The sequence below is a fragment of the Lynx rufus genome, unplaced genomic scaffold (assembly GCF_022079265.1).
Source record: "Lynx rufus isolate CCGP_SWC_20201006 ecotype Redwood Valley unplaced genomic scaffold, mLynRuf1.p SCAF_5, whole genome shotgun sequence".
In the NCBI taxonomy this organism is placed as follows: Eukaryota; Metazoa; Chordata; class Mammalia; order Carnivora; family Felidae; genus Lynx; species Lynx rufus.
The window spans coordinates 10751451-10895629 of record NW_025814867.1 but is presented as its reverse complement, the minus strand read 5'-3'; the positions used below and the strand labels follow the sequence as shown (position 1 = coordinate 10895629).

The 144179-nt window shown below is 44.7% G+C and overlaps 1 protein-coding gene across 2 annotated transcripts; it reads left to right on the top strand.

Moving 5' to 3' along the window:
* The first annotated feature begins 36776 nt into the window (after positions 1 to 36776).
* CMTM8 (CKLF like MARVEL transmembrane domain containing 8) lies at positions 36777 to 140494 on the top strand. 2 transcript variants are annotated; one of them, XM_047098675.1, is made up of 4 exons: positions 36777 to 36923; positions 131014 to 131187; positions 138721 to 138837; positions 140411 to 140494. In XM_047098675.1, the coding sequence occupies exons 1-4, from the start codon at positions 36777 to 36779 to the stop codon at positions 140492 to 140494; spliced, it is 522 nt and encodes a 173-aa protein (XP_046954631.1). The 2 variants fall into 2 exon arrangements, with proteins under 2 accessions (XP_046954631.1, XP_046954632.1); XM_047098676.1 differs by lacking the exon at positions 131014 to 131187.
* The last annotated feature ends 3685 nt before the right edge of the window (positions 140495 to 144179 follow it).

Sequence of the window (144179 nt, the reverse complement as noted above, 5' to 3'; positions counted from 1 at the left end):
ACAAACCCGGAGGGACCAGACGGTGGGACAGGCGGGGGACGAGGCCCATGCCGCAGCGTAAGAGCAAGCCAAATCCCATCACTTCCACCGGAGTTAAGGACTCGTGGGGGGGAAGGACGCTTGTGAACTGCCAGGTGTTTGCAGTGAGGCCAGGCACCAGCTAGGGGTCCTGGCCGTACTTACCACTTCATTTAGTTGCACTTGGCTCTTGGTCGCTACTTACTTTAAAAAGAAAGGGGAGAGGGGCTCCTGGGTGGCTCAGTGGGTTAAGCGTCCGACTTCGGCTCAGGTCACGATCTCACGGTCCGTGACTTCGAGCCCCGCGTCGGGCTCTGTGCTGACAGCTCAGAGCCTGGAGCCTGCTTCTGATTCTGTGTCTCCCTCTTTCTCTGACCCTCCCCCGTTCATGCTCTGTCTCTCTCTGTCTCAAAAATAAATAAATGTTGAAAAAAAAATTAAAAAAAAAAAAAAGAAAGGGGAGAGGGCCGCCTGGGTGGCTCAGTCGGTTAAGCATCCGGCTCTTGATTTCGGCTCAGGTCATGATCTCACACTTTTGTGAGTTCGAGCCCCGCATCAGGCTCTATGCTGACCAAGTGGAGCCTGCTTGGAATTCTTCCTCTCTCTCTCTCTCTCTCTGTCCCTACCCCTCTCACACACCCTCTCTCTCTCTCAAAATAAAGAAATAAACACTTAAAAAAGAAGATGAAGAAAGAGAAGAGGAAGAGAAGAAGGAAGGAGATTCTCGTGGGCCTTTTGAGAAAAACTGACCTGCTCTAGGCGTCCTTATAGGTTAGCCAGGCCTGAAGGGAAAAGGATTAAAATTCAAGTAGTCTGGGGGGAAATTCATTACACATGAGCACACTGAAGGCTGTGAAGCGTCTGACAGCAAATAAATTGTGCCCCTTTGCTTAGCACAGCACATCCCACTTTTTTTTTTTTTTTTTTTGGATTCATTCTAGTGCACAGAACACATTCTAGTAGGGACCTCCCTAGGCTGAGCTCCACCCTTTCAGGAAACCCTTAGCCCCTCTCAGAGTCGGGGTGAGTGAGATCCGTCTGCTTCTGTCTTCTTCCCCGCACCACTCCTCCAAATAGTACCTGAAGGGTTGGACAGAGGTGTGCCCTTTGAAAAACACCGTGTTGGTCATCAATTTAGAATTCTTTGAAGCATCTCTCCCGGTGATAATCAAGCTTTCTCCGCAGAGGAAACTGGGAGGACACTGCAGGAGGACGAGTCGCTTCCTGCTTTTTCTGGAGTCCACCCCGCTAGGCCGTATGGGTTTGAGGACATCTGACAGGGCCCGCCCCAGCCACGGGCCAGGAACACAGTCTCTCCTTGACAGTGTAGCTTTGGCCTGGCAATAACCTTCCCATAACCCGTTTGACTTGGAAACCAAAGCTCCCGTGTAGCTGGCGTGTCCTGAAGGGCTCCTGCCCCTGGCCAGACTCCCACTGCCCGCCCATGCCACCTTTCACTAGGCTGCATTCCAGAGGGTGACCTACGGTTTCCCGGCAGCTGCAGACCAGCGTTGGCCTTGCCGAACCACAAACTCTCTGCTGTCCTCTGGGCTGAATGAACCATACCTTCTCCAATGAGATGTAAACACCTTCCAAGTCTGGCCTTCCTCGGGTATGCTCCCTCGGCCTTAGGGTACCGTATAATTTCCGTTTGCCTTACGGTTACTCTTGCATCATAGCGAATACTTCCTTATGTACAACTTCCCCTAGTCAACCTATTATAGTCTTCTGTCTCCTAGTTGGACCCATCTGCTACACCCATAAGTCGAAGCTCATTTTTACCAAAGGAAAATATCAAGAAGGAGCGGTCAGGGCACTCAGTTCTGATTAGGGGCCAAGAAAAGTATAGCTGTAATTTTCAAATAATGCGAGGCGCTCTCTCCCCAGCAATTTGTGTTAAGTGCTTTTTAGGAGCAAATAGTTGTTTTAAAAAAATGATTTCCTGGAGCCTAGATTCATCCTTTCAGACAGTGGTCTGAAAATGGATAAATCCAAATCCCATTAAAAAGAGAACACATTAGGTAAGGATCATGTGTTTCATATGACAAAAATCAAAGCCAAACAAAACCAATCTCCCCCTTAAAACCTCCAAAATCCCAAACTGCCTTAATAATAAATGGACTATGTTGGCTCATAGAATCAAAATACCCAAGGCAAGGCTGGCTTCAGGAGCAGCGTGAGTCAGGGCCCAAATGATGTCACCATGGAAAATTCTTTCCCTCTATGTTTTCAGATTTATTCTCATTATACCAACTACCTTTCCTCTGGCAGCTTTAGGCTTTCTTCTTCTGTGGTGGCAAAATGGCCCCAACAAATATCTCTCACTGGTGTCAGTTGGGTTATATACCTTTTCTTAAGCCAGGCAAGTGCCCACACAGTGATTTGAGTCAATCAGGGTCCAGCCCTAGAACTGAGGGTAGGATCAATCCCATGTAAACCATGTGGTTGAGAATAAAAAAAAGAAATGGTTTTCTACAGGAAAACCTGGATAATGTTTTACTCTTTTTAATGTTTATTTATTTTGAGAGCGAGAGAGTGGGGGAAGAGCAGAGAAGGAGGGAGACAAGAGAATCCTAAGCAGGCTCTGAAGATGTCCGCGCAAAGCCCAACGTGGGGCTGGATCTCATGAACCATGAGATCACGACCTGAGCCAAAATCAAGAATTGGAGGCCCAACGAGCTGAGTCACCCAGGCGCCCCGAGGATAATGTTTTAAAGAGGAAATATGGGGATGCAAACTGGTGCAGCCGCTCTGGAAAACAGTGTGGAGGTTCCTCAAAAAATTAAAAATAGATCTACCCTATGACCCAGCAATAGCACTGCTAGGAATTTACCCAAAGGATACAGGAGTGCTGGTGCATAGGGGCACTTGTACCCCAGTGTTTATAGCAGCACTCTCAACAATAGCCAAATGATGGAAAGAGCCTAAATGTCCACCAACTGATGAATGGATAAAGAAACCGTAGTTTATATACACAATGGAATACTACGTGGCAATGAGAAAGAATGAAATATGGCCCTTTGTAGCAACATGGATGGAACTGGAGAGTGTGATGCTAAGTGAAATAAGTCATACAGAGAAAACAGATACCGTATGTTTTCACTCTTATGTGGATCCTGAGAAACTTAACAGAAGACCATGGGGTAGGGGAAAGAAAAACAAAGTTAGAGAGGGAGGGAGCCAAACCATAAAAGACTCTTAAAAACTGAGAATAAACTGAGGGTTGATGGGGGGTGGGAGGGAGGGGAGGGTGGGTGATGGGTATTGAGGAGGGCACCTGTTGGGATGAGCACTGGGTGTTGTATGGAAACCAATTTGACAGTAGATTTCATATTAAAAAAATAAAATAAATAAAGAGGAAATAGATGCTGAGCAGTTATTTTTCTTTATTTATTTACAAGATCTTAATTTTTTATTTAAAAAAATTTTTAAGTTTATTTATTTTGAGAAAGAGACAGAGAGAGTGGGGGGAGGGAGGGACAGAGAGAGAGAGAGAGAGAGAGAGAGAGAATCCCAATGCAGGGCTTGATCTCACGAACCTCAAGATCATGACCTGAGCCAAAACCAAGAGTCAGACGCTTAACTGACTGAGCCACCTAAGTGCCCCAGATTTTATTTTATTTTTTAAAGTAATCTGTATACCCAACGTGGGGAGGGAACTCACAAACCCGAGATCAATAGTCGCTTTACTGACTGAGTCAGCCAGGTGCCCTGATGCATCTATAGACATGATGAAAATAAAACAATAAGGCAAAGAACCTGTGGCTTTAGCCCAACTTCCAGAACTTTGAAGAAATAGATACACCTTAAGGAAGAAAAAGTGGTATAGTAATGTGTAATATGAGAAAAACACTTCAGAATGCCAGCCCTGAAAATTCTAGGAATCCAATATATTAGCACGTTTTAAATACACTGCGAAAAAAATAGGGGTACTTGGGTGGCTCTTGGTTTCAGCTCAGGTCATGGTCTTACGGTTCGTGAGTTCAAACCCCACGTTGGGCTCTGTGCTGACAGCTCAGAGCCTGAAGCCTGCTTCGGATTCTGTGTCTCCCTCTCTCTCTGCTCACGCTTTGTCTCTCTCTCACTCAAAAATAAACATTCTTTTTAATTAAAAAAGAAAAGAAAAGAAAAAAATCATTTCTAAGGCCACACTAGTCCCATTTGGTGCCTCTGTGCAAAAAGGGCACTCCTGATCCAAGGCACTTAATGCCAACTGCCAGAAAATTTATCCAGATCTAAAATGCCTGCTATGCGGGCACCTGGGTGCCTCTCCAGATAATGGCTCCTTTGTGCAGTGCACAACTGGTACAGCAGGATGCAAAACACCTGTACATTCAAATGGTTCAAAATGTCAAGGGCAGGAAGAGCGTGTTTCCCTCCAGGTCTAGTTTCTCCCACTAGAGGCAGTGTTCTCAGGCAATGTGAGCTTCCCAACATGTTTTCTTCTATCACTTCACCTCCTGGATTTGGACAATATGGGGAGAGGAAAGAAGGGTCAGAGGCAGCTTCAAATCAGATAAGCTGGCTTTCTTTCCAGCTGCAGGCAAGCTACAACTCATTCTCACTGCGGATCCGAGGGCACGTGGCTAATGTGCTTCCAATAGGAACCCTAGGGCACGACTTCTTTTATCTACTTAAAATATTTATGATCACTCATTACCATAATGTTGTTAGCATATATTAATATACAGGATATCCTTCTAAACTATAGTGTGAATACCATTCCTCTTTGATTCTATACATGATAGAATTTCCATACAGAAATTACTGCCTGCCCCCAGGATATTCGGAAATTCTCATCATTACTTTCACCAAATGTCCACCGGCTTTCGAACTTAAATTTCACATAAGCGACTTGTTCCTTGCCACACTGCTGCAAAAATGAACTTTCTAAAGCACTGGTATAATTACATCATTCTCCCGCATAAAATGCTTCAATGTTTTCCTACTGGTTTCAGGTTAAAATCGATACCTCTTAGCATAATTTTTAAAACTTAAAAATAAGACTTTCATCCAAATATAGAAAATGTTAAAAATTATTGACTTCATTAGCGAGGAAACCAGTGAGAACATAAATCTGGATCAGGAAACATTCAAGGAACTGAGGTTATTATTATTATTATGAGAGAGAGAGAAAGAGTGCACGTGCATGCACCAGAAGGGGAGGGGGACAGAAGGAGAGAGAGAGAATCTTAAGCAGGCTCCACACTCAGCGTGGAGCTGGGCCCAGGGCTCGATCCCACGACCCTGGGATCATGACCTTAGCCAAAATCAAGAATCCGATGCTCGGGGCGCCTGGGTGGCGCAGTCGGTTAAGCGTCCAACTTCAGCCAGGTCACGATCTCGCGGTCCGTGAGTTCGAGCCCCGCGTCAGGCTCTGGGCTGATGGCCAGATTCTGTGTCTCCCTCTCTCTCTGCCCCTCCCCCGTTCATGCTCTGTCTCTCTCTGTCCCAAAAATAAATAAAAACGTTGAAAAAAAAATTTAAAAAAAAAAATAAAAAAATAAAAAGAATCCGATGCTCAACTGACTATGCCACCCAGGTGCCCCAAGGAACTGAGGTTTTAAAAAGACTTTTTTAAAAGAGAAAGAATGTTTGCTAAATTACATACAAAGCTGGTTAACCTTTGAGATTATCTTTTCTACCAGACAGAATTTATTTGCATCTCTGCTAGATACAAATCTACTAATTTCATGGACCTTCCCAAAAGTCTGAGTCCTTAATTAATAGTAAGTAGCCTGGACAACTGTGAGATCCTTGGGTGGCCTGTTACTCAGTGCTGCAGTATGACCTTGAAAGCACATGCAGTAACGTACTTGGCCTTATTTTTTTGTTGTTGTTTATTTATTTATTTTGAGAGAGAAAGCAGGAGAGAGCAGGAGAAGGGGAGGGGCAGAGAGAGAGGGAGAGAGAGAATCCCAAGCAGGCTCCATGCTGTCAGTGCGGAGCCCGATGTGGGGCTTGATCTCATGAACCGTGAGATCAAGACCTGAGCTGAAACCAAGAGTCAGACACTTAACCAACTGAGCCACCCGGGTGCCCCTACTTGGCCTTAACTCTAGGTTTCCTATCTCTTTTCCTAACATTCTGCATGATACGATTCTCGTGTACCTTGCCAGGCTCATTTCCTGCCATGTCTGAGGTTGTCCAGGCAAACACGCTGGAGTGAGGTGCCCAGGACATGCTCATGCCCTTTGTCTTTTGCACAGGCTATTCTTTCTTCCCAAGCATCCTTCCTTTCTCCACCCTATTCCAGTCCTTTCTCCTCTTGGTTGACCTGGGTAACATCTGGTTAACTCTTGAAGGACGGCTTCAATACTGCCAGACGATCACCTACAGTGAGGGTTTCCTTCCCCATCCATCCTGGGTTATGGCATCCCTCCTCACTTCCCCTCCTATGTCTTCCACTCCTTTACAATAACAATAATGTTGATATTTACTGAGCTGTCACTATGTGGTAGGCACCGTGCCAAGCTCTTCATTTACTTGATTTCATTTAATTCTCCCAACAGTCCCACGAGGCAGGTACTATTATAACCTCAGTTATAATACTATAACTATATATATATACTATATTTTTTAAATGCTTTGAGAGAGAGCATGCACACGCAGGTGGGGGCGGGGCAGAGAGGGAGACAGAGGATCCGAAGTGAGTCCCGTCCTGTCAGCACAGAGCCTGATGCGGGGCTTAAACCCGTGAACCTGGAAACCGTGACCTGAGCTGAAGTCGGACGCTTAACTGACTGAGCCACCCAGGTATCCCTACGACATACAATATTATAACCTCTCTCAGTCATGAGAAAACGGAGGCACAGAGAGGTTAAGGAGCTGAGCCAACGTCACACAACTGACTGGTGGTGACATGATTTCAAACCTGGGTAGTCTGACTCAAGAGTTGTGAATTCAGATCACCTTGAACTGTAAACAGTTAACCACTTGTTTCTATCCAGGCCAGACTGAGTATGAGATCTGGAGGGAAAGCTTCTCTTTCACCTTCCTGACAGGGCTGGGCATTGACTAGGGGGTTGTTAACCATTTGTTGGCCAAATATAAAAGCTATTGCTGTAAGTAAACCTGATTTCTCTGGGGTGTTCCAGAATCTTCTCTGACAGTGAACACCTCTGCTCCTGGAGCCAGTACTCACAGGCAGAATACCAGGATGGAATTCCTCTTGGACCCAAATGACTCTTCTCATGCACAATGTCTATTTGACCAAGTTCTTCCCAGGAGTATACAGAAAAACTCAATGCAATTAAATTGTGTCCCGCTGGAAATGCAATTATTCTATGATGAGGACAGAATGCTCTCTGAAGTGCCTGGTAGGAGAGTAAAATGTATTCTTGTATTGCAAACTGGAGTCAGACATTTCCTATTGAAAACATCTCCAAAATGATACCAAATAGGCAATTCCATTGTTATCAACTCTAAAAACAGAAAAAACGACTCTATGTTGATAGAGGTGAGGATAGCAGGGGCCCTGGGGCAGGGGAGAGTGGAGGGAGTCCAAGGGGGCGTTTGGGGCACTGGAAATGTTTTGGTTCCTGATTTGGGTGCTGTGACACAGATGTATTTCATTCGTGAACACACACTGAGCTGAACGTTGTGAGGTGTGCACTTTTCTGTATATATATTATCCTTCATAAAAATGTTTAATTACACTAGACACGGATGGGAAACTGAGACAACTGTGCACACTTTTCACTTCATTTTCCAAAAAACACCTCCAAGGTATCGCACAGAGTGCACACCTGAGGCCGTTAACTAAAGTACTCTCAGGACCCAGTGACAGACGTAACGCCAGTGAGAGATGGACCCAGGAGGTGGGGACACCTGTCTGCCAGGGGCAGCCAGTACTCAGCTTGCTCCACATTGAGACACTAGTTAGAGCACTGGCATGCTGGCCCAGCCTCCTTTCCAAATGTTCGATGGAAGCCAGGAATCCACATCTTTATAGGGACTCTCCACCATTTTAAGTGTCAGCTGCTAGGCTTTTAAAAAATGTTGAAACACTGTACGGGCCAAATGAAACACATCTGTGAGCCAAAATCCTGCCCGGTGACCACTGGTTTATGACCTCTGTTGTCAACAGATAAAGCAGTACACAGAGTCTCTCTTTAACTCTATTTTGCGGTAAACATTGTCTAACTCTCAGAACAGTCCTAGTGGCTAAATGCTACCGGCTCACAATCGGGACGCTCATTAGCCAGGGAATTCGGTATCTCAAAAGGCTTCACCTAACAAAGTATGTTAGGCCACGTCTCTGATAATACCAAGAACAGCAACGGTGTTGTGGATACTATTTGCTGCCCCACCCTCTACCTGGCTGGTATACCCATTCCCTAAGCTACCATTGAGTTTTGGCGGCTAATAGGTTACAGCTCCCCACCTTCCCCAGAGGACCACCTTCAGAGCCACTTTGCTCAGTGATGCCTACGCCCTACAGGAGAAGGTGGGGTACCTACAGCCGCTAACAGACTGATGTAGGAGTATACAAGCCCAGCCCCCTTACCTCAAGATGAGAAATTCCTTCTGCAGGGCTCCCTTGGGATCAGGTTGAGGCTGGACTTTGGCTGAACTCACATCTTTGCTTTGCTTCGATCCTTGGTTCTATCCTGCCTCCTTTCCTCCTTACAGGATTTTTCCGAGATAACAACCCAACAGATCACTTGCATAGGGGCATCATTGGCTCGGGCTCTGCTTCCAGGGATCCCAACCTCCCCCCAAAAAAATGGTTTAGAAGGAACAGTTGTTGGAAGAATCAAGTCTTAGACTGAGCCCTTACTAGTTGCATCATCGTAATAATAATATGGATTATCCATAAGATCATTAATCTTTTTGGGCCGCAGTTTCTTTATGGGCTCATTCATTCAACCGAGGTAGACTAGGCTAATCGTGCGGCTACCCCACAAGATGGTTAAGAAGATACAATGTACTATACATGGGGCGCCTGGGTGGCGCAGTCGGTTAAGCGTCCGACTTCAGCCAGGTCACGATCTCGCGGTCCGGGAGTTCGAGCCCCGCGTCGGGCTCTGGGCTGATGGCTCAGAGCCTGGAGCCTGTTTCCGATTCTGTGTCTCCCTCTCTCTCTGCCCCTCCCCTGTTCATGCTCTGTCTCTCTCTGTCCCAAAAATAAATAAACGTTGAAAAAAAATTAAAAAAAAAAAAAAAAAAAAAGAAGATACAATGTACTATACAAATGTGGAGGCTCAATGCAAGCTGTAAGCTCTAAAATGTAAGGGTACTTTAGAGATGTTCTCCCACCACCCCGTTACAGCACTTAACACAATGTGCTCTAAGGTACATGTCCCCTCCTCTTCTGCTGTAAGCTCCCACACTGTGAGAGAGCACTGTATTTTCCTCCACCCTAGGACCCACTGTATTTCTTCAAATCTAAGATTCCATTGGCTTTAAAATACATCATGGGGTACTTGGGGTGTTCAGTCAGTTAAGCATCCGACATCAGCTCAGGTCATGATCTCGCAGGGGTTCAAGGTCCGTGTCAGGCCCTGTGCTGACAGCTTGGAGTATGGAGCCTCCTTCAGATTCTGTGTCTCCCTTTCTCTGTCCCTTCCCTGCTTGTGCTCTGTCTCTCTGTCTCTCTGTCTCTCTCAAAAATAAATAAACATGAAAAAAATCTTAAAGATAAAAAATAAAAATAAATAAAAATCTTAAAAAGGAAAAAAAAAACCCAACTCTGTCGACTAAACTAGGAGACCATGACTCCTATCATTTAGACTTTTTATTTTATATTTATTGATAGACTCTTTTAGATTTATTTAATTTTTATTTTTAATCTTATTTTGAAAATGCTCAATCATACAAAAAAATTAAAACAATTTTATACCCATATATCCACATCTTTTTTTTTTTTTTTACATTTATTTATTTTTGAGAAACAGAGTGAGACAAAGTATGAGCAGGGGAGGGGCAGAGAGAGAAGGAGACACTGAATCTGAAGCAGGCTCCAGGCTCTGAGCAAGCGATCGGCACAGATCTTAACCAACTGAGCCACCCAGGCACCCCCGTGCTTCCTAGATCTTACTAGAAGGGTCAACAGAAGATTTTCAGACAACACCTAGGACTTCTCTTCCTTCTTCAAATGCTTCCTAAATGAATTTTTGATCAAACCACTGGTGGTTGGCAGTTAACCAGTTTTACAACCAGGAATTACAGTTAAATTCACAAATGCATAGGCAGTGACAACTACATTACAACTGCCATATGGCCAACAGTGATTTTAAGCAACCTCTCTATTTGAGATGTCAAAAAATTTTTAAAAATGTCTAACCCATTAGCCACACTTAGCCATTAGCCACTTTTCTATTCTTGAGATGTCAAAATGTGGAAAAAAAAAAAAAAGTGTAATCCAGCATTACCTACCCCGTGCTCAGGCCTGTGTCTGCCTACCAAGTGATCTTTAGTATTTCTTGAATAAATAAATAGATTTTTTTATTTTAAAGATTCCTTTGACTTGCTGTTTTCCTGTGTTCAGTAGTTCTTCCCTATAAAAATAGGAAAGCCCCAACCCACCCGCTCGATAACCACAAAACTGCATCATGGCAATACCCACATTAGCGTATGATTTGTTTTCTCAGATTTTGATAAATGCAATCTTGAGTGAAGAAAACGACCCACTAAATGTAGGTGTTTACAAACTCAGTGAGAACCCAGAGCTTTTGAGAAGCGAATGTAAGTGCAGCCTTACAGGCACGGGTGTTGTTGTTATTTTTTAATGTTTGTTTGTTTATTTATTTATTTTGAATGAGTTGGGGGGGGGAGAGAGAGAGAGAGAGAGAGAGAGAGAGAATGAGCAGGGGAGGGACAAAGAGCAAGAGAGAATCCCAAGCAGGCTCCAAGCTGTCAGCACAGAGCCCATCTCAGGGCTTGAGCCCATGAACTTCTAGCTCATGATCTGAGCCGAAATCAAGAGCCAGATCCTTAATCGACTGAGTCACCCAGGCACCCCGAGGCTGGGTTTTATGTTACAGCTAAAATATTGGTATACTTTAAAGAAAAACTTATTTCCAAAATCCTTACCATTAAGTATAAATGTGTTTGACCCACTAATGTCATTTGTTACCTTATTATTTAAAAAAAATGTTTAGGGGCGCCTGGGTAGCTCAATCGGTTGGGCGTCTGACTTCGGCTCAGGTCATGATCTCACCGTCCGTGGGTTCAGGCCCCGCATCAGGCTCTGTGCCGACTGCTCGGAGCCTGGAGCCTGCTTCAGATTCTGTGTCTCCCTCTCTCTCTCTGCCCACCCCCCCAAGCTCTGTCTCTGTCTCTCTCAAAAATAAACATTTTTTAAAAATAAAAAAAATGTTTATTTATTTTGAGAGACAGAGAACATGAGCAAGGGAGGGGTGGGGGCGGGGTGGGGGCAGAGAAAGAGAGGGACAGATTCCCAAGCACGCTATATACAGTGGTCAGCCCGGTGCCCCACAGGAGATCAATTACCTGAGCTGTAATCGGGTCAGACGCTTAACCGACTGAGTCACTCGAGTGCTCCTGTTTGTTACTTTAAATTCAGCTTCTTGAAACTAGGATGGCACAGAATTTAAACCAACACATAGTCCACCAAGGTCCATGAAATATTCTGTGTTGACATCTATCCAGCCTGTGACTTGATGTCAGATTACATATAATAATAGTATTTGTTAATAGGTCCTTCTATGATGTAGATATCTTGTAGAATAATTACGTCTGGGTATAAAGAATCCTAGGAGTCTCCTGTCATATTTATAGCAGGACTTTCCCAAAATAATTAGATGTTTCAAAAAGAAATGATCTTGGCAGTTTCCTGGTTTAGACAGCATACTATAGTTATCAGATGTAACCACTAGGGGAAGCTGGGTGAAGGGTACCTAGAATCTCTCTACTAATTTTGCAACTTCTTTTAAGACTTTTCTTAGCCAGTTTGTGCTGCTATAACAATGTACCAAAGACTGGGTGGCTTATAACCAGGAGAAAGTTCTTTCTCACCGTTCCGGAGGCTAGAAGTCCAAGATCAGGGTGTTAGCATGGTCAGGTTCTGGTGAAAGCCCTCCTCTGGGTTGTATCCTTACATGCTGGAAAGACAGCAAGCTAGCTGGCTGACCTCTTCTTACCAGGGCACTAATCCTGGGGTGCCTAGCTGCCTCAGTTGGTGGAGCATGCGACCCTTAACCTCAGGGTCATGAGTTCGAGCCCCACATTGGGTGTACTTAAAAAATAAAATATTAAAAACAGCAACAACAACAACAAAACCAGGGCACTAATCCTTGGGTCATCCAAGATGACACCACTCATCTCCAAACACTATCACCTTGGGGATTTGGGCTACAACTTACGAATTTTGGGGGGGGATACAAATATTCAGCCCATAAGGAGACTGTAATCATTTTAAAATAAAAAGTTTTTTAAAAAAGGAAATGATCCTTTGGATCATTAGATCTTAGCATTATGACTGGAAAGTGATTTATACGCCAATAAAAAGTAAAGAGATATTGCCCTCTGGGAAAAAAGTACCCTCGCATTGATGTTAGCATATTTATTTATAATTTCAAAGATTTTTTTTTTTAAATGCTGCTTAAATTGAAAATGAAAATGATGGTTACTTCTGGAGAGTGGCCTGGGGAAGAAGTAATTTTCATTTCTTGCATTTCTTTACTGATGGAATGTTATGCAATAAAGTTTTATTGCTTTTATGATTTGGGGGCACAAAGTGCTCACGGTAGGCATTTCCTTAAACAGCTAGCTACAAGATTCGAATCACCCAATGAAAACGTTCCTGAATATTCTTCATTATCAGAGGGAAATCTTACTCTAGTTGTGGTGGTTTCGAGATTTATGTTTTGGGAAAGATATCGGCAAGGGAATAAATTTAAACATCAAAAACTACTATTTCTACTACTCTGCTAAATAAAAGTAAACTTCTAAATTAAAACCGAATCTTAGTATGCCTTTCTCCAAGTATTCTAGATCTCTTCGTGAAGGATTATATAGTCATTATAATTTCATAAAGTATCATTTTTATGTTTTCGAGATCAGAATACATCATTCTACGGCCACGGGCAAGCCATACACTATAAATAATTTTATCTTTCCAGCACATAATAGTACTGTCAATATTGAAAGATCTTAATAATTTTTGCCTGCGGGGGCAGATTGCATTTTCCAAACCGGTCCTGCAGTGGCTGATCCTGTTAAATCAAAAGATTCTGGGATCATTGCTGGTTTTTGGAACACTCCCTGACTTCTAATCATGTTTACTTCCTCCTTCGCTTCCCTCTGCCTAGTAGATTATTGCAACTCCATCATTTACTTTTCTTTCCCCACCCTACTAATGGCCAATTGCTGATTAGCTAATAGGCTCAAGTTCAATTCAGTAGATAGAAGGAAATCATTAAGACTGGGCTTAATCAGGGGCGCCTGGGTGGCGCAGTCGGTTAAGCGTCCGACTTCAGCCAGGTCACGATCTCGCGGTCCGTGGGTTCGAGCCCCGCGTCGGGCTCTGGGCTGATGGCTCGGAGCCTGGAGCCTGTTTCCGATTCTGTGTCTCCCTCTCTCTCTGCCCCTCCCCCGTTCACGCTCTGTCTCTCTCTGTCCCAAAAATAAATAAACGTTGAAAAAAAAAAAAAAAAGACTGGGCTTAATCAATGTATCTCTATAAGAAATATCAGTCCTTTAGTGACTGGCCCTCGATCCTCCAGTAAACATTTCCTGAGTACCTGCCACGTGTCAGATCCTGTTGAAGGCGCTGAGGACACAAGGATAAAAAGAAAAGGGACAGAGATCTCCATTGGGAGACCTCAGAACCCAGTGTGACTTGCATGATAATTGGGGCAACCAGGTAGCATATCCTCAAGGTAAGACAGGTTTGAGAGTCAGAGGGGATACAAATAATATGACACCTAGGCAAAACAGATCGTCCCTGGCTTCTTTCTTTCTTTCTTTCTTTCTTTCTTTCTTTCTTTCTTTCTTCCTTGTTTTTAAACGTTTATTCACTTTTTGAGAGACAGAGACAGAGTGCAAGCAGGGCAGGGGCAGAGAGAAAGGGAGACACTGAATCCGAAGCAGGCTCCAGGCTCTGAGCTGTCAGCCCAAAGCGGGGCTTAAACTCATGAATCGTGAGATCATGACCTGAGCCAAACTCAGACACTTAACAGACTGAGCCACCCAGGCGCCCCTCCTCCCTGGTTCTAATGGAAGTTTATACAACATGTTATAAAAAGGAAGGAATCGGCTGGAAAAACAGAACAATTGAAATAAAAATTACCACCCATTTCCGATTCCCCAGTACTTTAAAGCTACGCTCTGAAAAATCATGTGCAACTGAGTTATTTAACTTGTAAAGAATCTTTATGCAAATGACTATTTTATGAAAGACATTTTTAAAGGCAAGGTTGCCCAGTATAATTTTTGAAAGTTGTGTGGGCATTTGGATATATCGAGAAGGTTAAAGATAATTTGTTCTTGGAACAAGTATGCCATAGATATATTCATTTCATATCAAAAGTTAATAAACCAGCTCTAATGGAGTAATTATTTGAAAGCTGTCATCCAAATCTTCTCTTTTTCACCTACCGCTATTCCCAGCTCTCTTTAAAACTGCAACCCTAGCCACAGCAGACAATTATATATGCTTGTCTGGTTTAAGGAGTAAATTAAGTTTGCACATAATTTCCCCCAAAGAGCTATACGACAGGCAATTCTATTTTATGCTTTTTTTTTCCAGAATGGCAATAAATAGTACAAGACATGGATATGAAACCACACCTCGCTATGGTTAAAATGTCAAACTCTTTAAAACCTACTAGCTTAGATACTTCCAGTCCAACAAAGCAAAAGGAGAGGAACTTGGCTACAACCCTGTAAAATAACTTTTCTGTGAATGACTTTAATGGCTGTGCCTATCAACAAATATGTTTGTTTCCCCAAGTCAGCTGCACGGGGCGAGGTAGTTGGGCACGCTCTGTGTACAGAGGCATTCAGAGGGAACAAAGTCTTATTTGCCATCCAAACAGGCCACTTCATCAGGCGGGTTGGAAATTATAGTTACATGTGTGTTGCAGATACCTGAGCAGCAGATGCACTGTGGAAAAAAACACCTGCACACACATTCCACGATATTTTGACAAGTGTGCGTTGTTCCTGATCTGGAGGGGTGGGATCCAGGCTGCCGTAGGGAAGAGTATCGAGTTCACGTCCTGGCTCTGGGCACCCACCCACCCAGCTTGCTCTTGCCTCTGTGAATTGAGGGTTTGGGGCTCCATGGTCTCTAAGCCTCCTTCCCACCTTCCTAGCCCAGCCCACAGCCTTGAGACTTGTCATGAGAAGCAGCTGATACAAGCAATTTTCTTTTCAGATGGGCTTTCGAGGCAATAGGGGGAGGTGACGAAGGAGGAGATGCCATAACCCCTATCTGGATACACAAGGCTCTATTCCCTGTCTGTGAGTCCACCAGGTGGGACACATCTTTGGGACACTTAAAAGCATAAAGATTCAGGGTAATGATATAAAACATCAGAAGTCACCTACAGCATTGCCTCATCTCCCAACAAATAATCATGATTACTATCTTAACCAACTAGAATTTATTTATTTATTTTTAAAAATGTTTAAAAGCAGGGGGAGGGGTAGAGAGAGAGAATCCCAAGCAGGCTTTGTGCTGCCAGTACGGAGCTGGATGCGGGGCTGGATCCCAGGAACTGTGGGATCACGACCTGAGTTGAAATCGAGAGTCAGACGCTTAACCGACCGAGCCATCCAGGCACCCCTTCAACTGACTAGAATTCAAATAAAAACTTGAACTAAAGAAAAAATCATGATTATCGCCCAAATAATAATTATTACTACTGATAATAAACGTTAAGGCAAACTCCGGGCTTGTGGGGTCAGAAGCTTTTTCAATTTTGAGAGCCATCTTTAAGAAAAACAATGCACAATTATAAATATAAAGTTAGGCAAGAAATGTAAAGACATTGGTAGGGGCCCTCATACAGCTTTTGGAAGGGTCTGTGCAACTGAGGAGTTTATCTGAGGAGTTTATAGCGTAAGCCTCGTTATGGTAAGTCTACCTCTGCTCTGTGCTACTAATTAGTATTAGACTGTAAGCTCCAGAAGGGCAGGGATATTAGTCTATTCTTCACCTCTGCACCTGCACCCCCACCCACCCCATGCCCAGACCAGGGCTTGCCCACGGCGGCTGCTCACTAAATACTTGTTGCACAAATGAATGAAGGCTGAAAATCATATCTAACATTCCTATGTTCAGGAACAACGCTGAGTACCTTACCATGTATGAACTCATTTGATACTTGCCATGACACTATGAGATCATAACTGCCAATGATTATTGCTATTTGGTGGCAGGTGGTAGCTGTCTCAGTGCTTTACAGTATTGATTGATGTAATTCTGACAACAGCACAAAAAAGGCAAATGTTCCTATTAAGATTCTTAGTTTCCAGAAGAGGAATCCAAGGCATAGAGAAGTTAAGTCAGTTGCCAATGGTCACACAGCGATATAAATTGCAGAGCTGAGATTCAAAGGCAGGCATCCCGGCTGCAGAAACTGTGCTTCTGGCTATCTTACTGCCTCCCAGATAAGGCTCAGAGAGCTCCAAGGACCAGCAATATTTGGCCACCTTTTGTTCATGCCTGAGGTCAGTCCAAGCCTCTTGCATTTGCCTATGGTATCCAGTCCTAGGATACCACAAATATTGACTGCTTACTAGCAGAGAGACTAATGTGTCTCAGCTTAGTCTTTGTTAGAAGCCAGTCTTAGTTGAACCATGAGAGAAAAGGAAGAACTGAGTTGAAGTCATACTGTAAACCTACTGGAAAAAGGGAAAAAATGTTGGGTGTCTTCCCATTGAAAGGACAGTGCTTTCCAGGGTTCTGGGGCGGGGGGATACTTCACCACTGTTGCCTCTTACCACCCCCACTCTTAGCCCAGCCCAGGCCCAGCTTGGTGAGAGAAACCCTTTCCCAATGAGGCTACTTGACATAAATAGATTTTAAAATAAGATTGGAATATATTTAGCTTATGTCTCACTCCCTCCACCATCACCACCAAATAAAAATCTTGCTCTGATAATATCAAGGAACTTGGATTCAAAGACCTATTTACAAAGAGAATGACTGGGCCATCCCTCTAGGGAGTGTCATCCATTTACCTGTATTTCATCTTTTTTGAGCCTTTACTGTTTCCCCACTTTAAATCAAATCAGGATAACAACGCGGAGGGGGTTGACTCTGGATGTCCCCTCGACCCTTTCCCATCCTGTTCCTGGACCAGGCTGCCTCCAGTAGGCGGCACAAGGCTGCCCTCTTTAACCAATGGGGAGCCTCAGCAGGTGGCTGGAGGGAGGAGGGAGATGAGAGGAGGGAGGAGAGGCCCGGGTGTTTATTCTTCCAACTTCTTCCCGGCAAGGTTGGCACTGGCTGGCTGCTTTAGCTTTTGTAGGACAGCACTACACCCACCATCCAGCCTCTCCTGTCCTCCCTCCCCCAGGCCCAGGAGCAGTAACAGCGCCGCCTAGTCCTGACCCTGGGGAACTGCACTCTCCCTGGAGGTTGCCCATCCTTGTCCCAACTTCCTATGTAGTCCCTTTGCTAAACTCTTCAAAGTACCCAATCTGAGCGCGCCATTAGTTTCCAGTAAGGGCCCTGAAGTAGGGAGAAAGGAGATTTGGAAGACTGTTCCTCCTGCTAGCAGCTAAAGTGAGCCAGCTGGGCCCGGGGTGGGGAGGGGGGATTGGTGAAGAGCTACCACAAACTTCCTGCAGCCTCAATAAGACCCACCTGTGGCAGGTGAGGAACTGGGTCTTTGGGAGAAGGATGATTCTTAGAAGTGAAATTGCTTAAGGGACCCCAGCTGAAAGACAACCGTATTGATTATTAAACAACTCTGCAAATAACAACTGCATACATTATTCATTATTAATGGAATAATTCATCTGTTTTATAAGTTTGCATCATATTACCTAAGATTCAAAATGTTAACATTTTGAAGTAGGAGTTAGAAACAAGGCAGTGTTTCGAAAGGAGTTAGGGTGGCTGGGTGGCTCAGTCTTGATTTCGACTCAGGTCATGATCCCAGGGTTGTGGGATCGAGCCTGGCATCGGGTTCTGCACTGAGTGTGGAGCCTGCTTAAGATTCTCTCTTCCTCTTCCCTTAGCCCCTGCTCTCTCTCTCTCTCTCTCTCTCTCTCTCAAATAAATTAAAAAAAATTTTTTTAAAGGGCTTTGTAGATCCTTCCCCAACTGACCTGTCTCAAAGAGCCTGTCCATAAATGTTTGCAAACCATCTATCTGATAAGGGTTTTAAAAAATTATTTTAGAGAGAGAGAGAGAGAGAGCAAGCAGAGCAGAGGGAGAGAGAATTTCCATGCTGAGCACGGAGCCTGATGGGGGGCTCAGTTACCAGGCGCCCCTGGTAAGGGGTTAATACTTAAAAAACATAAAAACTCCTATAACTCAATATCAAAACAAAGAAACAAATAATCCAGTTTAAAAATGGGCAAAGGACCTGAACAGACATCTTCCCAAAGACGACATACAGATGGCCAACAGGTACATGAAAAGGTACATCACTGTTCATCAGGGAAGTGCACGTGAAAACCACAATGAGATATCACCTCGCACCTGTTAGCACGGTTTTTGTCAAAAAGACAAGAGATAATAAGTAGTGGTGAAGATGTAGAGAAAGGAAACCCTTATATACTGTTGGTGGGAATACATACATTGGTACAGCCATTATGAAACACAGTATAGAGATTCCTCCCCCCAGAATAAATAAATAAAACAAAACTCTGCAAGGCCACAGCTCTGAATGTCTGACCATGCCAAGAAGAACTGCAGTGAAAATATTTCCTGGGTACTTACTACATGCCAGATGGGAAGACTTGCCAGTCGGGGCTGGAATAATCTGAGAGTTTTCACTCACATGTCTGGCATCTGGGCTGAGATATCTCCAAGACGGGCTTACCTAGGACAGTAGCCCAGAGTGCCTAAAAATGGCCTCTTCATGTGGCTCGGGATTCCTCACAGCTGGGGGCCTCAAGATAGTCCAACTTCCTACATGGTCACTCAGGGCTTCCAAAGTGAGTATTCCAAGGAATAAGGTGGAAGCTGCAAAGCCTTTTGTGACCTAGCTCTACAAGTCACATGGTATCACACAGATTCTTCTAGAACACAGATGGGGTGACGTAGACCCCTCTTGATAGAAGCATCCGTGAATTTGGAGCTGTGTTTTAAAACCATCACCGTAGTGGAGCGCATAGTCAACCCCAACCAAGACATGAGATGTGAGTGACACCATCTAGGATGCTCCAGACCAGTCCATCCACCAGCTGAGTGACCTCAACGGGCACCACAACGATCGAGTGAATCATTCTGCTGAGTCCTGCTCAAATTCCTGACCCATGGAATCTGTGAGGTGTAATAAAATGGTGGTTGCTTTAAGTCACTGCATGTTGGGGTAGTTTGTTACCCAGCAACAGTAACTGAGCACATGCCTTTATTTCACGCAACCCATATGGCAGCCACTTTTGCCTCCAGGTTGGGAAACCAGGGGAGGAGAAATTAAATAACTCATCTAGGGCTGCCCAGCTAATAACTGGGGCTATAATCCGGACCTTGCTGAGCAGGCAAACCCTACTCCTTCTACCGTCGCACATTGCTTCTAGAGGGTGAGAACAAATTTGGAGTTAGAAAACTGCAGAGTGATGGGGCGCCTGGGTGGCTCAGTCTGTTAAGCGTATGACTGCAGCTCAGGTTGTGATCTCTCAGTTTGTGAGTTCAAGCCCCGCATCGGGCTCTGTGCTGACAGCTCAGAGCCTGGAGCCTGCTTTGGATTCTGTGTCTCCCTCTCTCTCTGCCCCTCCCCCCACTGTGTCTCTCTTCTGTCTCTCAAAAATAAATCACTTAAAAAAATTTTTTTTTTAACTGCAGAATGCTAACGGTGCTGTGGGATGCCTCCCTCGTGTTTTTGTCTGGACCAGACTTGTTCGAAGATTATTAATTATAAAAATAAATATCTCTCCCCACAGTTCTAGGGCTAGACTCCAGGAGTCGCTTCTATGGCTTCCGCTTCAGAAAGATCTTAGAGAAGAAGAGTGGTCTGTTGTTTATACTTTCCTGGGTTTCATGCAGGACAGGAAACAGCCAGAGAAGGCAAGAGGTTTGCTGTCACCAGATGTGACGCCACCCTGGGGCAGGGATGGAACTCTCCTTCGCTGCCCTCCCACAGACTGACCTCCCATCTCGGTGAATGGCAGTCCTATCCTTCCTGATGCTCAGGCCGAAACCTTGGAGTCACTGTCGATTCTTTCTGTCACACCCCAGCCAACCCACAGCAAATCCGTTGGCTCTATTTTGAAAATCCATCCAGAATCCAACCACTCCCCACCTCCTCCACTATGACTGCCAGGATCAAATCTTTGGGATAGATGTCACCATTCCCGAGAGGCTTTCCCTGGCCACCCTAGCTCAACAGCATACACTTCCTTTCCTCGTTCCTCCTTTATTTTTCTGCATGGCACTGATCCTCATTCACGACTTGCTTTCTGACTGGTATGTGAGTTCTATGAAGGGAAAGATTTTGTTTTTTTCACTGCTTTATCCACAGCATCTAGCCCAGCTCTTGGGGTGTAACTGGCACTCAATTATTACCAATGTTGTTGAAGGCATAGAGTCAAAGACTCTCTCGAAAATCTGATGACAGCAAAGATCTTCTCCTCAGATAAAAGCCCAGACATGCATAGTTTTGCAGACAATTTCTGGGGGTTCCCACATCCCCAGAATCTACGTAGGTTAAGAACCTCTGCTTTAGGGGCACCTGGGTGGCTCTGTCGGTTTAAGCGTCAGACTTTGGTGCAGGTCACGGTCTTGCAGTTTGGGAGTTCGAGCCCTGCATCGGGCTCTCTGCTGTCAGTGTGGAGCCCACTTTGGATCACTCTGCCCCTTTTCTGCTGGTGCACACAAGAGTGCTCTCTTTCTCTCAAAAATAAATAAACATTTAAAAAATTAAAATACAAAAAACCCCTCTGCTTTAGAATGACCATTTAAGTAACAAGGAACTCTAACCTCTAACTTCTAGAGCTGAATGCCTACCTCTAGTTAGATTCTAATTAGACTTGAGTCACTAGTTAGATCACTCACATATTGATTCAACCAATATTTACTGAATGGCAGCTAAGTGCCAAGTTCTGTTCTAATCCCTAGGGGAATAGAGGTAACTGTCCTTAAGTCACTCAGGACAGAAAAAAGACTGCCTAGTGAACGCCTAATTCTAACAAGATCATTCCAACAATACAGTATTGTACATGGTCTAATGATGGCAGAAGGGAGGCCATGACTAACTTTAGGTGGGGCAGGCCCTGGGGCAGGGTCTTGAAGCATGAATAGGAGTTTGTCTAGAAGAGACTAGGAAGAAAGGGCAATCCAGGCAGAGGCCACTAAGCACCACAGCATCCGCAAAGAGCAACCTATGCATTTGGTGTAAAAATTCAACTTTAATACAACTGTCTTAGTTTAGATTTCCCCCAGAAGCAGACTGGAGATAAGGACTTGAGCATGAGTAGCCAACTTTGGCATCTGAAGGGAACATGAGAAGAGAATTGGGAAGTGATAAGGGGAAGGGAAGGCGGCCAATAAAGAGGACATTGTTAAATTAGTTGCAGACTCTGAACACCTGAGGCTTAGTCCTTGGAAGAAACTCCAAGAAATGGTGTGGAACACGTGACTCAGAATTCTCTAGTCCCAGGGGCAAGGGAGCTGGGGTATGTATACTCTGATCCCTGAGCGCCATTCCTGAGGGTGGCATCTCTGTTTTTCGGCTCAGTCTTCCTCCCACGGTCCAACTGCCCTTCAAACCAACTGGGATGGCAAAGGGAGTTAGGGTTATTCCAATAACCCAATTCAGGGTCCAGCCATGGGGCTATGGGTGGGGTCAAACTCATTCTCCCACAGTGGCCATCCCATAATGATGGCGGATATGATAAATGTTGGAGAAGTAACCTCGATGTCTGCCAAACCCATCCTGTTATATATGCACTCATCCTTCAAGACCTGGTGCAAGAAGGTCTAAGGAACCTGGGGCATATTTTCATAATTTCAACTGGCTGCCCATTTGAACCAGATCTGGGGAGATGACCAAGCTCCAGGTTCATTCAATCTTCTATCTCTGGCTGTGCCACGTTTCATCAGACACTGACTGCTGGAGTCACTGATTGCTGCCTACCTCCCACAGATTTAAGTTCTCTGGTTTTGAGTTTCAGTATCTGCCTCAACCCATTTTAGGAAACATGATTCTTTCCCAAGGGGGAGAAAAAAGAAGAGAGTTGGGGAGATTGAAAGGTGACAATGAAAAGCCCAGGACTGAGGTGATGATGGGCGTTCAGGGGAGAGCACAGACCCTTTCCCGTGAGGCTAATTTTGAGGATACTAAAGCAAAGGGGTCCCCTCTCCCAGGAAAGGTCATCTTGTATAAAAGGACAATTGTTCCACAGTGGCTTTCAATGATTTTCCTCTGATGCTATCTGGCCAAAGGAAAACATGAGCCTGCTAGATGGGCTCTGGAGTGCTTTTCGGTTTAGCTGCTCAGAGCAGGGCAAAGCATAAACTGAGCATCCAAGAAGGCTGAGCTCTTAGGCAAAACGAAAAATCTCTCCACACTGAGACATCAAAACAAGGCAAAATGGCATCCGGGGCTGTGGGCACAGAAGCGAGCCTCGGTATGTATCTCCTTTCCCTGCTTCTGAAAGTGGCTTGGAGAGAACTCCAGGCTGACACCAGGGGTGCAGCTGTAGTGAGGAAAGGCTCAGGGGAATTAGGCATGCGGTTTCCAAATCAATTCTCCTCAAGATTTAAGTTGAACCTTTAGGGCTGTATTTTGCCTGGAGCTATTTACCATCCTTAAGCCTAAATCAAATAGCACAAATAGGATAACTACTTTCTGGCAATTAATTCACCAACCTAACAGAGATGGGATTTTCAGTGCTAGCTTCCCTAAATTATTTATTTTCTTGGTTGACGGGAGGGGCTGTGTGGGAAAGAAAGACTGTTAACAGCCATGGTTCTCAAATTCTGCTGCCTACTACAGTCATCTGGGGAGCTCTTAAAAACCCCAATATCCAATGTATACACCAATTAAATCAGAACCCCTGAGGGTGGGACCTAGCCTCAGTCGTTTTAAAAACTCCCCAGATGATTCCGACAGGCAACTAAGTTTGAAAAACAGGGTCTTAGGGCAGTGCTTCTCAAATTCCAATGTGTACACAAAGCACCCTTGGATCTTGTTAAAATGCAGGTTCTAGTTCAGCAGGTTTGGGAGGAGGGTGTGGGGCTGAGATTCTGCAGTTCTAAGACATTCCCAAGTGATGCTAATGCTGTCAGTATGGGAACCACTCTTCAAGTAATGAGATCTTCAGATGTTTCTTTAATAGAAGAAGTGACAAACCATAGAGCAAAGTGAACAGCTCTTCAGAACACGCAAATTCCTGCTTAAAACCTTTCTGGGAGCAGCTGGGTGGCTCAGTCTGTAAAGCACCTGACTCTTGATTTTGACTCAGGTCACAGTCTCTCGGTTCATGGGATCAAACCCTGGGTTGGGCTTTGAACTGACAGCATAGAGCCTGCTTGTGATTCTCTCTCTCTCTCTCTCTCTCTCTCTCTCTCTCTGCCCCTCCGCCACTCGAGTGTGCATACCCATGCTTGCACACTCTCTCTCTCTCAAAATAAATAGACTTTTTTTGAAAAGTAGTCTTAAAAAAACCCACACCCTTCTGAAAGAGTTCTTCTTTGCCATTGAATACAGTGCAAACACCTTACTATGGCCTACAGAGAATCATCTGAGGGACTTCCCCAAAATATTGATGCCAGGATTCCATCCCATCTAGACCGGTTAAATCATAGTTTCTAGGTGTAGGGTTTAGACCTTGGTGGCTTTAGTTCCCCAGGTGATGCTGATGTGCAGTTAGAGTTAGGACAACTGTACTAGTCATCTGGCCCCTACTGTTTCTACGGGAATGGTTCTCTCCCCAAATCCATGTGATTGCAGTGTACCTGTCATCGTTGGTTGGATGAGGGGGTAGGCAAGGGGCTTAAGCAACACTATTGGGGCCCCTTCCCTGGGAATTTGGGTGGCAGATGCAGATTCCAGCTTGGTCTGGCTGCCCTTGTTAACCTAGGAGACATGTAGTGGAGAAGTTGGAGCCAACGTTTTCTACCAAATAGACCAGGAACTGAGAAAGTTGGTCTCCTGCAGAAAAAAAAAGAAGCAGCTGAATAGTACTTAGGACTTGGAGTCTCCAGGTCTCCCGTCTTGAGGCTACACCTGGACAGAGTAAGTGAGAACCTCAGTAACCACTGCCTTCGTCTCTAGAAGAGGTCCCGTTTCCAGGTTGATTTATGCAACTATTCCCTGCAACCCAGAAGGTCTAATGTGACCAATAAACCTTGAATATAGTCAACGTTTCAGGAAAAAAACCTCTAAAACTCAGGTTAAACACAGCACATCTGTGTCATTGGCGATTGGCTTTCCTCCCTCCACCATTAAGATTCATGAAAATAAGAAGACACTTTGCAAGTTTGACGAATAAGAACTCTGGGTTCTCAAACTGGCCGTATTTGGAGAGGAATTATCAGCCTTGAATTTCTACAACTGTGGCTCCTACGCCCTCTGTTGACTTTGGGTGCATAATTGCTTGTCTTGTCTGTTTTCTCATCTACAATATGGAACTAAGCGTACCAATCTGATCAGATTGCTTTGAGGAGTAACTAATCAAAGGGTTATGAATCATGGTACGGATGTTGTAGACATGCCTCTTATGAATGAGTCACCTTTCCCCAGTGCATTGCTGTAGAAGAGTGAAAAAGAGGCCTTTGGAGAAGGTTTGCTGAAATCTTAGCCTATCTACCTACCAGCTCTGTGATCTTGGGGAAGTTACTTAACCACTCTGAGCCTCAGATTCCTCATTGCAGATACTGGCTAACAATGCCTATTTGCAGAACTTTTATGGGGAGTGAACGAGATAGTGTGTGGAGACACTGGATATACAGTAGGTGCTTAAAGACATGGTCCCCTTCCCTCCATGACCCCACTCTTTACATAAGGTAGATTAGTTAGGATATATTAACTACCTGTCCCTCCCCAAATAACAGAAATAAAATCTTTCTCTCTCTCTTGTAACAACCTTAGCATGAGCAATCTAGGCTGATAGGATCGTCCTATGATATTGGGCACACAGTGTCCCATCTTGTCCTGACGTCCTCAACATGTGGCTTCACCTTGTAGTTGAACATGGTGATTTCCAGGTAGCAGGAAGGAGAGAAGGGGCAACGAGAGAGCAAGCCTCTCCCCTTTGAGGCCATGACCTACAAGTTCTACTCACATTTCATTGGGGTGAATGTGAGCTAGGATGCAGACTCTGGGGCCTACTTCTGGGGGTGCAATCCCAGACCTACCACTTGCTTTCTGTGTGTTATTGGCGAAGTCGCATAATGTCTTTGTGCCTCTGGTTCCCAACAGTACGTGTGATTATGAAAATCAAGTGGGTTATAGATCTAAAGCACTTAGAATAGTTCCCTGTCACATATAAGAGTGTGAGCTATTATTATTATTTGTCTAGTCACATGGCCACGTCTAACCTTGAGGCTGGGAAATGTCCTTAAGCAGGTGGCTGTGTGTCCGGCTAATGCTTTGAAGCTCTGTTAGGAAAGAGGGGACAATGGACCTTGGAAGACAATTTGAATCTCTGTTGTGCCAGAGTCGCTAAAATAACTGAAAAGACTGCAGACGAAAAGTGATTGGATTTCTAACTTGGGTCTAGAAAAAACTACGTAAACTTGTGTGGCGGGGTAGAGGCGATCCATTACCAGAGATGGAGACGACATCAAAAATAACAACGTGTGAGTCTCTGTGCCACGCTCTCGGTTATCCACGGCGGCCTGTTGATGGGGCCCACGTCACTCAGAGTGTAAGAAAAGTACCACTTCTTTTTCCTCCATTCTCTCCTCAGATTCTCTTGAACGCTTCCTTCTTCCAGCCCTCGGCTGGGTGTCCATGAACTCCGTCCTTGCTGGTGCTGCCATAACTCTCTTGTGTTATGGCATGCTTTGAGGACCCTACAGGCGAGGCACCAGAATCCCCAGTCTGGAAAGCATAGATGCACGGAAGGCAGTCTACCTGCTCCTTCTCCAGCAGCCCCCACTGCTGAGTGTGACAGGAGATCTAACTGGCTTTTCTGGTCACAGGTTCATCAGGCCGAGGGAGGGGAGGAACCGCAGTGCAGTCTGTCATCCAGCAATAAACCTGACGCTAACACAACTTCAGCCTGTAACAAACGAGGCCGAGCTACCCAGAGCCTCTCCCCTAGCACCCGAAACAAGCACATGGCGCGACCAGAGAGCAGCTGCTAGCCTCCGAGCAAAGCAGATCTGATCATGGGCATTAAAAAACAAACAAGGGGATTCTTGGCATCATAAACAGAGAGGTGATACAGTTGCTAGAGCAAACCCACGATACATTTTACCTTTTATGTGCCCGCAACTCTTCAAGAACGCATGCTTAAATGTATCTCTTGGTACAAATCTGGTGTTTTCTTGGTGCTTCTTGGACCCTTTGGATAAAGACTCTAGCCACCTTTACATTTCTCAGCTCCATCATCTCTCCTCAAATAGTTAATTATCAATAAGCAAACCCTCCAATTAATTCTTTCTGAAGCAAAACCACTTAGTAGGCAAATATCCACTCCCGAAATTCCTTGCTTAATGTGTTCCTCTCGGAGTCTTTCTGGAGAGACACATTATGGGTATAATTACTCTGCTGTTCATCCCTGCTGCCTAATTTTTTGGGTGCAATTCTGATTTCTCTTTGGAAGATTCCTAGCACTTCTTTGGGTGTAGTCAACTTCGTTTTTTGTTTGTTTTTTTTTAACATTTTATTTATTTTTGAGAGGGAGAGACCTAGCGTGAGTGGGGGACGGGCAGAGAGAGAGGAGACGCAGAATCTGAAAACGGGAGTCAGGCTCTGAGCTGGCAGCACAGAGCCTGACGTGGGGCTCGAACCCATGACCCGTGAGATCATGACCTGAGCTGAAAGTGGACGCTTAACCGACTTAGCCACCCAGGCATAGTCTACTTTGAAAGTGAAGGTCTTATAGGTTTTGGCCCATGGAACCTTGACAGGGTGCTATTAACCAGCACAAGGTAGTTTTAGCAGCTGCTGCCTTCCCATATGGAACTTCAAGGGTGGCTTCTCTGAACCCAAGGCATCTCCTCTCTGAAACCAATGTCCGTGTCACTTGGGCCTCATCCTCAGACACCGTCCACTGGTGGGTTTCCGTGTGCTGGTGATTTATACTGTCTGTTTCCTTGTTTGAATGTGATAAACAGGCCCCTGAAAAATGCCTTGCAGGAAAACAGGCCCTTCCTTCAACAAACCTTAGTTATTTTCCACTCCGCAATCTGGCATGGGGGTCAGCTAGCCTGCCCTACAGGAGAAACTTAACAGACACCCACCCCTCCACTCCCCAGTCGTCTTACTGACCTTTGGTTTGCGCAAATAGTATATGTACTATTAATTTAATTTTCTTCCTGGTTATAAAAGCAATTGCTGAAAAATTAAAAAATCTGCAGCCCAAAAGATTCTCAAGTGTCTGACCTTGACTTTGTTCACCTCTCTAAGATTGCATATACATGCATAAACACCACACACACGTATATACCCCTGAACCTCTCCGAGTCTCAGATAGAGGTGGGTATGATGTGACCTCAAGCTACATAAATGCTCATTGATAGAATTTCTCCATCCCCTTCTCCACACGCGGTTTAATAGATGTTTATTGACCAAATGGAGAAGGAGCAGAAGGGTCCACTGTTTTCTGCCCTGGAAGACCAGGAGGGCTCAAACCCCTTCTAGCCACCTCTCTCAGCAAACACACTCCAGTGCTTCCTGATGGGGCTTAGGGGGAGGGGGTGCATCCGTGCTCCTGGAACTGCCTTCTCTGTCCCTTTATTCTTTGCTTCGGGAACTTGGAAGGGCCCTTAAAAAGAGTTAAAATGTCTGCTCCTTGAGGAAACTGTCCCCAGGCCCCAGACTGACCGTGCTGCCATCCCTCTGTGCTTGCTGCCCCTGGGCCCACCCCTGGGCCTGGCCAGGATCCCACCCTGCTCACTCCCCCACTCCTGTGACGTATTCACTGAGGGAAGGGACAGTGTCCTACTGAACTGCACAGTGCAGTTATGCATGGCATATCACGGGCAGTAGATAAATGTTTCCTGAGCCAAGAACACAGCTAAGAACTCTGTGCAGTCCATCCTTCTCACTGGGATCAAGGCCCCTAAAAAGACTTCTTTTCAATCATTGACTTCACAGAATTACTTAAGGAGCTGAGCCAGTGACTGAAACAAAATAGGCCAATAATAGGTTAGTTACTATTTAGATATTATCATTATCTTCCAGGAACTGACTTTTCAATGAGCTGACTCTTAACATCCCTCTCTGTTTTCCCAATCTTAACCTTGCTTGCCTTCAGAAAACCCACTTCTGCCCTCTGCACCATTCCATTTATTTCACATTTCACTCACCGCTCTCCTTAGAGTTCCCTCCAGCCACTCTGCTCTTAGAGTCACCCTCTCTGCCTAAACTCTGCAGGCCCCAGCCCTTTACAGGACCTCCCAGAGGAAGCCGGGGGCCCGAGGGGGCCGCAGAAGGAGAAGGCCTTCTCCCCTTGCCTCAATCAGATCGCACCAACTGATGGTTCTCAGGTATGTTTTGTTCAGCCCACAAAGGTGCGGTTTTGAAATAATGTACCTTAGCTGCCAATATTTAAAAATCAGGATTTCTGGGGTGCCTGGGTGGCTCAGTTGTTTAAGTGTCTGACTTCAGCTTAGGTCATGATCTCATAGTTGGTGGGTTTGAGCCCTGTACTGGGCTCTCTGCTGTCAGTGTGGAGGCGGCTTTGAATCCTCTGTCCTCCCCGCCCCCCTCTGTCCCTCCCCCATTTGCTCGCTCTCTCTCTCTCTCAAAAATAAATAAGCATTTAAAAAATGTATTGAAAAATCAAGACTTCTAACAATACGAGGCCCAAATTCTTACATGGCAACAATCAGGTGGAACCAAAACCCAGCTGGGCCCTTCAGAGCATTAGTGCTCATTTCTACCACAGACCCCACTACTCCCTATTGCATCCTCCACAACTGAGTTTGAATGCTGGGTGCTGGTTTTCTTGCATTTCCCAGATTCCCAAGTGTTGCGTTATGGGTGCAAGGAAAGTGAAATAGTTCCTGTGTGTTTTCAGTACTAAAGCAAAAAAATGAAAGTATAACCCAAGAGGTCATACAGTTCCAGAGAAACGGGAGTGAATGTACTCCTTTGTATGATTGAAGAACTTTTTACAAAGTTAATATTTAAACCCTAGTGTGTGTGGTTCAGAAGAATACAATTTAAGAAGCCATTCCGAGACAAATCGAGCCTGATTCACTTGTCTAACCTTACCTGCCTAATCCCAGAGGATTTAAGACCTCTGCTGGTATCGATAGAGCCCCTTGGAACCCAAACAAAGCCCAGACCCAGAGGTTCACTGGCAAATGGAGTTGGGCCCTATCTCCACCTGTTTTCAAACTGAAGACAGACCAGACTGACTGGTAGTTTTCGGGACCGGAACGGAACGTACATTTTGACTTCTCAGCCAAGTTCCTGGATTCCCTACAGGATGCATTAATAAGAGGAGGGGAGGGGCGCCTGGGTGGCTCAGCTGGTTGAATACATGACTCTTGATTTTGGCCCAGGTCATGATCCCAGGGTCGTGGGATGGAGCCCCATATCAGGTCCCTCTCTCTCTCTCGCTCCCTCTCTCTCTCCCTCTGCCCCTCTCCCCACCTTGCACACGTGCACTCTCTCTCTAATTTAAATAAATAAATAATAAATAAATAAATAAATAAATAAATAAAAAGAGGAGGGGAGGCAGGAAGTTGTAGGGTGGATAAACCACAAAATCAAACGTGTTTGGCAAATGTAGACTACAGCTGGAATTAGATAACTCTATTATTGTTTTCTTCAAATTTTAATTTAAATTAATATACAGTGAGATAACTGTATTCTTTGTTTTAAGTTTATTTATTTATTTTGAGAGAGTTAGAGAGTGGGGGAGGGGAAGAGAAAAAGAGAGGGAGAGAGAGGGAGAAAGAATCGCAAGCAAGCTCCCTGGTGACAGCACAGAGTCCGACTACTCAGGGCTCAAACCCACGATCCGTGAGCTCGTGACCTGAGCCAAAATCAAGAGCTGGACACTTGACTGACTGAGCCACGCAGGCGCCCCGAGGAAACTATTCTTAATCAGCCATAAATTAAAAACCATTTTTATCTTCTTAAGTTTTCTTTTTGAAATAATTTCAGACTAACAAAAAGTAAAGCAAATAAATGAAGATTTCCTGTAAACTTTCACTCAGAGTCCCCAAATATTAACATTTTACATAACAAGAGTACTAGAATTAAAACCAATGATACAATGATGTTATCTACTATACAAAGTTTATTCAGATTTTACCAAATGTCTCGCTGATGGTCTTCTTTTGACCCAGCATCTGACCTAGGACGGCACCTGGGTGGCTCAGCTGGTGAGTGTCAGACTCTTGATTTCGGCTCAGGTCATGATCTCGCGGTTTGTGGGTTCAAGCCCCACATCGGGCTCTGTGTTTACAGGCAAAGCCTGCTTGGGATTCTCTCTCTTCCTCTCTCTCTGCCCCTCCTCTGCTCTTGTGTGCATTCTCTCTCCCAAAAATAAATAAACTTAGAAAAAGAAAGGAAAAGATCTGACCTAGGATTTCACATTGCATTTAGTTGTCAGGTCTCCTTAGTTTCTATCAGTATGGAAAAGCCCCTCAGTGTTTCTTTGTCTTTCATGACCTTGACACTTAATTGCAAAATGTCTTTTAATTTTGGTCTATTCTTTCCTTGTGGTTAAATTCGGGTCATTCATTTTGGTAAGAGTATCACGAAAGAAAACATAGGCAATAAACTCTTGGACATCAGCCTTAGCAATATATTTATGGATATGTCTCCTCAGACATGGTAAACAAAACCAAAAGTAAACTACTGAGACTATATCAGAATAAAAACCTTCTGCACAGCAAAGGAAACCATCAATAAAACAGAAAGGCAACCTACTGAATGAGAAAAGATATTTGCAAATAATATATCTGATAAGGGATTAATAGCCAAAATACATAAAGAACTTATACAATACACATGCAAACACACACACACACCCCAAGTAATTCGAATAAAAAATGGGCATAGACATGTCCGAATAGACATTTTTCCAAACAGCCAAAAGACACATGAAAAGATGCTCTACATCACTAATCGTCAGGGAAATGCAAATCAAAACCTCGTTGAAATATTACCTCACACCAGTCAGAATGGCTAGTATCGAAAAGGCAAGAAATAACAACTGTTGGCCAGGGTGTGGAGAAAAGAGAAGCTTCACGCACTGTTGGTGGGAATATAAGTTGGTGCAACCACTGTGGAAAACATTATGGAAGTTCCCCAAAAATTTAAAATTAGAATTACCATATGATCGCATAATTCCACTACTGGACATTTACGTAAAGAAAACAAAAACACCAACTGAGGATACATGCACCCCTGTGTTTATTGCAGCACTATCTGCAAGAGCCAAGACAAGGAAACAGCCCAACTATCCATCAACAGATGAATGGATATGGAATATTACTCAGCCATAACAAAGAACAAAAATTTTGCTATTTGCCACAACATGATGGACCTAAGGTATTGTGCTAAGTAAAATAAGTCAGACAGAGAAAGACAAATACCACATGATTTCACTCATTATGTGGAATTTAAAGAACAAAACAAAAGAACAAACAAAAAAGACCAGACTGTTAAATACAGAGAGCAACTTGGCAGGTGCCAGAGAGGAGAAGGGCGCGAGGATGGGTGAAATAAATGAAGGGAATGAAGAGGTACAGACTTCTAGTTACAAAATAAATAAGTCAGGAACATGAAAGGTACAGTAATAATACTGTAATAACATTGTATGATGACAGATGGTAACTACACTTACTGTGGTGAGCGTTGAGTCAACGTATAGGATTGTCATATCACTATGTGGTACACATCCAACTATTATAACACTGTATGTCAACTATCCTTTAACAATAATAAAAAAATGTACTTTATAAATGAGAATGGCCTTTATTCCTCTCTCAGGGAGCAGGTAGAAACCACAAGCTAGCCACTTATTTCATTAAATTATTGATGGGCCCTGGGCCCGCATGGAATGGCCTGGGCTCCATGGGCCATTGAGAGTTGTATGTCTCGTAACTTGCTTGTTGGGTGATATGGCCTTATGGAAACCGTATCTTATATTCTATGTAAACCCTCTACCCTACTGCACCTCATGCAACTCCTCTATTCCATGCAGAGGTTGTCTTAAGATTCCTCTGTGTCTATCTGCACATGGTCTGCTCCTCCTGGCACTTGCGATATCACTTGGGCTATTCCTGTAGGCTGGGATGATGTACCACCTGTTTACCTCCTCCTCTAGTTTTAAAAATTATACACTCCCCACAAGTCCCCACTCAAAGCTTTGTTCCGCATGAAGTCTTTTATGGGAGGGTAGGGCCTACCTTTTCTTTCCTTGGTATTTTTCTGCCCTTAAGAACAAACTTGGGTTTCAGTATTCATTCAATACCTCCTATGGTGGGGGGGGGGGTGGAGGCCAAAAAGATTAATTCATACACCCTAAAGAAGTAGAAAAGAGAAGTGCATAAAATTAATGAATTCTAAAGCAAAGAAGACCAAGCTTTATGGATATCCAGAGGAAATCACAGAAAAGGTAGCATTTGACATGGGTCTTGGAAGATGCAGATTTTGAGCTATGGGTGAAGGTTTAAGAAGCTTTGTAGGCCAAGAGCAAAGCTGGTTATGGGCATAAAGTGGTCACACCTACAGAGACATATGAAAAGGTATTTGGGGCTGGAATGGGAAGACTTCTGGACTGGTTGGAAAGAGACAGGTTGAGCTACGGTACAGAGGCCCTTACGATGTGCACAGTGGGACACTAGCCCAGCTTTGAGCCTGGGATTTCAGGATAATAATTTTTGCAGGAAGAAGAAGGGGAGATTGGATAAGGATGTTACTGGAGGCAGGAATACCAATCAGGAGAGTTCCAGGCAGAAGATGAGCACCTGAACTTAGGCAGCAGTTGGAAAGGCACAGCCCCTCTGTCAGCATCCAGTATACAATTGCTTCTTTGCAATTCCAGAATCTGAAAAGCTAAAAACCAATAGTTCGTTCTCAAGTTTGCAGAAAATGTATTTTATGGAAAACCTGACCTCCACCGATGTGATGCTATTTATGGTTGTTATTTATCCTACTTCACGGATTAAAAGATGGCCACAGTTCTTTCCCGCTTCTCCCATCCCCAGGAGGTATGTATATCCCCACTGTTTGAATCCAGGCTGCCCTTGTCACTGGCCTTGACCGAGAGAATGTTCTGGAAATGATTCTGTGTAGCTCTCAAGGCCAGGCCTTGAGACACCTACAGCTTCCGCTCTTGCCCCTTTTGGAGTATTCTCTTCTGGAAGACAGCTGCCATGCAGAAGTCCAACTACTCTGCACCTACCAGGCTGTGAGGACACTTAGGTTTCCTGAAGGGAGAGAGGCTACATAGAGGATCACTGAAACGCCAGAATGGGAGGCAACAGAATGTCAGTGAAGCCATCTTGGACTTTCGGAAGCTCATCTTGGACTATGAGCTGAAAGCAGCTGAGTGAATGAGTAAGCAACACCACACGAGGCAGAAGAAACTGCCAGCCAAACCCTGCCCAAATTCCTTACCCACAGATTCATGAGCAAATAAGACGGTTGTTATTTTAAACCACTAATGTTTGGGGAGTGTTTATTACATTGCAATAGATAACCCAAACACACACTTATGTCATTCATGTATTTTTATTGCAGAAAATTACTGCATTTGATTAAAGCGCCTCTCTAGACCTCACCGAGGGTGTTACGTAGTATATGGTTGTGTATATTTTACATTAAAAAAAAGTTTTTTGTTTTTTTTTAAATTTTTTTTTTCAACGTTTATTTATTTTTGGGACAGAGAGAGACAGAGCATGAACGGGGGAGGAGCAGAGAGAGAGGGAGACACAGAATCGGAAACAGGCTCCAGGCTCTGAGCCATCAGCCCAGAGCCTGACGCAGGGCTCGAACTCCCGGACCGCGAGATCGTGACCTGGCTGAAGTCGGACGCTTAACCGACTGCGCCACCCAGGCGCCCCCAAAAAAAGTTTTTAAATGTTAATTTATTTTTAAAAAATTTTTTTAATGTTTATTTATTTTTGAGACAGAGAGAGACAGAGCATGAACGGGGGAGGGGCAGAGAGAGAGGGAGACACAGAATCGGAAGCAGGCTCCAGGCTCTGAGCCATCAGCCCAGAGCCCGACGTGGGGCTCGAACTCACAGACCTCGAGATCGTGACCTGAGCTGAAGTTGGATGCTTAACCGACTGAGCCACCCAGGTGCCCCAAATGTTAATTTATTTTTGAGAGAGAGACAGAGCATGAGCAGGGAAGAGGCAGAGAGAGGGGGAAGCACAGAATCCGAAGCAGGCTCCAGGTTCTGAGCTGTCAGCACAGAGCCCCACGCGGGGCTCGAACTCATAGACCGCAAGATCATGACCTGAGCCAAAGTCGGACGCCCAACCGACTGAGCCACCCAGGCGCCCCTATTTTACCTTTTTAAGTTTAAAAAAATCTGAAGTTTGAAATCCACCTGGCCCCAAGAGGTTTTTTTTTCTTTGAGAAGGAATTGTCCTTTGTATTACAGAAATAGAGTTGTCTAGACTTCCTTCCTGTCTTCCTGCATTCACTAAATGTCATGCGTGATGTCGTAGATTGTTTCCCAGCCATTTCAGTCATGTACCTGATTTCCCTCAGCTGCATTGCCAGTCTCTCTGAACCAGTAGCTACCCAACTAAAGTACGCATCCGTCTCTTGGAGGACCCGTTCAAACCCAACTTCTTGGGTTTTGTCCTCAGAGTTTCTGACTCAATGGGTCTAGGGTGGGACTTGAGAACTTGCATTTCTCACAAGTTCTAGGGGAGAGTGCCTTATTCTTTGTTGCATTTGTTGCATTTACCCACCAGCGCAAGGTGCTTAGCAAATGCTCATGGCTGGAAGTTCTCCAAAGCTTCGTCTTTATAACTTAGCTTTTGAAGCCTTAGCTTTTGCTCCCTGAGGTCTTCCTGACTAGGCCCTAGACTTAAAAGAAAGAAATTCCTTGTTTTATTAGATTTAGTTTTTGCTTTCTTCTCACCTGATAGGACCTGGTGAATAAAATGTCCCTTCTGACCTCTTGTTTAACCTGTCGTGGAGCAGATCAGAAGGAATGCCTTTCCTGTGACCTGGAAGTAATCCTCTATTTGTGACCAAATTATTCTTCCTTTCTTTTTTGGTGGTTTCTGAATAAAATACGTTTCTTGCCAGCCTTTCACAAAACAGGAGGAGGGACCACTCAGAAGATGTGTTTGGCAAACATCTATCAAAGCCTGCATTTTACAGATGGCACCACTGAGGCCCAGAGAGGTGCAGCCACTGGCTCGTGGTCATAGAGCTGAGAAATGCAGGTGCCACGTCGCAGCTAAGGTCTAGCTTGACCCTGTAAACGGGGCGCTCGCATCCCCTCCCCCATCCCAGGAAAGCACGCCCGTTTATCCTACACTTCGCTTTGCACAACCCACACTTTCCAAGCTTTTTTTTTTTTTTTTTTTTTTGGACATTTCCTTCCGAGGGTGACGGGACGGCCACGCTGATTGGTCTTGACCAGGGACCCCAAACAACTAGCCGTCACCTAGACTCCACGGATCCCCGTAGAGCCACTGCGAGCGCCTGGAAGCGTCTCGCCCTGCCCTCGAAGCCCAGCGATTAAGTCGGTTCCTCAAATTGTTCCCGACCGGAGGAGCAGGAAATAACACCGGCCTTTGGTGGCGGCCACAGCGGGAGGGGGAAAAGTTCAGGCCTCTCCCGGGCAGTCGCAGAGGCCTCCCATCAATCTCGGGTCTAAGGTCCGGCCGGGCCCGGGTTCCGGCCGCTCTTTCTGGCACTCGAGTCACCACCCGACCTCCGGCCTCGGTCGTCGCTAGGGGCCCGGCTTTCCCCGGGGCCGCTCAGCCCCCGCGCGGCCGCCAGGTGGAAGAAGACAGGTCAGCGGGGCTGCGCGCGCCAGGGGGCGGGGCGTGGCGGGGGCCGGGACCCCCGCGCCCTCTCCTCCGCGCCGCCCGCCCGGCTGCCCGCCTCGCGGCCCCGGCCGCGACCGGCGCCCATCAGGCCGCGCGGTCCCCAGCAACAGGTGAAGAGGCCGCCGACCCGCGGCGCCTCTGCGGGGCGGTCCTTCTCCCTCCCGCCTCGCGCCCGCCCCTCTCCACGCCCCCTCCCCTCCTCCCGGCCTCCGCCGCGGCGCTCGGCGGCCCGGCGGTCTCCCCTGGCGCCGTCTCCTTCTCCTCCCGGGCCCCAGCGCAGCCCGAGAGCCCCGCGCCGCGGAGCGAGGGGCGCCGAGCGCTCGCACGACACGCGCCGCGGCGCCACCGGCCCCGGGGGGCGCCCCCCGGCGCGCCTCCCTCCTCGCGCCCGCCGCGCTCCCCTCCCCCGCCGCCGGCGGCCCCCGGGCTCCCTGCCGCGCGTCCGGCCCCCGACGCGCTGGGGGTCTCCGGGGAGGGGCCGGCCCCGCCGAGAGGTGCGGCGATGGAGGAGCCGCAGCGCGCCCGCTCGCATACCGTCACCACCACTGCCAGCTCCTTCGCCGAGAACTTCTCCACGAGCAGCAGCAGCTTCGCCTACGACCGGGAGTTCCTCCGCACCCTGCCCGGGCTCCTCATCGTGGCGGAGATCGTGAGTGCCGCGCGCGCGGGGGGCGGGGGAGGCTCCGGAGAGCCCGCGCGCGGTGCCTCCGCCGACCGCCTGCCCGGGACGCCTTTCGCGCGGGCTCGCCTTCTCCCCGGCGTGCGAAACCCGGAGACCACCGCTCTGAGCGAGGTCGGACCACCTTGCGCGCCTGAGCCGCGGGATGTCTGCTTGCTGGGTCCCGTCGGGGGTCGTGCCGGGTCTTGGGAGCAGGGCGCTCGGTGGGCGTTCGTTCGGTTTGGGTTCACGAGTGTCACGGACACCTGATGCCTTCCTTACCTGATCTCCAGGTGGATGGCCTCCTCCCTGAAAGCAAAGCCTTCCAGAACTCAGGGAGAGGAGAGGACTTTTTTCTTCGCCTACTTCTCTCCCCGGTGTTAAAATTGAGGTGAATTAAGAAACTTGTACCGAGAAAAATATGAGGGCCTCGACCCCGTTGGGGACCGGAAGGTCTCCTGCAGGGTGCTGTGCACCTCCTGGGCTCAGCGCAGTCCTGGGGAGGAGGGCTGGCGTGCGCATTCTCCTCTTGACCCGACATGGAGGCTGAGAGGTCTAGTGATTTCTTCTAAGTCCCAGCCAGTCCTTCTTGGCTGGAGGGAGCCCTGTTACCAGCCGGTGGTGGCCACTGTTTCACCATGTGCCAGGGCCTCCTCAAGACCTTTAGTTGGCCTTGTGCCCTCATGCAGGCCACACAGCAGCCCTATCCTGTGTGCAATTATTATCCTATTTTGCATGAGAAGAAATTGAGGCACAGAGAGGGGAAGTCCAGGGCGGGGGTGTGTGTGTGTGTGGGGGGGGTGTCTGGACTGTGATTCAACCCTGGGCCTGGCACTCTCCAGGGCCCTGCATTTAACTGCCAAGGAGCATCCTTCCCAGCCGCCTACCCTTTCCACCCGATCTCACACACATTCATTGGAAATGTGTGGAGTTGAAATCTAGCTTGTGTGGGTTTGGAGAATGGGAGCCATGGTGGTATAGAAGTGGCTGAAGACCCAGATGGTTCTCTGAGAAGCCCCCGACAGAACCTGGGTACATCAGGTAGCTGACTTGCTCCTCCAGCGTCTCAGGCCCCGCCCCAGATGGACGGAATCGATGCCAATGCACGTAAAGTTTGCACAGTGTTGTCTGGGCTCATCCCCCAGCTAGTTCCCTTCGCTGGTATTGAGGACATCAGGAGACCCAATTAAAAAAACAACAACAACAAAAAAACCAACAACGAAGGTATTGGAATCACCTTGCAGGGCCTGGCTTATAGGAATTCGGCAAATATTTGCTGTGTGCGTTAAGTAGTTGGCAACTTCCTTGCTCCAGCAGAGCAAACAGAAACTGAAGTCGGAGATGGGGGCTTCTACCTGGGGGTGGATCTGGACCCGGCACGAAGTAAAATGCCTCTTGTTTTTGACTGGTGATCCGTATGCTCTGTGTTCCACGCTTTTTCGGAAAATAGCAAAGCGAAGGACACAATGCAAATGGCCCATAGTCCTGCCAGTAGAAATAACCACTGTTGATATTTTGACATGTGTCTTTTAAAATTTCAATAAATTAAAAAAAATTTAACGTTTTATTTTCTTTTTAAATTAAAAAAATTGTTTTAATGTTTATTTTTGAGAGAGAGAGAGAGAGAGAGGGACAGAGCATGAGCGGGGGAGGGGCAGAGAGAGCCTGGGAGACACAGAATCCGAAGCAGGCTCCAGGTTCTGAGCTGTCAGCGCAGAGCCCGACAGGGGGCTCAAACCCACGAACGGTGGGATCGTAACCTGAGCCCAAGTTGGACGCTCAGCCGACTGAGCCACCCAGGCGCCCCTCAGTAAATGTTTTGAAAGATGGAAACACATGTAAGAAAAATTACCCTTACCACTCCAATAGTTCAATTTTGGTTTTTGACAACTGTGCACGTTTTAAGGAATAAAACAGTCTTAGAATTAGAAGTTTGCCCCACTGTCTTCATACCTAGAGGTGCTCACTTTCAAATCTCTTAGAGCCCTAAATAACATATTTATAATGCTGTTCCTTGATTCCCCCCCCCCCCCCGTTGTAGGTGTTATCTTTCGACTTCCCCCTCTGAGACATGTGGCTCTAACACTCTCAGACCACCTCCTAGATATCCCATCCCACCCCCCTATTATACATATACTCTTTCTGTCTCCTACTATATTTTGGGTTAAATCAATACCCATTGTTGACCTTAGGACACCATAAACACTGTTCACAGCCCAGCCACCGAGTAGTCTGTGAGCACTTTTCTTTTCCTGCCCAATTTGTTTCCTTCTCTTTTTCCATTTCTTCTTTCTCTAACTGTTTAGTCACTAATTTTACCTTAATTGTCTAAATCTCTTATCAGGAAACTGAGAGACATCGGGATTCTCTCAAGGTCATCTCATGGCCAAATCCTCTCTGGGAACCTCTGACCTCCTCCCACCTGTCCTGCTCATTTGGGCACAGCTGACATCATGGGATTTCCTGCAGTATCACCATGGGGAGTCTTTGTCTCCACTTCTCTCCAACACTGGGTCCCCTGCTTCTCCTGACCGCTGTCCTTCTCCGTTTTGCCTCACTTCTAGTGGGGGGACCACACAGACTTTAGTAGTTTCCTTAGAAAGGATGCATGTATGAGTCGAGATTTACATCTTTCAAAATGTCTTGATTTGAGGGGCACCTGGGTGGCTCAGTCTTTAAGCATCTGACTTCGGCTCAGGTCATGATCTCACGGTTTGTGAGTTCGAGCCCCACATCGGGCTTCCTGCTGTCAGCGCAGAGCCTGCTTTGGATCTATTCCCCTCTCTCTGTCCCTCCCCCGATTGTGCTCTCTCTCTTAAAAAAAAAAAAAAGTCTTGATTTGACTGTTACACATAATTAATAGTTTGACTGGTAAAGAATGTTAGATTGTAAATTGTTTTCCTTCAAAATTTTGAGTGTTCCTCCATTATCATTTAACTATTCTGATTCCTGTTTTCATAAATTTCTATTCCTCATCCTTTTTTCCTTTCCTTTCTGGAAGCCTATAGGACCTTTGTCCCAAGAGATCTATAAGATCCCAGCAATGTGCCTTCATCTGAGTCCATTTTCTTCCATTATACTGAGGACCTACCTGGTGTGTTTTCTCAATCAGGAAAACTCGTGTATGTGTAAGGGGATTTTTTAAAATTATTTTTTACCTTTCCGTTTTTTTTTTTTTTTTCTGAAACTCCTTGTACACTTTTTTTTTCTATGCATGCATTTTCTTATAATCTATCTCATGGGTTCATGATATGCTGTGTTCACTTGCCATACTGTAAACGTTTCTCAGGATCTTGGATCTCTCAGTTATCACAGCGTTCTGTTGCAAGAAAATGTCATCTTTGATTTCCTCTGTTTTCTATTTTAAAACTAACATGTTCCTGGGTTTCACCAGTATAGGTAGTGCCATAGCACTCTTCCTTCTTTGTCCCTCTTCCCACATTTATCCAGTGATTTTCTCAAGGGAAGTTTCCTTTAAGTAGAATTGTGTGTCAAAGAGGACTCACATTTAAGGGCTTTGTTACATATTCTGAAATTCTCTTTCTGCAAAGTTCTGCTGATTTAAGTTACTATCAGTAGTGTGAGCCTATTAAGCTAAAAATACTTTTTTAATACTCTCTGAAATAAAAAAGGTGAAGAATCACTTAAATGGTATATGCTAATCTAAGGTACTTTTTTTTTGTTCATGTTGTAACGTCTAAATCGGGATGTGGCTTACTGTGGATGGTTTCTTGGAGGTAATGCCATATGGTACCACCGATTGTTTATGGAGGGAAGCAGCTCTCAAACTATTGGCCTTCCCAGCCCTGAGACTAAGATAGATGTGCCCCCAGAAAAATGTTACTTTCTGCCATGGAAAAAAACCAAATACTGAGACAAATAATTGCTAAGATTACTTAGTAATTACTTAAAATTACTAAGAATTACTTAGATTCTGACTTCCCGCTGGAACCTAGGAGAAATGAAATAATAGAGAACAAAGCACAGTGTTTCCTCAAATCTGTTGTCAAAATCACTAGCCCTCGTTTTCCCACAGGAGTGAGTGGTGGTAGCTAACCTACTCAAAACACTTTGGGCAGTGCCTGTGTAACCTTCTGTTGAAACCAAATTGTGGCTGTTTCCTTCCGTTTAAAGTTTTACAACAAGCTAGAAGCAATCCAGTACTTGACCTGTGACTTGTCGGATGCTCTGATCTTATAACAATTACAAGTACTTGAAGAATTAACTCAGAAGCTGAGTTAATTGTACCCTTCCTGTTATTGGTGACTTCAGAATGAATTATAGCATCCGTGGAATAATGTTAGGTCACCTGTCATATACTTACGGTCATGAGCAGACTTAGGTGGGGAAAGATGAATAGTTTACTGAGAGCTGGAATCAAATTATTCTATCCTGTTGAGTTCTTATTAAAAAAAAAGTGAGGGGCGCCTGGGTGGCTCAGTCGGTTGAGCATCCGACTTCAGCTCAGGTCATGATCTCGCGTTCCGTGAGTTCAAGCCCCGCATCAGGCTCTGTGCTGACAGCTGGGAGCCTGGAGCCTGCTTGGGATTCTGTGTCTCCCTCTCTCTCTGGCCCTCCCCCCGTTCATGCTCTGTCTCTCTCTGTCTCAAAAATAAATAAATGTTTAAAAAAATGAAAAAAAAAGTGAACATAGTTTCCTTTTCAGAAAACAATGCCTATGGGGCGCCTGGGTGGCGCAGTCGGTTAAGCGTCCGACTTCAGCCAGGTCACGATCTCGCGGTCCGTGAGTTCGAGCCCCGCGTCGGGCTCTGGGCTGATGGCTCGGAGCCTGGAGCCTGTTTCAGATTCTGTGTCTCCCTCTCTCTCTGCCCCTCCCCCGTTCATGCTCTGTCTCTCTCTGTCCCAAAAATAAAAATAAACGTTGAAAAAAAAAAAATTAAAAAAAAAAAAAGAAAACAATGCCTAGTCTTTGTAGAAAAAATAGAAAAATGTAGGTAAGTAAAGAAAACCTGTAATTTTTGCCCCCATGGTGGTTCTTAACAGGCATGGTACTACCCCATGCCTAGGATTTTTTTTTTTTTTAATTTTGGTTATTGTAATATTTGAAGCTTCTACTGTTGTTTAGTTTCCTGGGGGGTCAGGGTTGCTAAATGTCCTGACGTTCACGGGACAGTCCCCTATGATGAAGAGTTGCTTTACCAATTGCCAACAGCACCACTGTTAAGGAACTTTGAGTGAACTACTATTTAATTTTTTTTTAATGTTTATTCATTTTCGAGAGACAGAGACGAGTGCGAGTGGGGGAGGAGCAGAGAGAGAGGGAGACACAGAATCTGAAGCAGGCTCCAGGCTCTGAGCTGTCAGCACAGAGCCTGATGCAAGGCTCGAACTCCTGAACCGTGAGATCATGACCTGAGCCGAAGTCAGACACTTAACTGACAGAGCCCCCCAGGCACCCCTGAGTGAACCACCATTTAGCACTGAATAAACCATTCCAGAATTTTTCGAGTCGTTCTGTATTATTATTTATCTGTAATTTTTTAAATGCAGTCACTTGTAAACTATTCTTTTTGTTTACTGCTGTGGCCACCTGTGCTGGCTATCTCCCATTTGTCCCTCAGAGCCACTCTCCACCCCTCTCTGTTCTCCACCCTCAAGGCTGATTTCCACGGACTGTCTCGAGGGGCTCCCCTCTGATGTTTCACTGCAGTCATCCAGGGGTGGTACCCGCAGGAGGCTGTGGGATGAGAGGAGAGCAGGTCCGGGTATTCAGTCCCTGGGATTCCTAAGTGCTGGCTCTTAGCAGGTTGACCGTGTCCCTCCATGGAAGGCGGGCTATCTGGCCACCCTTGCCACACAGCTGTTTTCCCTGGCTCTGATCGCTGTTCACTCCCAGCTGCTTACCATTGCCAGGCACTGTGCTATCACTGTGGTTTTCCGGCACCCTGCTTTATAAATAATGCCTTTACTGAACTCCATTCAGATTACCCAATCTGAAAGTGCCCAGTGCCCTGCTGAGACCTGATAAATTACCTTTTCCTCATTAATAATTAATTTCTTATGACATTCTCTTTTTTTATGGGTCTATCTTATGGCATTCTTTTTTTTTTTAATTTTTTTTTAACGTTTATTTATTTTTGAGACAGAGAGACAGAGCATGAACGGGGGAGGGTCATAGAGAGAGGGAGACACAGAATCCGAAACAGGCTCCAGGCTCTGAGCTGTCAGCACAAAGCCCGACGCGGGGCTCGAACTCACGGACCGTGATATCCTGACCTGAGCCAAAGTCAGACGCTTAACTGACTGAGCCACCCAGGCGCCCCTCTTATGACATTCTTAATGGCCACATAGTATTCCATAAATGTCCAACTCCTACTATTCAGTTTATGTTTCTTTCCTTTAAAACTGTGACAAACTTCCTTTATACTAACTCCTCCTGGTTGTTCTTTAATATTTTCTAAGGATGAGTACTTAGAACTGAATTAAAAGGTCTATGCATTTTCTTTAAAGTCGAGTTTTTTGAGGTATACGGTAAAATTCACCCTTTTTAGTGTAGAGTTCTATGAGTTTTAGCATACGCCTTTTTAAGAAGTGGCTTTATGGAGATATATCATAAAACTGACCCTTTTAAAGTATACAACGCAAGGATTTGTAGGATACTTACAGAGTTGTACAACTATTTTAGAACACTTTTGTTACCTCAGAAAGAAACCTATTAGCAGTTACTTCCTATTCGTCCCTTCTCTCACCCCTCAGTAACCACTAGTCTGCTTTCTGTCTACACTTGTCAACATTCTGTCTACTAGGCTACATTTGTCTCTTCTGGACACTTCATAAAAATGGCCCTACAATATGTGGCCCTTTCTGTCTGGTTTCTTTTACTTAGCATAATGTTTCCAGTGGTCATCCATGCTTATAGTATGTATCAGGACTTCATTCCTTTTACTAACACATAATATTCCATTGGAATATATATATATATATATATATATATATATGTATATATGACTTTGTTTATGCATCAACTGATGAACATCTGGGCTGCTTCCACATTTTGACTATTACACATAATGCCGTTATGAGCCTTCATGTACAGGTTTTTTTGGAGACATATGTTTTCACTTCTCTTGGGCACTTATGTAGGATTGGAATGGCTGGGTCATATGGTAACTCTTTGTTTAATATTTTGAGGCACTGCTAGACTATTTCCAAAGTGGCTGCACTACACTGCAATCCCACCAGCAATCTGAGTTCCAATTTCTCTACATCCTCATTAAGATTTTTTATTTTCTGTCTTTAACTCTGGCCATCCTACAGGGTGTGAAGTGGTATCTCATTGTGATTTTTGTTTGTATTTCTTTTTTTTTTTTTAATGTTTATTTATTGGGGGGGGGGCAGTTGAGAGAGAGAGAAAGAGAATCACAAGAAGGCTCCATGCTTAGTGCCAAGCCCAGTGCGGGGCTCAGTCCCACAAACCGTGAGATCATGACCTGAGCTGAAACTAAGAGTCAGAGGCTTAACTGACTGAGCCACCCAGGTGCCCCTGGTTTGTATTTCTGTAATGACTAATGATGTTGAGTAGCTCTTCATGTGCTTATTGGTCATTTGTATGCCTTCTTTGGAGAGATGTTTATTCAAATCCTTTGCCATTTAAAAAAATTATTTTATTATTTTTGAGTTGTAAGAGCTCTCTACATATTCTGGATACAAGTCTCTTATCAGATATATTATTTGCAAATATTTCTCTTCCATTCTGTGGGTTGTCTTTTCACTTTATGTGATGGTGTCCTTTGAAGTACAAAGATTCTTAATTTGATAAAGTCACACACACACACACACACACACACACACACACACACACTATGGCTTATGCTTTGGATATTGTATCTAAGAAGACTTTGCTTAATCCAAGGTCATGAAGATTTACTTTTGTTTTCTCCTAAAAGTTGAATAGTTTTTTCTTACCTTTGATTCTGTGATGCATTTTGAGTTAATTTTTTTTCTTTTAAGGTTTATTTTTATTTATTTTGAGAGAGAGAGAGAGAGAGAGAGAGAGAGCAAGCAAGCAAGCAAGCAAGGGAGGGGTAAAGAGAGAGGGAGACAGAGAATTCCCAATCAGATTCTGCATCGTCAGCATGGAGCCTCCTGTGGGGCTCAAACCCATGAACTATATGATCATGACCTGAGCTGAAATCAACAGTTGGATGCTCGGGGCACCTGGGTGCCTCAGTCAGTTGAGCATCTGACTTTGGCTCAGGTCATGATCTCGCAGTTTGTGAGTTCAAGCCCCGTGTTGGGCTCTGTGCTGACAGCTCAGAGCCTGGAGCCTGCTTCAGATTCTGTGTCTCCCTCTCTCTCTGCCCTTCCCATGCTCATGCTCTGTCTATCTCTCTCTCTCTCTCAAAAATAAATAAACATTGAAAAAAAAAGAGTTGGGTGCTCAACCAGTTGAGCCACCCAGGTGCCCGGAGTCAATTTTTGTATATAGTGTGAGGCAGGGGTCTAAGCTGATTCTTTTCCATATGGATATCTAATTGTCCCAACACCATTTGTTGAAAAGACTGTTTTTCTCCCATTGAATTGTCTTGGCACCCTTGTCAAAAATCAAATGTAATATAAGGGTTTATTTCTGGATACTCAGTTCTATTTCATTGATCTCCATGTCCTTATGGCAGCACCACACTGTATTGATTACTCTATCTTTGTAGAACATTTTGAAATCAGAAGTTGTGAGGATACCAAGTTTTTTCTTTTCTCAAAATTGTTTTTTGGCTATGAGTTCCTTGCATTTCTGTATGGATTTTAGTATCAGTTTGTCAATGTTTGCAAAAAGGGGTAGCTGACATTTCAACATGCATTGTGTCAAATCTGTAGATCAATTTGGGGAGTATTGCCGTCTTAACAAAATTAAATTTTCCAATTCGTGAACATAGGATGTCTTTCCATTTAATTAGGTTTTCTCGGGGCGCCTGGGTGGCGCAGTCGGTTAAGCGTCCGACTTCAGCCAGGTCACGATCTCGCGGTCCGTGGGTTCGAGCCCCGCGTCAGGCTCTGGGCTGATGGCTCGGAGCCTGGAGCCTGTTTCCGATTCTGTGTCTCCCTCTCTCTCTGCCCCTCCCCCGCTCATGCTCTGTCTCTGTCTGTCCCAAAAATAAATAAAAACGTTGGAGGAAAAAAAAAAAAAAAATTAGGTTTTCTCTCATTTCGTTCACAAATGTTTTGTAGTTTTCAGGACACGTGTCTTATATTTCTTTTAAATTTATTCATATATTCAAATATATATTCAAATATTTTCAATATATTTCCAATATATTCCAATATTATTCAAATATTTTATTCTTTTTGATGCTCTTGCAATGGAATTACTTTCTTAATTTCACTTTCAGACTGTTCATTGTTAGATCACAGAAATGCAATTGAGTTCTGTGTCCTTGACCTTGTATCCTACAATTTTGATGACCTCCTTTATTAGTTCTAATAGTTTTTTGTGGTTTGACATATGTGTATTTAAGACTTTTGATACAGCTGCCAAGTGGTACAGAAAAGTGTACACGAATTTACATTTCTTCTAGTGGTGTTTTAGTGTGCAACAGGGTCTGTTCCTGCAAATACTCAAACCTTCTTTTAATGTTTGCCAATTTTGTTGGACTGGGAGATACTAAAAATGATAAAAACTAGTTTGGCATGGACATCCCTAGTCAGAACATCAGCTGATATTTAGGGGAGCCTTGGACATGTGAAAAAGAACAAATTGTTTTTTTGTCTTTTGTTTTTTAAGTTTATTTATTTTGAGAGAGAGAGTGCCTGTGGGGGAGGGGCAGAGAGAGAGAGGAAGAGAGAGACTCCCAAACTATCGCAGGTGCTGAGCTGGATGTGGGGCTCCATCTCATGAACTGTGAGATCATGACCTCAGCCAAAATCAAGAGTTGGATGCTGAAAGGACTGAGCCACCCGGGTACCCCAGAACGAATTGTTTTTATTTGCATTTCCGTGATTATCAAAGTTGAATATTTTCAATATGCTCATTAGCCATTTATTTCTTCCTTTGGCAACTGCTTGCTTTTTCTTCATTTAAAATATGGGGCTCTTTCTTTCTTTAAAAAATGTTGTGACGATATAAAAGAGAGAGAAAACTGAAATGAAAATTACCTCCCAGGAGAGAAATAAGATTGGTTTGGGGAATGTGTTTGAATGGGATGTTTGCTTTGTAACTGTTTTGTCTTTTTATAAGTTTACATTTTTTTAGAATGAGAATATATTTATAAGCTAATGGAATTAAAGAAGCTTGCAGCAAAGGAATAAGTGTTCATTGTAAAGATAAACTTCAGATCATTTATGTATAGAATGAAAACTTAAAGTCTGTGCTGCCCCACATCTTTGACTCCCTCCCTCATCTACCCACCTGCCTTGGTGTACTTACCATTCACATTTCTCCCAGACCTTTTTCTGTATATGTCAGATACATAGTATGACCCACATATGTGGATGAACATACTACATATATTCCGCAGCTATTTTTTATCTACTAATATCTTGGGGCACTTGGGTAGCTCAGTTGGTTGAGCGTCCAACCCTTGATTTCTACTCAGGCCATGATCCCAGGGTTGTGGGATTAAGCCCTACATCAGGCTCCACATTCAGCTCAGATTCTCTCTCTCTCTTCCTCTGCCCCTCTCCCCCATTTGTGCTCTCTCTCTCTCTCTAAAATAAAGAAAATAATATCTTGATATTTTTCTATGTTTCGTCTTTGTCGATTTATAATTTTCCTATATACTATGGGTATTAATTTTTTCTGTCACTTGTTATATATCAATCATGCCATTTGTATCAAAATAAGTTTCTAATTTGCATGAAATCTAAACTGTTATCTTTATTTCGCCTTCTGGGGTTCACCTTGCTTAAACATGGTTTCCCTACCCCCAGGATTATACAAATATTTGAAGAAATTATAGGATAATTTTTTTAAGTGTTAACTGTATTTATCATCTTAAGCTCTAAGTTCTTTTTGTGTGTATAAGGTAAGAATGTGATTTCACTTTTTTTCCCCAAATGGATATGTAGTTGTCTTACCATTAATCATATCATATTCCCATATATGTGTAACTGTTTCTTGACCCTATTCTCTTCAATTTCTCAGTCAATTCCAAACCTTTTTAATTACTGTAAGCTTCATCATGTATTTTAATATCCAGTAGAGTAAGTCCTACAAATTTTTATGTTTCTTTGCTATTTTTTTTTTATTTTTTTTATTTAAAAAAATTTTTTTTCAATGTTTTTATTTATTTTTGGGACAGAGAGAGACAGAGCATGAACGGGGGAGGGGCAGAGAGAGAGGGAGACACAGAATCGGAAACAGGCTCCAGGCTCCGAGCCATCAGCCCAGAGCCTGACGCGGGGCTCGAACTCACGGACCGCGAGATCGTGACCTGGCTGAAGTCGGACGCTTAACCAACTGTGCCACCCAGGCGCCCCACTTTGCTATTTTTGTATACTTCAACTAACACAAGTGATTTTCAGAATCGGTGTTTCTTAAACCCCATTACAACTTCGATTGAGTTGCATTAAATTTATAAATTAATTTGATAATATAATTATGTATAAATTAATATAATTAATTATAATTAGTGCTATAAGTTAATATGATATTGAATCTTATCACCTAGGAATATTGTGTCTCTCTATTTATTTGGGTCAGTTTATGCTTTTGAAGTCCTAAGTTTTTTTCCAATGAATCTTATGTATTATTAGAATTAAGAATTCTCAATTTTTTAAATTTGTTTTTTATTTACATCCAAGTTAGTTAGCATATATGGAATTCTCAATTTTTTTTACAGCTTATTTATATATTTTGAGAGAGAGAGAGTGCATGCGAGAACATGAGTGGGGGAGGGGCAGAGAGCAAGGGAGAGAATCCGAAGCAGGCTCCTCGCTGTTAGCACAGAGCCCAATGTGGGGCTCTATCTTATGAACTGCAAGATCATGACCTGAGCCGAAATCAAGAATCGGATGCTTAACTGACTGAGCCCCCCAGGCACCCTCGAGTTCTCAATTTTTGATAAGGGAGATTTGTCCAAATGAATTGGATTTATCAATTTCTGATTATTTGTGGTTTTATAAGGAAGCTCTATTTTTCTTATTTTAATCTTGTGTGTAGCCATCTTATTTGAGGTACTAGTTCTAATAGTTTTATTTATTTTATAAGTAAATTGTAGTGGTATCTGTAAATAAGGCTTGTTTTTCTTTTCATATATATGTATGTATATATATATATATATATATATATATATATATTTCATTATTGCATAGGTTGGGACTACCAGTATATTGCTGAGTGATTGGGATGATATGAGTATCCTTGGCTAGCTCAAAACTTTCAGTGGGATGTTTCCATTGTACTAATTGTAGTACAGATTTAACTGTAGGTCCTGATAGATATTCTTTGTTGAGTTAAGGAAGGGAAGTTTACTTGTACTTATTTTAATCAAGAATGATTGTTGAATTTAGAAGATAGGATTTGGGGTGAGGAGCATTTATTGATGTGGTCATCCAGGGTTTTGTTTCCCTTAATTTGCTAATGGGGTGAAATATATTAGGAAAACTATTGTTGAATTGTTCCTGTGATCTTGGAATACATCTCTACTTAGTTATAATGTATTCCTTTAATAGTCTAGTGTATTTTAAGACTTTTTTTATTCTTGAATTTCATTTGTTAATATTATATCTGAGAAGCTGTTTCTATGCTCATATGTAAGACCAACCTTTTTGATTCTTTTGCTGTGATATTTTGTCTACTTTTTTGGCTGACATTTGTTATGTTCTTGTCTCTTTATTTTATTTTTTTAAATGTTTATTTATTTTTGAGAGAGAGAGAGAGCAGGGGAGTTGGCAGGGAGGGAGGGAGACACAGAATCCAAAGCAGTCTTCAGGCTCCGAGCTGCCAGCACACACCCCAGTGTGGGGCTCGAACTCAAGAACCTTGAGATCGTGACCTGAGCCGAAGTCGGACACTCAACTGGCTGAGTCACCCAGGCACCCCAGCATCCAGTGCTTTTAATAAGAGACCTGATGGTCTGGTAGATCCTAGGCAGACCTGTTAGGTTCCTTGTCCATTTCCTGATTGTGCATTCCCACAGACTCAGCTGCAGTCCGGCCTTGCATGAAGTGACTTGCATGTTGTATTACCCAATGTAGAAAGATGTGGAATGTAGAAAGATGGCATTGGTGGTGTAGCAAGAAATTGTAGATGGAATGTTGTTTTATTGGGGTGAAATAGTTTGTGAAAGGTAGTTTTTCAACCATACGCAGTAATTAAAGTGGAGCTTCAGGTTGTTGTGGGTGGGAGTAAAAGAAGATGGTTAAACCCTTCCTTGGAGTTTCCTGACTACTGGTGAGGTCTCTCCCTGGGCAGACAGGATGCTGGTCCCCCAACCTGGGATTGATTGAGAAGACCTGAAGTCCCTCTTTCAGGACAGCTCTAGCCTAATGTCCCCTGGTGTTCCCTGCTGAGAATATGTCCTTTGCAAATCTACTGCAGAATATAACATTTATAATATTTAAATCAGAGGGCTTGTTTGCTGCAGGCTATAAACCCACTGCTCTGTGGGAATAATGTTCTCATTTCCTCTGAGCAACCAAATGGTGTTTTAAATCTCCCTAGAAGCTTTTGGAATTTTCTATCTTTAGAGATCTGTAGAGGTCATGTACTTTAACACTATGTGTCTAGAAAGGCATTCTTTATTCGTCCTCAGCCTTCTTTGGACCCTATGTAACTAATATCCAAATTGATCTTCAGCACAGAGAAATTTTTTTTTTGTATTTCCTGCATCTGTTCTGTTTTCTCCTTCCAAAAAATCTTTATTCAGTCTAGAAGTTGCAGTAGAGATTAAACTGTCTTTGGTATCTTTTCAGTTTTTTCCCCCCAAACTTTTCTTCTCTTTGTTCTTTTGTAGAATTTTAGAGAAATAACATTTCCAGCCCAAATTCAGATTTTTTGTTGAGTATGGGTTTTTTTGGCATATATAAACATGCATCTATCTATATATATACGCATCTATCTATCTATTAACATTTATTCGTTTTAGAGAGACAGAGCATGAGTGGGGGAGGGGCAGAGAGAAAGGAAAACACAGAATCTGAAGCAGCCTCCAGGCTCTGAGCCGTCAGCACAGAGCCCAGAGCCCCATGTGGGGCCCGAACTCACGAACCCCAAGACCATGACCTGAGCTGAAGTCGGATGCTTAACCAACTGAGCCACCCAGGCGCCTCTTGGCTTTCATATGTTTAATTCCCAACAGTTCGTCATTCTTTTTACTTTGTAGCCTGATTGCTTCTTCTTTTTATTGAATCATTTTAAGAAACTTTAGTATATTTAAACTTGCTTGCAGAGAGACCACTTCTGCTTGTTGAGTCTGTTGGCCCCTTACATGGCTGATTTCCTCCATCATTTGGTGATTCATGATTGTTTGTAATTGTAGATGAGATGGCTGAGAGTGTTTGCTCAGTGTGAGTGACAATGCCTGTACCCCTGGCAGTGAACACAGGTTTTCATCACATGACCTGTGTCTAGTGGGTTTGGTTTTGTGTCGTTTCCAGAGGAAGAGAAACATTAATCGGGCAAAGAGAGGATATCAGGAAAGAGTGTAGCTGCGTGGACTTTTCTCTGAGGTGTGCACGTAGCCTGTTGAAGCACCTGGCAGTCTTGAAACTTTGTCTTGAGGGCTATTTCCAGAAGTAACTGCTGGAGGAAATAGGGGAGAGGTTGATTAACTTGGCAGCTTCTTATTCTTTAAACTCATCCTTGGCAAATTACTCTAGACCTATTCCTTCTCCCACTTCTCTTGTTACCTCTAGTCTGGACTTTTCGGAGGGTCTGTTTGGAAGGTCACCTTTTCGATGGGTCCTCTGTTTTCCTTTTCAGAGCCAAAGGCTAGAAACTCCATTGTTTACCATCAGTTTTCCTACGTCCCTCCCAGGAATCCTGCACTGCTCTATCTAGACTGCCCCACCGCTGCTCTATTTACCTTTTCAGCACTACTCTGTATTTTTAAATTATTTGTGTTTTTGTGGGGTGGTTTTTTTTTTTTTCTTTTGTCCATGAGATTTAGGGATAAAGAGGTAAACATACAGATCTGGTCAGCTACCTTGGAAGAGAAGTTCAGCTGTTTTGTTATTCACTTACAGGTATTTTTTTTAATTAAAAAAAAAAAGTTTATTTTGGAGAGATAGAGCATGAGTGGGGGAGGGGCAGAGAGAGGGAGACACAGAATGTGAAGCAGGCTCCAGGCTCTACGATGTCAGCATAGAGCCTGATGTGGAGCTCGGACCCACGAACCGTGAGATCATGATCTGAGCCAAAGTCAAGAGTTGGGAGTTTAACTAACTGGGCCACCCAGGCATCCCCACTTATAGGGTTGTTTTTTTTTTTAATGTTTATTTATTTTTGAGAGAGAAAGATGGAGTGCAAGTGGCAGAGGAACAGAGAGAGAGGGAGACACAGAATCCAAAGCAGGCTCCAGGCTCTGAGCTGACAGCATAGAGCCTGACACGGGGCTCCAACTCACAAACCGTGAGATCGTGACCTGAGCCAAAGTCAGGCGCTTAACCGACTGTGTTACCCAGGTGCCCCTATAGGTATTTTTAACATACAGACGGAATATTGACCTTCTTTCTGTATTGCAAATATTTTTCCAGACTATCATGCTGTAGTTTTATTTATGATGATTTTACTTATAAAAACCAAAGTTTATCCTCAAATCTATTCATCTTATTTTTCCTCACATATAACATCGTGCTTAGAAGTTTGTACCTTACTAACAAACTAAATATAATTAAGACATTAGTATTTAACCTATCATTTTCTGTGCTCACTTTGATGGTACATACACTAGCCTGTTTTCTTCTTTTAGTAATTCTTAATATTTAACCTTCATACTGAAATTTATTGTAGCAGAAGGTATAAATTTGAGCTCTTTGTTTTCAAATATCAGTTGTCCCGACATGATATATTACCAACTATTTTTCATTCACTAATGTGGATTGCTTCATTTGTTTCATTTACTTAATTCTTGTATCTTTTTGGGTTCAACTCTGTACTTTCTAGTCTATTCCGGTCTTTGTTCTCATGTTTTAACATGTTTTAGTTCTAGGATATATCTTAACATCTGATCAAGTAAACCACCCCAGACATAATTTATAGAATTTTGTTAAGTCATACACTGCTGTGTCCCTTCTCTTCTGTCAAATGGTATTGGCTTTTGATTGGCTTTTGATTGCATGGATTAATTTTGAGGCAAGGGATTCACATTACTTGAGTTCCTAAGAAGAAAACTCCTCAACCATCAAATTTGTGTTGGATATTTATTGTGTGCCAGAATCTGTGTCTGCCATTTAGAATATCGTGGTAAATAGTACCTTCCTATTTTTATTCAAACAGCTGATCAATGACAGGATGTAAGATATACAAAGAAAAATATGCTTAGGGAGATGCCAAAAGGTAGTTTAAAATTTCAGATTTTCAAATTTGAGCTGGAATTCAAAAGGCATTTTATTCCTTGTAGGCCTTGGTCTGTTACTCATTTCACAAATCTAAAATTTAACAGATGCAAAGTATAGTTTCTTTTTTTGGCCAAGATTTATGACTAGAACTATTCCCAGAAAGGTAGCAGCACTTCTCCCTAGACGAATATTTTACCTGTAACTTTCATTTAAAACTAAGTGAATTTTCACTTTTATTATCTCAGTTGATATTAAGTCAGCCCAGGTTTGGGGGAATCCCTTCTTTTGTTGGCATTCCTAGTTGATTTGAGAAAACAGTTCCTAGGTTACACATGAGTGGGTCCACCACACTTGTTGAGTGCAAGATGAAACAAACCTCCCCTGATTGCTTCTCCCTCGTCTGTACCCACCCATCAGGTTCATGGTAACCTGTCCAGTAGAATCTCCCTTCTGTGGGAAAGCAGGATATCCATTGTCTTGGTCACAGTTCAGTTGCAGATGACAATATCCACGCTGGCTGGTTGAAGCAGCAAGATTTAACTGGCTTCCAAAAATTTTGGTAGGGCTGGAAGAGCAGGCTCTAAGCTAAGCTTCCAGCAAAACCTTTCCGAATCACACTGAGGAACTCCCCTATCGTGGGCAGAAAGGCCAAGAAGTAGGGTTTACTCTCAGAACCGCTGGATCCCGGGCCTCCACTGCTTCCAGTGCGACACATGGCCCAAATGTCTGCTCCAAATGTCCGTTGGTCTCTCAACACTGGGAAGCAAGGGGTGGGACCCTGGGATTTCAGTATACATGCCACAGACAGTCCACTCCTTGGTTGACTTTGCAGTGGGAATACAGAAGCAGCCAAGGCATGTGTAGCCCCGTGATGTTGTCTTTTGCTTTCTAAGCCTCGGATGAGTGCGTCTGCCAAAGCTACATCATGTGTGGAACCTGGGCTATAGACTGGTTTCCAGCCTCTGGTGAGCGGGAAGGCATGTGCTGCAAGGGGCACGAAGTGGAGCTGAGTGGATCCGCGTGCCGTGCTTATCAGCCACTTTCGTTGGACTCTGCTAGGCTCATTGTGTTGGAAGTGAAAGACCTGTGATTTTTCATACTTCTAGGACACTCTAAGGGCTTACCCTTTTTCAATTTAGACATGCATTCCATTTCTAGCTGTGTGACCTTGCACAACTGGCCTGATATTTCCTGAACTTCCATCTCTAATAATGAGAAGGGTGATGATGACTTCATAATTAGCAGAAGAGAAAATGAGCTAAAATACATGTAAGCCCTGTCCCAGAGGTAAACACTAGTTTATTTCTTGGCTACATATCGATTTCTTTCTTTCCTCTTTTCTCAGTAGATGCAGAGTGTGTAGATTAATCCCACTTGGACAGGGCTGCATTGAGAATGAATGGCCTTGTCTTAGTTTCTAGGATTTTTTTGTGCACCCAGTGATGAGCATGAACGTAGAATTTAGCTTCTGTGGTACGTACTGAGGTTAGGGATACGATGATACTTCTAACTAAAGAAAGCTTAAGGCTACAGTAAGAACCACAAAGCCCTGCTTATTTTAACTTTTAACATGTTCAGTTCATTAGACTGTGAAAGATTAGGAGAATGGCCTAGGCACAATTATGAACGATGCCAGCTTCATAGGTGCAGTGGAAACATTTCATCAATTTATGTTCCTGTGTAAACGCTATTCAAAGAAGGTCTAAAAAGCTATGGGGTAGGTCAGCTTTCCGGAGGTCTGGGTTTAATGGCCTGTTTTGGAAAAACATGCAAAGTTCTAACCTTCTTATCTTGCCTTACGCTTTCCTTCATCTTTCCAAAACCTAATTATAAGTGGTGCCACTTTCTGGAGGGAAAATAATTCAGAGGAGAAAGACCTCTTTTTTGTTGATTTATAACCCACCTTGTTTCCAGAAGGGGCTTGATGTGGGACAGACATCTTTAAATTGAGGGTACAACAAGAATCTATACAATCTTTATCAGTCAAAGATTGGCAAACATCAAAGATCACTTTAGAAAGAGAAAAACTTTGTCTTAAGTACGTAACTGAGAGCAGACGTGAAGGGGCATTCTCGAACAAGATTCTTTAGACAGAGGAGTTGTGTTGCCTGACATCGTGTGACAGTCAAGAGGAGAAAATATCAGGGGCGCCTGGGTGGCTCAGTCGGTTGAGTGTCCAACTTTGGGTCAGGTCATGAACTCAGTTTGTGAGTTCGAGCCACACATCGGACTCGCTGCTGTCAGTGCAGAGCCCGCATTGGATCCTCTGTCCCCCTCTCTCTCTCTGCCCCTCCCCTGTTCACACACTCTCTCTCTCAAAAATAAAAACAAAACAAAAAACATGCGTACTTAGTCTGCTATCCAGGTTAAAATTAATGCCTATTTTTAACCTGCTTCTAAGCAAAAACAAAGACCTCAGAACTCTAATTCAGATGACATCTCTCACAATTTGTAATATTTTCTAGTCATTTAGCGCTGTACTCCTTTCTACCTACATGTTAGGCATTATAATTTTTGTATACAGTCAACAGTTTTGTTTTACCCACAACCCACATGGTTGCCTGGTATCCTTGCTCATTGTTTTTTCTTATATCTCAGGCCTACCATCTGTTTTTATTTTTATGAAAATCTTTTTTCTTCCTCATTCTTGAAAGATAATTACACAGATTATAGAATTCTAAGGTGTCCATTTTGTCTCCATTCATTAAAGGTGTTATTCTTTTGTTTTATTGGTTTCCATGGCTGCTACTGAAGTTGGCAAATTACGATTTGCCTTTCCTTTTTTATTTGGCTTCTTTTTCTTTTAAAATTGCCTTTGCCTTTGTATACAACAATCTCATTATATGTCTGAGGATTTCTTTTTATTTATCCTTGGGTTTAATAGAGCTTCTTGGACCCAATTATACATCTTTCAACAATATTGGAACATTTTCAGCCACTATCTCTTGAATTGTTGGAAATATTGTCTTTCTCATGTTACTTCATTTTCTTCTAAAACTCTAATTAAATATGTGTTAGAGCCTTAGATTCTATCTTCTATGGCTTTCAAATTGATAACTTCCAATTCTGTGTTCCTGGCCTGCATTTTATTAATTATTATTATTATTATTATTTCCTCTATTTTAATAATTATCTTCTTAGCTGTTTAATCTATACATTCAGATTTTAATTTCAATTTTCTACATTTCTAGAAACTTTTTAACTTTTCCAGATCTACTGTGCTCTTTATATCCTAACTAGACTTAGACCCAACCCAAATGAGAGACTGAGTGTGTCTAAATTGAAAAGGATATTTTTTGCTCTCTACCCTTTGCCAAGTCTGAGATAGCTGTTATCTTGCTCTTCCCTCTGGACAGTGAGTTGATTCTTCTCTACCTTCACATTGAAGGGATGTCCTTTAAGATTCCAGCTTTACGTAGGGTGGGGGTGGGAGGTTGTTTCCTGTTAAAATTTTCACCTTGCGTGGGCCCTTGGCTTTAATCATCTTCTGCCATCTTGCACCAAGATGGAAGCTCTGCAAAGGGTTTGAATGGCAGTTTCTTAAAGAAAATATACAGAGAAAATATACCAGTAGGCACGTGAAAAGATGCACTTTCTCCTCAGTCTTTGGGGAAATGCAGATCCAAAGCACAGTGAGATATCTCTTCACACTCCGTAAGATGGCTTTAATTAAAAAGACAATAATAAGGCCCGGTGAGGATGTGGAGGAATTAGAACCCACAGGTACTGCTGTTAGGATTGATAAACGGTCTCTGTGCTGACAGCTCAGAGCCTGGAGCCTGCTTCGGATTCTGTATCTCCCTCTCTCTTTACCACTTCCCCGCTCGAGCTCTGTCTCTTTCTGCCTCTCAAAAATAAAGAAACTTAATTTAAAAAATTTAAAAAAAAAAGACTGATAAATGGTGTGGCTACTTTGGAAAAAAAAATTGGCAACTCTTCAAAAGGAAAAACAGAGTTATTATATGACCCAACAATTCCATTTCTAGGCATATACTCAAAATAATCTAATAAAACAAGCTTCCATAGAAAAAATTGAACATGAATGTTTACAACAACTTTAATCACAATAGCCAAAAGGTGGAAACAACCCTCATGTCCATCAACTGATGAACACTACCTGATAAATAAAACCTAATATATTCATAGAGTAGATTATAAGTTTAGCAATAAAAAGGAATGAAGTATTGATACATGCTACAGCATAGATGACCGTTGAAAACATTATGCTGAGTGACAGAAGCCTGACACGGAAGGCCACATGTTGTAGGATTCCATGTATGTGAAGTGTCTAGTGTAGATAACTCCATAGAAGTAGAAAGTAGGTGAATGCTAACAGGGCCTGGCTTTGGAGGGGCGGGGGAGGGAATGATTGAGAGAGTGACTGCTAATGGGTATGGAGTTTCTTTTGGGGATGATGAAATGTGCTGATCTTAGATACTGGTGATGGTTGCCCGGCTTGGTGAGTATACTAAAACCCACTGAACTGTACATTTTGAACAGGTGAGTTTTATGGTATATAAATTAGATCTCAAAAAAGCTGTTAAAAAAAAAAAAGATGGAAGCTCAAGGTCCCCATGAGGTTCAACAAACTGTCAGCATGAAAACTCCCTTTGGCATTCAACTGTTCCCCGGGATTCCCATTTCATTTCATTTTTGACCTCTTACGGTTCTTTCTTTTCATGCCAGCTCAGCAACATGTTTAAAAATATTTAATGTTTTATCTATACTTGTTTCATTTGGGAGGATAACCAGCCTGTCATATCACTAGAAATTGAAGGCAGAATCCTTTAATTTAAAATTCTTTTTAGTAAAGACATTGAACACCATTTATTTTTTTATTTTTTTATATTTTGGCGGGAGAGGGGCAGAGGGAGATGGAGGGAGAGAATCTTAAACAGGCTCCACACTGAGCACGGAACCCGTCTTGGGGCTCAATCTCACAACCCTGAGATCATGACCTGAGCCAAAATCAAAAGTTGGCAGCTTAACTGACTGAGCCACCCAGGCATCCCATAATTTTTTAATTTTAAAAAAGTTAAAGTTGCTAAGGAAATTGTAAGAACAGTACAATGAATTTCCTCCTCCGTTCACTGTGATCTCTCAAATGTAAATATACTACTTCATCCTCCCTCACTGTCTATTTAATATTTTTGTGGAACCATTTCAGAGTAGGTTGCAGAATTCATGACCGCAGATACCCCAAATTTTTTGGCTTGTGTCTCCCAAGGACAAGAATATTTACCTATGGAACCATAGTATAACTGTCAAGTTCAACAAATGTACCCTTGATACTAAGACAGCTCACACTTCAGTTTTACCATTTGTCCCAATAATGCCCTTTATATTTATTCACTTTTTCCCTATCCAAGATATATTCCAGGATCATGCATTGCATTTAGTGTCATGTCTCTTTAGTGTCTTTTAACCTAGAACAGTTCCTCAGTCTTCCTATCTTTCATGACTTTGACACTTTTGAAGAATCCAGGGGAGTTGTTTTGTGGAATGCTCCTTGAAGTGGGCCTGTCTGATGTTCCCACATGAGTAGATTCAGGGTACATTGTCAGGAATACCACTGTAGTGATATGTGCCCTTCCTGGTGCAGTGTATCATGAGGCACGGGTCACTGCGGAGTCTCCTGATATTGTGGAGTCTCATCATTAGTAAATCTAATCTCTAACCTGAAGCCTTTTCTTAATGCTAAACATGGCGTATTTCTGAGCAGAAATGGCAGAATTTAGAGTCAAACAGATCAAGCTTTCAGTCTTGGCCTAGCAGCTATTAATTCTGTGATCATAAACAAAATACATGACATTTTGAAGCCATCTGTAAAACATGTCAAATAGTACCTACTTCTTGAGACTATTGAAAAATTAAATTCAAATTCATGTAAGTTGTTTAGCATAGTGACTGGCACAGGAAGAACTCATAACTATTGTTTGGGGGGAACTGATGTTACCCAGGTGTGATAGGGGACTCCCTTTCCCTCAAGGGCATTGGTGAAACTACTCAGAATCTCAGTAAAGGAGCCTGAAGGCCTCCCATAGGCTTCCCTAATTCACAAAGAGCCAGTGTGCTCTTCGTCTTCTCTGCCTTCTCACCCACATCCCCTGACCCTGGCTATTCCCATTTTCAGCGTCCATAGGAAGCCCACTTGCCTGAGTGTTGGGCTAGTTTCAGGCATTGACCAGCGATGGGCAAGAGGCTCTTGGCAAATGCAAGTGGACCTCCCACTCCGTTCTCCTCTCCCTCTTGTTTTGTCACCTTCCCTCCTGGATTACTCATCCTCCTTACCTCCAAATCCTTCTCCCTCTATTATGCAGGGAAACTCTCCAGTTTCTACCTCCAAATTTGTGTATCTCTCCCAGTGGGAACACCACAGAACAGAGGCTCTTCTCCCAACTGGACACCAGCCCCCTAGAGGGCAGATGGTGTCATGAGTAGGAACCTCTTTTCCTGGAACGTGATCTTTTTTTAGTCTGTTCATTGTGCTGCTTCTGCAACAGTAACTCCATGGTATTTGCCTTATCTTTAAATCAGCCTGCAAGGACAGTGCGCAGTTTGAACCTGTATGGTGAGTACCTTCAAGGAGACGCTGCCCTGCTGGAAATTAGAGCAATCAATTGCCTGTGGCTAGCCTTGGACGCCATGGACGTTTGCATAGGCATTTAAGCCTGAATTCCAGGGGAAGATGGGCTCAGCTGAAGTTGTATCACACAGGATTTTACTTTGTAGAAGTGAGTGTGAGCGAGGGCCCTGCAGAGTGATGATGCCACCTAGTTTATTTCCTTATAACCTGTCTCATCGATGGGTCCCACAAAATGAGCATTGGATGTTGCATCTTCCGTGTCTTATGCCACCACCCACTCCTTCTCCGGGGAGTGGTTTGTCTGGGTGAACTTGTTTGGTGAGGCTACCAGACCTTCCGTATGAAACTGGGGGATGTCTTTTTCACCTTTGATATTTTTTGCATCAGTGGGTGATATTTGCATGGTACTGTTGTCCATCCCTATCTCATGAGAAATTCCTCAATCTTGAAAAGGAGGGGGAAGCGAGAGAAAGAAAGGGGCAGTGTTCAGCCTGGTAAAGGCCACTGGTGTCCCGGGAGGCTGTGCAGTGGGCCACGGGCAGGTAAGACCTATGGTTGTTGCTGCTGCTGACTCACAGGCTTGGGGAGTCCGTGCTCTAAGGAATGGAGCCACCTTGGAGACTGTATTTGAGGGTAGTGAGGATTTGTGAGAACTCTCTTGTTTTGCCCAAGCTTGCAGGACTCTGAATATCTTGTCGTTGTTATCACCCTAAATTGTGTTGTTTTTTTTCTAATAAAAGTCTTCATTTCAGAGAAGCCTGTGAAACAGAAATGAGAATGGCCCCCAGACTGGTTTTGTTGGCCTGAATAGTGTTGAAAATCAGAATTAGTTGCCAATATGAAAAAGATATTTTAAGAAAACCTACATTTCCATGTTCTCTTGGAAAATGGACAAATGTACAGCATTGGACTCACTGTCCCTCTTGGCAATAATTCTTTGGAGCCGAGAAATGGCTGCCACCTGCATGTAAGAGTGTTGGTCAAGATGCACGTTTGACTGTTGTGACAAAGACCAAAGTAAGTGGCTTAAACAAGATAGGAGCTTGTTTTTCTCTCCTTTGACAGTCAAAGTGCTAGTTGTCCAGGGCAGATAGAGTGGCTCCATAGCTCCAGAGTTCCAGCAGTTTCTGTCTTATTTTCTCTCTGTCTTCCACAGTGGGTTCTATCTCGTGGCCCCCGATGCCGCTTTGTTTCCCACCATCACGTCTGCTCAGTAGGAAGGGGAAGGGGAGGGTGCACCATTCAAGCCCCAACCTGGAAATTGTGTGTATCATTTCTTCTCCCATCCTGTTGACCAGAATGTACTGGTGTGACCGCATTTGGCTGCAGATAAGGCTGGAGAAGCGTGGTCTCATCTCTATGGCCACGCGAATGGCTAAAATCCAGTTCTCACTAAAGTAGTGAGTAGGCGAGAGTGGGTGTGTGGACAACCAGCATTCTGTGCCGCCACAGACCAAGAGTCATTGCCATTCACTGCTTTAATCCTGATGTGTTTCATTCAGGGATGTTACCTGTTTGGTCCCTGTAAACAGTTGAGGTTCCATTCTTAGCTCTGCCTTGATGTTCTCATGCAACACACTTCTGTGTTTTTATACTCTCTGGTGTTTAGAATTCCCTTCCTTCTCTTTCCGGCCTGGCTAACTCCTCCTCAGGGCAACTTGCCCCTTCCTTCCCTTCCCAAATTGAGTTTTCTCTTTGTCTCATCCTAATACATAAATGCTGATTTCTACATTATACCTTTTAGTTTACGTACCTTTATGTATTCAGTATACCAAGTGCCTGGCAAAACGCTCGGCACATCACAGACTAATGATCCCTACCATTTACTGGACTTTGGGGTTACTGTCCTAAATTTGGTCTCTTTTATCTGACCGGATGTGCTTCTTATCTCCCCAGCTGTATGCACAGGAATGCCAGGGCTCAGGCCTTCCAACATTTCTATGCTCTGTCTACCCTCATTCCCTCAGTGCTTTCCAGAATCATGGCTTTACACTCTCTATGTCCAGGACTCCCAGTTTCTACTTCCAGCCTGGACCTTTCCCCTGAATCCCAGATTTATAATTGCCGACACACCATCTCTCCTTGCGTGTCTCACAGGCAACTCAACCCCAAGTACCAATTTTGGGGAGATGCAGGGGACAGAGAAAACTGTAAAAGAACCTCTGAGAATGCAGTCAGTAAAATCCAGACTGTGTCATTAGGACAGTTTCTCCAAAAAACAAATTTTAAACTAAAAAAACAGAAAAGAGTAATGGAGGAGAAATGTATAGATTAAGAGAGACTTAAGAGACAAATGTCAATCAGTTGCAATATAGAGACCTTACCTATTTGGATGCTAATCCAAAGAAACAAATGATAAAAAAAATTAGGAGACAATCCAGGGCTATATGAATATTAATAAGTTTCGATATTCAATAATTATTCATTGTTTTTAGCCGTGACAGTGGTGATTTGGTTGTGTTAGAAAAAAAAGTTCTGAAAAAATCTACCCAGAGTGTTATCAGTAATCATCACTTCCAGAATTTCCACCCTCAGCCAAACTAACATCCTCTCTTGTCTTATTTTGACAATTGCTCTCTTTTTTTTTTAAGCTTATTTATTTATTTTGAGAGAGGGGTGGGGAGGAGGGGCAGAGAGAGAAAATCCCAAGCAGCCTTTGCGCAGTCAGCACAGAGCCCAATGTGGGGTTGAACCCATGAACCGTGAGATCATGACCTGAGCCGGATGCTTAGGAGTCGGATACTTAACCAGCTGAGCCACCCAGGTGCCCTGACAGTTGCCTCTTCACTGGCCTTTGATCCCCCAGTGTTGTTCTCAGCAGAGCAGCCAGAGACCCTACTAAGATGTGTCACATTATGCCACCTCCTGCCTCGTTTGGAGTCAGAACCCAAGGTTATTCAATCTGCAAACTCCCCTCCTGGGTCAGCCCCTCCAGCCACTGTGGCCTCCTGCAGTCTGCTTTACTTTTCGTGACATTTATATCACCATTGGATGATCCTATCTTTTTTTTCTGATACTCCCTTTAGAACGTGAGCCATGTGAGGGTAGGATCTGTATTGTCATGACTGTATCTCGAGGGCTTAAAAGAGCTCCTTGCTCATAATGGGCACTAAGTAAATGTTCGTTTAAGGAAAAAAAAATTTTTTTTTGATGGGAAGAGGAGTGGAGGGCATTAGGAAAGAAGTATTTTTACAAAGGCTCCTTGGAGCGAAGAGGCAGTAATGAAAAAACAAAGCTGTACGTAGCCCAAACTATGAGGAAGCACGTGGTCATCTAGAGCCTACTCTTGTCACTGTATTTTTCTTTGCTCTTTTCCCGCCGTGGGACAATCTGTGTTGTTTTATCTATGACATCTAGTTGTCAGACGGGAAAATTTTGCTAATCGGCTCTCACTGGCATTTGAATTTCTTTTTGGGCTGAACCACTGTCCCTTGAGCTCTTCGTGTGTGGCTAATACTCCACTAGTTGCAATGGGGGCCCACAGGAGGCGGCGTGCTCTGCCCTCTGGAGAAGTCGCAGACTTGCAGAGACAAGGCTCCCGCCCATACTGGGTGTATGCAAAATGAACAGCGCACGGTAGGGCAGTTAGCTTCCTTTCCCATATGTGAGCCAGGGCATGAAGTAACTGGGCGGGGTGCCATCTTCCGTGGGACATTCAGCATTTCAGGCTGGGCAGTTGACTTTTGTGCGGGACTGTCCCTTCCAGGGCAGGATATTCACCATTTATGGCTCCAAGGATTTTATCTCGACAGCAAAAACATTTTCAATATGTTTCGCACATGGGCACACATCTCCCCAACTTTGAAAGCTGAGGTAGCAGAGGAGGAATAAGGAAGATACGAAGGCAATCCGTTTCAGAGACTCAAATACACCATTAGTTTGTGGCCAGAAAATGATGCTCTAGATATGTTGAGGTGCCTCTGGGATCTTTTCTGAAATTGTAATAATTTGTAATTACAGCCCACTTCTTTCTAAAAAGGGTGTGAAGGGGTGCCTGGGTGGCTCAGTCAGTTAAGCATCCGACTCTTGATTTCAGCTCAGGTCATGATCTCATGGTTCATGAGATCAAGCCCCACGTAGGGCTCTGTGCTGACAGCTCAGAGCCTGCTTGGGATTCTCTCTCTCCCACTTTCTCTCTCCGCACCTCCTCTACTCATGCTCGTTCTCTCTCTTAAAATAAGTAAATAAACCTAAAAAAAAAATTAAAAAGGGTTTGAAGTGCTTTATGAGTACATGTAAACCCCCATTTAAATATACACTGAAATTTAACAAAACAGAAGTGGAAAAATAATCTAATTTGAGAGAACAGGAGGAAGGAGGTAAGTGAGCCCAAGGGCTAGGACAGGGCCTCTGGTGGGGGACCACATGCTGCCTGTCACACACTCTCTGGTGCACAAGCTGGGGGGGATCTGTCCTTCTGTGGCCGCCATACTTTTTCTTATCATGCCTATTATTTTTTCCCCTTTAGTCCTCACGTTGTATTATTTTTTTTTAATTAAGTAAGTTCTACACCCAACTTGGGGCTTGAACTCACGACCCCAAGATCAAGAGTTGTATGCTCCACCAACTGAGCCAGCCAGGCACCCCCACATTGTATTTTTTATTGAAAAATCTAAGTAACTGATTCTACGACATTATTTTAAAAGTGGAAATAAACAGTAGACATTCTAGATGATTCGTGTCTGTCTTCAACACCAGCCTGTGATCTCAGCTCACAGAGGCCACAAACTGTGTCTATTCATCTTCGTACTCCAGTACCTGGAAGATAGGAGGAACTCGATAAATATTTTATTGAATAAATGAATGGCGTTACAGTTCTTTTTACTGGAAAGGAAGGAGCCAGTCAATTGAGGGAGAGTTTTTGTTTTGTTTTGTTTTCTTTTCTTTTCTTTTGTTTTGTTTTGTTTTGTTTTGTCTTGTTTTGTTTAACCCTGGGTCTGTTTTGAGAGTTCTCTCATGTGGGCAGTTTTTTTTTGTTTTAAGATTTTAGTTTTAAAGTAATCTCTATACCCAACGTGGGGCTCGAACTTACAACCCTGAGATGAAGTGTTGCATGCTCTACTGACTGATGCAGCCAGGCGCCCCTCATGTGAGCAGTTATGTCAGGAATGTCGAATGGTGTCCTGGGTCTTGTTCTCAAGAAAACGTGGGGGAAACTTTTTAGGATTCATGTGGCCTTTACTCGTAGAGGGGAAGTTGAAGGCCTGACACTGAAGGGCAGTTTGGTTTAACAGAGGAGAGTCTCCAAGGCCCCAGCTAACGCAGTCTAGGTGCATACCTCCTGGTCATCTGACCTGATCCAGGAAGGGAGCTTAGAACCCTTAGGGAGGGTGGAGAACAGTCCCTAAGTAAACTGCTTCCAGGGCAACAGTGTGTATGCACTCTAGGTGGTTCTGTTTGAGGTTATGTAACATAGAGGAGAAGAGCAGGCACCTTGCATAGAATTCTATACAAACGTACACCCCCGTCCTCCTAAAAAAGACTGTAGATGCAAAAGTGGGTGAAACCCGTAGATTCCATAGACTCGTTAAGTATACTGTGCATATATCAGTGTCTTCGTTTTGGCAAAGTGCTGTTGTTACGTAAGCCCCCACTGTTGGGAGAAGCTGGGCCATGGGTCCAGAAGGCTTCTGTCCTATTTTTGCACCTTCTTATGAATCTGTGATTAATTCAAGATGAAACCTTTTTTTTAAAAAAGCAGGGTCATTGGCAACAGAGCTGGATTCGGTGCCACAGTACCCCGTGCTGAGTGGTGACTCTTCTCTTAGCGCGTACCGGGACTGGAAACTGCACATTTGCTCTTTGCCTCGGGAATACAAACTCCATGAAAGGGGAAAGGGATCCATTTTGTTCACTGCCAAATTCTCCAGTACCTAGCCTGGGGCCTGGGGCCCATTTTTTTTGTACTTGAATGTTTGAGTGATTTAAACTCTCAGAGTGTTCTGTCCTTGTTACAGTGAGAACAATGCCACTTCCTCAGGACCTTGGGAGAATTAGAGGTATGTAATGTTAGTAAAGCTCAGGGCCTGCTGGAGAGCAAATGCTCGACTCCAGAGGTCAGCAAACTTTCTGTAGTGGACCAGTCAGTGTATTAAGCTCTGCAGGCAATATAGCCTTGACTGTCCCTACTCACCTCTGCCACTGTAGCACAAAAGCAGTCATAGATAATGGGTCAGTAGTGAATGTGGCCATGGTCCAATGAAATCTTATTTATGAACACTGAGACTTGAATTTCATATACTTTTCAGGGCGCCTGGGTAGCTCAGTTGGTTTAGCATCTGACTTCGACTCAGGTCATGATCTCCCTAGTTTGTGAGTTCTAGCCCCGTGTTGGGATCTCCACTGTCAGCACAGACCCTGCTTTGGATCCTCTGTTCCCGCCCCCCCCCCCCCGACCTCCCGCCCCCCGCTTACACTGTCTCTCTGTCTCTCTCAAAATAAATAATAAACTTTAAAAAAATAACTAAATGAATATCATACAGTTTTCAAATCATGAAGTATTCTTTTTTTTTTTTTCCCCAGCCATTTAAAAATATAAAAACCACCCTTAGCTTGTGAGCCATAAAAAACTAGGCAGTGGGCTAAATCTGGCCTCCAGGTCCCAGGTTTCTTGGTATGGTAGGCATTGCCATTTGGGGCAAGTTTGTTCTCCATATTGCTGGCCACAGGTGCACACAAGCTGTGGAAACTAGGTCCTTTGGTGGCAAAGTTAATTTTCCCTCGCAAAAGGGGATCTGTATAACGGATCATCTCTGGGCCGGGAGCAAGGCTGCCCCTGTGGCCTAAGTCAGCCCAGCCTGCATTGAACTCTGGAAGCTCCATTCTCCATGCGAATTCTTAAAAATCCTCTTGCTCTAGGCACCATGTTGTAGAGTATTCTCCACGTGAACTTGTCTTGTGGAAAGGTCAAATAGATTCGGGTTCAAACCCTGCCGGAACAACCCGTTCAGCTCCATGAGCTTGGGAAGGTCCCTCAGACCCTCTGAAACTCATCGGTCTCCATTTAAAAATCCGAATGGGGACGTAGAGTAGAGCCATGTTTGTGGCTGCTTCGTGTCTTTTATTTTGGGCCAGCTAACATCCATTAGGTTCTTTTTGGGCCAGCTAGCATCCATTAGGTTCTTTTTGGGCCAGCTAGCATCCATTAGGTTCTTTTTGGGCCAGCTAGCATCCATTAGGTTCTTTTTGGGCTAGCTAATATCGATGAAGTTCTTTTTCTGCCTAAAGAACTTTTGCTCACCTAGTACATTAATAGGTTGCTCTGAGAACTGACACAAAACAATATATTAAGGACCTAACACTTAATCACCATTTTAATTGGGCACCTTCCATAATATTTAAACCTAGATGACGTAAAGGAGTATCTGTCTAGAACAGAATGAGATAAGATTGTCACACACACACACACAGCTACTCAATTCACTCAATTTGAAGTTTTTCTTCAATTTTTTGTCTTTCTCAGAATTAGCCTGACACATACTCATATTTTTTTTCAGAGTTTTACTTAAACTTCTCAGATATTTTGTCCCTGAACAGGTTGGAGACCAATGAGATACTGCTTTTACTCTTAAAATCATGAAACACTTCAGCTGTTAATACTGTTAAATTATTACTAGCTGAATTATTTTCTTTGTGTTCAGATAAATTGTAGATAGATTGATTGGGTGACGCCCCCTAGTAAAATTTTTCTTTTAATTTTTTTTTTTTTTTACATTTATTCATTTTTGAGAGACAGACACACAGCACAAGCAGGGGAGGGGCAGAGAGAGAGGGAGACACAGAATCAGAAGCAGGCTCCAGGCTCTGAGCTGTCAGGACAGAGCCCAACGCGGGGCTCAAACTCACAAACTGCAAGATCATGACCTGAGCCGAAGTCGGACGCATAACCGACTGAGCCACCCAGGCGCCGCGCCCCCCCACCCCCCAGTAAAATTTTATTATTTTGTCTTTGTGTATGCTAGGAATTACGATTTTCTGCCAATTCATAATAAAGTTAATTTAGAACATTAGGGAAATAAAAATTTAGTGGCATATATAAATGTCTCTTGGAAGGCTTTTCAAAGTTGATTAGATCAATAGAGTCAATACATTTTTTAAAATAATTTTTTAAATGTTTATTTTTCAGAGAGAGAGAGAGGGAGGGAGAGAAGGAACTTGAGTCGGGGAGGGGCAGAGAGAGAGGTGAACAGAGGTTCCAAAGCAGGCTCCATGCTGACAGCAGCTAGCCCGATGCAGGGCTCAAACTACGAACCATGAGATCATGACATGAGCCGAAGTCAGATGTTCAACTGACTGAGCCACTCAGGTGCCCATAAAGTTTTTTTAAGCCCCAGTGCAGGGCTTGAACTCATGACCCTGAGGTAAAGACCTGAGTTGAGATCAAGAGTTGGACACTTAACCAAATGAGCCACCCAGGTGCCCCAAACCAGAGTAAATATTTTATTTTATTTTATTTATTTAACATTTATTTATTTTTGAGACAGAGAGAGACAGAGCATGAATGGGGGGAGGGTCAGAGAGAGAGGGAGACACAGAATCTGAAGTGGGCTCCAGGCTCCGAGCTGTCAGCACAGAGCCCGACGTGGGGCTCGAACTCACGGACCGTGAGATCATGACCTGAGCCGAAGTCGGCCGCTTAACCGACTGAGCCACCCAGACGCCCCCAGAGTAAATATTTTAGAAAATTATTCGTTCAAAAAAAATCCACATTATTTCACGTGTTCCCTCAACCTTACCGAGATGGCCAAAATGAAGCCTGTTGAGTCATACTTTGGCTGTGAGTGAAAATGTGAAAATTATCTGGAGGCTCTTGGTAGGAAAACCGGAGAATCTGAAAGTACACTCATATGCCAACTGATTCTCACAAAGCAGTAGTGTTCTGTGCTTGAGGTTTGTCAATGAAAGGGACAATCTATCCAGGGCTTTTAAAAATTTTTTTAAGTTTATTTATTTTTGAGAGAGAGGCAGAGAGAGAATCCCAGGCAGGCTCCATATACCGTCAGCACAAAGCCTGATGGGGGGCTCGAACTCATGAGCCACAAGATCATGACCTGAGTCGAAATCAAGAGTGGGACATTCAACCAACTGAACTGCCCAGGTGCCCCCATGTAGGGCTTTTTAAAAGAAAGCATTTATGAAGGGGCACCCGGGTGGCTCAGTCAGTTAAGTGTTCGATTCTTGGTTTCAGCCCAGGTCATGATCTCACAGTTCATGAGATTGAGCCCCACGTCTGGCTCTGCACTCACAGCACAGAGCCTGCTTGGGATTTTCTCCCTTCCTCTCTCTCTGCTTCTCCCCTGCTCGCTCGCTCTCTCTCTCTCTCTCTCTCTCTCTCTCAAAATAAATAAACATTAAAAAAAGCATTTATGAAATCTTAACTCACATGATATATACTATTCACTTGACATGATGCGTTTTATTGTGGGTCATAAAACTAAGGTTCCAGAAGATTGGGTCACTTGCCAGACACCGCATGGCTAGCCCTGGGATCTGAACCCATGCAACCAGACTGCAGAACCCATGATCTTTTTGCAACATCTATGTGTCCAGGAGTCTGCAAACATAGGATTATACGTAATAGATCCTTACCCTCAAGGGACTTAGAATTAGCTGAGGAACTGACTTTCATGCTTGAGGGTAACTAGATGAAAATACAGCCGTCATTTCTAAAGCCCTTTTTTCCAAACAAGCTATCTCATTAGAATTTCCTGCAACTATAAATCAACCGAGGGGCGCCTGGGTGGCTCAGTCGGTGGAGCGTCCAACTTCGGCTCAGGTCATGATCTCGCAGTCTGTGAGTTCGAGCCCCGCGTCGGGCTCTGTGCTGACCGCTCAGAGCCTGGAGCCTGTTTCAGATTCTGTGTCTCCCTCTCTCTCTGACCCTCCCCCGTTCATGCTCTGTCTTTCTCTTTCTGTCAAAAATAAATAAACATTAAAAAAAATTTTTTTTAATAAAAATAAATAAATCAACCGAGGCACATGCCATTAGCTTGTTTTCCTGGTGAGGAAACCAAAACTCAGAGAATTAGTGGCTGACCTAAGGTTGTACCAGCAAGTGGCAAAACCAGAGTCCTGATCCTTTGTCTCTAGCGATCTCCTTCATACCAGAAGTCGCAAAATCATCTGCAAACAGGGAGCAGGCAGGCAGCGTAAATGAGCAAAGCGGGCCAGTCATTGGGCTGCACGGAGCAGTGGGTTTGTGGAGAAGCAGAGATTGTGCCTTCCGTCTTTGAGGCCCTGCCTCGTGGCTGCAGCTGATGGTTGCCAGGGGGGAGTGAAGGGCTCAACGGTAGCAGATCTTTTGATTTTCAGAGAAGCTGTAAGTCTGCATTTTTTTTAAGTTTATTTATCTGGAGAGAGAGCGTGCGGGAGCCGGGGAGAAGCAGAGAGAGGGAGAGAGAGATGTTTCAGCTGTTGTGATTAATGCTACTACGGGCATGAATGTACGAATATCTCTTTGAGATCATGCTTTCAATTCTTTTGGGGTTAAACCCAGAAGTGACATTGCTGGATCCTATGGTAGTTCCAGTTTTAATTTTTTGAGGAACCGCCTGCCATACTGTTTTCTACAGGGGCAGTGCCATTTTACGTTCTCACCCACAAATACAGTGGTTTGAGAATTTTTAAGAGAAGGTTCGTAAGAAATAGTGTATTAAAATTCAGACTTATGGGGGCTCCTGGTAGCTCAGTTGGTTAAATGGCTGACTTTGGCTTAGGTCAAGGTCTCAGGTTTGTCAGATCGAGCCCCACATTGGGCTGTGCATTGGGATTCTCTCTCTCTCTCTGCCCCTCCCCTGCTCACGCATGCTCTCTCTCAAAACAAAGAAATCAACATTAAAAAAAAAAAGGGTTCTGGAGACGGATGGCCATGATGGCTTCACAACAATGTGAATGTATTTAATACTATTGGACTATACACTTAAAAATGGTTAAGGTGGGGGTGCCTGGGTGGCGCAGTCGGTTAAGCGTCCGACTTCAGCTCAGGTCACGATCTCGCGGTCCGTGAGTTCGAGCCCCACATCGGGCTCTGGGCTGATGGCTCAGAGCCTGGAGCCTGCTTCCGAATCTGTGTCTCTCTCTCTCTCTGCCCCTCCCCCGTTCATGCTCTGTCTCTCTCTATCTCAAAAAAATAAATAAACGTTAAAAAAAATTTTTTTTAAATAAAAATAAAAAAATGGTTAAGGTGGTAAATTTCATGTGGTGTGTCTTTTACCATAATTTTTCAAAATTGGGAAAAAAACAACACTATTGAAAAACACTATGTGTGCTAAACAGAATTGGCCATTGGTCCTCAAGTTTGAGAATTTGAAATTTGGTGGATACTCTGTGGCCTCTAAGACAAATTCTGATTGCATTTCCCCAAATGAGTAGGAAGTGAGGTTCAGACAGCCATGGTGTCAAGGAAGGCTTCCGGAAAGAGGTGAGATCTGAAAGGAGGCTTTAAAGACAGTAAAAAAGAGGAGAGTGGTCTTTCCAGGCTAGGAGGGGTAGTGTGAAAGGAGAGAGAATGTACAGTAAGTGCTGAGCACAATAGCGTGCAAAATATTAGCTGAAGTAACAATATCCCCAGTGATACCAATTATGCTCTCAATGGCATGTTAATAAGAAAACCAGTCTGATTGAAATGGGTGCATAAAAAATGTGGGACCAACCACCAAAAACCGCCGGCAAATTGCATACTTAATGATGAAACTTAGAAGCATTCTGTTCTGAAATCAGGAACATAAGTATGTATGTCCATTATCACCATTTATATTCATCATAGTATTAGAGGCTCTCACCAGTGTGGCAGAACAAGAAAAAGAAATAACAAATATAAGGATTGAAAGGAAAGAAATTGAGCTGTCATGATTCACAGCCAATATCCATTGTCTGCAGACAAAACCTACCAATGATTAGAATGACGGTGTTCAGCAAGGTTGCTCGATATAAGATCATAATACAGAATTCAATCCCGTTTCTGTATACAAGCAATAAACGGTTTGCAAATATGATTTTTAAAACTTACATATGACCTTTTTGGAGCAAAACTATGAAACTTCATTGAAAGCTAAAGATGGAAAACTATACCATGTACATGAATGAAAAACATTAATCCTATAAAGATGGCAATTCTTTCCCAAATAAATACATTCAAAGTAATTATTATCCATGTCACAAAAATTTTGTGTGGGTAAGTATAAGGGTGTGTAACTTAAGCTGTTTCTAAAATGTGTTGTATGTGAAGCAGTCTGAAGCCAAATTTAGAGGACTTTGGTACAAGAATACGGAATTTAGATCTGATCTAAACACTAAATGGCAGTGTTTCTTACGTCAGTTTGTATTTTCAGGGATTAAAAAAAAATTGTGTTATGTTAACATGATAAGCAAATTCTGAACATTCTGAATTTTCCCAAGGGCCTCCAGGTGACTTCAGGGTAGACTCTTGTGTTTGTAGTCACCCTGGTGCTAAGTTATAGTAGAATGTCATAGGCTCAGGAGAAGAGAACAAGCAGACTTGTGTAGGCCATGTGGGGTGACAGTCCAGTAAGAGGCTTGCAGCCACGAGAGAAAAGTGATCAAAAAGTTCTTATCACATAGGATATGTCAGATGATACTGGCATAGTGAACACAAAAGAACGATTGTGACTGCTGTTAGCACCATATTTGAGTTGCAAATAGTGGTCCAGTTTCATGAAATCTTACTGCCTAATAATAACTAATGTTGATTCCAATTTCATTGGGTTTATGGTTTTGTGTTCTGTTTAACTTGCAAATTTGACTTGGTTTCATCATTGTGGAGGAACCGGAAGTAAGATGTGTACATTTGGTTCTTGCTCATACTGGCACTACATGGCTTAGCCATGACTGGAGGTTGTTTTGAGAATTATTTTCGCTTTTGGGGTGCCTAGGTGGCTCGTTTGGTTAAGTGTCTGATGCTTGGTTTCGGCTCAGGTCATGATCTCACGGTTCGTGGGTTCGGGCCCTTCATTGGGCTCTATGCTGACAGTGCAGAGCCTGCTTGGGATTTTCTCTCTCTCCCTCTCTCTCTGCCCCTCCTGCTCTCTCTCACTCTCTCTCAAAATAAACTTAAAAAAATTATTTTCACTTTAAAGAGGCCCATACCACTATTCGAGATTGAGAAATACTAAAATAGGCTGAGCAGGACTGGGATAGGATGTAGATTTTGTTTTTGTTTCTCTGCTGGCAATCTGCAGGATAGGTGGGAGGTGAGAGGCAGAGGTGAGTTTTGGGTAGAGAATAACATTCGTTGAAGGTCAACTGTTGACGGGGCTTTAAGCAAAACAATCCTGTGAGTTGATTTCCTAATTTTACCAAGAAAAAAAAAAAAGAAGAAGACAAATGAGGAAACCGAGGCTTGGAAAAATTAAGTGACCAGAGCTACAGAGCTAGAAGTGAAGCAAGTGGGATGTCCATTCAGACTGCATCCCTTTGCTACCAAATTATAATCCAGGGATGAATGATGGCCTTCCTGGGACAGTCACAGCTGCATCCAGAAAAAGGAATGAATCTGGAAACCTCGTATCTTGAATTTTCCTTTCCACCTAAAGGTCTGAGGTACCCAGCACCTGCCTAGAGTATGACGAGGTAAGCTAGTGACCCTGGCATTGGAAGGCCTGGTCCTCAAACTCTTCCCCTTAAGCCACATTCCTCTCATGTGAGTTTACTTTTTAGAGGAGCAGGTGACCTCTGTCCCCACTCTGGGTACGGCTAGTAGAAGTTAGATTCATGGCCTGTGTTACTGTGGGTTTTTATTTATTTTTTAATTTTTTTAAACATTTATTTATTTTTGAGAGACAGAGTGTGAATGGGGGAGGAGCAGAGAGAGAAGGAGACACAGAATCCGAAGCAGGCTCCAGGCTCTGAGCTGTCAGCACAGAGCCTAATGCGGGGCTCGAACCCACGAACCGTGAGATCATGACCTGAGCTGAAGTTGGACGTTAAACCGACTGAGCCACCCAGGCGCCCCTGTGTTACTGTCTTTTTTTTTTTTTTTTTAATACTTGGTGATTGAACACAGGATGTAAACTTTTTCATGGAGGTTGGAAAAATAAGTTAAGGGAGATGATACGTCCTTAAACCCTTCCGGTGATCTTTTGCTCTCGTTATCTTCTATCCAGATTTATCTTGTGGTTTGATTTTTAACAGTCTGGTCTGGAAACAGAGACTGTTTCATGGCTTTCAAGGCGATTATTGGGCAAAATATTCAGAAAAATCTAAGCATTCCTGTGCTTGAGTTTGTGTGTGGTAGAAATGCCTGCTTCCCTCATTCAACCCACGTCACCTTGGGTTGTACCTCCTCCCTCCCCCATGGTGCAGGCCAGCTTGAAAATGGGGCACATTTTGAAGAGCCCATCAGCTCCTTGTATAGAGATGCCATATTGCACAGTTGAGAAGGCTGGGGGCTGCCTGTTTATGAAGGACTTGGATCCCCAGCCCAGGCTCCTGACTCCCAGTCCGAAACCCTCATGTTGCTTATACATCACAACGTTGTGTTTCTTTTTTCTTAAACTTAATTTCTAAATAGCATATACTAGGTACTACGTCTGCATGGCTCAAAAGGCAAAATTAGGAAAAGCTGCATAGATATCTTGTTGTTCCCCGCCACCCTCCCCCCCACTCCTGCCATTAACCCCAACTCTTACATAGGACAACTTGGAGTTTCCTGTTTATCCTTCTGTTGTTCCTTTAGGCCAGAGTTTCTCTACCTCAGCACTACTGACATTCAGGGATGGGTAATTCTTTGTTGTGGGGGGCTATCCTGTGCATGGGGGGGGGCGGGTGCTTATCAGCGTCCCTGGCCTCTACACACCAGATGCTGGTAGGCCCCTGCCACCCCCACCCCAAGCGGTGACAGTCACAAATGTCTCTAGACGTTGCCAAATGCTCCCTGGGGAGCAAAATTGTTCTTGGTTCAAAACCACTGCTTTAGGCAAATAGATATGCTTGAATATATATGTTTATTTTCCATCTCTTGTCCATTTAAAGGTAGCAGTCTATATTCAATTGACCCTTGAACAACACGGGTTTAAACTGCGTGAGTCCACTTACACTCAGATTTTTTTCAATAAACACGGTACAGTACTGTCAATGTATTTTTTCTTCCTTATGATTTTCTTACCATTTTCTTTTTCTAGCTTACTTCACTGTAGGAATATAGTATACAATACATATCACATAGAAAATACATGGTAATTGGCTATATCAGTAAGGCTTCCGGTCAACAGTAGGCTATCAGCAGTTAAGTTTCGGGGGAGTCACAAGTTAGACATAGATTTTTGACCGTGTCGGGGGTCAGTGCCCTTAACCCCCACATTGTTCAAGGGTCAACTGTACCCAGTTCCTCTTCCTGAGATACCTATCTATATTTATTACCTTTCCATGTAGAGATATCCTAGAGATCCCTGGATCAGTAGCTGGAGGTCATCCTGACTTTGGCAGCTGCATAGCATCCCATGGTGTGGAGGCGCCATAATTGAATCAACCAGTCCCCTCTTGTTGGGCGCTTCCTTCCGGTCTGCCGTTACTCAACTGTGCTCGGTTCTTCCTTGTGCAGGTGTACCTGTGGGATAGATACCCAGAAGCGGGGCTTCTGGATCAAGGGTAAATGCATCTCACCTTGGTAGCTGTTGGCAGATTTCCCCTTCACAAGGGCCATGACCTTAGATATTCCCATCAGTGATGATTGGGAGGCCTGCTTCCCCTTGGCCTCACCAGGCGTCCTACGAAGCCTTTGGATTTTTGCCAGTTGTAGGTGAGAGATGCCTCATGTTTCCTAATAGAGCAGCGTTGCATTTATTTTAATAGTCTTATTCATTCTGGGCAGGAGCTCAGTGAAACTCCGCCTTGTCTGCTTCCCCCTGAGGGGCAAGTACCCTATGCTGCTCTGTTTGGGGGGCCTCTGTCCTTGCCATGCCCTCCACTAGGAATGTGCTCCTCCTTACTTTCAAATTTTTCACCGTTCTTTGACTTCCAAATGCCACCTCCTCTGAGAAACTTCCCGATTTTGCTTTATACCCCACTTAGCGGTCCTTTCCTCCTCCTCCATTTTCCCTCTGGCTTTACTACAGCTGCCTTGTGCTGTCGCCCATCACAGGGTTGTCACGTTGCCCAGAGTCAGGTGGGAGTCCAAAGTTGGATGGGTCTGGTTTCGAATTCCAGCTTTGCCACTTACCATCATAGGCCTTTGGTCCAAGTTCTTAACCTCTCTGAGCCTCACTTTCCTCACCTGTAAAACGGGAACGATGCTTCCTTATAAGGCTGTGGAAAAGAGTGACCAGAGAACCCACGTGAAGTATGCAGTAGCATATGGGCATGTAATAAATGTCAGCTCCCTGAGAGCAGAGCCATCATTTGTTTGCTACAATGTCTTCCGTGTATTCCTGCACACAGTAAATAAAGGTATCGCATCTGTTCCTTAAAAAAACAAAACTATAAAGGGGATAGTAATTTATTCAACAAGTATTTGAGCACCTATTGCGTTTCAGGCACTGATCTCAGAACTGAGGATTTAGCAGTGAAAAGAGACAAAATCTCTACCTTTGTGGCTTACATTCAGTTGTGGTGACAAGCGATTAACAGAAGTGACTGATAACCTCATCAGTATAGACACATCCATTTGATGACACTTCTATAGCACCATCCTTTTTGTTAACCGCGTCAAGAAGTATTCATTTTTTCGCTATGGCATGGTATGTTCCTTGGGGACAGGAATGATGACTGCTTTTTGAGGAACCCCCTTGGTGTCTTGTATGATGGAGGGAGCCCCTCCAAGGCGATGCCGTCCAGACTCCTTCTGGGGCCTGCCTGCTTTTACAGTCCGTTACCTCCCGGTTTGCCTGCTCCTGAGCCCTACACCTGCTTTCACTCCACTGGACGGACCTCTAAGTTCTAGAATGCCCCTTGCTGTCTCATGTCTGCGTCTTTGTACATGCTGTGCCATTTGCCCTGAGTAGTTTCCTTGTCTGCTTCTTCTGGCCTGTATTCTTCTGGTCCCTGTTAGGTGTCCCTTCCTTCAGGAAGCTGTCCTTAATCAAGGACCACCTCCCATCCCTGTCTGGCTCACATGCCAGGTTTCTGCTTTAGTAATGATCAGGACTTCCTTTTCATCAGACTTTGGCAGCCTTATTTTCAAATTGCCAGTTTGCTTGTCTCGATCTAATTGCTAAGCCCCCTGGGAGTAGGGACCCGCGTCTCTCTCATCTAGTCGTGTGTCCGCAATGAGTACCTGATGGCGGAGGATGTGCAGATGGATAGTTGAAACATGCATACATGTTCTAACTTGTCTTTATGCGAGTCAGCCCGGTTGGAACCTGTGTTCCTTTGCGGGAATCTCGTTTTCCTGTGCCACTGCCTGGAGATAGGCCACGCATGTTCTGCTTCTGGCTCTATTACTGGTCTGATGACCCTTGAGAGATCACTTATTCTTCTGGAGCGTTTATTAAATGACCTACTGGGGCTGCAGAGTTGCTTAGGTCTGAGGGCTCTGTTGATATCGTATCCTATGGGAGTAGGGTTGCATGAGGCACCGTGTTGCTTCAGATGTTCCTGCTGGATTTGAGGTTCCACAGGTCAGGCCCCTGACTTTTCCACCCAGGTTTTTCTCTGGAAGAGCAGTGCCGAATTCAAACACAGGGGGACATGGGGCGCCTGGGTGGCTCAGTTAATTGAGCATCCGACTCTTGATTTTAGCTCAGGTCATGATCCCAGAGTTGTGGGGTCAAGCCCATGGCTGGCTCTGGTGCTAAGGGTAGAGCCTGCTTGAGATTCTCTCTCCTTCTCCATCTGCCCCTCTCCCCGGCTCCTGTGCTCGCTCGCCTGCTCTCTCTCTCTCCCTCTCTGGGATAAAACAAAACAAAACAATAACCCAACACGGGAGGACAGAAGGAGCACGTGTGTGCACGGGTGCGTTGATCCTGGGCCTGGCCAGTAGAGGGCAGGAGAGCAACCCACCATAATGTCCACATTTTAATTATTTTGATAAGCCATCGTGAGCTTACCTTTTCCACTCACCTCCTGTGTGTTTGCTCCCAAAGGATGGTTGTTTTCCTGGAAGATTTGTGGTCTAGCCACTGACCAGAGATAATAAACCCTCCTGTTATGTGTTCACGTAAGGAGATGATGCTGGGAGAATTGCTCCCTACTTTTGAAGAGGGATCACACCATTTCCTTGCTTTGAATTGACGCGGTCTACCTAAACCTGAACTAAGCCTTTCTCTTCTGTGAGCCAACATTTGTGACTGAAACTCACCTTGTGGAATAAATGGGGGCCTCCCGCAGAGAACGCCCCTGCTGGTGTCAGCCCCGTTCACTACTGGGGTGGATGTCCCAACCTGCTCTGTTGCAAACCCAGAGGTATCATGACAGCATCTTGTGGGAAACGGTGATGCTGAAGGAGATCAACTTTTTCTGTGGTTCACCAGCCTTATCTGGAAGAACATTTAATTACCAGCTTGGCGTAGTCAAGGAAAAATAAAATTCTTAAACTCAGGGGGATTTGGCAATTTAAAATAAAGGCCTGTGTGGAGGAAAATAAGATCTGTGTGTGGGAGGGATTTGGGGAAATCGTTTGGGTGCTAATTTAAGGACTCGGAGTGTTTGTTTATGAAGGAGCCCTGGATAAGAATAACATTTTAAAAGTCAAAGATGGTGAGAAACTCAAGGGCAAAGAGGTCTGATTTGTGTCCTCCATCAGGGCTCATGGTCATTAGCCATGTGCATTGTTCATAGAATTCCAACAAAATCGTTATAATCTCCAAACTAACTACAGACTTTCTGTGGATATTGGAATATGTTAAATATGAGAAATGCTATAGACATGTGACTTTACTTTTTGAAATCTTTCATTCTCCTAGAAATTTTCGGAATAAGAGCTCTTGGTGTGTTTCCAGGGAGACCCTAGGAAGGGATGTTCCTTACATTCAGCTTCTGCTTATTAAATTAAAACAAGTCCGATTTCATATTTCATTTGTTCTCCTGTCATTCAGCCCCTCATCAGATGAGGTTCACATCTCAAAGAGTACTGTTTCCGTAGAGAATATTCTGTGGGAAGTGAGAGAATGTCAAGGCACCATTTCTAAATGTAAACACTTCTTCTTTCTACCCCTCCTTTTTGAAGAAGAATTCAAAAGAGAGCATTGGTTTAAATCAATGAAAATATTGGCGTAGGTTCCCCTGTATTGTGTAAACATGTTGGAATGCCGACTTTTATCTGCTCGCCTCTCCCTACTCTGGAGATATGTTTCCCTTCTATAGGAGTCATCAACTCAAGGGGGAAAAAACATACATAAATCAGTAGAAAGGCATTTAAAAAAATTATCTGAATGTTGGAAATAAGGCAGAAAAAATTACTTGAGTACCCTTTCAGTATCCTACTTGGACATTGTTTAACAAGTTCACAAAAGATCATCTGAGGCTCTAGGGCAGAAGTTAGCAATTTTTCTGTAAAGTGCCAAATAGTAAATATTTTAGGCTTTGCGGGCCATATGGTTTTTCTGGCAACTACTCAACTCCTCCATTGTATTGTGAAAGCAGCCATAGGTAATATAAGCAAATGCATGTGACTGTGTTCCAGTAAAACTTTATTCATGGACATTGACATTGGATTTCATATGATTTGCATGTGTCACGAAATATTTTTTTTTAATTTTCAACTATTTAAAAATACAAAAATCTGGGGTGCTTGGGTGGCTCCATCAGTCAAGTGTCTGACTTCAGCTCAGGTCATGATCTCATGATTGGTGAGTTTGAACCCCACATTGGGCTCTGTGCTGACAGCTCAGAGCCTGGAGCCTGCTTCAGATTCTGTGTCTTCCGCTCTCTCCTCTCCCCTCCTGCTCATGCTCTATCGCTGTCTCTCAAAAATGAGTGTTAAAAAAATGAATAAAAATTTAAAAAAATAAAAATATAAAAATCATTCTTCACTCACAGGGGCTGCTATGAAAACAGATGGCTGATATTAATACATTGCAAATGATTTTTGTCCAGTTGAGATGCAGATGATTTCTCCCAGGTAGAAGAGGACCGTCAAGGGTATTGCTTTATGTCCTGCAGCACATTAACTTAGTTTTGTATCAGTTTCCAATCTATTCCAACATTCATTTTTCCACAGGTTTTTTCCTTTGAGCCAGTTTTGACATCCTGTTGATGCCCTCATCAGTGAGTTAAATAAATCTGTTATGTGCTTCTGTATATTCATATAAGAGTCAAATGTTTACCTTTTTGGAAATTATAGTTTGACAGCCACATATACAAAAAAAATGGGTAACATTTTGAACAAGATATAAACTTCAGTTCATTGACTTTTAGAACTAAGAACAGGCCAGTTCAATCAGTCATTCAATATAAGGGTAAAAGGTTTATACCTCATCTTCCGTCCTGCCAATTAAATGCAGGAAGTAGCCAAGGGAGTTTGAAGATAGATGAACGGGGGCAGACACATAGGGCGGGGTCCTCTTTTGTGCCCACTTGGACTTGGTGGGGTTGTAGTGTTGCTACTCTAGGCAGAGTGGGGGCAATGCACTGGGGATGCTTGACATCTCATACAATTTTCCAGGAATGATTTTGGTTTCCAGTCAGGGCTTCTTATTCATAATGTTTTTAAAAAGAAGAAGAAAAGAAATTTTTTCTTTCAGAAAGCATTAATGTGAAGAAGCCAGGTGAGATCCCAGAGCACATTGGATTGGGTGTCGAGGTTTGTAGTTTTGAGTCTGTGACCAACTATATGACATTGGGGATCACATGACTTTTGCATATGTAAAATGAACAGCTTGGATGCTGTAGTCATTACTATTTTTTCTGGTGCTGAAATTTTATCATGAAAAGTGGACTCAGATTCCATTCAGTGGAAATGAGTGGTCACTGATTCCTAATTTTTTTTTTCTTCTAAGTAAGAATAGTCCGTGTTCAGAATCTAGATTTACAGATTTGACTTCTTTTTTATAAAAGCTATAGAAGACTTCTGGTATAAAAAATAAGGTGGCCATATATAATACAATAATACGTGAAAGGTAACCACTTTCAAGGTAATTCTCTACTTGGAACAAATAGTGGTGGAAAAGTACAGAATGGAATCGGCTGCCTTTGTTTGCTATTCGGATTATGGTGCCAAGTGCCTCTAACAAGATCATTCTGTTCCTCAGACTTTAGGATCACTTCCCTGTTCAAACTTGGTTTTTAAGTCTGAGAGCAAAGATTTCCTTGGCGAAGGGGGGAAATGATGAAACAAAGCTCCAAAAGGCAAGTTGGCATCCTGACAAGTCAGCACGATGGTGAAAGAGATGGAAATAGACGATAAGGAATCAGAGGCCCCTTTGAATTTAAAAGTACACTGTGGGTGCTTGAAATTCCACGGGTATTTCAAGCCCAGGTAAGAGATTATAGCAAATCTCAAAAGGCATTGGCTCTAGCCTTTTGGGGAGGTCAAAGATGTGTTGAGAACTGAGGAAAGCAGAGGTCCTATTCCTCATGAGCATGTGCGCATGTGCGCACCCCCTACAGACTCCTCCCCCTCCAAGTCCCACCATCCCAAACCCACCCACCAAGTTTTTCCTTATCTTCAGGATCTTTTGAGACCCCGGAGACAAAGAGATTACCTGCTAAATTTGAACAAAGGGGCCAAAGCATTTGGTGTAGAAACTTATCTCTGAAGAAGGACCTGGTCTCAAAGTTTTCACACTCAAGTGGCCCTATTGAAATATTGAGCTATTTTTTTTCTAACTCCGAGCCCTTGCAAACAACGGCATGCCTGATTGTGCAGCTTTCTCCTTTGTGCAGCAAACTGTTCTAGATGACTATTGTGTGAACTCTAGACTGAATGTCCAAATTGCACAAGTCCAGAATCCAAAATAAATAAGTTTAGGTTGTAAATAAGGTTTACTAAAGAAAATCTTTGTTATCTTCTAAGTTGCAGATAGTTACTGCTTGCTGGAAATGCAGCCTTTCCTGGCAAGGTTTCTCTATATCCTCTTGAGAGCATTTGCGTTAACAAATTACAAAGATTACTTTAATCTTTGTTTGGGATTCATTTAGTGTGTGCATAAATCTTCAAGCCCATTATCATACCGATGAGAAATTTCTAGGATTTTTAAGAGCTCTGATTCATCAAAACTTACGATTTCAGCTCCTTCTTAATGTGACAACAGAGTCAAAACATATTAGATTGGATTCGGGGATTTTTTTTTTTTTTAATCTTAGGCTTTCAAACACTTAAAGTAACTCAGGTTACTTATCTTCAGATTTGAGGCAGAACATAATATTTGGTTCTTAATACCCTTTTCCCCTGTGTGATGCATCTCTGAAGCATTCTGGCTTGATTACATATTCATAGCAACAGATCTGTACCTAAAGATCTTCTCCGCCCCTCCCCCCGCCCTCCGCCCACTTTAATTTTGTAAAATTTCAGATCTGTAGGAAAACTGAAGGAATGATTCATTCTCACATAAATTTTGTAGACTCCTTCGTTTACATTTGCAGTTAGCATTTTGCCACGTTTGCTCTATTTCCCTGTATGCATGTGTCTGTTTATTTTTGTTGTTGTTCAACCACTATGAAGCAAGTTGCAGACAGGAGACTTATTCCCTAAATCCTTCAGTTTCCATCTCCCAAGAACAAAGATGCTGTCTTATATCATTGCAATACTTTCATCACACTGAAGAACTTTAGCATTGATGTAATGCTAGATAATGCAGCCCATATTCAGATTTCCCACAATGTCCCTTAACCACCGCCCCCCCCCACCCTACTTTTTGTTCAAGGATCCAATCAGGATCAGTAAATTGCATTTGGTTGCCACATCTTTTAGTCCCCTTTAATCAGGGAAAGTCCCCAGCTTTTTCTTGTGTTACAACGTTGACATTTAGAAGAGTCCAGGCGATTTTCTTCTAGAATGCTCCACAGCCTGGTTTGTCTGTTTCCTCATGAGGAGGTTCACATTGGACAGTTTGGGCAAAAAACAACCTAAGTGGTGCTGGACACTTCTGATCATATCACATTAGGAGGCACATGATAACAGGTTGTTCCCATACTGCTGTCACTAAATTTGGTCACGTGGTTACAGGCGTATCTGCCAGATCTTGTAAAAGGGACCCATTCACTTGTAATAAGTCTGTGGGACCTCTTTTGAGGCCACATGAATGTAGTTGTTGCTAACAATCTTTCAGGGGATTTCGGCACCCAGTGACGATCTTAGCATTGTTTTGATTTGTCGTGCCATAGGAGGAAAGTCAAAATATAAAGGAAGAGTGCCCAGTCAGGTCTTTGTAGAACCATGCTTATTACTTCTTTATTTGTATAATTGCAAGATGTGAATGATGTGAGTGCTCTGCATTTTCCAGATTGTTACACTCAATCTATATGAACAAAAGAAGCGTAGTTTAGCTCTGTCTGCCCATAGAGAGACCTCCAAGGCAAATACTTGTCTGGAGTCAGTAGCCTACAGTGATTACTGACAGTCTGAATGAGGTTATTAAAATGCCTGATGTTTGCCCTGGTGGCACACACAAGACAAATGAGGCAGAATTCTTTTAGCTTGGTTACACATTGGTTTTCATGTTTTAGTTAATAGCATAGAGCAGAAATGTCTGCTTCAGTAGCCTCAGCCAGTTAACAGCCTATGCAGTGTTAGTAGAAAAAAATGAGTGGCATATCTCGGGGACTTAAAGAGACAGATTTAAACTTTGTAAGTAAAAGGTTTAACTAAAACTTGCAAGAAATATTTGTGTGGATGAGAAAATACACGTGAATTTTGTATTTCATCACTCCCCACAGGGGTAGTGGACTCAAACAACTTTGGGCTAGTGAGTGAGAACCATCTAAGAAGGAAACATGTTGGCAATCTGAGTCCTCCTTGGGAAGTACTATATATAAAATGATGTCATTTTAGGGGCGCCTGGGTGGCGCAGTCGGTTAAGCGTCCGACTTCAGCCAGGTCACGATCTCGCGGTCCGTGAGTTCAAGCCCCGCGTCAGGCTCTGGGCCGATGGCTCGGAGCCTGGAGCCTGTTTCCGATTCTGTGTCTCCCTCTCTCTCTGCCCCTCCCCCGTTCATGCTCTGTCTCTCTCTGTCCCCAAAATAAATAAAAACGTTGAAAAAAAAAATTTAAAAAAAAAAATAAAATGATGTCATTTTAAAAAATGTTTTAATTTATTTTTGAGAGAGAGCAAGCGAGTGAGGGAGGGCCAGAGAAAGAGGGGGGCAGAGGATCCAAAGCGGGCTCTGTGCTGACAGCCTGACATGGGGCTCGAACTCACAAACTGTGGGATCATGACCTGAGCCGAAGTTGGACGTTTAACCAACTGAGCCACCCAGGCACCCCTACAATGTTGTAATTGTAATAATCTTCAACATTATTTGTCTCAGACATGTTAAATGTTTCTACAGCGCTGTCTCAGAATTGTAGCGTCGTGTAGCCCAATCCTTAATGTCAGTGGTCCCCAACCAGGGAAGTGATTTTGACGGTCAGGGAACAGAGGGTGATGCCTGGAGACATTTTTGACTGTCACAACTGGGAGGGCACTGTTGGCATCTAGTGAGTAGAGGCCAGGGTTGCTGCTAAACATCCTGTAGGACCCAGAACAATGCCCCTTCCACACACACACACCACTATCAACAACAAAGAAATGTCAGGTGCAAAATGTCAGTAGTTCCAGGCTTGAAAATGCTTTTCTTACAGGATGATAGAATTCTATTATTTACAAGTGTTTGCAGTGCCTGTGTAGGCACTGGATGTTCGAAGAAAATTAAGACTCTACACTTAGAGCGAACATCTAGTTAGGAAGACAGACCTGTAGGCCATCACAGAATTGTGATAAATACACTTTCTTGTTCTTTTATAAGCTCTCTTAACTCTTTAAGAGAAAATGGTGCAGCAGGCTGTAGACAGAAGCCTCATTTGGACTGGGGCTTACCAGATGAGCAGGCATTACTACGTGTGAAGGGTTGAGAAGTTGTATTCCTCGGTTCGCACCATTATCATTGGCACACGTGAGGCCTCATGTCGTTTCCCCATTTATCCCCCCTTTCCCACCATACCTTTGGCATCTGTACTTATGGGTTAAATGCAAATCTTTAATTTTGCATGGTTTTTTAAATAAAACATGCACTGTTGACTTGTATGGCTATCTTAACACAAGTGCATTTCTATAAATGATCTCATTCCGTTTCTTTTCCAATTATCTCTATGCTGTTAAAATTAATTCGTGTTGCTGTGGACCCATCTATTCTGTTACTTCTAATCGCTGCATAGTAATACTCCTTGGGGTATGTTTCAGGTAGTTACACTTTAATGAGCCACCCCCAACTTAGTGACTTAAAACAATAGTCATTCATTTTTCATGAGTCTCTGTCGGTTGAGTGGTTTGGCTGATCTGTGTCTGGTTCTGCTCATCTCAGCTGGTGTCACTCACTAATCTGTGGCCTGCTGGGGCTGGATAATTTAAGAGGGCCTTGTACATTGTACATCAGGCTAGCCCAAGCTTGGGCACATGGTGGAAGGGAAGGGGTCCAAGAGAGGGAAGATTCACAAGGTCTGGACTTGGAACTTGTACACAGTCATTTCTATCATATTCTGTTGGCTAAAACAAGTCACAAGCCTGACCTCGATTTGGAGTGTTGGGGGAAAGATTCTACCTCTTGATGGTACAGACTGAAATGTCACATTGCAAAGGGTGTGGTTATGGGGACGTTCATTAGGGCCACTGATACACAGTCACCCAAAGCATGCATCTGCCACTTTTCACCTTTCCAGCCTTCCAGTGACACCTGTCCAAGTTGCTTCCAACCTGCATATTGGGATAAACATTCTTGTATATGTCACGGATGGACCTTATGGACTTCAATGAGAAGCTTGGGGATATATTCCCAAGAATAGGATGGCTGAGGCATTGTACACAACAAAGTTTGACCACACACTTTCTCCAAGATGCGTACTGTGGTCCTTCCTCCCACCAGCAGCGCTCAGGGCTCCTATATTCCCACGCTGCAGCTGACTCCTAACACTGCCCAACTTTTAAATGTTGGCTGGCTTAATATGTGTAAAGTGGTATCTTGTTGCCATGATTTGTTATGCATTTCTCTGGTTCCTGAGTTGGGACATCTCTTCGTGTGCCTGTTAGCCTGCTGGCTTTTCCTGGGCAGAGACACTGAAGAGAGAAGCAGCGTGGGGCAGATGGTTACATCTGTCTGGTCTGGGCTGCAGGAACAGCAGGAGGGAAGGCTGGGGACTGAACGAGACTCCCTTGTCAACAGGTGGGGACTCTGCCCTGAGAGCGGCGGATGGCCTTCGGTTTTAGGTGAGGCCCTTGCATTTAGGTTCTTGTCATAGAGGAGTTCTCTTGACAACAGTATGAAGAATCAGAAGGGACAGATGCTGGATTATTAGGTGTTGGATGCACATGGGAAGCTGGTTCAGCCAACTGAGAAATGACAAGGTGCTGAGGTAAGGCCATGGAAAAGAAGAGAACGGGTACAATCCACCCGACCTGGTAGCTGATCAGAAGAGGGAGGTAAGGGAAAAGCTAGGAGTCTAGGATGTGTCGGTGGTTTCTGACTTGGGTGGGAGGGGATGTAGTGTTGGCATGTGTTGTTGGGGAACGTGGGAGGACCCAGCATAGACCCTGGGGGAGAAGAGATGTCCTTTTGGGGTAGCGTTAAGTTTAAAAGCCTATGGAGTGAGAAGCAAAGATGTCTAGAGAGCACATCCACACATGTGGATGTCCAGCTTGAGAGGAAGTTGAGGTTAAAGGTGAGCGAATGGAAATTACCAGACAGTGGGAGCAGGCACCTGCTTAGGCACAGGTTCATCAGAGGCAATGGTTCTCAATCTTCCGCATGCATCATAGTCGCCTGCAAGATGGTTAAATGACAGGCCACTGGATCCCACCTCCAGAGGCTCTAACTCAGTAGGTCTGGAGTGGAGCCAGGGTAAAAAGCTTCCAAGTGATGCTGCTGCTGCTGGTCTGGGGACCACAGTTTGGGAACAACCAGTGCAGAGCAAGAGTACAAATGGAGAAAGGCCCTGGAGGCTCATGTTCAAACAACAGGCAACAAAAAACAAAGCCGTGAGGGAACCTGAGACAGTGTAAGCCCTTAGAAGGCAAGAGAATAGTGTTTTAACAAGGAATTGAGATGCAGTTTAAGGCCACTCGTTTTAGAAGCTCAATTCAAAAGGAGAAAAGAGAAGGCACGAAGCATATTTTCCTTGCCTTATTACTTTTAGTGTTAGTAACATGATTTTAGGATGGAAGAGACCTAAGCATCTTTTTAGGATAGATTAAAAACCAGGTGAAGGGTCACTCCTGCCTCAGCAGGGTCACTCCACCCACTGCTGTCTCTAAGTTGGCACGGGTGGGAAGGGGCCATCGGGCTAAATAAATGGTTCTGCCCCCTGCAGCATCAGAAAACGCAGAAGCAGCTTCGTGTCTGTAGATTGCCAGGCCCATTAGTGATATATTCTAAAGAAAAAAAACAAACCAAGCTGTGGAATAATATGTTGAGTTTTCACCACAGGGAAGAACAAATGTATAAAACTCTCCCTTCCCATCTCTTTGTGTATTTGCTTAAAGGAAAACAGATATATTTTCAAGAGAACTCTTTTATTTTTTTTTAAGTTTATTCATTCATTTTTGAGAGAGAGAGAGAGAGAGAGGGAGGGAGAGAGAGGGCATGATAGCTTTTTAATCAACAATGGCTAGAGGTGAGTGGCACTCATCCAGGGACAGCCAAGGCCTGGGGACTGATGGCATTAGAAGGCTGGGAGGATTTAGGACGTCTGACTTTTTCCTTGATAGGACCAGAGAGCCGTGTGTCCTGGGGAGAACCGTGTCTTGATCATATTTACTGAGCTGCTGATTTCTAGACAAACATCTTTAACCCACCGCCGGCTCACTGATATATCGAGTGGCTGCAAAGTGTTACCTGCGCCTGCCTTGGCTTCCCCTGGTGCTTCAGCAAGACCAGCTGATTTGAGTTTAATCTTGGAAAGGCTCACGCATGCCTGAGCTGAACCAGTTTCTTCTCTTGCCCCCGTGCTGGACTCATGTGCCTGCAAAGTGTCCCAAACTTAGGGCATCCGGGATCTCATTTTTCCTCAAAGGCCAGCCCAGTGAGAGCCCTGTCATGCTTTTAGTAGTTCAGCTGTTTCACCTGAGACTTTGGTCCGTCAGGAAGTCCAGAGTGGATGTTCGAATGCTGTGCTAGCCTTGTCTGTGTGCCCTGAGCTTTGGGACTTCCCAGCTCACAACAGGGACCTGGAGCTTTGCAGGTGACACCACGCCCACTGGGGGCTCTTTGTGTTCGAGGTGGGAGAATTTGTTTGCTCCCTTAGGCATTCAGTCTCCCTGGGCTGTGTTCGGTTGGCTCTGCTGTCGCCAGGATCACCTGAGATTCTCACAGCCGGTCGTTACATTCCTAACTCAGTCTTTAAAAAGGAAAAGAGGAAGCAAACAAATGACATTCAAAACAGGACTAAACCAAAACAGAGCAGGAAATTCATCCACTCTCATTTTTACCACATAAGCTACATGTGTAGAAAGGAGTGCTGGAGTTACGGATGATTTTTAAAATTGTGTGGGGTTTTTTCCTGGATAACTCAAATATCTCAAGGCGAATACGTAGCTTTGAAAAAACCACAGCCGTACTCTTCTGTGGGGACGGGTTCGGGAGAGGGTGTCATTGGGAGGAAGGGCCCGTCGGAATTCTGTCACAGCAGCGGTAAAGCAGAGGAATTTTGTGAGCGCTGTTAGGCCGCAACAGAATTTACAGTCTAGCTGTGTTTTTGCTCCAAGAAAAATTATACCTGAGCTGTGGATACACTGTCCGGAGTTGCTTGAGAAATCTCCCATCCAGAGGCGTCTGGGTGGCTCAGTCAGTTAAGCGTCTGACTCCTGATTTCTGCTCAGGTCATGATCTCACCGTTCATGAGATGGAGCCCCACATCGGACTCTGTGCTGGACAGAGTCCGCTTGGGATTCTCTGGCTCTTTCTCTCTCTCTCTGCCCCTCTCCTGCTCTCACATTCTCGCTCTCAAAATAAATAAACTTAAAAAGAAAAGAAAATAAATGACCCATCCGGTAAATAACTTATTAAAAACAATAGATTTGAGAGGCACCTGGGTGGCTCAGTCGGTTGAGCATCCGACTTCAGCTCAGGTCATGGTCTCGCAGTTCGTGGGTTCGAGCCCCGCGTCTGGCTCTGTGCTAACAATCAGCTTGGAGCCTGGAGCCTGCTTCAGGTTCTGTATCTCTCTCTCTCTCTCTCTCTCCCCCTCTGCTGCTCATGCTCTGCCTCTCTCTGTCTCCCCAAAATAAATAAATGTTAAAAAAAATTAAAAACAAAAGATTTTATTTTTAAGTAATCTCTACACCCAACATGGGGCTCGAACTCACAACCCCGAGACCAAGAGTCACACGCTCCACCAACTGAGCCAGCCAGATGCCCCCGGTAAATATCTTAGTAGGAGGCCTCGTCCTTGCCTACGAAGGGCACCAAAGGAAGAAATGAGTTTAACGAAAGTAGTTCAAACTTAGAAGTAGCCCTTTACCCCTTTTTTCCAGGGTTATTTTCCTGCAACGTGAGGAAGAAATCATATTGCTGGGTGCAACACTGCAGTTGGGGGTTTCTCCTAGGAACCTGAGAATCTCACTGTCAGGATTATGTGTTAGTAATCCTTTATCATCAGCTCTGGGCACAGGCCTTGAGGGGTGCCAGGGACCGGCTCTGCTTCTGAATCTGCAAACAAACTATTGAGGAAATACTCTGACTTGTTTTATAGGATTGGTTTGCATTCTTATAAGTATAAAGAATTTTAGAAACTTGGAAAAAGTTACAGAAATTAAAAAAAATTTTTTAAATACCTATGCTAGTGTGCTTTTTATCCTGGACATTTTGTAGAGTATAGTCTTAATGTTTTAACAATTAATAAAGATTATGGTAAAGAAAATCTAAATACTCGGGCCTTTTTATCCACTGGTAAACAAATCAACAGTTGTCAGGGTGCCTGGGGGGCTCAATTGGTTAAGTATCTGACTTCAGCTCAGGTCATGATCTCACAGTTTGTGGGTTCAAGCCCCGTGTCAGGCTCTGTGCTGACAGCTCAGAGCCTGGAGCCTGCTTCGGATTCTGTATGTCCCTCTCTCTCTGCCCCTCCCCTGCTCATGCTCTGTCTCTCTCCGTCTCTCAACAGTAAATCAATGTTCAAAAATTAAAAAAAAAAAAAAAAAAAAAAAAACAAATCCACAGTTGTAGCACAGCCATACAGCCGGATATGGCACAGTAATATGAATTACTGGCATATGCAACAAAACAGATGAACTTCAGACTAATGTTGGATAAAAGAATCTAGACAAAGTAGAGTCCATACTGTATCTGGGGTTGGCAAACCACAGCCTACAGGCCAGATTGGGCCCGCCGCTGGTCTTGACAAAAACACCGAGAGGGACGGTCACATTTTTTTAGTGGTTGCGGAAAAAAATTAAAATAAAAATGCTATTTTGCGATACGTAAAAATTACATGAAATTCAAGCTTGCGTCTGTGAATTGAGTTTTACTGGAACACAGCCACGTCTCATTTGTGTGCTGTGTGTGGCTGCCTTTGTGCTCCTCGGGGACTGTGTGGCCTGCGGAGCCTAAAATAGTTACTGTCTAGCCCTTCGCAGAAAAAGTTGTGCTGGCCCCCGTACTGTACGATTTTATCCATATGGAATTCAAATACAAATAAATCGATAGGACAGAAAACAGATCATCATAGGCTGCCAGGTGGTGGCAGGAGAGTTTAATTGTAAATGAGCACAAGGGAGTTTTGGGGGCGACAGAAATGTCCTGAATTTTGATTGTGGTGGTGGCTACACAGATGTATATACCTTTGGCAAAACTTATAAAGCCATGTATTTAATTATTATTTTTAAAAATGTGTATTTATTTCTGGGAGGGTGCAAGCTGGAGAAGGGCAGAGAGAGGGGGACAGAGGGGATCGGAAGTGGGCTCAGTGCCGACAGCAGCGAGCCCGATGTGGGGCCTGAACTCACGGACCAGGAGATCATGACCTGAACCCAAGTCAGAGGCTCAGCCTACTGAGCCACCCAGTACTCTAAATGGGTGTCATTTATTGTATGTAAATTATACCTCAGTGAAGCTGTGAAAAAAAATTTTTTTTGACTCTGAATCCTCCCACCTGCAAGGTAATTCAGCTTTTCTAAATGTTTAGTTCCTCCCTCTTTATACAGATGTATAAACATTTTCTGCAGTTGGGATGATAAGCTGTGTCATTTTTTTAACGTTTACTTATTTTTGAGTGAGCGAGAGAGAGCAGGAGAGGGGCAGAGAGAGAGGGAGACACAGAATCTGAAGCAGGCTCCAGGCTCCGAGCTGCCAGCACAGAGCCCGACATGGGGCTTGAACTCACGAACTGCGAGATCATGACCCGAGCTGAAGTCGGACGTTTAACCAACTGAGCCACCCGGGAGCCCCAAGAATATCATTTAAAAAAAATTTTTTTAACGTTTATTTATTTTTGAGACAGAGAGAGATAGAGCATGAACGGGGTGGGTCAGAGAGAGAGGGAGACACAGAATCTGGAACAGAAAAATTAAAACTTTTTTTTAATCTGATTCAGACACAGAATCTGAATCTTGAACCCACGAACTGCGAGATCGTGACCTGAGCTGAAGTTGGACGTTTAACCGACTGAGCCACCCGGGCGCCCCAAGAGTATCATTTTTAAAGACATTTGTAGTATATTTATTCTTTTGTGTCCATTCCTGGTGGAATGGTGGAAGGAAGTTCTGGCGGAAGGAAGTTTGTCACCTTACTTGGGATGATGCTTTCCAAATGTGCTTCCTCAATTCAGATCCGCAGTTGTCCCGCATGGCACTTGGGCACCACACTCCAGTTTTGCTTTCTGATCGGAGAAGATTCAGGCAGAGAACAGGCACGTGGCCTTTGGGCCCTCGAAGCTGTTCCAGAACTTTCTGCTCAGCAGCCAGTCACCCGGGCTCCCAGCCTACCTGTGGCCCCCATGTCTGGTCTAACTCTTTCCCTCCACCCTCTAGGCCGTTTGGTTGAACTCACCCCTTGCTGTGTGCAGCTTAGCTACTCCAGACCTCCTCCTTCCCCACAGCACCTCCATCGCAGGCAGCTAGCTTTCCCTCCCTCAGTTCCGGCTGCCCCTCCCCACACTTTCCTAACCCAGTCCACCCACGGTGACAGTGACAATCTGTGTTGCAGCTTCCACCTCCCTCTTCCTCTCAGTGATGTGCTGTCCTGCCCTGCAGAGTGGTAACTGCCTGATGGAGTTGTGAAGACGAAACGGTCTTGCCCGTAGAAGAGCTTAGGACGGGGCGCCTGGCACACAGGGAGAACCCGGGGCACCGCCACCATCAGCGGCACCGCTGTCATGCCCCGCAAGCTGTTCCCGCCTCTGTCTTCTTCCGTCTGTTCGCCCAGAAGCATTTCTATTCTTTTGGCTGGCTGGCATTTTTCACTTAAAATATCTGCCTCTTAGAAGGGAGATATGCTTGACATCTGGGCTACAAGCTTAGCACAGTCCTGGCTTTTCCAGGTTTCTCGTTGTGTGTGTGTGTGTGTGTGTGTGTTCGTTCGTTTCCTATTGATTCTATAACAAATTATGACAGACTTAGTGGCGTAAAGCAACACAGATTTATTCTCTTACAGTTCTGGAGGTCAGAAGTCCAAAATCAGTCTCACTGGGCTAACACCGAAGTGTTGGTGGGGCTGGTTCCTTCTGGTTCCTCGAAGGGAGAATCCCTGTGCTTGGCCCATGGCTTCTTCCTCCATCTTTACAGCCATTTCCAGATCTCTCTCTGACTCGGACTCCCCTGCCTCTGTTTTTCACTTGTAGGGACCCTTATGGACCGTTGAGCCCATCTAATAATCCAGGATAACCTCCCTGTCCCAGAATTATTAACTTAATCATGCCCACTGCGTAAGGTGACAGCCACAGGTCCTGGGGACTAGGATGTGGACATCTCTAGGAGGCCATTATTCTTTCTATCACAATGTCATTCCTTCTCCCGCTTTGCCCTCTTCACTCGGTCTTTTAAAGCAGCGGTTGTCAAAGTACCGTGCATCCATGAGTCACACGTAAGTTGTTAAACGTAGCTTCTTGAGCACCCCCCACCATGCACCCAGAGATCCTGACCCAGAAGTTCTGGGATGGAGCCCAGGCACTTGCATTTTTTTAATTTTTTTTTTAACGTTTATTTTTGAGACAGAGAGAGACAGAGCATGAACAGGGGAGGGTCAGAGAGAGGGAGACACAGAATCCGAAACAGGCTCCAGGCTCTGAGCTGTCAGCACAGAGCCCGACGTGGGGCTCGAACTCACGGACCGCGAGATCATGACCTGAGCCGAAGTCGGCCGCTTAACCGACTGAGCCACCCAGGCACCCCCAGGCACTTGCATTTTTAACAAACTCACCGAGAGATTTGGGTGCTGGTAGTCTAAGCATCACTTTTTAAAAGGAAGACCACTCAGCCTCAGAGATGCTCCCAAAGCTAGTTCCTGTAGAAGGTTCTACATGATTTATTTCTCATCTTGGAGGCTGGTGCAGCTACAGTAGCAGCCAACCCAGAAAAGTAAAGCATTAATGCTTTGTTCTGCATCAGCAGAACCAGGGATGCGGAAAAAGGGGAGCAGTGGACTCAAGAAAATGGCACGTTTGTTATTCTATGGTTGTGCCGGGGTGAGAGGAAACACTGTGTATGAGGATGCCTGGGGAAGAAGGGGATGAGGGGGAGCATGTTGGGAGCACCTGACCCACAGTCACTCTGTTAGGAGTTGAGGGATGGTTAGGACGTGTCTGAGAGGAGCCAACCCTTCACGGGCTGAGGGTGTGAAGTCAGGTCTGGCTCAGGGGGAACATGGGTAAGAGGAGTAAGGCAGGATTTGATTTTTTTTTTTTTTTTTTTTTTTTTTTTTTTAGTTTTTATCTACTTAGAGAACATGAGTGGGGAGGGACAGAGAGAGAGGGAGAGAGAGAATCCCAAGCAGGCTCCGTGCTGACAGCACGGAGCCTGACGTGGGCCTCGATCTCTGTGAACTGTAGAGATCATGACCTGAGCCGAAATCAAGAGTCGGGCGCCTAACTGACTGAGCCACCCAGGCGCCCAAGGACTTTTTTTCCTAATATGTCCATTTTCTTTCTTTCCGTTATCAGTAAGGAGGGAGAATTTTCTGGGGTGGGTCCAACTGAGGCATCGCCGATAGAGACATTGACAGCCTTTTACAGAGACCTTGAATTGTGTGTTCTCGTGAACGTAGCCTGACACTTTAGTAAGTGCTGGAAATCCCCATCGCAGCTCTCCTCTCCGGTTTCTCTGTTCATGCTTCCTGACTTTTGAGTGCCGCTGTGAGTCTTTGGGGTCAGTCGTTCAGTGGTAAACTGAGTGCTGAGGGAAACACAGAGGTAGCTAAAGCACATTCCTTGTTTTCAAAACTTCACATTGCAGGGAAGAAGAGAAGTGGACAGTGACCACGAAACACACGGCAGGGTGAGGATAGTGATGGAACAGAGGTGTACCTGTCCAGATGCTCCCAAGAGGACTCTCCACAGCGGGATCCCTGGCATGTTAGGTTTTAAATGAAAGGCATTCCATGGCCAAGTAAGTTTGGAAAAGGCCAGGTTAGACAAGGTCAGTTTTATTACCGTGAGCCCCTTTGGAGCCTTCAGTGTGCTACATCTCCAAGGGTTGGCTAGAATCCACCTTTCCCAAACGAATCTAACCATAAACCCTGTTTTCATGGAGTACCTTTAAGAACATACTTCAAAACATGACTTCAGGAGCAGGTGGCATATTTTTTGGTGGCTTGTGGTATTATTCCTAAATTATCTGGAATTGATAACCTATACTCGATTCCTTTTAGGAAAGCCAAATGGCTCTCTCTCTCTCTCTCTTTTTAATGAGTTAGTTGTATTTTGAGACTCTCCTGACATTCCTTGAAATAACTAGACATCCTCTGGAAAGTTAACAAAAGGAAATCGCTGAAATCTAAAGCTTCTATGATTCTACCTCTTTATTTGCTCAGGTCCATCGACTAGTTAAGCAGTTTTGATAACGTTTTGGTCACTGTCTTTGAAAAAAAAAAATTCCTCCGAGATTAACTCAGACTTTTCCAGATGCCCAGTGTTTACATGTTGGGTCTCAAGACTTGACAGATGGGCAGCTTTTTCAGAGCAACTTAGAAGACGGTTAACAGAAGGCATGGCAAGAATGTGACCTTTATTGTGAGAAGGTTTGTGGCTAAATGTGTAAGACCTTATGGAGACGTTGAATCATTTGTCGATCGCTACACTACCCGAATATGAAATGAGAGCTGAATATAAAAGTGCTTCCTTGCTGGCTCTAGGGTTCTTTTTTCCAAGACAGCAGTGTATCGAGACTCAAATGTAGAAAAGGGAATGATGTTTGGGGATGAGGTGGGAAGGCAAGTGGAATGATTTGAGTTGAAAGCTAAATTTTTCGGTAAAGTTTTTTAGAAACCAATGGGTTATATGGCAAGAGAACTCCTCAGGGCTAACTTTCTTTTCTTTCTTTCTTTTTTTTTTTCCCCCTAAGTCATAGAATATATGGACTGATGTGATTTTTTTTTTAATGTGAATCATTTTCCATTTATAAATATTTCAGGGCATGGCACTCAGATCAAATCCCTGACTGACTGTGAGCCCAGATTTGGAGGTCTCTTTGCCAATATGGTAGATGTTTTCCTGTGATAAGAAAACGCTTTTGTGTTTAATTTATCCCTAACAGTGTAGGACAAGCCAGTGTTTGAAGATTGAATCCCAAACTTATATATTACTGTAAGAGACCTGAATATTGGGAAGTGGCTTGGGACCTAAATTTGCAAATTTTCTGAGTCTCTAGGGGGTTGTGCACAGAAAAGCCACAGAGGGAGGGGGTGAAGTGCATCTGACATCAGCTTGTCACTCCCAAGCTGTGTGATCTGGGACAGTTACTCATGTGCAGACTTCTTTCCTCGTCTCAGTTGAGGTTGGTAATAGAATTGACCTCAAGGCCGTGTAATGATTAAGCTTAGAGCATTGCCTGGCCTTCAGGGGCTGCTTAGTAAATGTTAATTTATTTTTTATGCAAGTACTTAAAACACGGATTAAGCAGTAAGTGTGGACAATTGTGATGACTTTTCCAAAGTAAATTCTTCATGTCCGACTTGGTCCGTCTTCCTTGAATACTGCCGTCGAGGAGGAGGCAAGCGATGGTCATAACTCTGTCCAGGGTTTATTTTTACATTCACCTATTATTGGTGGTAAAGCAAACAGAAGTAAATGAAAGTCTAACCTTTATGAACAGCCATTTAACAATAGCCATCACCAGGATTAAATGCAAATATTCTTTGACTCAGTAGTCCCACTTCTGTATACATTTGCCCACAGCATACCCGAACACCTACAAAATGGTATCTGTACGAGGTGATTCTTGGCAGCTGCAAAAGGTGCACCAACAGGGAAGTTATCAGAGACACTGTGTACTCTGGAAGAGTATGTAGCAGTTGATTGAGAAATAAGGATGCATTCTAAGATCTTGGAACACATCTCCAAAATGCATTAAGTCAGGACAGCAAGGGGTGGGGAGTAGGGGAGCTAAGTATAATTTTGGAAAGGTACCCAGGAAACTGATAACAGTGCTTGCCTCAAGGGGTTAGGGAGGGAAAGGTGTAGCAAGAGAGGGACCCCAAAGGGGATTGGTGATAGACTTCCCACTGTCTGATTTCTTACGCTTTTCAGTGTCTGAGCCATGTCAGTATAATTACCAGTTCGAAGAATTTAATCAGGAAGAATTTCAACCCCAGTCTTCCTCCTTTGATATCAAGGGGTCTGCAGCCAACAGTTGCCCTGTTGGTGGTGCCAAGACCCTGGGAACTTCTCTCTGCATCTAGGAATATGTGGTTTTATTTTTACTTCTTTACGGGAAGTTTCAAACTGAGCATAATAAACTCCCACGTGGCCACTGCCCAGTTTCAGTAATTGCTAATTTATAGTGAATGTTGTTTCATCTCTATTCCTACCCGCTCTTCCTCCAGGAGGATTTTGAAGGGAATCCTAGATGACATCTCATTTCATCTGTAAATATTTTAGTCTGGAGCTCTAAAAGATAGGAATTTTCTTTCACTATTTTTTAAATATTACGTTTTAAAGTAGAATTTTTTTTAATTAAAAAAATTTTTTTTAATTTTTATTTTCTGAGAGAGAGAGAGAGAGAGAGAGAGAACGTGAGTGGGGGAGGGGTAGAGAGGGGGAGACACAGAATCGGAAGTAGGCTCCAGGCTCTGAGCTGTCAGCACAGAGCCCGACACGGGGCTTGAACCCACGAACTGTGAGGTCACGACCTGAGCCGAAGTCAGATGCTTAACCGACTGAGCCACCCAGGTGCCTCTTTATTTTTTTTATTTTAGAGAGAGAGTGCACATGTGTGAGTGGGGGAGAGGGACGGAGGGGGGGTGGGGGAGGAGAGGGGGAGAGGGAGAGAATCTTAAGCAGATTCCACAGCCCGCGTGAAGCCCGATGCAGGGCTGGATCCCACACCATGGGATCATGACATGAGCCAAGATCGAGAGTCAGACACCCAAATGACCGAGTCACCCAGGCGCCCCATGCTGGATTATTTTTTGAAATATTAGTCCTCAGCCCATGCTTTTAAAGGTTTTATCACTTCATCACCTTGCTGTGCTCTTTGGAGAGTGACTTTCAGCATTTACTACATGTTAAGCTTGTCCTTCTCAGTTGACCAGTCCAATGGCTTTCATCCTGTGAACGTGTGGTTAACAATATTACCACTGGCACCAGCAATTCCAGTTTTCCACTTCCCACCCACTTTAAAAGCCTAATAAGGCTAAGAGGCCACAAAATATTCAGATATTTGTGCAAACTTGCTCTGCTGTGAAAGTAGGCATGACAGACAGAGCTGTCAAAACCACCCTAGAAAAAAAACAACCCTTGGTGGAAATATTGGTTTGTCAGCTGACGTCAGGATGCTTAACATTAAAGGCCTTTGGGGTTGCAATCAGTAATGTGCCAAAATTGAACTTGAAAGTTGAGGCCCATGTGTATTTCCTCATACAGTCCTGTTCTGCTCTGAGCAGCTGTGTAGGAGAGGGAGTATCTGGAAAAACTTCCGCTCCTTCTGACTAGAGATCCTGTATGTCTGTTATCTAAACATCTAAACTGACCCCTGCCGGGCCACACCCTCAGATCCTCAGCAGGCTTCCCTTGTACATCCGAAATAGGACTAGATTTAAGAGGAACGAAGAGGGGCGCCTGGGTGGTTCGGTCGGTTAAGCGTCTGACTTCGTCTCAGGTCATGATCTTGCAGTCCGTGGGTTCGAGCCCCATGTCGGGCCCTGTGCTGACAGCTCAGAGCTTGGAGCCTGCTTCAGATTCTGTGTCTCCCTCTCTCTCTCTGCCCCTCTCCTGCTCAGGCTCTGTTTCTCTCTCTCTCTCTCTCTCTCAAAAATAAATAAAAGTTAAAAACAAAGAGAGAGAGAGAGATGAAGATATATGGTAACATACAAATTTGTACGTGAGGGTTTATAGCAGCATTATTCACAAGAGCCAAAAAAGGGAAGCCACCCAAGTGTTCATCAGCCGACGAATAGACAAAATGTAGTGTATCATACAGTGGAATGTTATCCAGACGTTGAAATACATGCCACTGATTCCTGCCACAACATTGCTGAATGTTGGCAGCATTATGCTAAGTGAAGGAAGCCAGACACAAAGGGCTGTGTGACGTATGATGCCACTTCCATGATCAAGTGCCCAGCAGAGGCAGATCTGTAGCGATAGATGAGTGGTTGCTTAGGGCAGCGGATGGCAGTGGCCGCGGAACGAAGAGTGGTTGCGGATGGGGAAGGGGTTTCTTCAGTGTGCTGAAAATGTTCCCCAGTTGTGGTGATGGCTGTACAATTCTAAGGCACTAAAACCCATTCAGTCGTACCCTTTAAATGGGTGAATTTTATGATGTGTAAATTACATCTCAACAAAGCTGTTATTAAAAAAAAAAATAGGGGCGCCTGGGTGGCTCAGTTGGCTGAGCGTCCGACTTCGGCTCAGGTCACGATCTCACTGTGAGTTCGAGCCCCGCGTCGGGCTCTGTGCTGACAGCTCAGAGCCTGGAGCCTGTTTCAGATTCTGTGTCTCCCTCTCTCTCTGACCCTCCCCCATTCATGTTCTGTCTCTCTCTGTCTCAAAAATAAATAAACGTTAAAAAAAAATTAAAACAAATAAAATAAAATAAAAAAATTTAAAAAAATAGAATTGGATTAACTTACATTTCTTCAAGACGTACCTGATTCCCTTCCTTGGCATTTGTCTTTGTTTTTTCCTGGAGTCAGGGTGTGGTGCAGGCCCGGGGTGGAGGTGAGGGGGTGTGTGTGGTAGTTAAGATGAGGGAGGAAGGAGATGTTGTTTCCTTTCACCTTTGAAACTCTGTGTAAACTTAGTTTCTGTCCCCCCAAAAAATCACCTGGAAAACAGTAGTGACTTTCTTTGACTCCATCATCTTATTTTACTTCCAGTTCTTCATTTGGGGTAACTTCCTTCCTTCTCTACCCACCCCCACCCCTGCCAAACTTACTATTTTTTTTTTAAGTTTATTTATTTTGAGAGAGAGAGAGAGCGCGCGCGCATGAGCAGGGTAGGAACAGAGGGGTGGGGAGAGAGAGGCTCCATGCTGTTAGTGCAGAGACTGATGCGGGGCTCGAACTCATGAACCATGAGATCGTGATCTGAGCCGAAATCAAGACTTTGATACTTAACTGTCTGAGCCACCCAGGCGCCTCTCCCAACCCCCGCCAAAATTATTTTAAAGCATCTTTGTGCTTCTTGGGCGACAATGGCTTTCCTTTTCTGGAGGTTTCATGCATTGGAAATTGCTTTGGGCTTCAAAAACCAGCACTGGTATCTGCTAAGGACAGGCCCTTTTACTTATATGGCCCAGCCGGAAGACAGTATAAAAATGCACATGTCAGAGGTGTAGTTTCCTGTTAGAGAAAGAGCCACCCAGCATTGTTTCCCAGGAAAACGTGGCGCTATTTAAACAATATTGCAGACCTCAGTGAGACTCGGGTCAGACATCGGCCCGTCCACTTGAAAATCTGCTGAGAACAAAAGACCAGAGTGGGAAGAGAGAGAAAAACAGACAGCTAGCAAAAGCGTGCGTGTGCAATGTGAGTGTGCATGAGCGTGGACTGATGAAGGGGTGAAGGCCCCTCTCAGGAGCGTCGGGAGGAAGGAGAGGCAAGTCCTGACTTCTTCCCTGAAATGCTCCGGTGAGGAGGAATGTGCCTTCCTGGGTAGGGAGCCCCACCGCATTATCCCAAACCTGGTTTGCTATGAAGGGAAACTGTAATCTGCTAGATCAGGAGTCGACAAACTACAGCCTGGGGGCCAAATCTGGCCTGCTGCCTGTTTTCAGAAGTTCTTGTTCAAACACAACCATGCCCATTTGTTTACACGTTGGCTGCTTTCAGGCCTCAACCATGGACATGAGTTATTGTAACCGTCTGTCCTGCAAAGCCTAAAATATTTACTATCTGGCCCCTTGCAGAATAAGTTTGCTGACCTCAGTGCTAAATGATGCACTTCTCTTCCTGTGGGGAAAAAGCTTTTATTCAAGGTACCTGGAACTTGAGCCTAATATGTATTTGAGAGAAAAAAACCTACAGGTGCCAGAGCTATTCAGCTAGCGGTTCAATAACCCAAGTTAGCATGCAATACGATTTAGACTATTCCAACATTACGTACTAACTCTGTATTAATCAGATGGCTTCTTGTGTTTTTCTGCTTGGAGTGGTCAGGAAGGCAATTATTTGGTCATCTTTCAAATATTCTTTAGTAGTGTGTGCATCACTTATTGGGAGCATTTGGAGTCAGTGAGGAGCTGGCATGAAAATAATTTAAATTTTGCTTGGCACCAAGTTTAGTATTTTCCCTGTAAGAGTTTTAACCTCCTCATAGATACGTAAGTCGCTTCTTGGCTGCCCCCTTCCTCTTTTTGAGAGAGAGAGAGAGACAGACAGGCAGAATTTCAACAGGCTCCACACTGTCAGCACAGAGCCTGATGCAGGGCTCACAAACCCTGAGGTCATGACCTGAGCCAAAGTCAGACATTTAACCAACTGAGCCACTCAACTGGCTGGGCCACTTTTAATGCTGTCCTGGTCATGAACACCTGTTGAGTTCTTTGCTCACAGAGTTTCTAAGAATTATCAGCCCTTCTCTTTACATATCATGGCAGCAGCAATAGCCATGTTCACTCATGGTGATATTTCACCCTCCACACCTGGCCCAGCCAGGCCACTGTTGTGTGCTTGAGGGGCAGGCACCTGACCCAAACTGGGTCACTCAGAGTGTTCTCTAAGAACTGAAACTGGAGACTGAGTTGCTGTAGTCTCTCCCTAAGAGGCTAGAGCCCTGACATTGACCACATGGGCGACATTTTCCTTCCACGTGGCTGGGATGCAAAGAAATCCAGAGACAGAAGCGGCAGAGGGGACGTCTTGTGTTCCCCACAGCATCTTGGTAGATCTTGGTTCCTGCTTCTCCAAAGTAGATGTTTTGGGGGCTGGGCAGGGTTAGACCTCACGGCGAGCTTCATGCGCTCTTACCAAAGACATTGACCCAGGTGCCAGCCCTTTCCTACAGAAGCAAGGAGGCAGTGAGGCCCGGCATAATAGTTATCAAGTGGCCCAGGGATGTTCAAGCCAAGAGAAATTCAGATGGTCTGGCTGGAAGACTGTGGGGGGAACCCCCTGGGGTGCACATCTGGCAGCTGCAGAGCTCCTGAGGCCAGCATGGCGCTTGGGGAGGGGGGTGGGTAGCAAAAGGGACAGCCGGTGGCTGTCATGGGCCTCCTCTGGTAGCTTTCCACTGGTCACTTGTCTGTCAGGCCGCCTGTCCCCAGTTTGCTTCCTGGAGATGCGTTCATGGATTTCCTGGACTCAGCTGCAGTGATGAAACAACCATTTCCACGTTTTCCCCGGATTCTCCATCTCTGTCTCAGGTAGTTTGTTTTCTCGCTGCATAAAACGTATTTATAAGTTAATGTCAACGCGGCCAGACTTTGACTCTCAAACTTGGTAACGTTTGCCCACAATGTAGGTCTGTGACTTTTATTCCTAATAGTGCTTGCACATAAATAGTTCCCTGTTGTTCCTGAACCAGAGACCAAGTCATCCTGCCCTTGTCGCCTAGAGACTGAGAGCTTTGCGACAAGAGCCCCTTTTGCACTCGAGCTTGTCCAGAATGGTGTCTGTTACCCAAGGAGTCTGGACACCTAGAGCCCTTTCTGGTTTTTTGAGCGTAACTCAGAAGTGGCCAAAGATCTTATAAGTGAGTATGGCCTTTTGATATCAGAAGATCAGGTGCAAATCCTCCGCCTGTTGTTGGCTTTGGGCAAATTGCCAACATTGTCAAGCTGTTGTAGCGATTGGCGGTGATCCTTAGGAATCCTTTTGTTCGTGACATGGACTCAGGGAGTGCTAGCTGTTTCTTTTTTTCTCCTCTACAACATGATGCAGGCCAAGGCCAAAGCTGACCAGCTCTGCTAGTTACTGACATCCCTGCAAAAACTTTGGTGGATGCAGCCACGAGTGGCCTTGAATCTGGAACGTGAATTTTGGGGATTTTTGGCAAACTTTGACTTGGATATGTCAGCCCCATGTTGCTCCCCTTCATTTCTATGTTGTTTACAATGAACAGGCTTTTAATTTTTCACCAGTGGTTTGCAGTATAACCTATTGCACCATTAAGAATGATCAAAATGTGTCGTGGAGCCTGGGTGGCACAGCCAGCATCCGACTCTTGATCTCAGCTCAGATCTTGATCTCAGGGCTGTGAGTTCAAGCCCCATGTTGGGCTCTGTGCTGGGCATGAGACCTACTGAAAACAGTAATAACAATAAAAAAACCCAATAAAGTAAGGTGTCGGGAGTCTGGTTGTGAAGCTGTTTGCTTATAACATAAAACTGTTTTATATATATATATATTTATATTTATATATATGTAAACAATATATTATTATATATATAATATCCTATTTGTTAACATTTTCTGCCTCCAGTGGACAAGCCACAGTTTACGTAGCCCTCTCAGGCTTACTGGCTTGTTTTGGTGTGGCCTTCTCTACATGGAACTGTGCCTCCCGCTTCTCTAAGACAGGTGAAGAAGGTAGCAGTCTCATTTTCCTCAGGGAATTATTACTGTTAAACTCATCTAAGGCAAAGGAGACTGGGGTCTCCCGCATCATCTCGCCCAGGAGGGAGTTTAGTGAACTGTTTAAAACGTCAGCTCCGCTGGCACTGGCACCTTATTCTGGTTTTAATGGGAGCACTGACCTATGACCACCCCCGGGGATACTTACACACCTATTTAAATTGTGGAATAGACCAAGGGGTGTTTAGGTATAACTAGTTGCAGGAGGAAAAAGAGGTTCCAATAATAATGCAGTGTTACTGGCAACCTTTAAAAAGCCCCCATGATCAGCTGTCCTTCAGAGAAAAGTCCGTGCTAAGCCATGGATAATATGCTTGCTCCTACGGTAGTGGAAGGAGCTTGTCTATTTTTGAACACTCAGCAGAAGAGAAATGTCACAGTAGGTATCTAAATTCACGAGTCTTGTTTGTATAAGCCTGTGTTTATTACATTTTTTTCAACCAAAATATCCCAAACCTCTGAGAGTAAAGCTCATTCTCTCAGGGATCTGAGGATGAAGCTACCCGGGTAAAATTTGGGGGAGGGAGTTTTGTATTTGATATTTTTAATTCCTGTGAGCTTTTCCCTCTGCGATATTTCTGGCTTTGATTTTCAATTTCTGTCTTCGTCCATTTAGGCTGCTATAACAGAATACCATAGACCGATTGTTTATAAACAACAGAAATTTCCCTCTCACAGTTCTGAAGGCTGCGAAGTCCAATACGAAGGCTGATTGGATGTTTAATGGGGACCTACTTCCTGGTTCATATTTGGCCATCTTTGTCGGCTTCCTAGGCTCTCTTTTATAAGGACGCTAATCCTGTTCATGAGGGTGGAGCCTAATCACCTTCCAGAGGCCCCACCTCCAAACACCATCACACTGGGGATTGGGTGTGAACATAGGAATTTCAGAGGCGCACAGACATCAGGTCTGTAGCAGGTGCTGAGTAGGGGTTTATCTGTGATAGTACCTCTTCCCCACCTCAGCCCCAAATCTTCGCATAAAACCGATGCTAAGGTAACATGGCTTCCTGTACTCCCAATGCACTGCCAGGTCCTTCCCAAAGATTAGTTGTGTGCTGTATGCTATTCCTTCTCATCCCTCAGTAGTCTCAGGAAAAGTCCCAAAGGACCAGCGGCCAACTGTAAAATACTGCATTGAGCATTTGAACCCACCAAGCGGAGGAGTATCACTCTCCCAGGAGGATGGCATCACCAGGGTGGAGGCTCTTAGGGGGACCCATGAAATAAGCCAGCTTGGGACATCAGGCTTAGAACCCTCTCCCAAGAACGCACGTCTGCTGCCAAGATGCAAAGGCAGCCGGGAGAAGTGTAGAGGCCAGCCTGGCTGAGCTCCCGATGTGCTGCTATCTGCCCATCCGCCGGCCTTCTAGGCAACATGGCATTGAAACAAATCCTTCTGTTGACTAGCCCACCCTCAGTCACGTGACCTTCTCCCATTGCCAAAGGAGATTTTGAAGATATGCCAACTCCGAAACGCTGATGCCAGAAATACCTGTTTCCAAAAAATGCCGTTGGTTCCATCATGCCTGCCTGGTGAGTAAATTCTGAACTCCTTAGCCCGCCATTCCAAGGGTGGCCCAGCCGCCCTCTCCCTCCACAACTCCTACTGCCGTCCCAAGCATTGCCAACCCTCTGGCCTTTTGCCCACATCCTTAAAGCATGTAGATGCCAAGTCCCAGCCTCACCCCTGCCTGGAGAGCAGCTACACCCGTTGAGGTCCTGGCCTTCCTGATGCCCTTAATCCTCTCTGAGCACCCGAGTTATTTATTGCTGCCCCTGAAGGAATCATTCAGCATCTCATGACATGATTGCATTTCTCTGGTCCTTACCATTGGCCTTGCTGCAGCAGGGTTTTCTGTTTGCTTTATCTCCCTGGCCACACTGAATGATCTCTCTTGTACGCGCTGGCCGTGTGCAGTGCCTGTCTCTTTGGTTGTCCTGGTGTCCAGTAACCTTTGTGACCTCCATTCAGTTGCTGGAAGAATGAGAAATGGAGTTTTACACAGAGGTGCTATAAATAGATGCAATCCAGGAAAGTTTGAGTTTACGTGGAAACTAAATTAGAAAGTGATTATTCTCCCAAACAGGATGTTGTGCATCCTCTTGTGAATAAGCTTTTTAAATAAATTTTGATTTACAGTAACCTGATAACATCTTCCAGAACAAAAAGCTCTTAAAATATTGGGGCTCACCTGTATTTAAAACATAGCTGTTGGTGGGGCACCGGGGTGGCTCCGTTGGTTGAGCCTGTGACATCGGCTCAGCTCATGATCTCATGGTTCGTGGGTTTGAGCCCCACGACAGGCTCTGTGCTGACAGCTCAGAGCCTGCAGCCTGCTTCAGATTCTAGGTCTCCCTCTCTCTGCCCTGCCCCACTCGTGCTCTGTCTCTGTCTCTTAAAAATGAATAAATGTTAAAAAAAAAAAAATTAAAACATAGCCATTGGTGCATAGGAGGGGATGCCAGGGTGGCTCAGTCAGTTAAGCATCCAACTCTTGACTGCAGCCCAGATCTCGATCTCAGGGTTGTGAATTCAAGCCCCTCATTGGACTATGCTCTGGGCATGGAGCCTACTTAAAAATAAATACAAATAAACAAACAAACAAACAAATAGATAAGTATTAGGAGGAAAACGTTGATGACCCTGCTATTTAAAAAGAAACTCTTGGGGTGCCTGGGTGGTGCAGTCGGTTAAGCGTCCGACTTCGGCTCAGGTCATGATCTCACGGCTTATGGGTTCAAGCCCTGCATCATGCTCTGTGCTGACAGCTCAGAACCTGGAGCCTGCTTCAGATTCTGTGTCTCCCTCTCTCTGCCCCTCACCTGCTTGTGTGCACTCTCTCCCTCTCTCTCTCAAATATAACTAAACACTAAAAAAACAAAATGCAAAGAAACTCTTACAACTCAATAATAAAAAGACAACCCAGCTACAGAATGAGAAAAGGGCCTGAATAGATGTCTGTCCAAAGATAAACAAATGGCCAATAAGCACATGAAAGGATGTTCGGAGTCGTTAGCCATCAGGAAATATAGATCAAAACCATGGTGAGATACCATTTCCTTCCCACTAAGATGCCTAGAATCAAAAACACAATGAGTGTTGGCAAGGATGTCCCTGCAGAGAAATTAGAAGCTTCACCTTACTGCCGGTAGGAACGTAAAGTGGTGCAGGCACTTTGGGAAACAGTCTTTCGTTACCTCAAAAGGTTAAATATGGAGTCATATGACCCAGCAATTCCACCCCTAGGAAAGTGCCTAAGGGAATTGAAAACCTATATCCACATAAAACATGTACACACAAATATTCACAGCAGCATTATTCATAATAGCCAAATGGAGAAACAACCGAAATGTCCATCAGCTGTCTGACAGCTAGATAAACGAAATGCGGCATGTCCATACAGTGGGACGTTTTTCATGAATAAAAAGGAGTGAAGTATTGATACTTGCTGTAACATGGAAGAAGGTCCAGAACAGGCAAATTGATGGAGGCGGACAGTAGATGGTTGCCTAGGACTGGGGGGCTGGGATGGAGTGTGGTTGAGGGGAAATGGGGAGCGACCGCCAGTGGGTACAGGATTTCTTTTTAGGAGGATGAAAATGATCTAAAATTGATTGTGGTGATATTTACACAACTCTGTGAATATACTATAGTCCATTGAATTGTACATTTTTGTGTTTTATGTTATATGAATTATAGCTCAAAGCTGTTATTTTAAAAAAACTGAAAAAAAGAGAGTATATTCTCTACCAGACCAGATTGTCAGTTCAGTACAAACACAAAATAGGCATTTTTAGATAAGGGACTTTATTAGGAAGCTGCCAACAGTAGCTTCCAGTAGCAGCCTGAATGCTGAACGTTTCGACTTATCTGATTATAAGGATGAGGTGAGGAAATGCTTAAAATGCAGATGCCCAGGCCTTCTTCAGAAATGCCCCTTTAGGGGCACCTGGGTGGCTCAGTCATTTAAGCGTCTGACTTCAGTTCAGGTCATGATCTTACAGCTCGTGAGTTTGAGCTGACAGCTCAGAGCCTGGAGCCTGCTTCATATTCTCTCTCTCTCTCTCTCTCTCTCTCTCTCTCTCTCTCTGCCCCTCCCCCACTATGCTTTGTCTCTCTCTCTCAAAAATAAACAAACATAAAAAAAAAAAGAAAGAAAGAAATGCCTCTTAAGCAGTCTGGGGTATACCCAGGGATCTGCATTTCTAACAAGTGCCCATAGTATCTCCCAACAAGTTACTGTACCAGGCATAGTTCCCGAGAGCTTTACAAATGCCAGCCCTTACTTTTCATGACCCTAAATATTATGCTTATAATGTTCTGTATTGGAAACATTCTTAAGCATTTGAAGCACCTTTACCAGAGTGTTAGGGTTCGTTTTCTCTGACTCATAAAAGAGCATGAATGATTTTTGCTTTCTTAATGTTTTTCTAGATTGTCCAAGTTTTCTACCATAATTATGCTGCTCATCTAATTAAAAACAAAGTTCTCGGGGTACTGGGGTGGCTCAGTCGGGTGAGCATCTGACTCTTGATTTCAGCTCAGGTCATGATCCCAGGGTCATGGGATCAAGCCCCATGTCAGGCTCCACACTGAGCCTGCTTGAGATTCTCTCTCCCTCTGCCCCTCTCCCTGTTCATTCTCTCTCTCCTCTTGCACTTTCTCTAAGATAGATAGATAGATAGATAGATAGATAGATAGATAGATAGATACAAACAAAGTTATCAAACCTGTATAGATAGTTGGAATGCACATGCTGAATGTGACAAATGACTACCCTGAGAAACCCTGATTAAATAATTGGGACTCACTGCGAGTCTGAGTCCCAGCAGAGAGAAGCCAGGCCAGTATGTCATCAGGACAGTGTTGAAGCCAAAAGACCCAGTTGTCTGAGATGCTGTATGAGCCATCGTTCCCTTTCCGGTTGGTGGCTCTTTTGGCTTCTGGAAGCAGAGCTGAGGCTTGTCTGAACTTCCAAATGCTGGCTAGAGAATGAAGCGCAGGGCAAGTGTGCTTTCTCACCTGGGGCTAGTGTCTGCGTGCTGGGGGACAGTGCCTCAGTCAAGTATCACACTGCCCTTCACCTTGAGAATTGGGTAATTCCGACCGTCTTGGTGAGTCCCTCCTCAGCCCTTGACTAGCTTCTTGTTGGCAGTCCCTACTGAGACTGTGTGAGCCACGGGAGATAGAATTTGGTTGTCTCTAGTTGCCTCTGGAAGGTAATGTGCAGGTGAACCATTTGTCTGAGTGTGAAAAACTGCTGACTTGTTTTAGAAATTCATTAGCTGCCAAGGGGAATTTTATTTTTAAGGAGGTTGTCTTACTTTGATTTTTTTGATTGCCTGAAGGTTTTGGTTTTTTACTCTGGGAGTGAAGTTTGAATTGGAGACTCCCAGGCAAAATTGCCAAAATGATCCCATTGCATTTTTCTTAGTTATGAAATAGCAGAGTTGGCACATGAGGTGTTTTTGAAGGGCATCTGGAGGGTTCCATTCTGAACTACTAACTTGTATATACAGTGCCGAAGCCTCTCCTAGCCCTTTGTAGGTAGAAATTGCATTTTTTATATGGCCGGTCAAAAAGATTGAAGTGTGGAATGTATTGAAACTGCCTGGGCAATCTTCAGCAATATGACAAATCGGCCTCCTTCTCCATGAAGATTCTTTTCTATTATGGTAATAGGTGAACCTTTAGTCAATGAATATTGGAACCCATGAATACATACAGGTATTTCTGTGCTGTAAGGGTATGAGATTCTTGCCATCGAGAAAGCGACACTTAATTGGCGCTTTCAAAGGATCAACAAAAGTGACAAACCCTTAGCTAGGCTAAGAAAAAAAGAGAAAAGACTCAAAGAAAACAATCAGAAATGAAAGGGGAGACATTAACACTGAAGTCACAAAAATGAAAAGGATCCTCAAGAGACTACCAGGACAATGATATGTCTATACGTTCTAGGATAATCTAGAAAGGGATGTATTTCGAGAAACATGCAGCCTTCCAAGACTGAATCGTGAAGATTTTAAAAATCCAGACAGACCTATGATTAGCGAGATTAAATCAATGATCAAAAACCTCCCAAGAAAGATAAAGCCCAGGGCCAAATGGCTTAGCTGGAGAATTCTACCTCACATTCGAAGAGGAATTACTCCAATCCCCCGGCAGCCCCTGGCAATTGTGGAAGGGAGGGCTACGTCTGTCCTTAAGTGTCCGCCCGCTCGAAGTAGGGCTCTGGTAAGTTGTGCATCTCCCATAGGAAGCAGACTGGCTTGCCTGGGGGAGAGGCTCTATGAAAATGTGGAGGTCAGACTCCCTCTGAGCCACAACTTGACATTCCTAAACTTGTTTCTAGGGGCCAGATGGTTACCTTTCTCCGTATCTGCTGCTTAACTGCCCATGGCCATTGGACCCCACTGGGCCTCGTGCATCTGCTGCTATTGGGGCAAAGGCTAACTGGGTAGCAAAGGTGTGTTGACGATTACCCGATTCCGGTGTTTCCTGGACAGACCATCATGCTTTAGGGCCTCCTAAATTGTCTTCTGTTTGAAACAAAAAGGCCTGATAGTCCGGACACCACAGAATTAAGAAGAGTGGACACAACAAAGGAGTATAGATTCCAAAGAGGCAAGCGTGTCTGCTAGGGCCCCTTCGGCTCCGTGGAAGCAGGGAGGCCTGCAGTCCAGGAGACCAGAACTCTCACTCGAAGGTGAAGCATCTTCTGTCCTGCCCTCAGAGCCGGTTAAATATCCGGGGGTGAGTAGACCCCAGAGAAGAGCAGCCCAGACAGACAGCTAGAGAGCCTCCTGCCCAGAGTACAGTGGTCCTCCACATGAGGGCTCGGCTCTTCACACCCTGCATCTTTGGTGGAGGGAAGTATTTCAGAGCCCTCCCTGTTTGATTTTTATTTCAGTTCTTTTGAGATCGACATTAAAGAGTGGCCGTGTGACTTCTGGTATTATACTGTTTACCACTGTGTCAGAACCTTTTGGTCTGATCTCCTCCTTCCCTGGTGCCTAAAGGTAGGACAGAGGTGGAGATGTCCCAGGGAGAAACAGGTTCACCCTGTGAGCCGTCCCCGCAGGGCGCCTGTGATGAAGTGCGGTCAACACAAATCAAGGCTTGCACGCGTAAGATTTCTCCTTGACCGCCAGCGGAGCCGTGGACCTGTGGGCAGTGCTGGGAGGTTCTGTAGCAGAAAGCAGTCCTCGGACCTGGCTTTGAGCCATGGCTCTACCAGCTTTGTAGAATGTGGTTTTGGACATGGCCGTTCACTGCTCTGAGCCCAGAGCCTGGACGGGGATTATGATTATCTACGTCGTGCGGCTGTTGTGTGGCTTGAGTGGGAGGAGAGTGTGTAACTGGTAATACTTTAGGTCAGTGTGGTGCTCAGAGGCAAGACGTTAGTGTTGTTATAAGATCGAGTGTCTCCCACGGACAAGTGGCAGACGCTGTTTTACAGCATCCCATCCCCTCCCATCCTATTGCTTCTTTCCTATCAACCTTTCATCTCTCTTCTGTTCCTTAAGAGATATCCTTTGGCCTCTGCCTCCTTACCTTTTATACCCCCACACGTCACTAAAACAGAAGGGATCCAGCCTTCACATAAATTTGCTGAAAGAAACAAGTTGGGCCGGGAGCCATGTTGGCATCTGACGGCAAAGGGTTCCATCCATCCAGGCCGCAGGGAAGGAGAGGCCTTGAATTATTGCCACTTCCCCATCCGTCTGCTCCTGGGTGCCATCACCACACAGCTTGCTCTGGTTCCTTGAGCTATTTGGGTAGGACTGGCTGCTGCATTGCTTATTGGTGACCCAGGACCACCGACCAAATGCTTTTCACTGACTCAAGAGAATCCTGAGGTTCCGGGTGTTCTTTATAGACCCGAAGATTGTTGATCGGGTCAGTGCCATCCGAGATTCCTCTTGGGTCCCTGGGGCATGGGGCTTCAGGTGGAAGGGAGGGATGGAAGGTGAGGCTTCTCAAACATGAGCGGCAGGGGGACTTGTGAAAACCCGTTGCTGGGCCCCTTCCCCACGAAGGCTGATTCAGCAGAGCGGGGTGGGCCTGAGTGTTGGCGTTTCTGGCCAGCTCCTGGGGATGCTGATCCTGCTGCTCTGGGACCACACACTTGGTGAAGAAGCAAGGCTGGAGGGCAGAGGTTGGCAAATGATAGCCTGGCAGCCAAATCCAGCCTGCTGCCTGTTTTATAAATACAGTTTTAGTGGTACGCAGTTACTCCCATCCATTTGCATAATGTCTGTGGCCGCTTTCGTGCTACAGTGGCAGAATTGAGTAGTTGTGACAGAGACCATATGGCCCGAAAAGCCAAAAGTGTTTGCTATGTGGTCCTTTACAGAAAAAGCCCACCAACTCCTGCTCCAGTCGTTCCTCTGCACCCTGATCCTGGTTCTAATTATGGGCACAGACCCCTACCCCCCACCTTCTTTCACTAGCTAGGTGTGCTAGGACCCTTACTGTCAAATTGCCAGCTATGCTGAGCATTAGGTCATGTTTCCTGGGAGAAAAAACATGAGACCAGTAGTCACTGCTGTTCGCCTAGATCTTTGCAGATCACAAAACACCTTGAAACCCTGAGCAGCCTAGCTAGTGCTGTACCCGTCTTATGGGGATACAGACCGAGCCCGGAGGTGAAATGGCCTACCTCTCCTCTCACAGCAAGTTCGTGACAAACTTAGGTCTTCTGTCCATTCTACCTACTACACTGCCTCTTGTGTACGAGCCCAAATTGGCCGAAACCTGGCGTATTAGTCATCTATTACCATGTAGCAAATCACCCCCAAACTTAGCTTCAAAGAACAGTAAACGTTTATTATCGCTCACAGTTTCTGTAGGTCAGGAGTCCGAGATCACCTTGGCCAGGTGGTTGTGGCTCAGGTGTTTCCCTGAGGCTCAGTCAGATGTCATCTGGGGCTGCGGTCATTGAAGACTTGACTGAGCCTGGAGAATCCACTTCCAAGATGGCTCACTCACCTGGCTGGCAAGGAGCTGCTGGCTGCTGATGGGTGGCCTCTGTTCCTCTCCATGTAGACCTCTCTGTAAGACTGCCTAAATGTCCTCACAACGTGACTGCTAACCAACTGACTTCCCCGGAGCACGATATCGAGACAGCAGCAGGTAGGCTTTATGACTTAGCCTCCCAAGTCACATAGCATCATGTCTGCCATACTTTGTTCACCAGAAACAATTCACTACATTCAAGAGGATCCTACATTTGAGAGGCGTGTCAAGGAATCTGTGGACATATTTTAAAGCCAGCCCTGTATGCAAATTTGCATTCTATTTCCTTCTGGGAATATTGGGGTCCCGAGGTATTGTCTCAGGGCAGATCTAGTTGATCATAGACTGAAGTCCTAAGCAAAAGCAAGGTTAAGTCACAAATTCTTAGCAACACCTAGGCCTGAAGCTTTGTTTTGCTCCGGAGCACCCAGGAGTTTCCTACAATCGTATTTGAGGAGGGGTCAAGGAGGGCCAGAGAGAGACACCCACTCTCATGGCGTATATGGAAAGTAGGACGAAAACCACATGGGTGAAACCCCAGGTGATTTGATATGCTCCTCCCATGTGCTGGCCTCCCCACTCCCACTGGAGAACTGGGTTTCTTATCCCATTCTTCCCGTTTCCACATTGGGAAAGAAGAGGCCCAAAGAGGCCAAGCTTCTTATTGGGGGAATCAGCAGCGTCTGAGGCCCCTTGGTTTCGCTGGTCGATACTCCCCATAGTCCCTCCTATAGAATATTAAATACACTGCAGTAAAAATCTCATAGGGGTACACAAAGAAGGCCATGAACTTGTGGGATTAAATTTGTCCTTCCAAGTCTTTCTCTTAATTAATCCTTATCTCATTTGGCTGGCTACATTTCTTGTCAGATCTGTTTCTAGGCAATGTCTGGTTCAAGGGAGTGAATACCAGACCAAGTTTATTCTTCCACATCCTGCCACCTCTGTGGAATGCGCTTTAAGTGTAGGAACTCATCCAGACAGATGGTAAACTCTGCTGTCTCTCCATGGAACAGGTATCAGAGGGCCTTAATCTTTCATAAGCAGTGTTTGGCCACCCTCTAGTGGATAAGTGGAGAAGGTCACATGCTTACTGAACAGAAGAGCTACATTATAATCCTCAAGGGGCGTGGAGATGACTGACGTAAAGATCCCCTTTTTTTTTTCTTAATGTCTTTATTTATTTTTGAGACAGAGAGAGACAGAGCATGAGCAGGGGAGGGGCAGAGAGAGAGGGAGACACAGAATCCAAAGCAGGCTCCAGGCTCCGAGCTGTCAGCCCAGAGCCTGACGCGGGGCTCGAACTCACAGACTGTGAGATCATGACCTGAGCTGAAGTCGGACGCTTAACCGACTGAGCCACCCAGGCGCCCCGTAAAGATCCCTTTGACTGTATAAAGAAAATACTCGGCAGGTGCAGGCAGCAGTCAGCCTGAGGATGATGCAGTTCTTTGAGGTGCAGGGAAAGGGTACATGCTTTTATCCTATCACCTCCTCTGGCTCAAGGGATTAATAACCTGGTTTGTTTGAATCAATGCAGGAACCAAAAATATTAAGTACATGTATATAGGTGCATGTGTGCGTGTTTCCTGGGCAGACAGTATGTGTGCTGGTCAACAGGAGTGGCTAAATTTTTTCTGTAAAAGGCCAGATAGCGAAGACTTTAGGTTTTGCAGCCAAAGGCCACATATAGTACTCTGCCACTGTAGCATGAAAACAACCATAGATAATATGTAGATTAATGAGCATGGCTGTGTTCAAGGGCTTTATATACAGGCAGCGGGCTGCATGTGGCCATAGGCCATGGTCGAAACACCCTGGTGAAGGAGAGTTGAACTGAATTGTGTTTGTCTCACACTGGACAGTATGTTCCTTGGGACAACAACAGCGTGCCTTGCCCACCTTTGGACCCTGAGCACCCGGCACTGTGTCTGGACCCAAGATGGCTCTCATGTCAACCTCTGTAATGTATCAACTTTCTTCCTGGATTTCTTGGAATTCATTGAGTGAAAAGCATACTCTCTGCATTGGGTGTTTACACCATCAGAGAAAATAGGATTGGGGCGCCTGGGTGGCGCAGTCGGTTAAGCGTCCGACTTCAGCCAGGTCACGATCTCGCGGTCCGTGAGTTCGAGCCCCGCATCAGGCTCTGGGCTGATGGCTCAGAGCCTGCAGCCTGTTTCCGATTCTGTGTCTCCCTCTCTCTCTGCACCTCCCCCGTTCATGCTCTGTCTCTCTCTGTCCCAAAAATAAATAAACATTGAAAAAAAAAAAAAAGAAAATAGGATTAGCTGCTATCCCTATTTTCTTTCTACTTGTCCCTGTTTTGTTTTTTTTTTTAAGGCTTTTAAAATTTATTTTTGAGAGAGAGCACACAACGGGGGAGGGGCAGAGAGAGAAGGGGACAGAGAATCCAAAGCAGGCTCCACCCTGACAGCAGGGAGCCCAATGCTCAACTGACTGGGCCACCCAGGTGCCCCTCTGCTTCTCCCTATTTAAAATGAACCAATGTGTCATCTGAGAGACTAATAGATAAAAAGTTTCCATGCCACCCTCAAGATGGCACCCCCTAGTGGCCCAGCCTTAGTGGACAGCTGCTGGGAATCTTGTTTGCAGAACCAGGGATGGGTTTGTATCAAGGCATCTGCTCATTTTACCAGAACCTATTTCTGCCCAGAGACTTGGACCTGGGGGTGGGGGTGTGGCAGTGGAGCTGGCTGGTGACATTCTAGGTAATGCTGCATCCCTAACACAGAAAGAGCACAGCCTAAGAGCCAGCTTCTCTGTCTCCAACACCAGCCTTTTTAGCCCTGCATGTGGCTATTCCTCCTGGGCAGGTTTGTGGTTGGCCAAACCACTCTGTTTCTGTTATCACTCATCGTAGTAGTTGTCCTTTATAGAGTATATTGTCTCATCGTGTAATATACATGTTATCCCTATACTGCAGATGAAGAAACTGAGACACAGATAAGTTCAGTGATTTGGGCATGACACTGTTATTGTATAGCAAAATATTTAAAAGTTTGGACTGTTAGTTAACACACTGTGCCTCAGTTTCCCCATAAAATGATAAAATGGTTGTGAGAAGCTATTTTAGTTATCATGTGGGTTAAATGAGGGAAGGCACGAGAAGCACTTCCTTACTCCATAATAGATACTACGCTATTGCTGTTACCTGGAGCTTGGGCATATAGTAGGTGCTCAATAAATCCTGGGTAACTAAATTAATTTGTCCCGTCACACAGCTGGTAAGACTTCAAAGCCTGACTCTTTCTGCCAAATCATATGGCCATGGCATCGTATCATTTAACCAAACAGGAGCAGAGGACACGATAATGGTGACATTGAAGGTGTCCACACTGGGCAGAGAGGACAGAGCTTGAGGGTCAAACACCCCCAGTCCACTCAGCCTGCCATCGTGTTGGTATTATTGCTTACAGGAGAGCCCTCAAGCTCAAGCCACACATCCAGGGAGCTGGAAATAGATACGACTCCTTGGCTCCATGCACGTGTAAAGATTTTGAACTACAGAGAAAGGCTGCTCTTTACCTAAGAAAGGAAGAGGGGAGGTACTCCTGAGTCTTTGTAAACCTGCCGATAATACTGGCATAATAGTAATAACAGACACGGCACCTAGCATTGTTGTGCGTGTGTTACTTAACTGTGTGGTCTTCCTACATCCTGCAAGGAAAGTCTCTATATCCCTGTGTCGATTTTACAGATAAGGAAACTGAGGCTCTGGTCAGTAATTTGCCCAGCAGCAGGGAGTGGAAGGCAGGCAGGCTGACTCCAGAGTGTGTGATTTCCTCACCAGGCATACTCTGCCTCTCAGTCTGAATTTCCATGAGTGGTAGCGTCACTCCAGACAGCGAGTGGGGAAGGAGAAGGAAGAAATCAAGACCTTACAGTACAAAGTAAAGCATCACCAGACTGGAAGTCACAGCTGCGTGCTGATTCTGCTTTGACCACTAACTAGCCTCGTGATTTCTAAGCTTGTTGCTTCTGAGCATCTCCGGAACTTCTCGTCCAGCACTAACATTCTTTGACCCTCAGACCACCTCAGAGTGAGCCTTGACTTTGAGAGAGGATGCTGTCTGGAGACTGATATCCATCCAGTGCTGGGCCATGAATCAGCTTCTTCTGGAACTGGACTTGCTGTTGATCTTCCTGTGTTAGGACAGAACCTCGGGAGATTCACAGCGCCAGGTGGGGTGTCATCGCAGTGTCAGCATTCCCGCTACCGTGCAGATCTTGCCTGGTCGACTCCCATGCACTGATTAAATCTCAGACTTCCTCTGACCATCTATGCTTGGGTCCTTATGCCTTACATTTTCACATCAGCCTCATTCCTTTCATAGGACTCACACAGTTTATAGTTAAATACCCATCCGTGTACCTACTCTGAGGACAGCTAGGACATCTCCAGTAGCTGATATCCGGTGCCCCTTCATTGCAAGGAATAAGTATGTAAATGATTTAAAGCCCAGTGAGGTACATTAGAGGTGTGCTGAGCTCACGCCGGGAGCAATGCCATTCCCCTGGGCAAAGCCAGCTGGGAACAGCTGGTATCTTGCTCCTAGAGTAGCCTAGTGGATCGTCACAAGTCACCTGTCTGTCTTCCAGGCTGATGTACAGATGCAGTAAGCGATGCTCATGCCAGTCAATGCTAAAAGCAGAAATAAGTCCGCCAACCTGTTTGCCATAGCAATGTAGCATTTCCTGCCCCACCAACAGTGCCAGAGAAACTCCTGGCGCATAATAGGTGAGACCCTAAATGAGACCCTTTAGCACCGCCGTCAGGTAATTCTTCTGTAGCTGTCACAAAGTTCACAGGCTTCATAGACTTGACTTCACAGGAGAGGCCTCACAAGCAAACTTATTTTGTCTTTCAGTGTGATTTTTAGAAGTCTAAGGCATCCGATTTCTTTGTGTGGGGGCCATGTACATACAGGAGACAGAGAAACGCTGTTGCAGTCAGCTCATTGAGAGCCTCAACAGGTGACCATTGACAATTTCAATTAAAAAAAAAAAAGTTCTTCAGGGGCGCCTGGGTGGCTCAGTCGGTTAAGTGTCTGACTTCAGCTCAGGTCATGATCTCGCTGTTCATGAGTTCAAGCCCAGCATCAGGCTCTGTGCTGACAGCTCAGAGCCTGGAGCCTGCTTCGGATTCTGTGTCTCCCTCTGACTCTCTGCCCCTCCCCCACTCACACTCTGTTTCTGTCTCTGTTTCTCTCTCTCAAAAATAAGTAAACATTAAAAAAAAATTCTTCATAGAAAAGCACGTGTATCTGGTACCATTAAGAGTAGAGGCACACAGCCTCCTGCCAAAGCACAAGGCAGTAACTGAAACGTTCAATGTTCATAATGACCCTGGGTCATCAAAAGGTTCAGCTATATTAGGAATACTGTACTTCATTTTAAAAGGGAGATACAAAACATTCATTCAACTGAGCTCATTACCCTGTTGTTCGTGAGGGAGGTTGGAGAAGAAACCTTAGTTCCCTAAAAAATAAAAGTCTTTAGCTTGATAAAGGGCACCCATCAACTGTCAACAACAGACCTCATACAAATGTAAACATGAAAATAAATAAAGTAGAATAGAATAAGGATGGTCACTGTCATGTGGTGGATAGTTCTGGAGATTCTAGTTAATGTGGCATAAGAAACACAAACAAGTCATATAAATATTGGAAAGCATCAAAACTGTTATTGTGGGTATCGTAGCCAGAAAATTCTAGGGAATCAGCTGAAATCAGTAGGGTGGTCAAATACCTGGAGAACTGAAAGGCTGATGACAAAAGGTGGTTCTCAGCCCAATGCCTCCTTACTCCGGGGTCTCCCTCCCAAGAGACAGAGGTCTCTACTTGGGACACCTCTGACTTTACTCACATCCACAGCTAAAAATAATATGAGCGGTGCCACAATCTTATGTGTTAACTAGTAACCTTCTGTTACCATCTGCCTTAGCTTGGGCTGCCATAACAATATACCATAAGCTGGGTAGCTTAAACTCATACTTTTGGATGCCTACTGGAAGTCCAAGGTCAAGGTGCCAGCAGAGTTGGTGCTTGGTGGGACTTTTCTCCTTGAGTTGGAGACAGCTGCCTTCTTTTTCCTTTCCTTTTCTTTCCTTTTCTTTTCTTTTCTTTTCTCTTTTCTTTCTTTCTTTCTTTCTTTCTTTCTTTCTTTCTTTCTTTCTTTCTTTCTTTCTTTCTTTTTACCACCAAATACTTGTGTTTTTTTTAATAATAATTTCAGGAATAGAATTTAGTGATTCACCACTTACATGTAACTCCCAATGCTCATCCCAATAAGTGTCCTCCTTAATGTCCCTCATCCATTTAGCCCATCCCCCACCCAACACCTTGCCAGCACCCCTCAGTTTGTTCTCTGTATTTAAGAGTCCCTTATGGTTTGTCTCTCTCTCTGTTTTTATCTTATTTTTGCTTCCCTTCCCTTATGTTCATCTGTTTTGTATCTTAAACTCTACATATGGGTGAAATTGTATGATATTTGTCTTTCTCTGATTTATTTCGCTTAGCATAATACACTCTAGTTCCATCCACATTGTTGCAAATGGCAAGATTTCATTCTTTTTTATCACTGAATAGTATTCCATTATATATGTGTGTGTGTGTGTGTGTGTGTGTGTGTGTGTGTGTGTATATATATATATATATATATATATGCCATATCTTCTTTATCCATTCATCCATCAATGGACATTTGGGCTCTTTCCATACTTGGCTGTTGCCTATAGTGTTGCTGTAAACATTGGGGTTCATGTGCCCCTTCGAATCAGCATACCTGTATCCTTTAGGTAAATACCTAGTAGTGCAATTACTGGGTCATAGGGTAGTTCTATTTTTAACTTTTTGAGGAACCTCCATACTGTTTTCCAGAGTGGCCGCACCAGCTTGCGTTGCCACTAACAATGCAAAAGAGATCCTCTTTCTCCACATCCTCGCCAACATCTGTTGTTGCCTGAGTTGTTCATGTTAGCCATTCTGACGGGTGTGATGTGGTATCTCATTGTGGTTTTGATTTGTATTTCCCTGATGATGAGTGATGTTGAGCATCTTTTCATGTATCTGTTAGCCATCTGGATGTCTTCCTTGGAGAAGTGTCTATTCATGTCTTTTGCCCATTTCTTCACTGGATTATTTGTTTTTGGGGTGTTGAGTCTTTAAGTTCTTTATAGATTTTGGATACTCACCCTTTGATATGTCATTTGCCAATATCTTCTCCCATTCCCTCGGTTGCCTTTTAGTTTTGCCAGACAGCTGCCTTCTTGCCGTGTCTTCACATGACTTTTCTTCAGTGCCTGTGAAGGGGTGGTGTGGGATGTGCTTTCTGGTATCTTGTAAGAGCACTAATCCCATCATGAGGGACCTGCCCTCATGACCTCACCTAAACCTAAGTACCTCCTAATGGCCCCATCTCCAAATACCATCCCATAGGGGGTTAGGGCTTCAACATATAAATTGGCAGGTGGTGGGGGGCTTGGACACAATTCAGTCCGTAGCACCATCCCTGTTGCTTCTGTCCTCCATGTTATAATGCATTTAGGTTGATATTTAGTGTTCATTGTTACCTCTGTGCAAATATTATTTAGGGTGGAGGGTTGTAGTGAACACCTAACTACAGACAACTGTTGCAGTTTCTTTCTTTTGGTTTTTACTTAAGTTATTAACATAGTACAACTATTTTTATTTGCTTAGGGTTTTTTTTTTTGTAGCTAATTTGTCTCACATTTTTCCTGTATTAGCCTCTTAGTAAAGTTGCCCACAAGGGCTGTCACATCACATAGTCACAGGGTCATCTTTACCTTAGATGATAAAAATCATCGTGGAGACCTCCCTTCACTTTGGAATTCCCTTTACCTTTGTATTGGGCTGAATTTCTTGGATCCCTTATCTTCCTGTTTCTTGGTTTCCTCCCTCACTTTGGCAGAGCAAGTTTCCTAAAAGCCTCACCAGGTTGAAAAGAAAGTAAAGTGACATAAAGCAGGTGGTGATAGCCTTTGTCATGCCTGTCTTCTGAGTCACTGTCCCAGTCTGGCATGGAGCACCTGTCCTGCCTGATTTCCCCTCATCCTGGGGATTGCTCTCACCTCTCTCCTGTATAGCTTTCCTCTTAGTCTAGTCCATGTTTCCTTTTTAAGAGTTTCTAGGGGCGCCTGGGTGGCTCAGTCAGTTAAGCGTCCGACTTCAGCTCAGGTCACGATCTCGCGGTCCGTGAGTTCGAGCCCCGCGTCAGGCTCTGGGCTGATGGCTCAGAGCCTGGAGCCTGCTTCTGATTCTGTGTCTCCCTCTCTCTCTGCCCCTCCCCCATTCATGCTCTGTGTCTCTCTGTCCCCAAAATAAATAAACATTAAAAAAATTAAAAAAAAAAAAAGAGTTTCTACCCTCATTTTGGTGAATCACATCCAACATTGCATGTTTGGGGGGAGTGGAGGGAGGAATGTGTTATTCTCATGCTCTTCATTGATAATTTTCCTGGGTAATTTTGGGGCTAGAAATCACTTTCCCAGGGTGCCTGGGTGGCTCAGTCGGTTAAGTGTTCGACTCTTGGTTTCAGCTCAGGTCATGATCTCATGGTTCATGAGTTTGAGCCCCGAGCCAGACTCTGCCCTGACAGTGCAGAGCTTGCTTGGGATTCTTTCTCCCTCCCTCTCTCGCTGCCCCTCCACCCCCCAAAATAAATAAACTTAAAAAAAAGAAATCATTTTCTGATTTGAAGGCATTTGCCTGTGTCTTCTAACATCCTATTTCTTTTAGAAAAGCTTAAAAGCTATTCTTGTTTCTGATCTTGGGTAGGTGACCTGTTTGTTCTTTGGTCCTTTAAAAAAATCTTCTCGGGGCGCCTGGGTGGCTCAGTCGGTTAAGCGTCCGACTTCGGCTCAGGTCACGATCTCGTGGTCCGAGAGTTCGAGCCCCGCGTCGGGCTCTGTGCTGACCGCTCAGAGCCTGGAGCCTGTTTCAGATTCTGTGTCTCCCTCTCTCTCTGCCCCTCCCCCATTCATGCTCTGTCTCTCTCTGTCTCAAAAATAAATAAACGTTAAAAAAAATTTTTTTAATAAAAAAAATTAAAAAAATCTTCTCTTTGTACCTGATGTGCTGAAATTTCATGATTTACCTTCTTCATTGGTATCTGTTTTCATCCATTGTGCTGGGTTCTCAGGGGAGCCCTTTTATGTGGAAATTCATGTCCTTAAATTCTCAGATTTCTTCAGTGATTCTGTGGTTGATATCTTTCCCTCCATTTTCTCTAGTTTGTATTCCTAAAACATATCATTCAGGTGGTTGACCTCCTGAACCTGTCCTCTAATTGCCCTCTATCCTGGTTTCTTTTTTTTTTTTTTTCATCTTTTTGTTTCTTCACTATCTTTTCTAGAAGGTTTCTTCAATTTTATCATGTAACACTTTCACTGCATTTTTAAATTTCTGCTATCCTATTTGTAATTTCAAAGCTAATTTTGTTTCTGAAGGACTATTTATGTTCTTTCTGTAACATGTTTTGGTTCACTACTATAATGTCTTTTCTCCCTGAGAATACTGATTCTTTTTCTCCCTCTTCAAAGTTCCTTTCTTCCAGTTTGTTTTTTGGTCTCAGCTCTCTGCCCCATTATACAAGCTTTTTTTTTTTCTTCCCCCATCACAGATCTGGTAACCTTGGTTGTCTGCCTATGTTTTAAGAGTACAAAGCTGTTGGGATGCTCGAAGCACGTAGGTGGGGCTTATCAACTTGGAACTTCATTGTGGGTTGACCTGGCCAAGCTGTGTGTTGGTGAATCCCCAAGGCATTTTCTCTTGTGGGAGTGAAGGCTTGGCTGCCAGTACCCCCAAGAACCCATGGAAGGGAAAGTTTAGGGACTGGGAGGGTAGGGAAGTCTTCACATAGAAGAGTCATAGAAGTCTCTTGTTTTCAGGTCGTTACTCAAACCTTCAACTGTGCCCCTCAGTCCAGAGACCTCCGCCCCCCCCCCTTTTTTTAAACCTTCTTTACAGTGGTTTTCAAACAGAGTGATTTTGCCTCCCAGGAACCAGTTGGCAATTTCTGGACACGTTTTCGATTATCAGTAAGAGGAAGAGGGAAAGCTTGGTGCTGGCATCTAGAAGATAGAGGCCAGGGATGCTGCTAAGTATCCTGCTCAGGACAGCCCTCTGCAACAATGAATTGTTGGCCTTCTGTGTCAGTAGGACTGAGGTTGAGAATCCCTACCTAGAATAAACTTGCAGACCAATGACAAAGGTGGGGCATTCACCCAGTAGCTTAAAGTAGGACAGAAGGTTAGGACACAGCTACTTTCTTTCTCCCCCCACCGCTCCCCCTCTTTTGTTACACAGTCTGTGCCCAATGTGGGGCTCGAACTCATGACCACAGTATCAACAGTTACATGCTGTATTGAGTGAACCAGCCAGGCACCCCCACCCCCCACTTTTTTAAAGTCATCTAGGACACAGCTACTTTCAAACAACTTTCCAACTTTAGCAACCACCCCCCCCTTCTCTCCCAGTCCCCCTCCCAGAGGTGCCTGAGTCTTTTCAGACTTTGCAGTGAGCCTCATTGGTTCTTTACTTTCCCTGTCAACCAGCTTAGCATTCAGCTTTCTCATAGTGGCCAAGTCCATTATCCTTTATCCGTTCCAAGCTTCTAAAAATGTGTCGCTTTTGTCTCCTTTCCTATTCATCCCATTCTCGTGATAATTTTAGAATGGTTTTGGGAAGGAGCAAAATTAGATTCATGTGTTCGACTTGACATCTTTATCCAGAAGCCTAAAGTACGTGGCTGAAGCTATGGTAGCTGGCACTCGAACGACAGTCACAGAGACGGGTGGACTAAAATTAAGATTCCAGAAACTCACCCAGTATGTGAAAAATCACCAATAAGTGATTACAGATCAATTGACTATGTGTTAGAAAAAAATTAAAATTAGCCTTTACTCACCCCATATATGGAACTTAATTCTAGTTGGATTAAAGATCTGAACCTATATACAAACTGTAAAAAAATAGATGAGGGTTTTTTAATTTTAGAGAGAGAGCGTGTACATGTGCATGAGCAGGGGAGGGAGGGAGGGAGGGAGAGAGAGAGAGAGAGAGAGAGAAAGAGAAAGAGAGAATCTCAGTCAGGCTCCACATTCAACACAGAGCCAGAGGAGGGCCTTGATCCCACAACCCTGGGATCATGATGTGGGCTGAAATCAGGAGAGGACACTCAACTGACAGAGCCATTCAGGCGCCCCTATAGGACAATATTTTTATAATCTTGTGTTGAAGACCTTCCTAAGCAGGTAAGAATAGAGGAAGGCTTAAATGGGGACCAATTAACTATGTAAAAGTTTGGGGTACCTGGGTGTCTCAGTCAGTTAAGCGACCAACTCTTGATTTTGGCTCACATCATGATTGGGCCTGCTTTGGATTCTCTCTCCCTTTCTGTCTGCCCCTCCATGGCTCGTGCGTGTGCTCTCTCTCTCTCTCTCTCTCTCAAAAATAAAAAGCATTGGGGTGCCTGGGTGGCTCAGTCGGTTTAACGTCCGACTTCAGCTCAGGTCATGATCTCACGGTACATGGGTTCAAACCCCACATTGGGCTCTGTGCTGACAGCTTAGAGCCTGGAGCCTGCTTCGGATTCTGTGTCTCCCTCTCTCTCTGCTCCTCCCCTTCTCATGCTCTGTCTCTCTCTCTCTCACCTTCAAAAATAAATAAAAACATGAAAAAAAATGTTTAATTAAAATAAATTAAAAAAAATAAAAAGCATTAAAAAATTAACTATGTAAAAGTTTAAAACTTCCATATGACAAAAGACTCTGTTAAAAAAGATAGTTAAAAAGCAAACCTGGATGGGGAAAATATTGCCACAGATATGATCGGTTACCATCCCTCTTATGTAGAGAACTTTACAAATCAAGAAGGAAGTGATGTTTTAAAAAACGTAGCAATAAATAAGGAAAGAACTCAAAGTGGCTAACAAGCGTTTGAAAAGGTGTTGTGCCATCCTCACCACTGATCAAGAAAATGCAAACTAGGGGCGCCTGGGTGGCGCAGTCGGTTAAGCGTCCGACTTCAGCCAGGTCACGATCTCGCGGTCCATGAGTTCGAGCCCCGCGTCGGGCTCTGGGCTGATGGCTCGGAGCCTGGAGCCTGTTTCCGATTCTGTGTCTCCCTCTCTCTGTGCCTCTACCCCGTTCATGCTCTGTCTCTCTCTGTCCCAAAAATAAATAAATAAAAAAAAAACGTGGAAAAAAAAGAAAATGCAAACTACAACAGACAAGGGGAATACTATACATCAGTGGTTCTGAGCATGTGGTCCCTGGACCCAGAGCATCAGCACCACCTGGAAATTTGTAGAAATGCACATCTTCAGATCCCATTCTAGATCTACAGAAACAAACTCTGTGGGTGGGGTCCGTCCATCTGTGGTTTAACACGCCGGGCAGGTGATTCTGATGCTCACGGCCCAACTGTCAAAACTGGCCTAGATCGGTATGTTTTTGTTTTTGTTTTTTTTTTTCAACGTTTTTTATTTATTTTTGGGACAGAGAGAGACAGAGCACGAACGGGGGAGGGGCAGAGAGAGAGGGAGACACAGACTCGGAAACAGGCTCCAGGCTCCGAGCCATCAGCCCAGAGCCTGACGCGGGGCTTGAACTCACAGACCGCGAGATCGTGACCTGGCTGATGTCGGACGCTTAACCGACTGCGCCACCCAGGCGCCCCAAGATCGGTATGTTTGAGAACCACAGCCGTGTAGCCAGGAGAATGAAGAAATGGCATTCGGTTTCGTGCTTGAATCACACCGTGCTACGTGAAAGAAACCAGATGCAAGAGTGCATACTGTGGGATTCCATGCATGTGGAGTCCAAAAACAAGCAACACTAATCCAGAGTAATAGGAATCAGGAAGACGGTCAGTTACCCTCAGAGAAGGGAAGGAGTAAGTAGAAGTGAGGTTACAGCGTCCGGGACACTGGTCACATTCTGTTTCTTGGTGCAGGTGCTGGTTACACAGGTTTGTTCCCGTTCGTGAAAATTCATCGTTCACTTCGGATTTGTACACTTTTCTCTATGCTGCATTTCAGTAAAGCAGGGAAAGGCAAAATGTGAGATCTCTTTCTTTTTTAATCGGGTTTGAAATATTTAAAATGAGGGGCTCCTGGGTGGCGCAGTCGGTTAAGCGGCCGACTTCAGCTTAGGTCATGATCTCTCGGTCCGTGAGTTCGAGCCCTGCGTCGGGCTCTGTGCTGACCGCTCAGAGCCTGGAGCCTGTTTCAGATTCTGTGTCTCCCTCTCTCTGACCCTCCCCTGTTCATGCTCTGTCTCTCACTGTCTCAAAAATAAATAAAACGTTAAAAAAAATTTTTTTTTAAATGAAATATTTAAAACAAGGGAACTTGGGGTTGAAAGGAAGACCATGGGGGCGCCTGGGTGGCTCAGTCGGTTAAGCGGCCGACTTCGGCTCAGGTCATGATCTCGCGGTCAGTGAGTTCAAGCTCCGCATCGGGCTCTGTGCTGACCGCTCAGAGCCTGGAGCCTGTTTCAGATTCTATGTCTCCCTCTCTCTGACCCTCCCCTGTTCATGCTCTATCTCTCTCTGTCTCAAAAATAAATAAACGTTAAAAAAAAAATTTTTTTTTTAAAAAAGAAAGGAAGACCATGCTTTAGTACAGTCAGTCCAAGGCTTGGATGAGTAATTTGGCAGTATCTCTAACCCTTCGTATAGCCTAGAAATTTCACTTCTCAGAATCCATCCTGGAATTCAGGTATAAATTAAAAGAATGTTCCCTGGGCATTTTTATACAAGCATGAAGGAGAAAACTTAAATTTCTCTCAGTCGGGAACTGGTTACATGAATTATAGAAAACCGGGCAACTGTCAAAATTGGCCTAGATTGGTACGTAGTAACGTGAAAGGAGGTCCCGCATCGTATGTATACTCAGGGAAGCAAGTTATAAGCACCGTGCACAGCGTGATTCATATTTTCAAGGGAGAAAGAAAAGGATATACTGGTGGTAGTTACAGATGCAAAGGAAAGAAGAAGGGTAGATTTAAAATTTTTATATTGGTTTCTCTTGAGAATTTACAGTTGGTGGATGGGGGTTGTTGCTTCTTTGTATATTTTATATATGCTCTCTCTATATTTCTGTGTTTATTTTTACCTGCATTTATCACTCCCGAATTTTAAGTCTTAGCTTTACCATTCAAAAAAGTCTTAGCCTAAAAAAATGCTCATCAGTGACAAAAACAAACACTGTTTTTGTAGTCTAAGCAAATAAAGAGCTAGAGTTTGTTTTGAACGCACACATACACCCACACAGCAGGAGATGAATAACATTTTTGTGGAGTGATTTTCATCAGTATCAGTTATAGTAAGAGACAAAAGCCTTGCTTTTTATTTCTGTTACCTAGGAAATTCACTTGGGTGGAATTCTTTTCTTGACAGGGGCATTCTTTTAACTGTGTTTGCTGGTGAGGTCATGGGTCAGGTACTCCTGCTCTTTGAGAGATGGTTCAGTTAACGATATTGTCCCTGTGTGTAAAAGATGACCACTGCTGGCACATTAGACAAAGCGTCTCTAGGCAGTGGACTCTGCTTTAATAATGAAAAACGTTTCACATTCAGAGCCAAGATCTGTTAGCTGAGCCTGGTGAGCTGGACACGGGCTTCTACTGGAGACTCTTAAACCCTTGCACTCCCCTGGAAAGACACCCTAACCCTGTTTGCCATGCTTCGTTCACACACTGTAATGTTTCCTGGGTGCATCATCAACAAAGGGCTGTTCTGACCCTTTCAGTTGGAATCAAGAACGCCGTGATGTTATTTCAGGCACCACCACGCTGGATTACGTCTACTGCCTGTCTCACTGATCCAATGAGTGTCACATATATGTGTGTAGATTACCTGTCAGTTATGCTGAATTCAGGCCCGAAATCCCATTAGTGTGAGGCTTAGCACTTTCCAGAATTCTGTCCCATTTTGTACATCACTTTCGATAAATTCTGCTGCCACAAATGTAAGCATAGAAACACATCTCCATTAAGCATTGCTTTGGAATTCGTGTACAATATCAACTAGATCAAAAGAACAGCGACTTTCAACTCTAAAGAAGGGAAACAGCAACACTTAAAGTCTGTCTAGTGCTCTCCAGCACAGCATCCAAACTGTACCAGAGAGGTGGGCTTCTCTCCATGAGCAGTGTCAAATGTCCCTTGGAAACCTGTCTGAGGGCTTCAGTGTCTTTTTTTTTTTTTAATGTTTATTTTTGAGAGAGAGAGCTCTAGCAGGGGAGGGTAGAGAGAGAGGATCTGAAACGGGCTTCTTGCTGGCAGCAGGGAGCCAGATGCGGGGCTTGAACTCATGAACCGTGAGATCGTGACCTGAGCCGGAGTCGGACGCATAACTGACTTGGCCACCCAGGTGGCCCGTATGTGTCTTCCTTCTTAAAAAGGGGCCTGCACTCTTGTCCCTGCAGCGTCCCCTTCTAATCGCTATCTGGAGTCCCTGACCACCTCAGATTGCGTGGGTTGAACAGCTGAGGAACTGTTGTTCAGATCAGCCTGTTAACCTGTTCCTGTTTCATTGTTCCAGGTGAGGAAATGACACCCTAATGCACATCGTGTATCTTTCCAGAGACTCTGCATGTCTTTCCACTTTATCCTGGTCTAACCTGTGAAGTCTATTAACGTCCTAGCTGCTTCTGAAGTCTGTCTCGAATTCCCTCACTTGCATGTTCACTGCCACCATCTCGGTGTTGAATATGTCATCTTCTCTCACTGAGACTATTGTGACAGTCTCTGAGCTTGTCTGCTTATGAGTGCACGCGCTCGCGAACACACACACACACACACGCACACACACACACACCCCTTTCCCCTCCATGTGTCCATTCTCCTCAATCGGCCAGAGCGGTATCACAACCAAACTAACATGAGTTCCCTCCTTGGTGAGGCATAGAAGGAACCACACCTGGCGGAGTTGTGGCACAAAGGAAACTTTATCTGCAACAAATGAGGTCAAGGGGAATAACTTCAAAGCCTTGACTCCCAAGCAAGGTGAAAGGGTTCCTTTTATTTAGGGTTAGGATGAATATTTAGATAGGGGAGCCTTGTTATCGTATGTAGAGGCGGGCATAAGGCCACGCGTGCGCCTTAAGGGAACATGCCTGTACATAAATGAGGTGAGGCTTGCCCTCTGACTTGGAGACTGGGTGGAGGTTTAGTATTACAGTGAGGTAAAGGTAACTGTTAGTCATTCCCTGGGTCACTCCATGGTCTATCTGCACAGGTCTGGCCACTTCCTGTTGCTTGAGGAGTAGTTTCAATTTCTGTCATGGGATGTTATGCCCATCCGGTCTTTTGCCTGAGTTAAAAGATAAGCTAGAAAGAAGAGCTTAAGGAAAAATGAGGGACAGAGGTCAATAAGTACAAGCAGGTGAGGCAGTAAAGGTCAGGTTCTGGGTCTAGCTGGTGACAGTACAAAGAACTTACACCTGGGCCCATATAATCTGACCCTTCCCAACCTAACATTTTGCACCAGTGTCCTAACTTTCTATACTTTCTTTACAGGTTCTAGAAGGCAGCAAAGCCCTTCCCCGCTCCGGACGAAAGTTCTGTGCCTAGAACTCTGTCTTCCCACCTGTCTCTCTCGCTAGCTCTTACTGGGTCTGGGGGGTATTCTTCAGCATGGCCTTCCCTGACACTTCCCATGCCTGCAACAAGGTCATATCTGTTACACACCCTTACCACAGCCTTCATTTTCCTTCACAGCATTTGTCACAATTAGAATTATGCAGCTATTTCCCCCCACGAGGCTTTAAGTTACGTACAGCAGGGTGTGTTCGGTAACGTGTGCCTGACCCCGTCCTTGGGGCCTGATAGCAGGAAGCCTGGCAGAGTTTAGGTGCTCTCAAGGGTTAAACAAGTGAGTGAAAACCATCTTCCCAGCTTTGTGATTAAAGTCTCTTTAGTATTTTGTTCCCTACACCTTGAACACAGCGAAAGCAGAAATGAAATAATTTGTCCTGAGTCACACAGCAATCCAGAACTTGCAGCCAGGGCCTGCCCCGGGCTCCTGATGCTGTCTCCTGGGGATATGGTTTGGATCTAACTTCTTCATGGCTTAGGAATAAAGTCCTGGTCCCTGGAAGGTACTGGAATGCGAGATGCATACTTTGTCGCGGCTTCCCTTTGTTCAGGGCTAAAGACGCCTGCAGTTTGGATCGGTTTCTTTTCCCTTGATGAAACCTGCCTCTAGTCCATGGGTGACATTCATTTGGCTTTGGCTTTGGTCTTGTTCGTCAGCGGTGGTGAAGATTTGGATGGCTGTTACCGGAATAAATGCACAACTTACGTTAAAACGCTGAATGCCGGCATCTGCCCTGGGCCCTTGCTTGTTCTCCTTTTCAGAAGCTCTCTCGGGCCACGTGTTACTTGCCCTCTGCAAGGAAGAGGGGGAGGGGCGTGAGGGAAAGCGGGGGGGTGGGGGGCAGACAGTAGTGGCCGTGGGGTATCCTCAGAGATTCATCCCTTGAGAGTGGATCAGTCCCAGTAGACCTCAAGTACACCTGCAGTCTTGTTTTCTTGACAAGTATCAGACTGTGAGCAAATTCCAGCCACAGATGTGTGTGGTTTGTCCCCTCATGGCGTTTTAAAAATCATCATTAGTGCTAACATTTAAAAATCAAGATTATCGGGGGGCGCCTGGGTGGCGCTGTCAGTTAAGCGTCCGACTTCAGCCAGGTCACGATCTCGCGGTCCATGAGTTCGAGCCCCGCGTCGGGCTCTGGGCTGGTGGCTCGGAGCCTGGAGCCTGTTTCCGATTCTGTGTCTCCCTCTCTCTCTGCCCCTCCCCCGTTCATGCTCTGTCTCTCTCTGTCCCAAAAATAAATAAACGTTGAAAAAAAAATTAAAAAAAAAAAATCAAGATTATCGGGGTACTTGGGTGGCTCAGTTGGTTGAGTGTCTGACTTTGTCTCGGGGCACGATCTCTCAGTTTGTGAGTTCAAGCCCCACGTCGGGCTTGCTGCTGTCAACCTGTCAGCACAGAGCCCGCTTTGGATCCTCTGTCCCCCTCTCTCTGCCCCTCCCCTGCTAGCACTCTCCCAGGAATAAATAAATATTTAAAAATCAAGATCGTGGGGCGCCTGGGTGGCGCAGTCGGTTGGGCGTCCGACTTCAGCCAGGTCACGATCTCGCGGTCCGTGAGTTCGAGCCCTGCGTCAGGCTCTGGGCTGATGGCTCGGAGCCTGGAGCCTGTTTCCGATTCTGTGTCTCCCTCTTTCTCTGCCCCTCCCCCGTTCATGCTCTGTCTCTCTCTGTCCCAAAAATAAATAAACGTTGAAAGGAAGGATTTAAAAAAAAAAAAAAAAAAAAAATCAAGATCGTCATGTACAAACTTGAGTTGCTGTGTTTTCTTGGAGGAAAAAAGAAAGATCTAAGAAAACTGGTGCACCACAGGGGGACCTGGCTGGCCCCATCAGTGGAGCGTGTGACTCTTGATCTTGGGGTCGTGAGTTCAAGCCCCACATTGGGGGGGGGGGGGTAGAGTTTACTTTTTAAAAAATTGGCCCTCAAACCAATTTGACAATAAATTGTACCTCTGGCATTTATGGGCACCTGAGGTTGCAACCCGTTTTATATTTGTTAGTTGTGTGTATGTGGAAATATGAATAAAGGTTGTAATGGACACTTGATATAATTTTTTTTCCCTCTGTCTCTTCTTCTTTCTTTATTTTCTCCTTGTGTCTCCCTTTTCTTTTCCACTGCCTCTACCGTTTTGCAGGTTCTGGGACTGCTGGTATGGACACTTATCGCCGGAACCGAGTACTTCCGGGTCCCTGCTTTTGGCTGGGTCATGTTTGTAGCCGTGTTTTACTGGGTCCTCACCGTCTTCTTCCTCATCATCTACATAACAATGACCTACACCAGGATCCCGCAGGTGCCCTGGACAACAGTGGTAAGGAAGCCGAGGGTGTTGTTATTGTCCATTGCCCGCTATGCAGGTTGGAACTTAGTCCTTCTTTCCTCAATTCAGTTGTCTCCCTGCCGGCAAAGCAGGGGGCAAAGCCAGGGAGAACCCAACACAGCAGATAATCTTTATGTTATCCTATTGTCTCTAGGGTGATTATACCTGAGTGTGAAACTGGGCATATGGGAAAGTCCAGGAATTTCTTCTTTTTTTTTTTTTTAATTTTTGTTGTTGCTGTTGTTGTTAGTGTTTATTTTTGAGAGAGAGACAGCGTGAGTGGGGGAGGGGCAGAGAGAGAGGGAGACACAGAATCAGAAGCAGGCTCCAGGCTCCGAGCTGTCAGCACAGAGCCCGACGCGGGGCTCGAACCCACGAACCATGAGATCGTGACCTGAAATCCTAGAAATTCGACAGAACTCCTTTATTTTGTCCCATCTCCACCCGCTTTCATTCAAACTGGCAGTGTTTCACGCGTATAATCCCTTACCTGTTCCTGGCTTCTGCCTGTACAAAATTAGATCTGTGGTTTGCACCCGTGATCTCTTTATCAAATGGTTGTTCGGCCACACCTCTGGTGTTCTCTTAAGAGCAAGCTTTCTTATTTTTTACAATATGGATTAAGCTAAGGACTTTCCAGACCATCAAGTTCTGCTTCTTTTTTGCTTAACGGTTTCTTTTTTTTTTGTAAGTTTATTTATTTTGAGAGAGAGAGAGAGCAGGGGAGGGGCACAGAGAGAGGGAGAGAGAGGATCCCAAGGAGGCTCTGTGCTGCCAGTGCAGAGCCCGATGTGGAGCTCGATTCCACAAACTGTGAGATCATGTACCTGAGCCTAAATCAAGAGTCGGACACTTAACCAAATGAGCCACCCAGGCACCCCAACAATTTCTTCATCAATCCATCTGTTTCCGTTTGCATTTTACTACAAACAGAAGGAACCAAGCCTTGCCTTTCACACTTTGCTTTAAAAATCTCCTCATTTAAATATCCAGTTAATCCAGTTTTGTTGCTTGTAAGCTCTATCTTCCATGAAACAATAGAACCCAGTTCAGCAAAATTCTTTCCCACTTTATGACAAGGATCACCTTTCCTCCAGTTTCCGAAAACATGTTCCCCACGTGTGCATTGAGATCTCTCCACAGTGGCCTTCAACATGCACACTTGTACTAAGATTCTGTTTGTGATTATTTATGTATTCCCTAAGAAGATGGAACCTTTCTCTCTAGCTCTTCTCTTTTCTTTCTGAGCCCTCACCAGAATCCCCTTCAACATCCGTATTTCTAGTATGCTCCTCAAAACTCCCCAGCCGTTACTCATTATTGAGTTCCAAAGCCACTTTTACATTTTTAGGTATTTGTTATAGCATCAGTTCCACTCCAGGCTGCAAATCTGTCTACCCCACTCTTGATACAAAGTCTGTTTTAGAGTGCTCTAGAGAAGCATAGGCAGTAGGGTGTGTGTGTGTGTGTGTGTGTGTGTGTGTGTGTGTGCGAGTGCACACCCACATGAAGAGATTTATTAGAAGGAATTGGTTCACATGATTATGGAAACTGGGAAGTCCCAAGATCTGCTGTCAGCCAGCTGGACCCCTGGCACACTGATAGTGTGGTTCCGGTCCGAGCCCGAAGGCCTGAGGACCAGGGAACCTGATGTTTCTGTTCAAGCCCAAAGGCAGGAAAAAAGACTGATGTCCCAGCTCAAGGCGGTCAGGCAGGAGCAGTTCTCTCTTACTCAGCCTTCTTGTTCGATTCAGGTCTTCAACTGATTGGATGAGGCCCACCCACATTAGAGAGGACAGTCTGCTTTACTCAGGCTGTAGATTTGAATGTTAATATCATCCAGAAGCCCTCATAGATAGACCCCGGATAATGTTTGACCAAATATCTGTGCACCTGTGGCCCAGTCAGGTTAACACAGAAAATCAACCCATCATGGTACCCTATGACCTATAGCGAAGTGAAGGTATGTACAAAGTGTGATGGAAACTACCACCTCAGCTTGGGACAGCTGGGAACTCTTGAGAGAGGAGGCAGCATTTAGTGTCATCTTGAAGACTGATCACACACATCCTGAGGGGAGCTCAGAGATAGAAGGTGAGGTCCCCTTTGCCTTTGGAGAATTTATAATCTTTTTTTGGGGAGTTGGACTGGCTGCACGATTTAAAAAAACCAAAAAAAAAACCCAAGTGGTGCCACACGTGTGTGTACAAAACAGGGCTCGGAGCGATACTGTCTTTTTGTTTGCTTATTTTCAACCAGTGGATCAAAAAACTATCCAATTCCAAATAAGCGACTGATAAGCCAGATTTGAAGCATAGTGTGTAAGTGTGGTGTAGACCGAAATAAAGCTGGCAGGCTTTAGCGGCCTCACTGCTCAAGTGTATCTGGCCTGGTTCTTTCTGGGAGCTGCTTTCAGAGCTAGCTAAGTTAACCAACCCCCCCCCACACACACACACATACACACACAAATAACAGGTCTCATTTGATTGCATGGAACTCGTTGACGGACTCTTAACAGTCTCCCCAAATACGAACGTGAGGATTTTCCGTTACGATTCTCGGGAACGTGGGGCAGGCGCTGAAAGTAACTCCAGCCGAGGTGCCCGTAGCTGCCTGGGGCAGCCCACGCAGCCTGGTTGGAACTGGCGTCCTGCCTTGCTGGGTGGGCACCGGGAAGAAAGACTCATCTGGATGTGGGGAATCACAAAAGGTAGAAAGCACCTTGAAGTAAAGCCACGTGGGAATACGGGGAGAGGGCATCATTCAAGTGACCTGGAGGAATGGGAGGAATGCCGTTTGGGAGGACGATGGGTCTTAAAGGATGTCTTGAGGAAAGTACTTGTGAACTTGGAGGAAGAGAACTTGGAAACTGTAACGGGAGAGCCAATGGTTAAGATGCAAGAATGAGCAGTACCTTTAATTCCACTTCTGCTGAGTCTCAATTCCTAGGCATGTTTTCTGTAGTTTTTTTTCTTTAAATTTATTTTCTATAATTTATTTATTTTGAAAGAGAGAGAAAGAGAGAGAGAGCACATAAGCAGAGGGGAGAATCCCAGGCAGGCTCAACATGGTCAGTGCAGAGACTGATGTGGGGCTCGAACTCACAAACCTTGAGATCATGACCTGAGCCGAAGTCGGATGCTTAATTGACTGAGCCACCCAGGCGCCCCTAGGCCAGATATGTTTAGAATCAGGATTTCCACCCCCTCAAATTTTAGAAAGACAATAATCTGGTGCATTTACTGCGTAAGATCCTGAGTCTGGGGGCAGCACTGTAATCAGACATGTTAGCATTTCTGCACAAACACGTGCATTTTCCTGCAAAGAGGGGTAATAAAGACTGCATTGCCCCCATGTCAGTACAAGTCAGCCTTTGCTGCCAGATGACTTTTGGATTTACTTTTGGTTCTCAGAGCATTTGGGGAATCTGAGATTGCCGAGAAGGGATGAGCAGACCAGGCTTTCATCCACTGGGAACTTGGCTGGGAGACCAGCCCATGGGACATGACAAAAACCAGTCTCATAGTTTTGCCTGTAGCTCTTTGCTTGATAAGGCATGAGCTTTGCACTGGAATTGACTCAATTGTAGGCATGTTTTCTGGGCCATATGCGTCACCCAGAGAGGCTGGGATGTGCTTTGTGACAAATCTGATTTGAGCTAAAATTTCAAAGCAATACCGTTTGTCCTCCTTGGGGCACTAAGCACCAGGACCTGCACAAATGCATTTTCTGAGGATTCATCCTCCACAGCTCATCCCTGTCGGCCTCATTGCAAGCACTCTGAGCAGTACAGGGCAGAGGGCACAGCCTCCTTTTATAGGCAGTAGCAGCCACCATTCATGAAGCACCTACTGTGTGCCAGAGGTCAGGCTGGGTCCTTCATAGATTACATCATTTCACCTCACCCTAACTGCAAACACGGAGTGGATTATTTCCATTTTGCAGGTGAAGAAATAGACACCGAAAGGGTTTTGATAGCCAGGGAATGGGAAGCAGGTCCCCTGCTGCCAACCACAGCTGTCAACCCTGGAGTCTCCTTGGCGGCCAGGGTTCACAAATGCCCTGGTCCTAGCCTTCGGGAAATCGCTGGAGCTGAGAGGACCTTCCTCCTCTCCACTGTGAAGGGATGAGGAGTTCTCTCTCCGCACTTAGGTTTGGTCAGTCGTGGACACCAGTGCTACACGGTGGAGGGCCAACAAGGAGGCCAGCTATTTGAGAGTTTTTATCTGTGTGCCTTTATTTGGGGGGGGGGGGTAGGACATTCTGTACCAAAGAGGGATCAAATTTCAGAAAAGAAGAGCCTCCCTCCACCTTCTCCCAAAACGGAGTAGTTGGGAAACTTTGGTAAGACACTGTATTTGTTCTGGGTTCCCTGCGGCCCGGGGATGCTTTGAGAACTGGCATTTGAGTTGGGGGGGGGGCGGGGGGGGTGCTCTAGGGTTTTTTCAGCCTGAGCAGTCTCAGACTCGGGTCCTGCTTCTCTAGAGCAGTGCGACCTTGTGTTTCGACGAAGCTCAGTGATATTCCAGAGGCTGCCGAAGCTGTGTGTTACCCTTCGCCACTTCTGTAGCCACACAGATCTCTGTTCTTTAACCTCTATAGCAGTCTCAGATCCTGGGGCACCTGGGTGGCTCAGTCGTTTGAGTGTCTGACTTTGGCTCAGGTCATGATCTCGTGGTCCATAAGTTTGAGCCCCACGTCGGGCTCTGTGCAGACAGCTCGGAGCCTGCAGCCTGCTTTGGATTCTGTGTCTTCCTCTCTTTCTGCTTCTCCTCTGCTCACGCTCTGTCTCTCTCTCAAAGTAATAAAAAGAAAGAAAGAAAGAAAGAAAGAAAGAAAGAAAGAAAGAAAGAAAGAAAGAAACAATCTCAGATCCTGATTTCTTTGCCCTTCTTTTTTCTTTCCTCTCTCTACCTGTTTTCACTAGTTTCCCACTCCAGGCATCCCCCATACATACTTAATTTGGGAGTCCTAGGAAGATGGTGTGGGGAGAAGCAGGCAGGAGGAGTTTCCACACCGAGGTAGCAGGAATGGAGGCTGCGATTACCCAGCAGGGCCCCGCAGGGTGGTGCAGAGGGGAAGAAAGCCCTTCCCTGCTTCTCTCCAAGGGAAAGAGAGCCTTGGAAAAATGGATTGGGCCACACTTACTAAGGGATGGGGACACATATCCTCAGGGAGTCTTGTCACCACTCCCTCTCCGGCCCTTCACCCACCCAACAGTGGGGACAAGGCCCAGGGCCGGTGTCAGGGCAGTCCTGACCAGGCTGACCTCTGCGAATGCTGTCTCCGTCATCTCTCCCCTTGCGTGGGGACCGGACATGCATGGGCACCCCCAAATACTTGTTTAAAGACATTCGTCACAGTAGCATTTGTGACCCTGGGAAAACTAGGAACGTGAAATGCCCATCGATAGGGGAAAGTTAGATTCTAAGGTATTTGTGTTATGACAACAAATGAGGTCATCTTTTTGGACAGGCATGCAAAATTGCCCTTGGTATCTTTTTCAGTGAAGAAAAAAAAAAACCTCTAAGTTTACATAACTCTATGATTCCTTTTGTATAAAATTGGGTGTTTGTTTATATCCCAAAGGAAAAAGCTGAGGTGAAAAAAATAGACTGACTTTTTACTCCAGATTCTCCTATCCACACTGGATTTTGTTTGGTTACCAGGAACATGCATTACTTTAAAATTTTTTTCTTAAGCATTTTAATGTTTCGAATGTAAGACGTGACTAGTTTATTAAATAAAAATAAACTTAACCACTACCTGTGGAAAGGCCACAAAGTGAAAACTAAGGTCCCCCACTCCTCAAAGATAATTACCTTTAGCTGTTTCAGCATTAAAAATATGTATGAAGAGTCCTTTATTTGGCAGATAGCAAATGTATAAAACTCTGGAGGGAATGTGCAATTGAAAAAAAAACTTGGGGGAGGTGCCTAGGCGGCTCAGTCAGTTGAGCATCCGACTTGGGTTTGAGCCCTGCATTGGGCTCTGTGCTGACCGTGCAGAGCCTGCTTGGGATTCTCTCTTTCCCTCTCTCTGCCCCTCCTCCATTTGTGTTCTCTCTCTCTCTCAAAATAAATTAATAAATTATAAAAACTTTTTGTAATGCACAAATGTGTTTCTGGACCAGAAAAACCCCACAACCAGCAAACATAATGAGTCATCCAGGGAAACCACGTCTTCTTGGGGACACATTTCTATGCAGATGAGCATCAGGGGATACCCTGAATCCTGGACTACCCTTATCATAAAGATGAATCTCGTTAACCCGGCTTAATATAAGTGTGGAGGAGGCAACAGGGATACACAACCCACCTCAGAATGCTAGGACCTGCATCTGGAAAATTCTCTGTGCCTTTCTTTCCCTAAGAAGAAAAACATACTGCTTCCTCCCCTTGCCCCTATTTGTTCCTGTCTCTCTGAATTCCTGAGGGAGAGCTGTTAGAACACAGAGGATCTATTCCTTGAGAGCCACCTTCTTCCTACCTGTATAAATCTTTGGTTTCTGCATCAGTCTTGCCCCACCCCACCCCCTCCTCTCACCCTTGTTCAGATAGGATCAGGTCTCGCACATTTCACAGTATGATTTCCTAGAGTTTAAATATAGCTGAAAACCAAATACCTCCTTGGATTTACATATCTGTCTTCTCTAAGAATAGGAAAAAATAAGGTGAAGCCAAGGGAAAGATTAGTTCCCAAAGGGCTCTATTAATATGTATAATCTTCTTTTTAGTTTGAAGAACTTGTTGCTAGGGTTGAGGAGTTCACCTAAATGTCCCGCCCTGCTTAGAGCAGGGAAATGGATCAGCTCCCCTGCTTTGGGAAAGGCTGTCTCCCAGCTCTGGGTCAGGGACAGGTGCTGAAGGGCTGTACCTGCTGGGGCCATGGACCAGGCAGATCTTGCTGGGGCCCCCAGCGACCTGCCTTCCTCAGCCAGTAGGTCGCCATGGCTGAAATCTGGGTGAAGCAAGGATTAAGAGCAAACTGAGAGAGAGAGAAGTGGCTGAAGGGATGAGCAGGCAGCCTGAGTACCTTGGGGGACAGGTAAGGGGTGTCTGCTTGTCTTGTATATAAGCTGGTGTTAAGCCCTCTCCTCCTAGAGGCCCTGAAGAGCTGCTTCGGGGGTGGGGGGCACCTGGGTAGCTCAGTCGGTTGAGCATCTGACTCTTGATTTTGACTCAGGTCATGGTCTCATGGTTCATGAGATTGAGCCCTGTATCGGGATCTGACAGCAAGGAGCCTGCTTGGGATTCTCTCTCTCCCTCTCCCTCTCCCTCTGCCTCTCCCTCTCCCTCTGCCTCTGCCTCTGCCTCTCCCCTGATTGCACACGCTTGTGTATTCTCTCTCTCTCTCTCTGTCCCCTTCAATAAAAAATAAACTTAAAAAAAAAAAAAAAAGCCCTTCCCAAGCGTCCAGATGCACCCTTTCCACACTTGGCATGCGGTCCTGGCCACTTCTCAGGTCCAGAGGTGCCCAGACCTTCCACACTCCCTGACCACCCCACCCCTCTGTCTCTCCCAGGGTCTGTGCTTTAATGGCAGTGCCTTCGTCTTATACCTCTCGGCCGCTGTGGTGGATGCCTCTTCTGTCTCCCCGGAGAGGGACAGCCACAACTTCAACAGCTGGGCAGCCTCATCGGTGAGTGAGCCCTTTCAACACCACCACCACCCCCCCCCCCAAACCTCCATGGTCAGGATCACGTTCTCCTCCTCCCACTGGGGCTGGGGATCCAGGAGGAGGCCCAGATTATCTGCAGGAGGGGGAAAGCACCACCCACAGTTGTGACACACTGGCCATTAGCTTGTGGTTTGAAAGCATCGAAAATTAGTGGGGCCTCCCGACGGCCTGAGGTGCACAGAGGCTAAAAGACCCAGCTTGAGTGAAAGCCAGATAGTTTGGAACAGAGTAAGTATTTGAGGGAGGAAAGCTATTTGTGGCCGTCTAAGAATAATTCTACTGACTACAGTTCAAGTGGGGAGACAGTTGCAAAACAACGAGCACACTATGATTTTTTTTTTTTTTTTTGAGAAGTAGAGATGTTTGTTTATGCGCTGGGAATGCGGAGGAAAGTACACAGTAACAGAGGTTCCTTCCAGACACTGTGGCTGGGTGACGAGGGGAGCGGCCTGAGGGGCTTCTGCTTTGTGATATATATATATACACACACACACGCTTCTGTATGGTTTGCATTTCTAAGCCATCGTGTGTATTGTTGCTCTGGTTGTAAAAACTAAATCTAGAAGTGTCTCTGAGATTGGCCTTAAAATATTCCATCCCCCAAAGAAGCCATTGGCAGGGGAGTGGGGGGCAGTTAGACAGGAATGCCAAAATGATAGTGTGAAGGCTGACTGATGATAATATAGCCATTCATCATATCCTTGTATTTATATTTGAAAATCTCTACTCAAACGTAGAGAGCATGGTGTGCGTGACATTAAAAATCACAAGCTTTGGGGCACCTGGGTGGCTCGGTCAGTTCAGTGTCCAACTCTTGGTGTCGGCTCAGGTCAGGATCTCACGGTTTCGTGAGTTCAAGCCCCGCATCCAGCTCTGCACCAGAAGCGCAGATCCTGCTTGGCATTCTGTGTCTCCTCCTTCTGCCCCTCCCCCACGAGCACCGTCTCTGTCTCTCTCAAACTAGATAAATAAACTTAAAAAAAATCACACGCCGTAGCAGCACATGGCTCAAGCTATCCTACAGCAAGAATCCACCAGAACTGGGCAGTAGCTGCCCCTGAAGAAGGGCCTACATTTTCCCTGCTCCCCATTCGTACCGCGTGGGTTCATCGCTTCCTCCTACAAACTCGACTCCTTTATTTAACTGATCATATGACAGTCTGAGGTTAAGCCCTGGTCTGAAATTGCCTGTACTAAGTTAGGAATTCATGTGCTTTTCTCGGATGCCACCCCACCATAGTCACCCCAAAGTGAACAGCCTGTGGTTATTTGAGCAGAACTACAAGCTTTCCAGATATGTTTCAAAACAAAAAAACAACCAAAAAAAAAAAAAAAACAAAACAAAACCCAAACAACCAGCATAGCCAGAGATCATTTCAGAAGGAAGGTAATTGAACCAATAAAGCAGTTTTAGATGAGGAAGCCTGGAGTTAAGGGATGCTGCGAGTGCCTGATTCAGTGGAGGCGAAATGATAACTTTTGCTAATTAGAATGTGCCCTAAGCCCTCTTTCTATTATGCTTTGTTTCCTGTAGTTCTTCGCCTTTCTGGTCACCATCTGCTATGCTGGGAACACATATTTCAGTTTTATAGCTTGGAGATCCAGGACCATACAGTGATTGGCCATTTTGAGAATTAAAAGGGAGGGAGAAAACACGAAGAATCTCCTTGTAAAAACGAAAACAAAAAACCCGACAAACTGTAGGTATGATGTATATTTCCAGAGAATTGTATTTGACTAATGTTTTTATATACCTAGTTAAATTTGCTCGCGGCAGTTTGTTACAATTAAACTGGATACTTATCTGCAGTTTGCTGTAGCTTGTAACGAACTCTTCAATATCTTGCGGATGTCTTCACAGACCTTATTTTCTTAGACGATGTATAAATAGATAAATTGCTAATATCAAGACTGTGTCAAGTTTATCAACCTAACTTTTCAAATGCTAGACTCTTTTCTGATTAAATGTTTCAAAATCCCCGGGTAAGGTGTCTGATTTGAGAAAGGAGACCTGTTACCACAGCCTGAGCTGGGGTGCTGTGGATACATCTTCGCCCTCACGGGACTGTCCAGTTGCAACGTTGCCCAGAGACCCTTGTCCACAGCCACTGGACCAGGGTGGCAGGAGAGACCCATCTCCCCAAGCCCGGGGATCGTCAGTGGCCATGATTCTCATCTGCTAACCAGAGGGCCCAGAAAAAGCACCTAGTGAAACTCTGGCCTTGCAGTTCGTTAAGATGCTCACCCTACGTGGTGCTGCTGAGTGCACGGACTGATGTGCTTGCTGGTGGCATTTTTTCCTGATACGTATTAGAATTAGTGCATAACCATGAAAATAAGTACTTGCGTGTCCCTTAAGATACTCACTGACCACAGGGACTCATGTACCCTACGTTGTGGAAAATACCTGACCAAAAGTTCTCCAGAACGACTACTTTGTGGCATCGTTGTTAGCTATCATCAGAGGGTGGAAAGAACCCCAGGCAGCAAGGCAGATGCGTGTTTAGAGGAAGTGTGTTCAGTTAGGATGGTTCTTGCTGGTAAGGCAGTGTGCCGTGGGTGATTTTTCAACATGAGCTTCTTTTGAAAAACAAAAAACCACAGAAGCGTTAATAGGGTTGATGACAGTGAGCCGCGTTAGCTTGCGCACTCTGCGGACGTGACCCCCGGGGCCTCACTCTTCTGCTGTTGTTTAGCAGTACTGTTTGTTTCTGTTGTGAGTCGTCTGGTTATTTGGTCCGTCCTCCTGTTTACCTGTAAGTTCTGATCCAAGTTCTGTTTGCCTCTGTAGAGGAGAGGTGAGATTTCTTCAGTGTCCAACACCCACCACCGACCTTTGAAAGGAACAATGAAGAATGTTCCTGGGTTCTGGATCCAAAGAGCTAGTGGGGAGACGGGGACCGAGAATAAGGGGAGTGTAGGGGACAGGTGTGTGGGAGTGGGTGAGGGTTGGGGGTACCAGAGGCCACTCTGAGTCCGGCATCCAGCGAGCTGTGACAGTCGGATTTTAGCAACACAGACCCACAGGTGATTAGCGCTCAATCCTTGGGGGGCTGCATTCCTGGTCACCAGCAGGACAGCCTCCAACTCGCTGATTTTGCAAGAAAAGCTGAAATCACTAGTCAGAATTTGTTCCTCTCTGTCTCACACTCACAGAGGCATAGTCATCCTCCGTGTACCGGGTGTTTTAAGTACTTGGTATTGCAACCAAAGCTCGACAAAAGGCAGAAAAACTAGAACTTCCAGATGCGTGTTTCAGGCAACTTCTGGAAACAACCATCAAGAAAGAAGCCTGGGAGCGCCTGGGTGGTTCAGTCTGGTTAAGTATCCGACTCTTGATCTCGGCTCAGGTCATGATCTCGCAGTTCGTGAGTTCGAGTCCCACATCGGGCTCTGTGCTGACGGGATGGTTGCAGGGAGCCTGCTTGGGATTCTTGCCCTCACTTTCTGTCTGCCCCTTCCCCCCCCCCAAAAAAAATAAATAAATAAACTTTTTAAAAAAGAAAGAAAGAAGTCTGTTTTATGTCCTTGCCACCCACTGTGGTGTCTGTGTATGTGTGTGATTTCTATAATCATGGCCCCATTTATAGGAAGCAGCTTCTGGGGTGAAGAGTTCCATAACCCACTTTGGAAATATTCTCCATAAAGGCTATAGGTCTTTCTTGAGCCAATAGCCCCAATGAGATCTATTTCTAGAGAACAGTACTCATTTGTTTCCAGGCAGGAGTACTTGTTGTCTTTATTTGTGGCTTTTCAGGAGCTTGACCATTTGTGTCATCCTGAGAGTTTGCCCAAAAACAAACACAAAGCACAACCAAATATCTATTTTTTTAACTGAAAGGAAATTCTTATTTCCTCTTTTGAATGCTGACTTTGTTCGTGCACTTTTAAGTGCGGGTTTTGGGACAATACAATGATTCTCTGCTGTTCAGATGAAGCTATAAGTTTTTGAACGGCTTCCATTTTTCTCTTAAGAAAGAAAAGCCACATGCGATATAGCAAACATCATAAAAAGAATAGGTTTCTGAGGTTTGAAAAATATTATTACAAGGACAGGATACAGAGCGCTTAAACTATTCTCTGGCATAGGTGGCCACCAACTGCCCTTCCAAAAGCATCGCGTCCTCTTTGATGGAGCTGGGTGGGTTTTGAGTTTGATGTATTTACCCACTTAGGGCCAATCAGTGACATGCTTTAGGCAATCAATCTCTCTCCATTGCAGTGTCCCAACTCATAGCCCCCAAGATATGTAGCCAACATTTGAGAACTACAAGAAAACCCAGAGACAAGAAGGTTCAATATCGTTTATTTTGATACATTTAAAAGTTGCTGCTTTCTTAGAAAAATCCCCCCAGCGTATCAGCACACAAAAGAGTTTAAATACATAAATACATAAAGTTATCTCTGCACAGAGCACAGATATTCGAAAGTACTAACTGAAGGGGCTCCTGGGTGGCTCAGTAGGTTGAGCGTCCGACTTCAGCTCAGGTCATGATCTCGCAGCCCGGGAGTTTGAGCCCCACATCGTGCTCTGTGCTGACAGATTCTGTGTCTCCCTCTCTCTCTGCCCCTCCCCGCCTTCTCTCCCTCAAAAATAAATATGCATTAGATTTTCTTTAAATACTCACTGAAGCTACAGCCTTGGGTAGAAAATCAATTAAAAGTTTGTATTTCTGTCCCCTAGACAATTATTATTTTAATTGAAAAGATGGATTTTTCACAGAAAAAAAAAAAAAGTTGGGCATGTAAGGCCAGGGGCACAGGAGCAAACACATACCGTGTAAGATGACAAGTTAAGAAGCATTTGTTAACTTGGCCTTGCGTAGAAGTTCTGACCACGGGCTTCTGCCAAATGTGACTTGTAAGCAGATGGCAGTGAAGGAAGGTGACAGCTCTGTCCATGGTGTTGAGAGCAACGAGGAAGATTGGAGTGAGTATGGTTACAAGTTAGGGGGTAGGTGAACTTAGGTGTTCCATCTAGAAGGTGTTTGAGGGAGACTAAGGAAGGTGAGTGGCAAGAAAGTTGTTGGCCAGGGAGACACTGCATTTGGAACGTATGTGTTGGGAAAACTTGTGTGTCCATGGCAGAGGGTTTTTTTTCCTAGAATATTCAGAATAATTCTAAGTCCAGGCTATAGTGGACCTTGTCGCTGCCTGGCCCACACCTCTGGTTATCTGTCCTAGTTCTCCTCCTCTTGTTATCTGTCCCTCCTCTTGTTATCTGTGTTAGTTTTTATTCAGTAACCACCCACCCACTCATGCCCCAGCTTCCTGGGGGGAAGGGGGCTTTGCCTAAGCTGCTT

Excerpts from the sequence above, each read along its gene's own strand:
- CMTM8 (XM_047098675.1), top strand. The coding sequence starts at position 36,777 with ATGGAGGAGCCGCAGCGCGCCCGCTCGCATACCGTCACCACCACTGCC. Across the intron at positions 131,188-138,720 it reads AGGTGCCCTGGACAACAGTG|GGTCTGTGCTTTAATGGCAG; the intron begins GTAAGGAAGCCG and ends TGTCTCTCCCAG. Across the intron at positions 138,838-140,410 it reads ACAGCTGGGCAGCCTCATCG|TTCTTCGCCTTTCTGGTCAC; the intron begins GTGAGTGAGCCC and ends TGTTTCCTGTAG.